General features: G+C 42.5%; 2 protein-coding genes and 1 long non-coding RNA gene across 7 annotated transcripts in view; 2 read left to right on the top strand and 1 right to left on the bottom strand.

Annotated features, from left to right (window-relative positions):
• Positions 1-25,943, top strand: part of LOC146519468 (RNA binding protein fox-1 homolog 3-like) — a 358,350-nt gene extending 332,407 nt beyond the window's left edge. For 4 of the 5 annotated variants that reach the window (XM_085158198.1, XM_085158196.1, XM_085158200.1 and 1 more), the window contains 5 exons: positions 2,153-2,285; positions 3,438-3,477; positions 5,749-5,807; positions 9,277-9,355; positions 11,519-13,082. In XM_085158198.1, coding sequence (XP_085014324.1) covers positions 2,153-2,285; positions 3,438-3,477; positions 5,749-5,807; positions 9,277-9,355; positions 11,519-11,563 — 356 coding nt within the window. In that variant the 3' untranslated portion in view covers positions 11,564-13,082. Of the gene's footprint in view, positions 1-2,152; positions 2,286-3,437; positions 3,478-5,748; positions 5,808-9,276; positions 9,356-11,518; positions 13,083-20,194 lie in introns of those variants that run through there. The other variant, XM_085158197.1, reaches the window with a different exon arrangement.
• Positions 25,944-49,337: 23,394 nt separating this feature from the next.
• On the top strand, positions 49,338-134,226 carry grin2ca (glutamate receptor, ionotropic, N-methyl D-aspartate 2Ca). Its single transcript, XM_085158173.1, has 13 exons — positions 49,338-50,812; positions 72,838-73,288; positions 91,959-92,560; positions 98,014-98,128; positions 106,966-107,177; positions 119,924-120,092; positions 121,486-121,639; positions 122,245-122,370; positions 125,158-125,387; positions 128,689-128,849; positions 128,968-129,155; positions 130,893-131,125; positions 131,934-134,226. The coding sequence occupies exons 2-13, from the start codon at positions 72,854-72,856 to the stop codon at positions 133,554-133,556; spliced, it is 4,248 nt and encodes a 1,415-aa protein (XP_085014299.1). The 5' UTR covers positions 49,338-50,812; positions 72,838-72,853; the 3' UTR covers positions 133,557-134,226.
• On the bottom strand, positions 125,386-139,324 carry LOC146519466 (uncharacterized). The gene is made up of 4 exons (XR_014873895.1): positions 138,862-139,324; positions 138,662-138,726; positions 137,636-137,706; positions 125,386-125,545 (listed from the first exon to the last, which is right to left on the bottom strand). It is a non-coding gene; the product is annotated as an uncharacterized LOC146519466 (long non-coding RNA).
• Positions 139,325-144,179: the final 4,855 nt, after the last annotated feature.

The following is a 144,179-nucleotide window of genomic DNA, read 5'->3' as shown; positions in this document are numbered from 1 at the left end:
TATGACCCCATCATTGGCACAGAGCGGGATTACCTCGGGTCCAACTGGCTCTGCAGGTATTGAGCTTCTCTCAAGTTGACACATATGACATACGAGGTGCAGCGTGACCCCGCCGCCCTTCAGCGCATAACTCATATTTTCTCCAGCCCCCCTCCCGGAAAGGGTGTTTGACTTTGGTGGCTAGACCAGGTTTGCGCTCTCATACGCTGTTGCTGTTGTTGCTTTTCATGGGCTTACCAAGGTGTGACAGCGCCTTTGATTTATGGGTTATTATTGAAGCAGTGTAGCCTATCGCCAACTCATTATGAGTTTACATTCACATACATCACCGCATGCATATTGCATACAAATTTTCAAAAAAAGAGAAGGAAGCAATTGGGCTTTGTGGGAGCCCAGAAACAGCGGCGATTTGTTAAGAAGAGGGCGACGCACCTCGAAAATTATCAAGGAGGATTGTTTTTGCCCTTTAGCGGCCGCGCTCAGATGTCCACTGCTCCAAAAAAGGAGGGACTAATTTAAATGTCAAGGTCAGCGTTATAAATCACCCGGGAGGCAAAGGGGCACCGTCCCAGTCCAGGCCGTCCACGGGTGTGTTGGCAGCAAAGAAAGCGCCCCGCACATCGGTGGGCGGGTGATGTGTGGGCGTCACCTGGCCAAATGAGACGCAAAGTTTGAATATGTGTGCAGACCCACTAATGGAGCGTGATGTTAATGGCAGAAGACATTAAACCGGGCTCTCTGTGTTTTTAAAAGCACCACTAATCTGTCTCCCTGTCAGCTTTATTGAAGCAGCGAGGCTAGGGTGAGCATCGTCCATTAGGGTGCTCACTGGTCTCGACCAAATGCAGGGCTAGCGCTGCACACGGCGGAGTACCATCAGGCTGTCACTCCCCAGGCACAAACCCATACAGCACCGCTTACCTACGAGCTACCATGGATCTTCATTGTAGTCTAGTTTGTCGGAGATTGCGAGGGACTGGCGGGTCGTCTGAAACAGGCCGGATGCGTGTTATTAACCCGCATTATTTACCCCAGCCGAGGCGCCGCGTCACCAAACCAAATCAGACTCGAGCTCCCCATCAGAGTGATCTGTGATTGGGGAAAGTGAAGCGGTCCGTGATGAATTCATCCAAAGCGTGTCGTGGAAATGAATAAGGCGAAGAGTAAGGTGAGGAGAGGGTGACGAAGGGGCGTTTCTGGGGATAAAGAATAACGGGGCTGACTGCGCTGTGATGGACCAGACGTTGGGGGAGGGAGAGAGGGCGAAGACCAGAGGGAAGGGAGCAGCGAGGGAATTACAATTGCTGGAAAAGTAGAGGCCAGCTTAATCATGTCTAGAGATCAGTGTGTTTGTATGCACCTCCACAGCCTGTAATCAGACAGCCAGTGGACCGATTGAAGGTTAAGTGGAGAGCTGACGATCACATCGGCTGTCCTCTAATCTGCGACCGTGGCTATTTCGTCGCACCGTCACACCAACCCCTACTCGTCACCCCGAAGCCTTTCACCCCAACTGACCCTTTTCACGTTCAGTGGTAGCCATCAGCAGAGGACAGAGCATGTGGCTGTGCGATTGGCTAAAGATGGTCCCAGATGGGTTTGGAGATGGGGGTCATGCTGAGGTTTGGGACTTGGCTGTCCTGCCCATCTGCTCCATTTCCCCTCGGGGAAGTTCAGAACGTCTAGTCAAGTTGTTCAACAACCTTTACCGCCTGTTTGTCTCCGCCCGACACCGAGAAACGCCCTCTACCTCTACCCCGTCCACCCTCCCGCTGCTCTTTGTTGCTAGCCCATTGTGTCTAAACTATGCAAAAGCCGTGGTGCGAAACTAGTGGTATTGCATCCATTACCTGCCCAGCTTCAAGGCTGCCCCTCACCAGGCATCGGGAAAGGATGCGTACAGCAAATGTGGATCCTTGCTGAGTACGGCACAAAGCAGCGAGCTGGGAAAGGGGAGAGTGCTCGATGAGGCGCACCTAGAAAAGATTAAATCTATTGTTTCCTTGTCTTCCCTATAATGCATTCTGTCATAGGGAAAGCAGTGCCACACGTCTCTCTCTAATGTATTCTGTCATAAGGTAAGCAATGCCAAGTCGAGGATGTTCTCTGAAAGTCATTTTCTCTTCTTCTCGTGTGTGTTTTTGCTCCATAGTAACAGGATTTCCCTACCCTGCCACAGGAGCTACGGTGGCCTATAGGGGTGCCCACTTGCGGGGACGGGGACGGGCTGTGTACAACACATTCCGCACAGCTCCACCTCCACCACCAATCCCAGCTTACGGAGCGTGAGTACTGACCCTCCGAGGCCCGGTTCGGGTTGCACGATGTTTTTGTCTGGTACGATAAGTTTTGTCTTTTCATAGCTGAGAGTTTTAGCTTTTTACACTCTTTCAGACATCAAGACAAAATGTGTTGTGGACTGTTTCTCCTGATGCAAACTGGGCTGATACTGTGTAGTCTGCTGTCGTTTGGTTAGATTTCACGCTGCAGTATGAATGAAACTGTACCCAAGACTGCTCCGACAGTGCACACGCTGCAGCAGTTCATGCTGCGATTGAATTTATGCCCAAACTTTGCTTTTCTACTCATAATTTAAAAGAAATCTTTCTGTTGCGTCTCAAGACCGTGCCCTCCTGCAGGAAACCCGCTTGTCTAACATAGCCAGGCAGCATTGCTGCTGTAATTTTACATTTTTTTTATCTGCGCACATGTCTGAAGAGAACTTTGGTATCTGCGGATAAACATAACCGAACCCTGCCCGTCCTTACATTTGCACAGCGCGTGTTGACAAAGGAGTAACTGACAAAGTCAAGGTGAGAGCTGCGATAGTGTATTACCAGTCAGATCTCACTGGACTGTGACCGGGGGCCCGTGCTGATCTCCTGGCTTTATGCAGGCCTGCCTCGCACTCGTCTCTTATCAGCGCTGGTCTGTGTGGCCGTGGGAGAGGTCTGACGGAGGCTGGCCGCTGCCCCGCCATAGCTGTCTATCTGTGATTAGATCTGGATCTGTCTTAGTGCGGTGGGACTCGCAGCTGAGACTGGAAATCCCACATCCCCATTCGCCTCCTTCCCACTCGGGGACCCCTTTGCCGCCGATGGCAGCCGGTTGATTTATATAGCCAAGTCATGTGACGCAGCTCCTTCACTGCCTCCTTTTGTCCTACCTCTCCACCGCCAGCCCTCCTGATAGCAACTGCAGCAACTGGAAAGACAAACAATTTTACCGGAGCAGAAAATTGGACAGGGATGTGAAACTGTTACACCTTTCAGTTTGTGTCATTCATTATTTGTGGTACAGCGAGCTAAAGCTGCTAAGAGCTGACCCGACAGACCTGCAAATGGTCAAAATAGGAAAATTGGCAAAGGCTGAGAGTCGGTGGGGTCGGATGCAGTCCAAATCAACTAACCGTGCTTTCCTGTTTCGCACGTTCACAGGGTGGTGTACCAAGATGGCTTCTACGGCGCAGAGATCTATGTAAGTACAGTTGACTTTTCTTCTAGATGAAACAGAAGTAAAACAGACAAGAAGCCCAGCCCTGGAGACAAAAACGTGATCTCCTCAGCCCCCAGCCTCGCTGCCAAGCCGGCGTCGATTAGGCCTCTGTCTACTGTGCCAAGAAACTCAACAACAAAATTTAAAACCCCCTCAGCTCCTCCCTCCTCTCCCTCTTTTCTTCCTATGATCTCAGACTTTGGCAAAGAGGCAGACCCTGACTCAGTGTCCCGTGTCAAGTTAGGTCATTTATTCCTTTAGATTTGTCTGGAGGTTTTTAAGTCCCCCCCGCCGCCCCGCCAGCTTTCTTTCTTCTTGTTACCTCTCTGGCGTTTTTGCATTCACTCCGAGGGTTTGGCTGGGATATCCCCTGCTTGCCCCAGGGGGTCTGCGCAGGCCTGAGTGGAGCCGGTTCCTCCCAGCCATCAGCAAGTGGGAGATAAGAGAAGCTGCAGATAAAGGGATTAACTGTCCCTCTGGAGCTGTCCGTGCAGGCAGGGTCACATCGGGGGCCGGCCCTGCTGCACCTCGCCCTTGACAGAGAAGAGCGTGGACTCTGTGGAGATAATGCTGAAATTACCACGCTGCCCCACTTTGACACGAGTCCAAACGTTTGCGAGGAATGTAATTTGTCCCTTTGATTTTTTTTTTTCCACCGCAGTGAGATGACTGTCTGTGCAGCAGCAGCAATGACAGTTCCTTCTCACTTTCACCCTGACAAAGACCGGTGTCTGGGAATGAAATGCTAAACCCAAGTGATCTATGACTTACACACCAGCCCGCACGATAGGGCCGTATTTCACCGGCTTTTGTTGTAGGGACACCCACCACTGTGGAAGAAACCCGGGCTGCGCTCTGAGCGATGTTGTTTGTCTCTCACGCTCATTTAGCCACCTCCAGCTAAGTCCTACACAGCTATGTCCCCTGACCGAGGCCCGGCCAGGTCGGTCCATCACTCAAACCGTCAGGCCGGCCCCTGGTGCTTTACTGCCATTAGTTTTGGCAATGGCCACTGCATTGCTTCAGACTGGCTGAGAGTATGTGAAGGTCTCGAGTGACCAAGAGGGAGCCGTCCCACAGCCCTCAGTGTCCTATACAATCATTCAGTGGACACTGGCGTGCTGTCAAAAGCAGCCAGCTGTTCTGTCAAGGCTTCTGCTAATGTATTAGCAGAAGGGGGGGAAACGAATGCATGCACATATAAATGCACATACGTGGCATGCGCTAATGCATATGCACGCATAGACACGCATATACATGAATGCACACCCACATATTCCCCATGACAAAATAAAAAATGTGCTGCGCGGCCGCGTGCAGGATTTGACAATGTGGGAGAGTGATTTATTGTCCCGTGTTTGTTCAGGCTGTTGCTGTAATCAACACATTCCCAAGGCATGACCGTCCCACAGGAAGTCATCCGCTTCAATCGCTGTGACTTCCTGTCCCCTCGGTAAACATCAAGGAGCGGAATTCGATCGCCGTGGCCCCGATTTCACTTGCGCCCGCGTCCTCGGCCGACTCACCGTTACTTCGCGATGTCGCTCTGCATCGGACAACCCCCCCTTGAGTTTAAAAATAAATGAAAACATGCATTATTAAAAGCCACCTATCCACCGTATGGACACAGATGGGCACACACTCCACTGGCACTAATAGAAAAACAGTGGGAGAACAGCTTCATTTTTCAAAGAGAGTAATAGCAGCACTCCACAATGAGGTCTTTAATTCCTTCCCCATTCTGGCAAATGAATACAGCGGTCCTGACTCCCCAATGGTCCGACCGTCTTCTGCCTTCTTACTTCTTTTGTGAGCCGGGGGGGTCATGTATAAGGGAAAAAAAGGGGGGAGATCTTCAATTACGGAGCAGCGGCGCGCCCTCAATCTAAAAATGGGCTGAATGTGGGGATTTGGCTCACGTCGCCTCCGTTGCTGCGCTTCGGATGAGCCTCCGGTGCGACAATGACTTGCTCCCCCTAAACGCGCCGCCTCTCAGAACATCATTCATTCTCGTTGCCACCACCTGCCTAACACACCATATATCAAACAGCACCCTCTGGTGTCTCACGGGGAGGCTGCAGTCGGGGAGCGTGAGCAGACGAGCAAACTACTGCGTGGTGACATTTAACCATTAAGGCAATTTGAGGCTGTGTGTGCGCGAGTGGTTGTTTTCTTGTGTCTTTGAGAGCTAACCTTTGTCTGCACAGGTAATCACTGATTAAATATGGTGGTATTTTTTTTGTTCTTTTACAGGGTGGCTATGCAGCATACAGATTTGCCCAACCCACCACCACCGCTGCTTACAGTGACAGGTGAGGCTCTCAGATTGTCTCAGACTGATTCTCTTGTATGTAATTTGAGGGGTTTTAAAGACAAAAATCTCCATAAAGTCATTAATTAATAGACCCTGTGCACGAGAAAATGCTAACTTCCTGGTTTGAGACCGGATGTAGGGTTGTACATTTACGGTAGCTTTACTTTGCGGTCAAGATATCCTCCAAAATCATGTCCAAACCTGGAAAGATGGCGTTAAGTTACAAAGAGCAAAATCTAATGATCAATTTTGACGTTTAAAGAGTTTAGATCGATCAGTTGTTTACATCACTCAACACAAGCAGAACTGCAGCAGAAGACACATCGTCCACATTCAGAAGCACATCTCTCTATAGTGACTGGTCTCATGATTTAAACAGGCAAATGTTCAGCATTCAAACTACAGGTGAAGAATAGTCAAACCAGATGTTTCCCCCATTATGTGGATATCAGCTCGTCGAGTACACACCTACACAGCGTGTTAACAAACCGTGAAAAAAGCCACACAAAAAGGAATGATTGCTGGTAACGGTTTCTATACATTAGTATTTACGAAGGGTGTGTTGTGACTTACCTTCAAAATTACAGCGGTCCCTCGCTATAACGCGGTTCACCTTTCACCTCGCTGTTTCGCAGATTTTCAGTGCAAGTTTGCGTGCTTATTGTTTTTCCTGATCACTGCAGACGATCTCCTCCGTGCAGTACAGAATCGCTGCATCATGCTAGCAGTGTGACTCTGAAGTGCAGTGCTGTATGTCCACGATGTCCACGAAACGTTTTGCACCATCAAAAAATAAAATTGGCTACTTGATTTCACCTATCGCTGGTTATTTTTAGAACATACCACGATAAACGAGGGACAGCTGAGAAATATAACATTTGAATCCATTTTCTCTTTTGCTCTGAGGCGCGGGGAAAAATATGGACAAGTCGATGAACATTATTTACAGATATATTGGATAAATGCCCGAGACATCTATAGAAATGTAAATCGCCGCTTTATTTATTTATTTGCTTAACTTGTTTTGGACCGTAAACAGGGCGTGAATAGGACACCGGAAATAGCATATGCTAACGTGCACATAGTCTATTGGCTGTAACTGGGAATATTGAGGCTGTTTTGCGTGTTTCCCATAATTCCATAAGACAAGGCTGACTTCAGCCATCGTTAGCATTCACTTCTCAAGTGCTTAAAGAAACAGAAATGCATTGCAGAGCATTCACAGGCTTCTTTTCTCTCCACAAGCAGCTGTTGAGAAAATGCTGAATTTAAAAAAACGGACATGTTTCCGATGTGTCCGACTCGGCTCCCGAGAACTTTTGATTTAAAGCAACAAGTTGATCCCACAGGCTGTGAAACAGGGGAAATTACTGGGAGAAGGAAAAAGGAGTGCGCCTCTAAATATGTCCTCATAAATCTCATAAATGCAGCCATCGCTGTGTCGGAGTAGCAAAGGGTGGGCTTCAGCTTTAAATAATTAGTGTTTTCCCACCAAAAATGATCATATCTACAGGAGACGTGATGGTAGGAGAGCGCCTGTGATGAATGGGGGCTGCTCCGGCAGCATTTTACAATATTCTGTGGAGGGTTATTTTGGGTTTCTTCCTCTCGAGTTATCTTATCTATTAGGCAAACCGCTATATTCTTTTTAGCTGGGAGCTAAAGAGCACACACGTTAGAAAAAAAGACTAACCTTGTTGGACTCGATGAGAAAAGCAGTGATATATGTCGTGACTCCCCGCTTGTGAGGGGAGAGTGGGTATATCACTGCGGTATTTATTAATGGCCTCGGGTCTGCGGAGGGGAGGTGGGGAGACGGAGAGAGGCAGAGATGGACCAGCGGGAACTCTATCACTTCTGAGTGATGTCACTCTGGTTCAGGTGTGCTCTGTTCGAGGAGGCGTCGCTGATTCATTTCGGCCCCGAAAGCCGTTGTCAGCCGGGATGTGGGCCGGTTTGGGAATCTAATCTGGGAAGGATTGAGCATGTCACTTGTGATAACGTACACCCTGCCTGAGAGCCTGAAGATCATATCGATAATGTAAGATTTATCAGGCCTCGCCGCGGTTCGAATTATGAGCAGCCGCGCTCCGCGAGAGCAGAAATTGGACAGCGGCTTTTTTTCCTCTGCGAGTGATTTAATTCGTGTTTCTCTTGCCTATACGTTTCTCTGAGATTTAATATAATTCGCCCCAAGTTGTTTGTTTTGCTTCGTCTGTTTGTTTCCTTTTGAATAAGCGGTCATGCCCACTGGATCAATAAGGGTTTGCCGGTGTTGTCTCAGACGTACCTTATCAGACTTTACCGTGGAGCCGTCAGCCAATCATAAAAAAAGAGGTCGCCGGGATTGAGGAAGGCGTGTGAAACCCTGCAAAATATGAAACATTTATTATCCGAAAAGCCCACACCGCTCACAGGCTGCATTACCAAAGCCCTTTAAGTAACTAAAGAGAGTTGGTACAGGCGAGGCTGATGAATCAAAGAGGCCTTCACAGGCACGTTGTAGAGACCCTGCTAGCTTCCAGTCGGTGACATTGCGCAGGGTGGTTTGACCTGCTGTTCGTCAGCGGCGCCACTCTGGTGAGAGTCATTTTGGAGATGTATTAGCCTTAGAGGGCCTGTGGGGTTCAGTGCTCACTGAAGATAAGAGGACCACGGAGACTTCCCCTGACCATCTCACAGCACGGGCCTCCTCCCCAAAGAGCCGAGCCAGCCTTTCCGATTTCACGTCCCGCTCGCTGACCTTGGGTGCCGACGGACTCGAACGGGCCGCGCCAAAATAGATCTTATATAACTCAACGCATCTCGTACGAAAGCCGTAAACGTCGTACGTCTTGTTGTCTCCTTTAGGAGAATTTCCTCCTCTCTCCACTCCTTTTTTTTTAATTCCTGGTTGATTTGGTGCCCTCAGTCCTTGGCTGGGTGTGCCTTATCTGCTCCTTGCAGACCCTCATTTGCAAGCAAGAGCTAAAAAAAAAAAAAAAAGGAAAGTAAATAGAGGAATATGTGAAGTCGAATAAATAAATAAATAAAGCGCACACATCTTGTCCTGTCTCAGAAGGAAATTGGAAGGATTAGTTCCAAACCAGCAACAATGAAAAGACAGGGGCGTGAGCCCAGTGTGCAGCCTCGGTAAACAAGAGCAGGGTGAGAGAGCGAGCCCTCCAGCACCAACTCTCCTCTGCATCCTTCTTCTTCTGCCTCCCTCCGCTCATTACCTATTCTATCCAGCTAATCAAGATGACAATGAAAAGACAAGTATAATTCACCAACCTTTGAACTCCCCTTTTTGAACCACCTTGTATAAAGCAGGAAGCCCAGGAGGCCGGGGAGGGAAATAATTGATTGCGTTAGAGACTTGAAAGGGTTTACTTGAGGGGTTGAGCATTAAACAAGCATGCATAAATGTTCTTCTCTCCTCGTCAATGATAGATCAATGACCGCGTTCTCTGTCCCCTGTTGTGCAGCTATGGCAGAGTCTATGCAACAGCAGACCCTTATCACCACACGATTGGCCCTGCAGCCACATACAGTGTGGGGACCATGGTAAGTCTATGAGAGCACCGCCTGTTCCTGTCTGCACCCTCCATGACACAGGCTACAACACACACACACACACACACTCTGCAAAATAAAGACCAGAGACTTCACTCGTCGCTGGTTTTTATTTACGTGTTGTTCATTAATCGATTCGGGTTTTTGTCATGCTATCTGGCACACCCTAGTGGGCAGTACTGAGCAGTACTGTGAAGCCCTGGCATGTGGAAATTGGCTCAGATATTAAGTGCAATAAACTTCTGCTACGCCACCTCACCTCCTGCACTATTGATCTGACACAAGTTCCTCCTGACATGAGAATGAGTGATCACTGCAGTCTTTTCTCTCAACACGAGCTTTACATGTTACACAACAGATACATTTCCCAGCTTTGTTTTCATCCTACATCGCTCAACTTGCTCCCGAGTGCGACAGATCATCTTCTTTTTGTTCCCCCCTCCCCCCATTCAGTCAAACCGAACCCGAAAAGATGAGGTCGAACTGTTAATGTCTGTTTTTAGCTAGCTTTTGCAGCTACTGTAACATCAAAGATGAAAAGTGACGATAAACAAACGAGGATTTTTTACGAAACAGAGTTCCTCTTTGGTTTTGTTTTACGACGGCGAGGAGGATGATGAGGAGGGGGTCGGGGCCGGGCTCGCAGACCAAACCTAGAGTTAAAGCCCATCAAACGCATGCAGCAGTGTGCCGTGGGACATAAAAGAGAGAGCGAGACTGAGGGAGGGAGTTGTCTCACCCTCCTCTCCTGCCCACAAGCTTGATCGGTGGCCTGTTCTCAGCTTGAGAAATGACTCAAATTCATCATTACAGCATGCATGCGATTTTTCAACAACTTTAAAAAAAGAAGCGTACAGTTCCCCGGTGCAGCTGCTAGCTAAAAGCTTTCATTAATTAAGACATTTCTTTTTCCTCTTCATTTACTTAATTAAAAAATGTGCTTGAATGTTTTTTATTCTTTCTTCTCTTCCCTCCAAATTTCCTTCCATTCCTCTGACACTTTAATCGTCCTCTCAGCGAATGTAGAAGTCAGGATCTGGACCCTAAAAAATATCTAACGTGGTGTGTGTTGGGAGCTCAGGGAGCTAACGCAGGCTTGTTTGTGTGCGTGTGTGTGTGTGTGTGGGTTCACGGGGCGCTGAACAAATGGCGAGGCTACTGGGATGCAGGCTGTGCTGAGGCCAACATCTAATAAACTCCTAAGCTAAAGAGAAAAGACCAGTTTGGTTCCTAATTCTTTAATCATATTTGATTAATGGTTCTCCAGCAGCGAGGAGTCATTTTTGCATTTAAAAGCTATACAATAATTAGTTCCTCTGAGGTTGAGGTTGGAAATTCTCTTTACTCGTTTCCAGCTTACAGAAGCCTCTCGTACGGATGAAAGTTTTGTACAAGCAAGAGGGCTCCGCGAAATTAGGCAAAATTAGCCTTTGAAGACATTCGGTAGCCTTTGGAGTTTGCCTGAATTTCTAATTGCAGCAGAGCCACCGAAAGATGAGAAGGACTGCGTGTGTGTGCGTGCATGTGCAGGTGTGCATGCATAGGCCCACTTGCATGCTCTATGTGTGTCTGCCCTAGATATCTTGAGCATGGTGCTAAATCTAAGGGCTAATATCCTGTGGTGGTTTGGCCCTCCAGAAAGGTGCAGACACCTCTGCCAGACTTGAAAAGGAGCCGTGATTAAACCTCTCAGAAGTTATTCTGCTCTAGTCCAATCTCTGATATTGTTACGGCCGTAAAAGGAATCGTTTTCCTCAAGTAAAAGGACAAAAAAATCTCTGTTTTTCAATTTATTTCTAAGCGTAATGAAATCAAAATGTATTCGCCGTTCAAGAAAGTGCTCTATCTACATGCATATAAACAATTTCCTCTGTATGAATTGCACCAGTTAAGCTCCGAATCCAACAATCCACTTTACCTCCCGTTCCTAACACACACTCGGATTGTATGCAATCAGGGAATTTATTCACCAAAGCCCGTTATTGGCTTCAGTGTCTCAAACGCTCAATCTGTGTCGAGATTATACGTATCGAAAAACTTATTCCGATATGAAAACTCAATAAGTTAAAAGGAAGGAAATTTGTGGAGAAAGAGAAACCGACTCTAGCTGTCACCTGAATACTGATTGGTACTTTTTCATCTTTGATGTTGCAGGCTAGCCTATACAGAGGAGGGTACAGTCGCTTCACTCCCTACTAAAAGAAAGAAAAAAGCGAGAAAAGACAGAGACATTACCCACAACAAACAAACGAAAAAAAAAATCCTCTCTTTAAAAAAATAAAATACAAAGACAAACACAAAACGAGCGAACACCCAGTCCTTGGCGGAGAGTTAAATCTAACTAAAAGCTTCCAGGTCCACATGCTGAGCCCCTCCCCTGACACTCGCAAGCAGATATTTCTACAACAACCTTTTTGATGTCATCATTGGTCTGCTCTTGTTTCGTATTCATTTTGTGCTTTTGGTTTTCTTTTGGAAAGTTTTATGCACATGTGCATTATCTTGACTGCTGTATATGGGTGCTGTGTCACCATAACCAATGTGAGCCTACTGCAGCACGCATGGTGCATGCTCAGAGGTGTGTATATGCAGCTGCTGTCATCTGACTAAGAATATACTGGGGCATTTCTATCCTATATACATATATATGTGTGTGTGTGTACGCACAACAAAGAGAAATCAGGTTGATGGTGAACACTGATCCATCCCATTTAATTCTTTTATCTTTTATCATCGAATCTTTGCATCCAGCACGCAGAAGTACAGAACTCAGTCTTAATGCTGACGAGCATGCCTCGGTAATTCTTAGTTCAAAGACAGCACTGCTCTGATTGCTTTCTTTTTTTTTCCTCAAACATTGGAGTGTCCTACTGTTGTGCACTTGCAGTGGAGCCTTACAAGCTGTATTATGTGGTATGACAGCATGCAGAGTAAAGGGTCATGAAGGTCAGATTTCTGTCTTGAACTCACAACGCTCATACGCCAGCCCGGTCTCTTGCAAAGCGCCGTGCATTCATATGCAACTGTTCTGCATTAGCTGCTGTGTTTTGGGGGAAATGTGACACCGGCTGTGTTGATGTGCAGCGATTCATATAAGTACAGCTGAATGTAAATATGGGGATGAGCATTTGCATTTCCCACCGGCGGCCTGTGTTCGCATCTTATCTCATGCTCACTGGTATTTTTAGAAATTTGATAGGACCATGAAACATGTGCTTTAAGCCGCCTTAAATTACTTTAAGGGATAGTTGTCTTTTATTAGATCCTGTTCCAGTGATTTTTTTTCTCCCAGGCGAGATAAAATTAGTTCTTCTGCTTTACACCGCCCCCTCCAGAACCGCAGGAGACGTTATACAAAAGTTCTGAATTGGCTGAAAAGTTCTTCTGTCGACACGTGAGCAGAACTTTATCTGCAAAGTTGTTGGAGCTCAGCTCATGAATGTACTTAGTTTTTAGCGTCGCATCAACACATTTCTGAGGCGCACAGTTTGTGTCGTTGTAGCCATCGAAGCAGACCAAACCCTACCCTGCACTGGTTTTAACACAAGTCATTAAAAAACACTACGACACAGCGCCAAAAAACTGTGCAATCCTCAGAATTCCAAAGTTTGGGAACACCTGCTCGAAAGAATAAAGGGACCAGGCACTGGAATATGGGAATCTAGAATTTGCATTAAAATCCAGCCGATTTACCGTCAGCCAAATGTCGGATTTAAAAGCTGAAAAGCAATGAAAGTAACACGCTGTGACCAGGTTTGTCCACTAGAGGGCACTCTGCAACACGTTTGTGCACAGAAAGTTAAACGAATAAATGTTCATGCTTCGCGGAAAGAAAATGAATTGAAATATTTGGCCTCAGTCTTAAAGTAACGATGTTAATAAAGAAAAATAAATAATTATTATAGTGTCAGAAAAGCTCATCTTGAACTTTGTTTGTTTTGGGTAAATTAATTACACTTGAAACACGAGTGCAGGGAATCCATAACGATATCGTACGTGCGCTGGAAACACGATGTAGAGATTTCATGTTTAAATATCATGTTTGTCATATGAGCCAAAAACCTGCAGTGGAATTTATTACATGTCTGATGTGCAGGATTAGTCAAATAATTGATTAGTCTACTGACAGACAAAGTAATGCTCCCAGCTTTTCAAAAGCGAGGCTGCGCTGCTGCGTCTTATTGTAAACCGAGCATCTTTTGTTTTGGCTTTTTTGGTTGAGCAAACTAGACAATTTGAAGCCATCGCTTTCAGCTCTGGGAAGTCACGATAAGCCCCGCGAACAATTTCTTCTTCACACTTCACTGACTAAATGGGTAAATCGGTTAATCAAGAATTAGCATAACATTGTGCAGCGGTTTCTGTGTGTCTGCAGTGTACGTTTCCCCAAAACGCCATTGTTAAATGCAGAATAGTCGCATGTGAAGCGAGTTTGCAGAAGACACGGTTGCATATTCTCACTAATACAACACGGGGGGGGGGGGGGGGGTGATCTGTACACAAGGTTTACGCTAACCCCACACATCCGTCACACACACACGGGAATGACACAGCACTGAGGTGGGTTAACCCTGACAGAGGGCTGTTCTTCTACAAGTCACCGCTCTCTTTTTTAAGCATTGCACAAAATGTTTTACCTCAGGATGAGCTAACTGAAACTCACAAACTAGAATACAGTGCTACTCACGTCTCAGCCGGCAGGACAGTTTCCTTTCTAACACAACCAGCAGGTTTCGGAAGAGCTAATTTTTCAGTTTTTTCTTTAAGCAGAGACCCCATGATGATAAAATAAAGACTGTACTGTTGTTCTTTACTAAAACTACTGTATTATATATATATTAAGACATATACTGTATAACACGTTTTACACTGTATACACACACAAGTCCAGGAAGATATTATATATGAGAGCACCCAGGAGTTAGAAGACACAATGTAAATGTGTGTAGAGTGCAGACTTACTCGCCTCTCCGTCGACATGCGGTCATTGCATTGGCTTCTATTACAACTTTGTGCTGCGTGAGGTGGATTTAAAAGAAACTCTGTGTAGCCGCTGTTAGCTGTCGAGATTTAAGCGCAGCTACGGAAATGCAACTGAAAGCTTTTGCCAATAATATTTAATTTCTATGTACTCACACTCAAAGTGTTGTGGTCTTAAAAAAAATATCTGTTTGTTGCACTTTATTTGTTTTCCTTTTTTTCTTTCTGAGATGTAATATATTTATAAAAAAAAGTATCATATACAGCTAGTTATGTTTAGTCGAGATGTTAAAACGATATAGAGTAATGTTGTATATCCAAAAAAGAAAAAAACGCCCATTATCTCATAAGTAAAAGAAAAGTCTTTACGTAGGTAAACAAACATTATTCTTCCTTTTGTATGCTAGTACGTACGCGCCGCACCGTTTGGGGTTTTTTATAGAACGAACTTTGAATATTATTTTTACCATTTTCAAACGGGAGAACTGATTGTACATTTGTAGGAGTTTCTCACATAAACTCTGCAGCAGAGTACACGTGTGGGCGTTCAGTTAGCGACCACTATTAGACTGGAATGAAATCGATTTGTTTCTTTTTTAGAGCTGAATGTGTGTGCCTATGTGATATATATATATATATATACATATATATGCATTAGAATGTTTGAGAGTGTGAGGGAGGAGAGAGACGGGGGAGTGAAGGCAGTTCGCTAAAACACTGTAGGTTGCAGTAAGCTAACAGTTTTGCATGACTTCACTCTGACGGTCCCTGTAATAACATGACGACACAGACGCTCTGACCTCATAAAAGATTCAGTGGCAATGAAAAAATGACGATCTGATCATGCTCCAGCATTTATTTTACCTCATGAAGGATGTTTGGACGTCCAGTTTCCTGAGCGGAGCGGGTGCACATGCTAATGCTTTGACAGACAGTGATCGTACATGAAAACTGGCTGGAAGTGAAGCTTGATCACTGTCAGAACAATGTCAAAAGGTATTCAGTGTTAAGGTAGAAATTACCTCAAATTTGTCCAAACCATAGATTATTAACCAATCAACTTGGAGATCACAGCTCTACCACAGACTATGCTCTCATAAACAAAAGAAGAAGTTATCAACTGTGGGGAGGAAGAACTACTTTTATGCTACAAAACTACTATAAATGATCAGACTTTACAAACATAAACAATATATTTTTAAGAAGGCTACGTCCACACGTACACGGGTATTTTTGAAAACGGAGATTTTCCGTTTTCGTTTTAAAAAATAATCCCGTCCACACGTAAAGGCAGAAATGAAGGAAAACGCTGCTAGGAACATGCCAAAGCAGCAGGTGGCGATATATTCCTAACCGTGTGGAAATGTTGGCCAATCAGAAGTCTAGAAGCCTCGGCGGGAAAAAGTAAACAAAGCTGGGGCATAGAAGCAGAACCGAGTCGTATGTGTGGAGGGACAGTAACTGTGTGTGTATATGTAAGCATTTAAACACTGCAGAGACAATTAACAGTAACAGTATTGTAGAAATTCATTTCACCGAAACAATAACGTGGCGCACAGTGTGACGTCAAAAAAGGCGCACACCTTTTTCTCCGTTTTTCTCGTCCACACGTAAACGCAAAAACAGAGTTTTAGAAAATATCCACCCTGGTCGGAGTTTTTAAAAATCTCCAATTTCAGTGACCAAAAACGCCGTTTACGTGTGGACGAAAGGTGCAAACGCATAGAAAAATCTGCATTTTCAAAAATACCCGGGTACGTGTGGACATAACCTGGATCTCATTGGAGGACCAAGTAGTACAAAAAGAAACAAGAACTTTTAATTTCAGATACTTTATAACAAGACAAAACTGCAAACATGAACACAGTTTTTCCCTCATTCCTAAATAACTGAAGCCTCTCATTGAACTACCAAATAAACACATTGGTCCTCTCTGGCCACACACGTGGCAGCACTTCTGCTATCACTTAAAATAAAAATTCAGATATAAGTGTCCACATTAGTTTGTGACTCTCTGCCAATGCTGCCTTCATATTAAATCATGTTTTTAACATTGCACTCAACAACAAACAAATCCTCCCAACAAAAAAGTAACTTCAAGGATCAAATTACATATTTCTTCATGTTAACATACGGCCTTGATAAGTAGGGGTGTCCAAGTGGCCCTCGGGCCACGAGTTTGAGACGAATTAATGATCACATTCTACATAAAACTGGATACAGATTCATCTAAAATCAAGATTTACGCTGCAAGTTGAACTTTGTTTCAGTGATTTTAATCATTTGTAAAAATATAATATATGTAGGGTTTGCCAAAGCATTAGCATGAGCACGTGCAGTCCAAATAAGGGAACACGGAGATTTATTTGGGGATGCACATCCACTTTTTCCCTCCGTCACGTTATTCCGGGGACAACTTTGAGTGCTGTCATCTGGAATTGCTCCTATCAGTCTGCACGGGTTTGTCAACAGTTTACAGAAAAAGTTAAAATAAGCATTGTTTAACCGTTTCAGTGTCAGCTTATCAAGGCTTAAATGTTAAGATATAACATTAATAACTGGCAGTCAGTATTGTAGAGGTCTGAGCCGTTTTTATTATGCTTATGTAAGTCAAAGGTAACTTAAATGTGAATTTATTATACAAACACTTTAATATTTTTGGGTTTGTTTGCTTTAGTTGTATTCCACAACCAGCTTAATATGCAACTAGACCTCTAATTGATCCAAATATGTGTTGGTACTTATTAATAGTAGTATATATGTTTACATATCAGCTGAAAATACTCTTCATCCATCGTTTATATTTATAGGTATTCACTAAGCCCTGATAAGCTGGCAGGTGAATTTATTAATCCACCTAAAATATTTGTACAAAAGAAAACCAAGCAAAAAAGTTACTGTACTTGTAAATACATTTAAATGTATATACATACACACATACACACACACACACACTATATCACAATTCTCTGAGTAACTGTTTTATATGTATTCCTATATGAAGTGGGGTCATCTGTGTATTTTCAATTCAGCTGAACTTGTTCTTGAATTCTATGTTCTCTTTATAATGAAAATATATTGTCTGAAAGGTGTAAAGTAATTTTCTTTTGGGTTAATTTCATAGCTAAAAGTATACTATTATGAGCCTTTTCTTTATTCATGAATTCTTTTGTTGTCAATATGTGACATATATATAAGTAACCTCTGATTGTTTTCTGAGTGTCAGAATAAAGCAGTTATATGATCATCATGTCTGCCTTCACACATGGATGTTGTTGTTGCTGTTGTCAATCTAAGACTTTCTCACCACAGTCTAAATTTCCTACCAACTAAAGTCAGTTAACAAAAATAGTACAGATCTTTTCTTCTTCGCTTCATTGAGATTTAAGCGTCGAATAAGCCCAACTTATTGCTACATGTAGCACTTTTACACTTGTTATTTTTTTAAAGTTGCCGTTTTGCTCCTTTGTGGCACAAAATCAAACAGCGGGACACAAAAGATTAAAAAAATGAGACTATTAATAATTTAAGTTGAGGTAACTGCTCGTCCACTATCGTGTATTCCTGTCATTATAAGTTGTGTTGGTTGACAGACTGATCTGATCACGCTCAAATGATCCAAACAGGAAATGGGTAACTTAGAGCACAAGGTTAATAATAAATCGTGGAAAATAAATGAATACATTGAAGCTGTAATAACACAATAAACTCAAAAATTAAAGGCCATGAACACCACAAACTGAAAGGTTGGTGCTAGACTGAATCAGCTGTTGTGATTGGTTGTTTTGGTCAGGTGACTCAGCGGTCCCCAATCCCTGAGAGTTGAGGCTCGGGTGTGAAGTTTATGGTTTTTAGAGTTTTTAGTGTCAACTCTGTTTCTCTGGGTCGTTTCCCATGTTGTAGTTGTGCGTCTTATTTTGAAAGGATTTTTAGGCGTTACCATAACGACCAGATCATTAAGGGGCAGAGAGGAGGATGCATGGCGCATTTTAGCTGGACGCTGCTAATAAAGTTACATAATTACACAGTGAAGTCACGTTTATTATTATATTGTTGTATTTATTCGCCGCACCTTAAAGGCCGGTCCGTGGCACAAAAAAGGATGGGGACCGCTGAGGTAACTGATGAAAAGGGTTGCGTGGGAGCCAATCAGGTTGGTTGCAGACTCGTTGCATCAACTTGTTTGCTTATGACAGTCCGCCAAAATTAGCTTCAGAAGCTGCACCACACAGCTGGTTTCGGCAGGTCTCCTCTAACCTCAGACGAGTCTTTGGTGTTTTTGAGGACCTTCATGCTGTTAGGGAGAAACTGTGAGGGGAGAACGCGACGGATGGACGCTGTCGGTTAGCTACCTGATGACGCCGTGGAGGCGGTTGCGTGCAGCTGAAGGTGTTGACTTGGATAAGAGCCTCACTTCTGTTAGTGACGAGCAGCATAAATAAGCTTCAAACCCCTCTGAGCTGTGATTACACACCTCGGATTTCGAAGGGCGGGTTTCAGAGCTCAAAGATGATTTTCTGTAGTGGTGACAGTGTTTAAAGATCTTCACCTACTCCGCCTTTGTCTTAACGATGATCCCGCGACTGTTTCGTCCGTGTAACATTCCAGCAACACCCAAACTAGCGTCCGCTCCCCTTCGCTGCACGGTGGCAGCACAAACAGATTAAAACTTGAGGAAATAAACCCCAAACTGTCCGCAGGGCTCAAAGCTAACACGCACACTGTTAAGCAGACTTCACAAACTCTGAGTGAAAGCAGCACAGGCTCTCACGCCCGAACCATCCCCTCCCCTGAATCCTTCACATCCGTGGGTGATTAATATATTTGTGTCTGCAGTCCTTCCAGTTCCAGGCTGCCTGACAGCGAGGCCTATATGTAGCTGCAGCGCTATTGTGCTCCCTCCCCGCTGAGCCGTAAGACCGCATGTGGATATTTTTGTATGGCGGGTCCCCAGCGAGCGCTCGGTAAAGCCGAGGTATAGAATATATAGAGGAGAGGAAAAGCTTGGGCCAGTTCCTCTCTGGGAAGAGCTAGATTGGGGCGGGGGCGCATGCAGGGTGGAGGCTGATTGAGCACGCCACTTGTTTGACTGTTTGTCTCTGCTGGTTAGGAGATGGCGGGGGGACTGGGCGGGGCGATGCACTACAAAGCCATTCTGAAATTAAAGCCTCATCTTCTTTCATTTATTTATTTTTTCATCAGAAGCTTAGAGCTGCTGAAGATCACTGTGAATTAGGAAGCGTCTGTCACGACGAGGGTCCCGGGACGCTCGCCTCGCCCACACCCCCTCCACCCCTCTCTCCCCAGCTGCCATCCGGCCCCATTACACGCTGAGACTTTTCACTTTGTGCTGCCAAACTGCCGATCTCCACTCGCGATTACAGCTCGCTCTGATCTGTATCCTGGGGAGAGCAGTAGCTCTGGTGTTGGCAGGCGTGAGACCTCTACTCCCGCTTCTTTTATGCCGCGTTACAAGAGCGCGATGAAACGCGAATGACGCCGAGCTCCCAAACTTTTTCGCAGTTGAGTTGTAGACGCCGCGGCTCCTGTTGGCGGTTTCGACGCCTCAACTTCTGAACTTTTTTAGTGTACATTGCACCGATGGGGCGGTATTTGCTTTAAAGCGAGCGCGGGTTGTTTACTCCATACGTTGCTCCATATGTTTACCAGTGTTGGTTTCTCTCAGAGAACTATGCTGTCGGCGACACGATCCTCGCCCCCAAAAAACGTACTCAGGGAGGCACAAAGTTGCACCGAGCTGCTGCACACTGACTCTCATTATGCATGTCTATCAGAAACATAACTTCCTGCATATTCACCAGTCTCCCCGCTTCTCTCCCCTGTTTCTAGTAAATACAAAATGAAGAGCTGTACTCAGTATTGATGGACATCACAGATGAAAACAACGAAGAGAGGAGAACTAGCTTTAAGAAAATAACAAAAGAAGAAGAAGACAAGGAGGAGTCCCTCTACTGAGGCTGGCGAGGAAAGACGGGAGGCGTACAAAGTGGCGCCGCGGCAGTGGTGTCAAACCAGCCACAAACTTGACAGACGGAGTGAGCCAGTTTCCACCAGGGACCACCTTTTTGCCGGGTAGAAAAAGACAGAGAGAGAATGAAAAGTGTCCCGTTATTATAAAACATTTTATTTTTCTATACTTTTGTGATTTACAATGGTAAAAAAAAAAAAGTGTGTATAAAGCAGTATATATGTACAAATCTGTTTTTATGTTTTTTGGTAAGGGAGATGAACAGTTGGCCCTTGATGCTGATTCTGTGGTATGCAGGAAGGAGGAGGGAGGAGCCCCGCCCCCCCTCCTCTCTCTGTGGCACACTGCTCTGTCGCCGAGGTCGTGTTTGAAGAAAAAAAAAAAAAGTTACAAAACAAAAACAAAACAGAAAAGGTGGCAGGGAGAGCTCGGCATCCAGGCAGAAGCACTTTCTATGCTGTACTTCCTGTGGGTGGAGTCAAAGGTCAACCTCCTGGTCTCACTGCTCCGCCTTCTTCCTTCCAACCTCCCCAAAACTCCTTCCTTCCTTCCTTCCTTCTCGGGCCGGTGATGACGCTCTTTCCTCCTTGTTGCGGTGTCACTGGCCTGCAGCGCCTAGCGTTAGCAGCGTCCCCCGTGGATACTGTTGTGATGTCACTTCCTCCCGGCAGCACCATTGGGCATCCCCGCCCTCCCCAATGGGCAGCATCACTGGTTTACAGCGTTGGGGAGTGGGGGGGGTGAGCCACGGCGGGACGGTGAGACGGTGTAAAGCCGAGCCTCCCCGTCTGCCCCTCTCCACGCCCCAGCAGAGGTCACTGACTAAGGACTAGTTAGAGAACACGGCGCGGAAGTCGCCGACTTTACTCACCTGCCAGACTCCGAGCCCAAGCCTTTGCGTCACTCCGCACCGACGGACGAACTGTCAGACCAACGCGACGACAAGGTGCGTACGACTACCAAGGATGCACGTTTCCACCTGACGAGAATAACTCATCGACGTCCATGTAACAAATTGAATTATAATCGAATAATCCCATCGTACTACATCAGCAGGTGCATAACCAAAACACAAGCCTGAGGCATATAGACTTATGTCGCTAGATAAAACATATAGAAATACAGTAGTGCCCATCCAACGGTAATCGAGGAACTAGGGCTGAAATATGTCAACTTTTCTTTGTCCGTGTATTCTGAGAATATTTATTTGTGTGTTTTTTGTATTTTTTTGCAGCACTGAAAGTTTTAAACAGGAAAAAAAAAAGTTTAATTTGGTGGAAGCGAAACCTTAATTCTTTATATCAGGAAAAATCACTGTAAACGTGTTAAATCAAGAATGTTGGTTCAGTTTTTGAATGTACTTTAATGTCTAGGGTGTCCAATAAGTATGTATTCTTTTTCTGTATATAAATATATATACATATCTATTATATGGGCTGTGGTGATGTCAGGGAATAGAGGGGGTGGGCAGGAAAGCCTCTGGCCCCCAACATAGATATCAGACCCCTCCCACTAAATATGTCCCTGATATTTACTGTAACATGTGATCATGTGTTATATGATTGAAAGTGTGACGGTGATAGTGTGAACTGATCTCCCCCGACATCGCCCCCGAATCCCACGTTTACCACACAAGCTAATGTATACTGTGCACAAACACACACAGGTTAACAACACAGGCAGGATCACACACACACACACACACACTCCCCAAACTGCTTTTTTCCCTCTTTTTTTGTGCCCCACTCTGAGCAAAACACCACATCCCACTTTCAGACACTTCACAAAAAGAACCACATCTGCGCGCTAATTCCGGCCCCGCGCCGGCGCTCCAGCACTTGCTAATTAGCGCGAGGTTTAGTGGGATAAAAAGTTTATGAATATTGATTTTTCTTTTCTTACTTGAACCAAAGCATGATTCGAACACACAGTCTCAGCGCTCTTTGATCAGGAGACAGCGGGACTCGGCGATGACGGCGGAGCCCGGACGTGTATTGACGTGACCCAGATTTTAATCGCTCATCGCCGCCGAGGTAGAGCTCGCTCTCCCGCTAGCGTAACGAGCCTCGCCGATGAAGCCCGGCTCGCGGCTTCCTGCGGCAGCTGCCTCGGTTTACGAGCCGCTGTTCTGGCGCTGACCCTGGTGGGCGGGCGGTTTTATTGCGTATTGGAAACAACCTGCTGGCCCTGAGGAGAAACTTTATCAGAGGCGAGCGGGTTCGGGTGAAGCACAACTTTGTTTGAGAGTTCAGGGTACACTACTTGGTAGTAGTGAGTTGTTACAAGAGGGTAAGACTAGGTTAAGCTCCTGACTTCCTGTACAAAACTACAGTGTGTACTGTTAATATCCTGTACAGTAAATCTCACCTCACACTTCTTGATTAACTTCATCTTATTTCAGGTTAAAAAAAAAGAAAAGTACTTGTTCTAAATCAGGGCTCCTACCCACGCGACCTCTGTTCATCCGTAGACAGCTTCTCATATATTACAGAGTATCTATATCATGCCAACTAACTGTCGTGAAGTCTAATTGGGGTAAAGTCGGTCATTCGTTCTCCCATGCAGCGATCACACGCAGGCTTAGCGTCTTCATACCTGTAGGTTTGTTTCCGAGAGTCACGCGGTTCCTCTGGCCTACTTACGGGACGACAGCCCGGCGGTAGGTCAGAAGCAACGCAGGAGCAGGCTGGAGTTTTACTTCGATGGCAACTTTGTGGAAAGCAGAGCTTCTCTGAAAGGAAAAAGGGGGGGGAAACCTAAATGGTCACTACATGATCAGCAGCGATAAAGAGCCACAGTTTGTCGTTTGTTTTTTAACGAACTTTAGGTTTTGGTCAGACGTTCGGATTTTGTCCACTGAAATATCTATGCATTCTGCAACAAGAACACTTGATGTCATGTGTGATAGGCACATTCTGGGTAGACAGCACTTTTCTCTACTTCTTCTAGTCGACTCCTAGCTGATAAAACCTAAACGGATAACACTGGTATTATTATGCATTTTAATTTCGTCAGCAAATCTCAACACAAGACAAAAAAAAGTAACTTTGTTTCTGATTTTTCTTGTTTTTCTCACTTCCACTTTGACTGTCTCTTGGTTTATAGTGAAGAAAAATCTATTATGTGTGATTCGCATCGATCGTATCCTGGCTCGTTACGCCGTTTTGGCGCCTTTAGTCTTAAAAATTCTACTTTTTGTTCTGATTGGCTCCCAGAGCTTCAGGCGAGGGGAGATTCTCGAGACGACCGTGTAAGGAGATCCGACGCTCACAGGGATTACAACAACACACGTTCGCCTAATTAAACGAAGGCTTCAGCAATCTCTCACATATATGATATAAAGCTAAAATAAGTCCCCTTTAAAAGCGAGGAAGCAGCTGGCCGCTATACTTTTTGTAAGCATTGCTCAAACTGAAGTGCATTACTTAGGGACTGTTTCCAGCAGCTGATTAATCCACCTTTGGTGCTCTGGTGAGTATTTGTGGCAGCAGAGGTGTGTGTGTGGGTTCAGGTCAGAGCAAACTATAGCGTGTGTTTCCGTGGTAATCAAGGACAACAGCGTGGCTCCCTGCTGGGATTTTAACGGTTTCTGGCCAACAATGAAGATCTGCAGACACATCTGACACACACTCACGATACTACACTGCACCTCTGCTCATTTTATTGCATTTGATGTCAGAGGTCAATATATAGTATTTCTACGGGGCGACGATGCAGACGCGTGTAATATATTAGGCTGCCACGGTTTCAGTTCTTAACTGCTAACTTGAATTTTTACAGTACAGTGGGTCACAGTCAGTATAACCGTCTCTCTAGTTTTTCCTCTGAACAATATTAGTCACAGTAGTCGTCGTAGTTTTAGTAAGAGTAGTTCGGGATTTCGTGCAATTCTCTTTAGAGTCCGCTGGATTTTTGAGGCCGGCGCTCACACCAGTGTTTAGGCAGCGGGACGTTCTGATGAGGATTTATATGGGCCAGTATTCTTTTATAGATATGTAAGTACACAGTATTTTAGAGCGATATATCAAATAACTAACGACGTGGTCACCGTTCAGTATTCCAGCAATGTATTTCAGAAACACTTTAGCAACTTAGACTAGAGACACGCCTCGACTCCATGATGCTGCTCTGCTACATGTGCTGCAAACGGCGTCGGCGCCCCTCCGCTGGGAAAACCGAGCGATGGCTCCATTTAGAAATTAACCCGACCCGCTTTTTTTTCTACCTTGTACTAAAAAAAACAAAACAAAACAAAAAAAAAAGTTTTACAAAGAATGAAAACAGAGTTTTTACGTCACACTGGACAACTTACATGACTATGATGAGCAAATGTCACTAAACCATCGCTAAATCTAATGACGTGTTCAGACCAATTTTGATACACACAGTCTATGCAAAAGGTGCGAATTCAAACCGATTTGCACCGGGTGAGGCGAAAATAGAGGCAAATAAACAGCCGCGGGGTTTCAGCGAGAAATTCACTTCAAGCTGTGCTGTTAAAGCCGATCAGCTGCTTCCCCTGACTGAGCATCCGGGAGATACGAGGGGAGGAAAAGGAAGAGTTTGGAGAAAGTTTCAGAGGAAATCTGGAACCGGGCGTCCCATCGGTCGCTGGGGTGAATATTTAGGGGTTGCAAAACGATCCAAAACCAGCAACCGCATTCATGAGAGTCACACAAAGTGAACTCTGTTTCATGTTTGGTCTGAACACCACGTTAGAGCTGCAGCTTCAAGGTAATCTTCACCTGCATTCCTGCCCATTAAAGCAACGACACTACACGTGTTCACACAGCGTGGGTACATCGCTTCCTCTTTAGCATTCGAGCGTGTAAACAGCTTCACAGATGACTTTTGGCCAACTTTTGAATTATCTTGAAAAGAAAAAAACAGACGGAGTGAGAGAGAAAATGTTGTCCTTTATAACTTTTTGCTGGTACGTGTAAAGAATAGAGCTCATCCTGCTTACGGGTAGAATTCTGTCCTAGTAGCTTTCATTGCATGAAGTTATCTCGTCACATTTTCTGACTGAGAACAGCTCCTGTGAACAAAGCTTCCTTTAAACGTGCTCGCCAAGCCTCGCGGGAGCTGTGCTCGAACAGTTAAAAAAAAACAACAAAAAAAGTCTTTTGATCCGTGTCAATATGAAAAGTATCTACTACATTTTAAATGATGTAATCTGAGTAGTTAGATGTTTGTAATGTCTCTTTCTCCAGTGGTCAAGTCTGGATTATAGGATACATGAAAATTTTTAGGGACTTTTTTGTTTCATGTTTTTGGTTTTTTTGGGGTCGTTTTAACTGTGGCTGTTTGTCTCTGTCCGCTGGTGCAAAGTCTGAACTTCCAAGTTTACATCTGCATCCATTTGTTGTGTCTAAAACTCCAGCCTGCGCCTTAACAGTGGGATGGAGCGGGGGTGGGTGTGTGTGTGGGGGTGGGGTTGAAGTGACCCTCCCTTCTTTCCTTCCTTCCTTCCTCCCTTCCTTCAGATGCCTTTAGTATAACGAACTGGTCCTGATCTTCCTGAGCACAACTGCTTGAGCTGTGACACTAGCAGGATGTCCCCTCTGAGAGTCCCCTGCCCTGTCCCCGCCTCCAGCACACCCGCCCCACTACTACCATCCCATGCCCCGCCCCCAGCCTTCTAGTATGTGAGTTGACCGGTCCCCTTTTGTATTCCTGGTGTTCTGTACATAATGACCTTTGCCTTCCCTTCCCTCTCCCGTCCCACCCGCCCCCGGCTGTCCTTTCAGGGGGAAAAGAAAAAAAGAAAAAAAAAACATCCCGACTCCCCTGAAATCTTGTATTTTGTTCTAATAATGACGAAATTTATTTATAAGGATTTTTTAAAATCTAACTCTTTCTCCTTTTGTAAATGTTCCAGTTAAATAAAGTTTAAAAAAAATGTTAAAAAATTAAATGGATATATTGAAAGGTTAAAAAAAAAAAAATGTCTCTAGAAGTCCCCGCCCCCTCCTCTGGCTCTGTACTCTGAACTTTGTGTTTTTGTTTTTTCTCTTTCTGTATGCTTCTCTTTACGTGCTTCAGATGAAGAGTTCTATTTATTATGACATTAACGTTATTATAATTATGACTAATTATTAATATTATCATCATCCTCATCATCCTCATTATTATCATTAATAAACTTGTCTACTTCAGCCTCCGCGTCTCCGCTGTTTTGTGGTGAGTGATGAGTCGCCGGATGCTCGGGACGCGCCGGGGCTCGCGGTAACGCTACGAGTCCCACGACGCGGCATCGCTACGACGACGCGTGACACGAGCCAGGTGGAACGGGGGCGGGGCCACGCTTCCAGACCCATTTGTCTTGTGCCGGAGCCCCTCTGGGGCCGCGTGATGGAGAGCACCTGTCTGTCGCCGAGGCTGCCATTTACCCAACCGGAGAAAGACAAACTCAAAGAGCGAAGCCCGCGAGTGGAGAAATATAGAAGCGCCTTCAGGGGGAAGCGGGAGAGACAAAAAACACGAATGTAAATACTTCAGAAGATCAGTGCCTCTCCATCACTGTTGACTTTGTTTAATCCTTTGAGCCTCTACAAACAATGGGAGATGGGATTTTTTCTTTTTTTTGTCACAACAAAATCTAGAAAATGTTATTTGTGTCACTGCTGTGCCACATCACAATGCGCACACGCTCAGTAGGCGAATACGGTTCGTGTGCTTTTGTTTTAACGTCGCCGTTTTTATTAGCTGTTTAAGACGTGCCCCAGTTTCTGTTTTCTGCTTATTAATAATACATAATAACACGAAACTGACATTTAATGGAAGCGACGAAGGCACGTGTGAGCGGGCACGCAGGGGACAAAAAGACACTGAAAAAGAAACTATTTTTAGTTCATGTTGACATTTTTCAGCTGAGAGAGGACTCTAACTAACCAAGTTATAACCTGATATTTAACTAAAGCTGTTTTCACACATGAACCCTGGAAAATGTCTCCGGATGTTTCTCCAGAGTGAGAACATCGAGTTCGCTCTTTGTGACGGTGCAGCCTGGACACGCTGTGCAGGACGAAGACAAAGAGTTTTGTGGTTTTTATTCGTTTTTAATTAATTTTTTGCATGTTTTTTTCATTTTTTGTTTTCCTTTTTTTAAATTGTTCAGTTTTTGCTTAGTTTTGGTCTTTTTTTAAATCATTTTAATATGTGGAAGTATCTCCAAGGCTTGCTAAAGGAAGACACCCCAGTTCTCATTAACCATACAAGCATGAGCAAATTAAGTAAAAGCTAACAACATTAAGATTTATTCAAAATGTGCTATCATGAGAGTCCAACAGAGCACCTTTGGGATGTGGTGGAAGGAGATTATGGATGCTGTTGAGTCAGTATGGAACAACATCTCTGGCTGTCTAACATCAGGTAAATAACTGCAGTGTTTGAGAGAAAAACCCAATAATCAGATGATCTCCTGTTGGCAGCACTTGGCGACAGTGGGGAGGAAGAACTCACTTTTAACAGGAAGAGACCTAAAACAGAACCGGGATCAAGGAGAGGGCGCTATGATCTGAGACCGAGTAGAAGAGGAAAAATCGAGCATAAAGAGGCTTCAACAACGAACATTACACAGCTGTCAGCTCGTTCATTTACGTTTAACTTTTTAAATTTGTCTCTGAAGTAAAGATTCGGCTACAGGAGCTGGATTCAGAAATACGTGCTGCTGATCACTCGACTTATCCTGTTAATGGATAAAAATTAAACTGCTTTCTTAATGCAAAGAGGTTAGATTACATTTACTTTGATTACTCCACCATTTTTCAGGGTTGTACATTTAATTATGTGTTTACTTTTGTAAATACAGCGATCCCTCGTTCATCGCGGGAGTTAAATAACCCACTATAGGTGAAATCCGAGAAGTAGCCATGTTTATTTTTTACAGTTATTACAGATGTTTTAAGGCTGTAAAACCCCTCACTACTTTATACACTCAGACAGGCGTGAACATTTTCACACTTTTCTCTCTTGTTTACACTCAAAGTTCAAACCTTGGTAGAAGAATAAGTCCAGTATTATAGAACGAAACCAAAGCTCAAACCCTGTTTTCAGGTCCAGAACATGGGAACAGAGCAGCTGCAGAGAATTCAACATTAATGAATCAATGGTACAGAAGTAGAGGAAGCAAGAAGAAGGAGCTGAGTAAAGTTTGACTTATCTGACTGTTTTGTTTCGCTTAATGCGCCTTATGGTCCGGAGAATACGGTAACTTCTACCTTCCATTAGCACGTCAGGAAGTCCAACTTTTTGTGCGATGGTTAGCATCTTCCTCTGCCTTCTGGGAGCTACCGCAGCTGCCTTTGATGGTGCAAACGTTTCGTCGACAGTGTTGTTTGTTGGGGAGAAAACTTACAAACATACAGTACAGCACTTCAGAGTCACGCTGCTAGCAATCGAAGATTTATGTAAATTTGATAAGCTGAACTCATTCTGTACTGGACAGGAGACACGGCGCGAGATTTAGACAATGGTCTACAGTCAATCAGGACGCAGAACACAATGCACTGTATAAAAAAAAAAAAAGCATGCAAAATTGTACACAACAAAAAAATAATCAGTGAAACAGCGAGGCTGCGAAAGGTGAACTATTTGTTTTACAGGTGCTTGACTTGCAGATGCCTTAAATCATTACTGTTGTTGGACGTTGGGCCTCACCTGGTCACATTATGTCTGTTTCTGACTGCTGTGGTGACATCATGGCAAAAATGTATTTGTGCGCACATGTTGAGAAGAACTCTGACATTGTGTTCGCGTTCACGTCCCGAGGCCCTGAGTAGCAGGTGATGAAACTTCAGGTTTAACACTGTGTTTTCTGGGTTGTGAAGGTGGTTCCTCGCCACAGTAACAGGCTGCAGACCTGACCTGCAGGTTATGTTCAAGGTAAAAGATCAATATGTGCCAAACCACCACCTACTAACCAATCAATTCTCTAGAAAATAGATACCTGAAACCTGACGAACATCATTAAAAAAACTAAACAAACTTTATTTCCTGCTTTTTCTTCCTGGTGTCTGCAAACAAAGCATTACTGTTATTCTTCTGTAAGCTGTAATACAGTAACATTATGCTAAAAATAGCCCCCGGAGCATTTTACTTGTTGACATTATGTAAAATGTTTCTGACTTGAACTATCTTTCGATATTAGATTGAGATGCAGCTGAAAGAACGGGGCATAAACAGTCTAAGAAGCAAATCTAAACAATGCATTAATCTAATGGAACAAGCAGCTGTAATTATACCCAAATCTTCCCATTACTCACTACTGACAGTGATGATTCCATCAACCTAAACTGTTTGTTTTGGAGAGTTTTTAATGGTCTTTAAGTGCTTAAAAGCACACAAACTTTTTTATACTGGGATGTAAACGTTGCACAGTGCTCGTCCTTTCAGTTTGTGATCTCGTGGTTGGACGGGTCGACCATCCAGTTGATAACCGCCTCCGCGTGATCGTACTTAAGCCTTCAGCGGTGCTGCAGCTCATCTATAGAACCTATAACCACTTTATCTTTGTCAGCTAGACTCTGAGAAACTGACTTTACAGCCACATCACCTCTGACCATCTTGTTTTATGCTTTACATTCATATTATTCCTGGATTTTAAATCTCTTAATATTGTTCTTGTTCATTTTCACATGTAATATTATTAGAAAACATGTCCTGGATATGTTGTAGCACAGGCCTCTCCCCTGCACCTTTAACGATGGCTTTTGACACCTCAGTATATCTGATTAAAGACATGGGCTGATTAGAATAGTTTCCAGATGTTTCCCAGGGTAGCTTGATGGTCAGAGACGCAGTCATTTTGTCCTATTAAGCCTGAAACATGGCAGAAATCACTCAATCACAGAGTTGAGAAAAGAGATTCGAGTTACTCTTAGTAGGCAAAGATCCCTCGAACCTCAGCGTGCTCACTTTCCCCCGATGAGGATCCTTAACAACAAAACAGATTTTTAACTTTATTCCCTGATTTTTGTTTCCTGATGTCTGCAAACAAATCTGAAGTACTTTTATTGGTCTATAAGTATTCATAGATTTAATGCCAAACTTGGACACTGAAGTGTTTCAGTGCTGCAAGAGTAAATCAGCCTATTTCTGATTTAAATTTAGCAACATGTAGCTGAAAGAACGAGGAACGAATCGTCTTATAGGCCAAATTTTTACCAAATCAAATACGCAAAATACTTTATATAATAAATAAAGGATCCAGGGGACGGGCTGAGACGGCGGCAGATCATCTCATCTTCGTGGAAGAGTCGAAATCAAATGTGTCGTCTTTGCCGTCAGCTGAGCACTTGTGCTATTTTTTAGTGTTTGGGTTCATTTAATTCCTTCTATACAGTTATAAATACATATGCTATAACTTTCTACTTCACAGCTCCTCAAACAATAGCTGTAATGTCAACCCTCTCCCATTCCCTTATCATTATTATTATTATTATTATTCCCTATTCCCTGATTTTTGTTTCCTGATGTCTGCAAACAAATCTGAAGTACTTTTATTGGTCTATAATATTCATAGATTTAATGCCAAACAGTGAATCAGCCTATTTCTGATTTAAATTTAGCAACATGTAGCTGAAAGAACGAGGAATGAATCATCTTACAGGCCAAATTTTTACCAAATCAAATATGCAAAATACTTTATATAATAAATAAAGGATCCAGGGGACGGGCTGAGACGGCGGCAGATCATCTCAGCATTGTGGAATAGTCGAAATGAAATGTGTCGTCTTTGCCGTCAGCTGAGCACTTTTTTAGTGTTTTGGTTCATTTTAATGCCTTCTATACAATAATAAATATCTATGCTATAACTTTCTACTTCACAGATCCTCAAACAATAGCTGTAATGTCAACGCTCTCCCACCTGGTGGCACCCTGTGTCTGCCTTGGTTGTTGCACAGTTCATTCAGCGGCATCACTTTTCAGCCACGCCAGCAGCCGTGTGGGTTAACCCAAGTGTGTCATCGTCCCTCACGGCCTCGTTCTGTCACACCTGCTCCTCTCGCACACCTGATCCCGTGAAATATCACCTCCCCGTTTTATTCATACATGTAACGGTTGATTAAGGTCAAATGGAGATCTAAAATATGATAAAAGCATCTGTTGGGCTCCGATAGAATCTGTCACCCCAACCGCAGCAATTGACCATAATCACACAATTATGAAGCGATGAGACACTTTGGCTTTATGGGGAGGGTGCTTTGCTAAAACGGCCGACGTAAAACCCCATCTGTACAAATGGGCCTTGGATTTGAGCCAAAGCGGGGGCTAAAAGACCCAATATATCAAGTCACGGCACATCTAGCAGAGGGGAGCCGAGGGCCGCTGACAAAACGACGAGCCCGCCGGTGTCAAAGAAAAACACGGCTCAAATATTTGTAGCCACTATCAATTTTGTAGATACAGGATTCCCTCGTGTAATTTTGGTAGCAAACACAATTAACAAAGATGATTCATGAGCCAAATGACGGCCGAGTCCAAACCAGCTTGTAATACAGTTCGCTCTTCAGCCGCTCGAGTATTTATATCGCGGCGATTAATCTCGGATGACACGAGGCCCGCGCGCTTTCTTTGACTGCTGCTGTTTGAATGAATGTTCATCAGTGTCCACACACATACCGCAGACATATAATGTTACAGCTGCACATATACTGCAGGGGTGAATTTCCTGGTAGAAAAAATGAATGTTTATAGCTGTGTTAGTATTAGCTAACAGCCTCGCTGCGCCTTGGCATTGATTTTCCAAGTCTCTTGGCGTCTCCTGGAGGGGCGCACGACGTTCCTCCAGCAGATATTTGGTGTTTTGATAGGAGAGCGCTATGAAACGCTTAGATGGAAAATTTCCCACCGGGTTGAGACTGTAAAGGTCACAACGTCACATCGCTCTTATGAAGATCATAGTTTTAAAGGCGATAGATCGGAAATACTTTGTATTGATTCGCTTTGACCCTCCTCTCCGCAGGGACGAGCCGGACCAGGCTGGGCCCAGAGGTCAGGAACACGGAGCGGTAGGTGAAAGGTCACCGTTCAGGGAGAGACTCTAGGATCTCCTCTTTGAGACATTTCTTGTATGCGGTCCTTTTCAAAAGAAACTTAATGACATAAAAAACAGCAACATTCCTCATATTTTTGTGCTATTCTATCACCGTGTTGACATAAAAACCACTGATTCTGCTAATAAACTGAAAACATCTGTTACAGTTTCATGTGTTTCATTGTCTTTAGATTTATTATGAAAATGTGCACATGCAATGCAAACATGCACATGTGAGCTCCTTCTTTTGTAATAGATATATTGTCTCTGCATCACGGTTATTATAGTAATCCGATTACTTTGTTCAAGTATCGAGTAAAGTAAGGGATTACTATTGCAAAAACGGTAATTAGATTACCGTTACTTTCCCGTAGGAACGCTGCGTTTCTGCGTTACTAAAACCGTGATTTTTTTTGCGAGTGTGTCTCATGACAGTGACGTAAGCGAGTGCGACGTTCGTGACAACAGCTGTGTGCAGATCAACAATGGATCATATATCGAGTGCAGAGAGAGTATGAGCGTGCAGCGTTTAAAGCGTGGAAGTACTGACCTTACTTTGAGTTTGATTCCATAAAAAGTGACAAAAACATTAGTGTCCGTTGTGCGTGGGAAGAAAACTTCTTTTTACAGCGAAAAAAACCCCTAAACTTCCGAACAAGCACCGAGTAGCTACGACGTAATGGGAAACTCACAGAGAAACTCGCGGATTCTTCCACTGACCGCTGCACACCTGCACCAGGGTAAACCTCCGCCTACCCCACTCCTGCTTTACAGGTGAAAATAGAGCAACAGGACCGCTAGTCTTTGACTTTATTTATTTTCTGCTGTGTTTTACTTGCATCTATTTGAAAGACTGAGTGTAAACACACAAAATATTTTATTTTATGTGCTGGAATGTGCAGAAAATAGGTTTAAATGTTAAACTAATTTCTTCAAGTCAGAGAATGTTGCAGATAATTAAATTTTTTGCTTGATGCATAAAGTTAAAAGATTAAAACTAATAAAACAAGTTTTAAAATGAGACTTTTCCATTTGATTACATTTTATATGATGATTATGTAGAAAAAGTAGAATTGGGCTGAAAGATCTATCACTTTATCACCTATTCAGGTTGTAAATCATGTTTTTAAAAAGTAATTAAGTTACTAAGTAATTAATTACTTTTGAAAATAAGTAATCAGAAAAGTAACTGGATTACTTTTTGGGGGAAGTAATCAGTAATTAGTTACTGATTACTTTTTTCAAGTAACTTGACCAACACTGATAGTAACTAACACTAAGTAATCTCTGCCATCACAATAAGACCTCAGCAGTGCCACAACCTGATCGCTCCAATTCATGTAATTATTATTATATTATATTTATTATATTATTATATTATTATTAATTACAGCATCAGTGCCAACCATCCATTTCTTTTAGTATTTTGTGGCTGACTTTAGGAAATAATTTGAGATAAACTTGGATACAAAAAACCTGTCAAGGAGGATTTGAAGGCCTTGGGCATCAATCTGAATCCCTGAGGAGCTTCAGGACAATCAGCCTGGAGACGGGACAGAAACTTGTCTCCAAGTTTGAAGAGACTGAGGGTCACTGTCACTCCATTATCTGCCTCCTCAGCCAATCGCAACACGGCGATCTCCAGAAACTGATGGAGGCCAAACTAAGATGCTCAATATTCAAATTTTTTTGTGATGCAAAAGTGATATATGTCAAGTAAAATATGTAAATGTGCTTATAAAATACAACCCTCAGATTTCAGCCTTATCTTCTTTTTCTCCTCCGTTGTTTCCAGTCCAGTTTCGCTGCCATCGCAGTCCTCAGCAGACTTTCTCCCATCACACAAAATAACAAGAATCAACAGGGGAGAGTATGAACCCACAATATGGCTCTAATAAATCAGCTAACGCAGCATTCATCACCAGTCTGTGTGCGCCGCGTGGACGTTTGAGAGCGACAGAGGCTCGTCCTCCTCAGCCTCTCTGATGGAAGGAGAGCAGCAGGTTTCTTGTTTGGAGTTTTCGACAGTGCATCCATCAGCCCAGCGCTGCGCCATCTGCTGCTAACGCTGCATGCTCGGCCCAGCTAAGTGCCATCTGCAGCCAACTTCGCTTACATCGCTCGGAGAACTTTTACTTTGGGGCTTCCTTAAATCTGGTGATCTCATTTGTCCGTTTGAGAAGGCGGCAGCAGGTGAAAGGCAGAAACTTGGTAACTTCTGTGCCATCGATCATGCTGAACACTTGGATTTTTGTTTCATATGATCCCATAAGACTTCATTAATGTCACAACCCTTCATCTACACACATTGTCCAACTCTTAGTCGTCCAACCTGAGCTGTAGTTATGCCGTCTGTCCAGATGAGGGAGACAAACCTTTAAAATGTACACACAGATCATCCAGGAACAATCATGCACCCGAGACAACCCGCTGAGCCGGTCCTGCAGCGAGTCACTGTTTTCAGCTTAAAACTCAAATCAAAGCCGGCATCAAACTGAGGCTGTTAAGAAATGATCGCACACGCAAGACAGAAAAATGTTTTATATGAGAGACAAACGATTGGATGTGTTGTCTCATCAGTTTTGCATTGACGACGCTTTCAGAGACTGAGGGATCAGAAGCTGACACATGTGCACACTGTGAAGATGGTTGCTTCTTAATAAAGGCAGTAAAAATAACCTAATTAGGTACAGTGGTATGTATTTGATAAAATGTGCTTTAATTAAATTAAAAATTCAGTCTTTCACAAGTAAAAATAAGACTTTTAAGATCTGCTGGAATATGTTCACGCGCGTCTGCAGGTTGTTTCCACTCCCAGCGTGCAGCACAAAGAAAGGCCGGCCTCGGTGACATCCCCTCCACTCTAATACGATTGTGGTTTAATACCCATTACAGCGGTGGAGAGGTGCTGTCATTAGCAATTCAGCAGGGCTGTAACTCACCTTCCCTTCTTATAATGATTGGGATCCTGAAAAAGAGGCGGCTATAAATGGAAACAAAAGTGCTGGGCTCGACAGAAAACGAGCACCAGCCACAATTTGTGGGATGAGGCGAGCGCACGCTTGATGACCCGCGGCCTTGTGGGTAATGCAAGGTCAGTCCGAGGAATTGGGTGATCTGAGAGCCAGGAGTTGGAAGAACCGCTTTGTTGGCACGAGGCGACAAATCAACAACAGCAGAGAGGGATGGGAAAATCTGAGAAGGAGAAAAGAAAGCAAAGAGTGGCTGATACAGCGGGTGGTTTATTTGGACGATGGCGTCACAATTCAAAACTCCAAATCCCAAAAAGATTCAGTTTACATCATCTGAAAGTAGGAAACGAGCAGCGATGTTGGTGATAGGTGACGTAACCAACAAGAAGTGGGTGGGCTCCTGAATTAAAGGAACTTTAATGAGAAAGAAGAGTCGCTCGCAGGCATGAGGAGGAACAGATGAGGTCCTGTGTCTGCAGTCAAAGACACCTTCAGTGATTCCCACTGGCATAAACCCTCCTCCATCACCTTACCACAGCGGTCTCCAACCTTTTTTGCGCCACGGACGGGTTTGTGCCCGACAATATTTTCACGGACCGGCCTTTAAGGTGTCACGGATAAATCCAACAAAATAAAACTAGTACCGGTACCGAAAAAAAGAAGATTTATTCATAACACACATGAAAAGACCCAGGAAAACCGAGTTAACGGTACAAACGATAACAAAATAACGCTGAAAACCGATAAAAACCCTGAAAACTATACATTTCACACCTGAGCCTCAACTCTCGCGGCCCGGTACCAAACAACTCACGGACCGGTACCGGTCCGAGGCCCCTGGGTTGGGGACCACTGCCTTACCACACTACTTCACACAATCCAAGCAGTGTTGCTGTCTCTGGCTCGCAACTCGTGCTATTTTGGCCTAGTTTATCTCCGAGGAGATTGTTCGGTTTCTACGTGTCTCTCTGGGTCGGTTGGCGCCATGCTAGCATTAGCCAGCTTCACCGATGATGCTCACAGGCTGAGGAAGTGTGGCATCTCTAAGTCATCCGAGTCTCAGCTGACTGCAGGTTTCTCAACCTTATAAACATCACATTTACACAATGACCAACATGGGCCATGAAGTCAGTTCCATGATCACCAATATGCTAATTGAGCACCGATCAATGGCCATGAGTGCCATTCACAGGATTGTAAGATGGTGAAACAATATGACAGGACGGACCCTCGACTCCCCGCTCAGACCAAGTGTACGCCTCACCAATGAAAGAGTGGCCACTGGCCTGTGGGTGTAAATAAACCGCAGAGTCCCAGCCTGACGAGGAACTGTAGCTTGTCTGTGGTGTGCCATCTGCTTAGCCGAAGGTTGTTTGGTTTAAATGATGTTCTGCAGTTTGAAAACCACAGAGATGTGATGTTTTGAGAAAACATGTCTGGATCTTCCAGAGGATCCTTTAGGTTAAGCTTGCCATCAAACCACATGTACTCGGGGCCTCCCTGATATGATGCTCCCCCCTATCGCACAGACAGACGCGTCACTGGCCCATCAGACACCCGTTTGTCTCATCATACGACCAGAAGATCTTCAGAAAGCCTCATCACAGAGAAAGCACGCAGCATTACAGAAGTTAGGATAAGGCAGAGGTCTATCTCTCTAACTAGCGGGCATAATTATCGTCTTCTTCATTAGAAAACTAAAAAGAGAAGTGTGTTCCCTTTAATTTGCCCCCTGCTGTGATCTTTTTTATTTCATCCTTTTCCACAATTAACCCAATCTGTTACGGCCAAAAGAATTAGAAACTCCGAGGATGAGCGGCACTTCTGAACTGCAAATTTTACAAGAAGAGCTTAGAAGTGAAGTCTGTCAGAGAGAAAGACGTGTTACTATCAGAAGAGGGGTGGACGGAGATTTAATATTATTTCAGATTATAAGACTATGTGGAAACAATTAAAAGATCTCGTTCTGGTCGTTCTGCATCTTGTAAACTCCAACCCGCCTGTCTATATCTGATAAGTTATGGCTGCAGGAGTTTGCATGTTCTCTGCATGTTTGCATGGATTCTGTTCTGCACTCCGCTTCCTCCCACAGTCCAAAGACATGCAGTTAGTGGGGATAGGTTCATTAGTGACTCTAAATGACCCATAGGTGTGAATGTGAGTGCAGATGGTTGTCTGTCTCTGTGTGTCAGCCCTGCAACAGACTGGCGACCTGTCCAGGGTGCACCCTGCCTCTCGCCCTAAGACAGCTGGGATAGGCTCCACCCCCCAGCGACCCTGACAAGGAAAAGCGGAAGAGATGTTTGGAAGTTATGACTGTATCTAATATCCAATATCTGAGGTCTTAACCCTTTAAAGCCGGTCAGAGCAGCACGCTCTGTTTCGCGTAACTATTTTTAAATCCCGGTAGCTCTGCAACCACGTGAGCTAGCGCAATAATTTTTTTTGCATATGAAACCGGAGGAGTTGTACTTACATCTTATGCCATCAGCTTGTCCTCGGTCACAGTTTCCTTCCACATATAACTTTGCAAAAACTGCATAAAAAGCACTTGCAGCAACAAAAACATAATATTCCAGAAACACGCTTTGCCGATCCGATCAGCTGTTCATAACACTTCCTACGTTGGAATAGACGTCAGCGCGAACTATCGCATGTCCGCCATGACCTGCCCGAAACCGGAAGTGACGTCATTTTGCAGAAATGTAGTTTTTTACCATCAGGGCCTCATGAGCCTATACTGGTGTTTTTAAAAGTTATGTTTGACTTTATGACTTTCTGTGTGGTTTCTGGGATGCTTAGGACTCATATTGCACTGCTGGAAATAGTTTATTTTGATGCACATGCTGCTTTTTTGCAAATTTGCATTATAATATTTATTTTCGTTTTTCCTGCAGTGTATAAAAATTGGTGTATTTCAAAAATAAAACTATGAAGACACTCAAAATAAATTTCCTGTGGTGGGAAACTATTTTGTGCAACTTTTTTGTATTTACAGTTTTGAGGGATAAGCCTCTTAAATTTCTCTAACTAGAAATATATGTTAAAAAAACAAAAACGATTTTCAATTTTTTTGTAGTTTATTGCACTTTTTTGCAATTTATGTAATTACTATGCACTTAATGCAGACATATTATTACAATTTGGGCTGTAATGTTTGTATTGATGTATAGCAACTTGAAATGCTCCCAAAAATGGCTCCACAGCATGTAAAAATATAATATAAGTTCTGGCGCACTTGGTTCTATGGTAGGTCTTAAAGGGTTAATTGCCCCAAACTTCAATCATAATATGTCAGAGTGTGTCCAGGTAGGGTGGATACAGCACACCAATCATTCATCAAAAAATAATTCCCATTATTTTTCATACTTTTCTCTAAAAGACAGTGTCAGGGTGACTAATGATGACTTAAATTTAACACGATTTAACAGTTTACGGGTGAAAAAACAGCGTCGAGCTTCAAACGAGCACAAAGCGAAAAACATATTTCGAAACATTTTCTTTCTGCAAAAGCATGAAGTAGAAGCATAAAAAGAACAACTGCAAAGGAAATAAAACAAGTTTGGGACGTTTTCTGGAACGAAGTTGGAAAGAAAATTGAAGAAATAACATTTAAAGCTTTGTGTGAGACAAAAGCTTCTCGTTTCTGCCTCTTGGTAAGACAATTAGAGCCCATCTGTGACGCTGTAACTGTGCTTATTCATATTATTTATAACACCGCTGGTTCCTAATTGGAGTCAAAGCACTGACATCAGTTGAAAATCTGTCTGCTTGATTATCTAACGCAACGAAAACAAAGCTCCGCGACCAAAGAGCCTGGATGATCGCTCCTTCTGAGCATTTTTTCACTGGGAACAAAATCAAACCGATGATGAATCGCTCTCTTCTCTCTCTGCGTTTGCCTGGTGCCAAGGCGCTCAGGATTTAGAACCACTACTGGTGTCCATCTGCACACCGGATTTAAAATGCGGCTACGCTGTGACCCGTCTGTTGTCCGAGGCCTCTGGAGACGGAGGGAGAAGAGGACACGGTGCCAGGAAACGCTCGCTCGCTCTGACAGGCGAACGCGCACGCTCGTGCTGCTTTCCCCCGAGACTAAAGCTCTTTATCGGGAGGTGCGAATCATTCACGCAGCTCGTGAAGAAGATCGTTCACCCCGTGTGCTGACGGGAATAAAAACTAATTCTGATCAATGAAATGAAGCGTTTAACGCCATCTTAGCTGAGCTGAGGGTGTTTGTACTACAGTATCTGAGCTGCTGCTGTTTGTCTTTGTGTTATGATCTAATTTCAGATTACATTTTGGGGGATCAAAAAGTGTATTTGCAGACGTGCAGATTAGTGTTATCAGCAGGAACAGTGTGACCTGTGAAAAATGAGGATGTACATGAGAGAATCTGTGTTGTGGACAATTCTGCCTGTTGGTTTAAGGCAGCTTACCGGGCGTCTGTTGCAGCCAAATCCATTTTTATTCACCCCGTGGATTATACGACTGCTTGGCAAGGCTGCCCTCGTGCAACTAAAGCCAGCGGGGACTCGTGCAGGTGGACGTCCTGAATATAGAGCACGGAGAGTAGAGGGGAACTGGCGACGCCTTGCAAATAAAAGCAATTTGTCACCAATGCTTTGCTTTGTTTTTGTCGAAAGGGCGAAAGGGTGCAAAATCCAGACAGACTGCTGCCTGTGGAGGGCGCTGGCACACCGGCGATGAGAGCGGCTGACTGGAGAGGTGCTGAGGACACACTTCTCAGTCTCTGCATGTGTGTGTGAAGTCTCGGGGTGGTGCTAACAATTGACGGTCGCCTGCAGAGAAAGTCCTCAAACAGACCCGAGAGCCTGTCACAGCATGCGGAGAATAAAGGATGTCAGTAGTCCGTGCACAGCCTGAACGTGAAACATTAAAGGCTTCTTAGGTTTCATGTGCTTTTGTGACATTACACTGCAGAGCAATGCACCTTACAGATCTCCAAAGCTCTCACCGCTTTAAATAAAAGTCAATTCAAAGAATAAATGCAAGTTTAGCTTTTATATGCATTACATACGTCACTACTGAAGGTTCACAGAATATTATTTAATTCAGGATCCAACCGGCGCCCTCTTCTATATGTTTTTAATGGATTAACTAAAGGCTGTGCCTTTCAGAGGGAGGGGGCGGGGCCTAAAATTACTAGTGTCAATTCAATTCAATTTTATTTATATAGCGCCAAATCACAACAAATGTCGCCTCAAGGCGCTTCATAGATACAGAGAAAAACCCAACAATCATATGACCCCCTATGAGCAGCACTTTGGCGACAGTGGGAAGGAAAAACTCCCTTTTAACAGGAAGAAACCTCCGGCAGAACCAGGCTCAGGGAGGGGCGGGGCCATCTGCTGCGACCGGTTGGGGTGAGAGAAGGAAGACAGGATAAAGACATGCTGTGGAAGAGAGACAGAGATTAATAACAGATATGATTCAATACAGAGAGGTCTGTTAACACATAGTGAGTGAGAAAGGTGACTGGAAAGGAAAAACTCAATGCATCATGGGAATCCCCGGCAGCCTACATCTATTGCAGCATAACTAAGGGAGGATTCAGGGTCACCTGGTCCAGCCCTAACTATATGCTTTAGCAAAAAGGAAAGTTTGAAGCCTAATCTTGAAAGTAGAGATAGTGTCTGTCTCCTGAATCCAAACTGGAAGCTGGTTCCACAGAAGAGGGGCCTGAAAACTGAAGGCTCTCCCTCCCATTCTACTTTTAAATACTCTAGGAACAACAAGTAGGCCTGCAGAGCGAGAGCGAAGTGCTCTGATAGGGTGATATGGTACTACAAGGTCATTAAGATAAGATGGGGCCTGATTATTTAAGACCTTGTATGTGAGGAGCAGGATTTTGAATTCTGGATTTAACAGGAAGCCAAAACAGGAGAAATCTGCTGTCAGGGAGGTGAAGAAGTGAGGGGCCACAGCAAAGGCAGGTTTCACATAAATACACTTTGTTTAACAGGTGATTCATGCAAAGCTTCTCTAGCTGAGTCAAAAGCTGCAGAGGAGCAGATGGGTCCACTTTAGAGGTAAGCATGTGGAAGATAGCAAAACCAGGCTAGCTGAGGTCGGCTGATCAATCAATCCGAACACTGGAGGTTAAACATGTTCAGGGGAGGTATGGAAAGATGTAAAGTTAATGTACCCACCTGTCCGCCCAGAAGTACAAACCTGCGTTACACTGCTGTGTGTCTGCTATCAGGACACGGTGAGCTTAGAAGAGAAAAGCTTTGCTCACACTTTAAGCTGCTTCAGCTCTGTGCAGTCAGTGCCAAGTTCAGCTGCAGGTAGCAGATATGTGAGCGCATGAACTCGTTTATCAGACACGCTCCATAAACGTGCAGCAGGAAGTCATTTTCTGCATACTGCATCCATTTTTGTTTCCTGTTCTGTGGTGGCGAGTGGCCCGAGCGGTGATGTTGACCTGTTTACAGTCACTGCATCATCCATCAGGTAACCGGTCTCAGCTTGGCAGGAGCTTCTGGGGAGAACAGACGCTTAACGGCTTGACAGGTTGCGTCCGGGCTCTCCGGGCCCGATTGAAGCGCCGCTGGCTGCTGGACGGAAACGCCAAACAGCCTCGAGACTCCCAGCGGACTTTGGGAGCAGCTCGTCGTGCCAGCTGAGGCTGCAGGAGTCAGACCACTGTTAACAGCGCCGTTACAGAAATGTTTTCATTCAGGATTCTCATAAACAAGTCGCGCTGGTGTTGGTCACAGGTGGGATGAATGTGCGCCCCCTCTTGGGATCCACAGCAGCCGAGTGTGGCCTTTTACCTTCTACCTTACCCTTTGACCTCGCCTCAGACTCCTCTGAAAATATCTCCGAGCGCTGGCAGGAAGAAAAGCAGAGGCTCTGTTTCTAAATGCCACGGTGACGCCCGAGATGACGTTTGTAAGGAAATAATATTTTGGGTCAGCTGTGATTCGCTGCCATATTGTCCGGTGAAGCAGGAAGGCCAGGCCACAGAGAAAGAGCATATGTCTGCCTTTCCCTCTGCTGCTGCCCCGACATGTGTTACTTCCTCCTCGCTCGGCCCACCTGCTCGGACAAAGCCTTACAGTTTACACGAATGCCAGCTTACAGCAACAGAATGTGTCAGCCTGAACAGATCCGGCTCATCAAAGAGTTCGCTGAAGTCATTTGAACCGATGCTCCGAAATCAGATCCATTTCTTATGCTTCCAGAAAATCCGTTGCTTGGTATAAAAGACGGACATAGCATCTGCGCCTGAAGAGCGAAGCCAAAGTGGAAGCACCTTAACCTGCACGCTTCTGAATAGCCAGCAGATGCTCAGCGCTCAGCTCTCCTCGTCTGTGACCTCAGTAAACACTTTCGATTCGGTAAATCGTCGTCGTTATCAGAGTCAGAAATCACCGTTTGGCCAATGGCAATTCAGAAAATAGCTCAGTTAGAGGTTTAAAAAGGAGACTTCACCAGCCAGTGGGTGGAATATCTGGAAATTTAATGTGAGTTTTATGTATAAAAAGCACCAAATCACAGCAACAAGGTGCTTTATATTTTAAGGTACAACCTTACACTAATACAGAGACACCAACAGTCAGGTGAGCCTCTAAGAACAAGCACGGAAAAGGAAAGAAGATGACAAGCCGAGAATGGGTGTAACCCTGCCATTGAACACATCACAAGTACATGACTCCAACCACATGACTTTGCTCAGCCAATCGGATGGCACGTGGGTCATAGTAAGCCTGTCCCGGCTTCCTCCTGTGAGATACGTGGAGGCGAGCGAGGTGACAGAGCTGTTGCAGATGCTGATTACTGTGAGCCAGAGCCACAGTGTTGTTGTGCACTGAACAGAACGGAATTGGACAGGTGAACCTTTTTGAGTATGAAAAAGGATGGCGAGCCAATGAACGACTCATTCTGCAATTGAAGCTTCCACTGGTTGGGTAGGAAGCTATCAAAGACGACGCTCTGTCCCCATTTTCCAAATACACCGACTTCCACAATCATACACACCATTCCCCCCATTTCTGGACAACAGCGCTTGGACATCTCTCATGGACATTCAGATAAAACTCATGGACTTCAGTGTGGATCAGTGGTTTTGATGTTGACATGTGTTATTTATGGGGAACTGCTTTTTTAGAATCTATATTGCTTGGTATAAGCCAGAAGAATTTGCTGAGTTGTCTTTGTGCACCCCCACTGGGTTTCTGATTAATTGAATAGCTGCAGCAGGAGTGATTATTTAAGTTCTCCTTTTCTTTTCTTGTTATTTTTCTTTGGGGTTTGGTTAAATACACGGTACCTGCAAAAGCATTTTGTGTTGTGTGTATTTATTAATTACTGCCCATCAGCTCCAGTAGCATTCCTAAATCTTCTGATTAATAATGATCATAATATTTCACCTTTCGCCTGTATTAATTCATTAGCGCTTCATCAGTGTTACATGTGGAAGTGTGAGGCAAAAAAACCTGGAGCGTGGATGATGCAGCAAGAGTCCTGACAGGGACTAGAAAGAGAGAGCAGATTTCTCCTGTTTTGGCTTCCTGTTAAATCCAGAATTCAAAATGCTGCTCCTCACATACAAGGTCTTAAATAATCAGGCCCCATCTTATCTTAATGACCTTGTAGTACCATATCACCCTATTAGAGCACTTCGCTCTCGCTCTGTTGTTCCTAGAGTATTTAAAAGTAGAATGGGAGGCAGAGCCTTCAGTTTTCAGGCCCCTCTTCTGTGGAACCAGCTTCCAGTTTGGATTCAGGAGACAGACACTATCTCTACTTTCAAGATTAGGCTTCAAACTTTCCTTTTTGCTAAAGCATATAGTTAGGGCTGGACCAGGTGACCCTGAATCCTCCCTTAGTTATGCTGCAATAGATGTAGGCTGCCGGGGGATTCCCATGATGCATTGAGTTTTTCCTTTCCAGTCACCTTTCTCACTCACTATGTATTAACAGACCTCTCTGCATTGAATCATATCTGTTATTAACCTCTGTCTCTCTTCCACAGCATGTGTTTATCCTGTCTTCCTTCTCTCACCCCAACCAATCACAGCAGATGGCCCCGCCCCTCCCTGAGCCTGGTTCTGCCGGAGGTTTCTTCCTGTTAAAAGGGAGTTTTTCCTTCCCACAGTCGCCAAAGTGCTGCTCATAGGGGGTCATATGATTGTTGGGTTTTTCTCTGTATCTATGAAGCGTCTTGAGGCGACTTTTGATGTGATTTGGCGCTATATAAATAAAATTGAATTGAATTGGAAAAAATTCTGAAAATACTGGAGGCCACCAGTATTGGCCTCTTAGCAGATGCATGAACAGCATAAATATAAAAATCACAAGATTTTCAGAAAACTTGACCTCAAACTAAAAGTCAAGGTCAAACTTGATCACCTGTGGTATGAAGGTCAAAATCATCCTGAGTGCTGAGCGATTATTTGCTCAAAACAACAAACAGAAAAGTTCTGACTGTAGATTTAAGAAAGTCTCAGGTTTGTTTTCTGCTTCTAATAAATTGATGGAGAGAAACTAAAAATAAAGGTAAAGGTAACACTTCCTGCTCAGCAACAACCCAACACCTGATCGTTGCTTTACAGTCCCATCTGTTCACCTTATTGATCAAATATCAATGGAGGAAAGCCTGTGAGCTCTTGATTACAAACTGGGGATTCGTGGATATTTATTATCGTCCGGTGATCGATCGGGGTCGCGGGCCCAGCCTCCAGCATCGTACGCAGAGAAACAAACGCACATCTCTCAGTGCAGCCCTGACAGGCTCATAAAATCCGACTGATGTCCTTCTGCCCGAGAAAAAGGATTCATTTTTCCAAGGATTCATCCACAAGGGAAGAAATTAAGATTAATGGCTTGTGCGTGCCACAGCAGTTTGCAATTGCCTTTGTGATGGAGATGTTTGCAGCTCTGCAATGTAATATATGCAAATGTGACCTGGAAGTGCGTAAACGGGTGTCATCAAAATGATCCGGAGCTCATTCGCAGTCAGCTCGGGGCTGAGACAGTGGAGCTCAGGTTGAGACGCTAAAATATTTAAACGCAGGGCAAAGTTCACAGGTAAGAGTGTTTCTGAGCAGCAATTTCACGTGCAAATCAGCAGGTGCATTTCTGCTCTCTGACCTCTAGGGGGGGCTGGTGTCCTGATCAAATCAGTAAAGTGGAGCTAAAACAGCTTCAGGCGGCGTGTTTGTGGTGCGTTCGAGACGAGTATGAGTCACCTGCAGACAGCCTGTTAAAGTCAAGTTTGTCTCGGTGCCGTTTCATGTCCAGAACGCCAGCGTGACCTTTCAAAGATTTCTACTTTGCAGTTCCTGCAGACTCGACACAACAACGCTGAGCCTCTGAGGTCAGAGGAGTGAAACAAGCAGCAAAGACCATGTTTGCTGGGAGACGGCCAAGGTCAACCAAGGTCAAAGCTGCAGCTGTATTTTCACATCAGCTGTGGAATCAAACGTGCAAAAATCATATCAGAACAGGAATGATCCATTTCAACGTGCTGGCAGACCGCCCACGGGGAGCACCGGGACCTTTCCCAGTGTGGGGGGTCATTTTAGCATGTTAGTGTGAGCATTACAGCAAGCATCAGGAGGGGAACGCAACTCTCCGAACACGTGCATCAAGCGCTCCTCCCTCCCTCGCCAACAGACTACGCTCTCGCCACAGCGTCCACAGCCTGCAGATGCTCGCCTCGAAGAGACACAGATTCTCACGTGCAGCCATCCCCTCAGTTTGCGTCTCTCTCAGCACAGTATCGACCTGCTGCTCTGCGAGCAGGGAGTAAAAACATGATGAATCTCAGCTAAATGCTGAAAGTAAAGACTGAGTCGGTCAGCGTGTGCGCGGGTTCCCCCGTCTGAACACATGCATGTGAGGTCAGCTGGTGATTCTTAGCTGCCTGTGAGTATTTCTACAGCGCTGTGATAGGCTGACCCTGCATTTCACCTTGTGACAGCTGAGACAGGCTCCGACCTCACTGCAACCCTGCAAAAGAGGACGGATGGATGGAAATAAATATCTAACTTTACAAGAGACAAGATTTGTTTGTTGTATATGTGTCTTTCTGGCTGCTGTTACAACCAAATTTCACCTTGTGGGACAATTAAAGGATTATTCTAATCTATTCTATTCTATTCTAAGAAACAAGATATAAAAATTAGGGATGCACCGATACCGGTATCTGGTATCGGCCTCGATGCCACATTTTCTAAAGTACTTGTACTCGTTAAAAGTCCCCCGATACCGGGGACCGATACCACAGTCTGAGACCTGTCTATGTTTGAGCGGCATGTAAGGGGTTAATCACAGGCGCCGAGTGCCCGCCCCCAGGCCCCGAGTGCCCGCCCCCAGGCGCCGAGTGCCCGACCCAGGCCCGAGTGCCCGCCCCCAGGCCCCGAGTGCCCGCCTCCAGGCCCCGAGTGCCCGCCCCCAGGCCCCGAGTGCCCGCCTCCAGGCACCGAGTGCCCGCCCCCAGGCCCCGAGTGCCCGCCTCCAGGCCCCGAGTGCCCGCCCCCAGGCCCCGAGTGCCCGCCTCCAGGCACCGAGTGCCCGCCCCCAGGCCTCGGCTGCAGCTCAGAGCTGAGAGAAGCGGTGTTGCCAACTTAGCGACTTTGTCGCTATATTTAGCGAGTTTTCAGACCCCCTAGCGACTTTTTTCTAAAAAACAGTCGCTAAAAAAAGACGTGAAAGACATTAAAAAAAACAATAATTGCTAAAAGAAATTTAATTTGTAGTTCTAAATAAATTCTAACTTCATTTAGGACATTTTTACTCACTTTATGTCCACGATGTTATTTCTGTCTCCAACAGCGTAGGTTACAATTACATTAGCATGACCAATTATGCAAATTAGGTGATGACATCATTTAGCGACTTCTAGCGACTTTTAGGACAACCAATAGCGATTTTCCTTACTGAGGAGTTGGCAACACAGGAGAGAAGGGCAGGCGAGACAAGTCAGCCGTGTGGAACTATTTCAAAGTGAACAAAGACGCGAAAACAAAGGACTGCAAATTGTGCTCAGCGAAATTGTCCAGAGGAGGCTCTAAAGGTAGCGCATTTAACACAAGTAATTTAATCAAGCACCAAAATCCCAACACAACAACGAGTACAAAGAGTTTACCCACGCTTATTTACCCACGCTTATTAGCACAGAGGAGCATAGCTGATGCTACAGCAGTGGGACGGAAAATAGTTGGGCGTTTTAAACACTCCGCCTTAGCCTACTCCCGCCTCGAGGACATTCAGGGACAGCTCAACCAGCCAATAAAGAGACTGCAGCAGGACGTACAGACGCGCTGGAACAGCACGAGTGCTGGGCGTGTCCGAGCACAAACTCCCTGACTATCTCACCGCTCACCAATGGGCTCTTATGGAGACGACTGTTGCCATCCTCGCCCCCTTTGAGGAACTAACTAAAAAAGCGAGCAGCTACGACGCACTAGCCTCTGATGTCATCCCAGCTGTGACTGTGCTAGTGAGACGTCTAAACAGAGAAACAGACGAACAAATTAAAAATTAAATTTTGTTTTTTTATAATTATTTATTCTGTAATATGTTGCATACAACATGCTTTTCATTTTAAATAAATGTTCTTAATTCCAAACTAGTCCCTTGTTGTTGTTTTTTGTTAAATTATACGACTAAAGCTGTTACCTGCAAATTTAAATCATGTTTTTATTAAGTACTCGGTATCGGCGAGTACTGAAATGCAAGTACTCGTACTCGTTGCCAAAAAAGTGGTATCGGTGCATCCCTAATAAAAATATAAATGTATTTCCAAACAACAGCATTGTGAAAAATGTATCGTTCAAAGACAGATAGGAGGCACGACTTCCAGCTCAAAGACGCACAAAAGTAACCTCAAAGTCATATAAATTTGCAAAACGTGTTAATTTAAATAATAAATAAATAAATTACAAACATATTTCTAAAGGATATTTTTTGATCTAGTTGTTAAAAGGATATGAAAAAATGAGGCATATTTAAAGCATACTGAGCGAAACATCACTGTATACTTGGAGAAGCTACTTGTTTCCCACACATCAAACAGGTACGTTAAGCAAGTATGTTTGGGATTTATTTTAGCACTATTTATTTATTTAATTTTCTTAAAGTTTGTTTTCTGCTTCTCTCGTCTCAGCCCAACAGCTGGCTCGACCCAGCTGCTGTTTTGCAGCTGCATCTCGATACGAGATCTCGTCCTGCGGTTATTCTGCTCCAGTTATGAACCTGAAGGTTACTCTGATCAGAAGCTGAAGCAAGAACCGGTTCGCTGAGCTGAACAAGGTCCCACTCAGACCATCCAGTGGTTCTGACAAGCCCCACTTCAAGAGGCAGAAAAGAATTTGACTTAAAGATTCACGTCAGCATCAAAGTTACAGGTTAACATCAGGTTCATGCACCAGTGGGACTCACCCCACAGTTTGAGAACCACTGCTACAAAGCATGCTTTACATCCAGAAACGTAGCTAACCTTACATTATTCTGGGATTCGGAGGGTCCAGTTTAACGCTGTGAAAAGTGTGTCCCCATAAAGGAAAAGTTTTCTGTGAGGAAAACCCACACAAAGCCCCGGCTTCATCCAGGGTGAAGCTGTGACAGCAGCAGATTACTGCCTCTGTAAAGCCGGGGTGTCCGCACACTTTGGCTTTGTTATACATACTGAGCAGGACAAATGTGTTAGTGCTCCCTGGTGGATAAAGCGCATTACAACAACACTGCGTATAAATTACCTCGAACAAATGGAAATTTCTGTATAGTACTACACTACTGTGTGTGTGTGTGTGCATTTATGTTAGAGTGTATAAAGACTGTAAATGTGCACACTCTGCCATCGATGCGTTCTCTGTGTGCACTGATAAAAAGCTTATAGTTTAAGGGACGAGCACATTCCTGATGGGAAGGAATCGGCGGGCACTGACTCCGCCTGTCCCAGAGAATATTTCAAGGGCAAACCTGTTGATGCGATCTGCGGCAGGGCAGACAGGAGGCGAGACGGGGAGCAAGCGAGCGTTCGGGAAGGCAAAAAATAAAAATGAACGAGTTGACAAACGAATGAGTCCCAGGGAAGCGTGAGGAGAGACGATGCATTAATCTGTGGCGGTTGAAAAAGGGGGATGTTGTAGAGTTGTAGGGCAGCCGGTACTCAAAGAGCCGAGGGAGGGAAATAAACGGGAGGGGTGGAGGGAAGGAAAGAGAGAGACGGGAGGGAGAGCGAGAGGATAAATCCTTACTACATAATGATTAGAGCTCACAAGCCCTTCCTGTGACATGGAGTGTAGGAGTCAGGATTACAGCCGGCCAGAGAAGCCAGAGTGAAAGCTCTGTTGATGGGCGAAGGAGGGGCACAGGTAGGAACAGCCCAAAAAAGAAAACAACAACAAGGCATACAGGACAACAAGTGCAGCCAACTGAAGGTTGAGCAAGCAAGGTGCGCTTGGAGAAAGGTCACGAGGAAGATCCAAGAATTTCCAAACTCCAGCAGCTGCCTTGCATCTGCACCTCTGTTCCGGACATCTGTCGCCGGCCGCCGACGGCCTCGTCCCGGGCAGCTGGATCATCTCTCAGTCTTATTTTGATGGAGTGGCAGTAAAAGCACCGCTCGCACCAGAGGAGGACGAAGGAGGGAGTCTGGGAAATGAAGAGAAGGGTCACCCTGCAGAACCCGCGATAGATGAGGACGCACGATGCGGACAGGTGTCAGAGACGGAGTAGATCTGCGTCTTCGCGAGCCGGGCAGCGACGATCAAGGACGCGGGTGACGAGCTGAAGGTTGAGGATTTCTTTTGGCGTGAGTTTCTGGCAGCTTTGTTAGTTTTTTCTTTTTCTCAGAGAGTCACTTTCCAGCCAAGAGAGGAATTATCTTTCCCCCAGAGGTGCGCGGCTGGTGAAGACTTTAAAAAGGCTACTGCTTCACACAGATATGCACACTCGCGGGTTTCTCCTAAACTCCTCCTCAGCTTCTCCTCCTGGGACACATTACCTGAAAACAGTCTTCAGAGGTGTCCCTGTCAACAAGTTGGAAAACTAAAGCAAAAGCGCATCCGTGGCTGAGATTATATCAACTTGCTTTGCTTCTCCTTTTCCTCCTCTGGCACCTGTTCACCTTGATCTCCCTCCGTCACTCCATCCATCCTCCTCCTGCTCCTCTTCTTCCCTCCCCCCCCTCCCTTTTACCAGCGAGTGATAATGTGACCTTCTGCCAAAGTGCTGGAAACCATGCCACCGTCGCAGCGGGCTCCTCTGTTGCTGCTACTGAAATAGACTCAAACAAGTGCAGAGAGGAAGAGCGAAAGGGGGAGGGAGATACGAAGGAGGGGAGGAGGAGGAGAAGACGAGGGCCAAAGGGGAGAGAAAGGAGAGGAGGAGAAGGAGGGGAAAAAAGAAAACGGGGAACAGGACAGCTGAAGCTGCACACACGGCATGAGTGGTGACGAGCCAGGGCTGGATGTGGATTGCCAACACAGGTAAGATCACCTTCGTCGATCGCATTATTTAAGCGCCGGCGTGCTCCGATCAGCTCGCAGTTACTCCTGGTTAAGTGTGGAAATGCTTTCTGCTTCTTTGGAGTAGTTTTGTTTGTTTTGTTGAGCAGAGTTTCCTCCTCCTGCTGCTTTCTGCTTTGGGTCAATAACAGAATTATCAGAGCGCAGAGGGGATCAGATCAGAGGGGGGTACTCGACAGCATCCTTGTCAGAGGGATCAGACGACACGCTGCGCGGGGCTTTTTACGCCTCTTGTAGGTGGCAGTAACTGTTGCTTTAACTCACCGAGCTGCTGGGAGGGGGGGGATTAAGCAGAGTGGATCGATGCGTCATTGTAAACAGTTAGAGCCGCTGAGAGGGCCTTTTGATACATGCCCGCCGGACTTGAGATACCACTGCTGCAGGGGAAATTGAACTGCCACTGAAGAGTGACTTTACAGGATGTGAGAAAATGTGTGCTCGCTCCAATTACCGAAGGATTCGTTCTAGTGTTTTGGCTCCAGGAAGACGCGGCGCCTTCGAATCAAGTCTTGTGGCTCAAAATTAGAGATTTATTCAGAAGTTAGCTGAGAAAATTTGTCCCACTGAGACCAATAAATACAAGGACAACAATGCTGCTGATAAAACAAACATGAAACAAACTATATTTTATCTGACATGTGCCCCAGGATCACTAACACCATCAGCTCCACGATGTAATTGTGTGAAGACGCATGTCTGCAGCAGGAACTCAACACACGAGAATCCATCCATAACAAACGGCCACATTATCCATTCCTGAGTGAATAACTGATAAAATAACATCTCTTTATCTCAGAGTAACAGATTCCTCTGTCACAGGCCTTAAACACGACTCGAATCGTTTTATTTTAATGTGTGGACAGAAACTGAATTTGAAAAAGGGGCTTTAACGATGAAGAGGTCAGAGGAAGGGAGGCGTTCTTGTGTGAGACCAGTTTAAATGAGAGGCGACGGTGAGGGGAGGAATCCACGGGGACGTTCTGCCGAGCTGGATACGACTTCTTCGAGAGCCGAGGCTGCTGCTGTCCGGACACCAGCAGCATACAGCCACGAAGGACGGCTGGTGACACAGACGGACTTTAATCTGTTTTTAAGGCTCACCCAGGTTATTAAACGCCTACAGAAACCTGTGAAACCTGTACAGGGGCCATACTCAGACTACAGCATGTTTGTCTGTGTCAGAAAATGTGTGTTTGTGTGACCAAGACACTTTCACTGCATGCGTGATGTGATCGGGAACACTACGCTGAATTAGACTTGAAAACAGAGGACGAGGTCACATAAACTCATCGGCAAAGGTTTTAATGAGCTTATAGATCACGGGAACAAAAGCCTGTTTTTTCCATAGACTTCTATACAAGCCAAGCCTGAGGAGACGCCCTCTGCTGGCTGACACAAGGACTGCACCTTTAAGGCACTTCCCCACTGGCTTCACTTTTCAAACCTGGAAATGATGCCTGTCGTTTAAATGCACACAGCCACACACGTCCAGAGCAGAAAATATACTCATTTAAGAATCCTGGCTTCTAAAATTAACCAGTTTAATAGGGATTACATAAGAAGTGGGCATAATTTCCACTTTGGCACGCAGTTACTTTGGTTTGAGATCCATTAGGAAGAAAATGAGTCTGCTTTATGTCCCTTTTCATAGTTTGCAGATGTCCTCTTATTTATCAGGCTCTAAATTTGGGTCTTATGTGTCCTCGTGGGCTTTTATGCAATTAAAGAGTTTTCATTTACTCTGCCTATAGAAGTGAACGCTCCAAGAATTCATTTATTTTGAATGTTGAAGTGAGGATGAAACTTCTTCGGTTAATCGTGGTTATTTGTTGTAACATCGCAGGTCCACAGGTGGAGGTAAAAGTCTGTTTTTCCTGCAGTGAGAGCAGAGTGGGAGCGGGGGGTGGCGAGAGTGTGTGACAGTGCAGCAGCAGTTAGGCAGGTGAAAAATGGCTGTTCATTATGTTATACCAACCATATCCCAGTTTCAGTAATTGGGTGCGTGTATGTGAGTTCAGTACAGACAGCCTGCATGTACATGCGCACCAGAAACCAACCGGAGGATCCTCAGCCCGTCGCACAACATGATGCAATCTCACTACATCACACACCTGCCCTTCAACACACGTGAGGACCTTGACTAACTCAATAAATGGTTACGAGGGTTTTTACTATGATCGTCCTTCTGCCAGCTGCACCAAAAACACGCTCAGCAGCAAATATGTCTGACTTATTAAACGCTATCAGTTACAGGTTGTCAGGGAGGATCAGCCTTCGTGTTAGCAGACACTGAACGAACCTTACGGCAGCACCGAGCAGCTGTAATGACTTCAAACATTACAGGGAAGCTTCTTATATGAAGAGCTGTTACTCATAATTGTATTGAGGTCCTTTACAAAGCCCTGCAGTTAAACTGGACTTATTGTGCTTTTTATTTCCTGTAGTACATCTATAAGCTGTTACGGTGATGGGTGCTCACATTAGCTTTAATACTGAGGTCATTGTATGTACGAGCCAAAAGCTTTTAATTGTGAATCATGCAAAGCTTTTCTAAAGAGTCTAAGACTGAAGGAAATGTTGATTTTTACAGTTGTGAAGTGTTTGCAGACAAATTGGCGTCTTCCAAGCAAACTACTCACCACTACAGCAACATAGCAGCAACCAAAGAAAGATGCTGGTGTCAGAAACCAGTTGTGGAATCCACACGTTTTCCAGGGGTTCCCATGAGGCCTGTGTGAATGAGGCATTACCAGCCGAGTAAGGAGAGGCCTGGCCAGCTGCACTTAAGCATGTGAAGCAGTTGATTATCAGCTGATAAAACATCAACCAGTGAGTGAACACATCTCTTCCCCTGTGCTGATGCTGTGCCTGGACCAGAGTATTAGAGGTGGGAATCACCATACATCCCACGATATGATATTATTGCAATTTTTTAAAAATATTTTGCGATATTCAGATTCTGTACATAAAGGTAAACTTTATCAATATTCATTTTATCTAATATCAAAGTCTCACACTCAGTCTTTCTCTCATTTCAGTTTTATTGTTGACAAACTGAACGGTTTGTATTACAGTCTAGTCCAACTTAACTGAATCAACCATCTGGTACAATTATAGCTATTCTGAACTATGCAGTTTATGAAAACTATGCAGCCCCTTCAGCAACTGAAGAATTTGAAAGTAAATTAAAACAAAATATAATTTTACATTAAATAAAAAAGTTTTAAACTTAATTAAATAAAACATGTCTTAAATTAAAATAAGTAAACTGTCATGTTTATTGCTGCCATAAACAAGTTAAACACATTTGGACAGTGAAGGAATGTCAGGATTCTTGCTCAGAAAAAGGATCAACATGCTCTGAAGTCAGAGCACAAAAACCTTTTTTGTAACAAAATATCGATTTCTGCTGTCCCTGTATCGATACATTATTAGCAAACAAAATGTCACGATGCTACACAGTATCAATTTTTCCCCCACCCCTACTGAGTATGCTAATTAAAACGGATGCAGCATTGTTGCTCTTTTTTTTTATAATTGAAACAATATTAAAAGCAACTGAATCATCAGGAACGAACGCCGTCATCCTTCGCAGCGCTGGATCTCAGTGAGCGCAGAGACTGACAGCAGCTACACAAACACCAGTTTAACAACCATTCCTGTAGCCTTGAGTTACTGAGCTCTTCAACTGCAGAGCTAAATTGTATCGTAACGCAAGCCTCGCATGCTCGCAGCCTGCAGCCTGCGGGCAGACTGACAAACAACCTCCGGGTTGGTATCACTCAGACGGGCTGATTTGTCAGCTGTCCGGATCTCCCATCTCACGCTCAGAGCCGATCTGCTTAATCAAATGTTAAAGATACAAAACCTCACCCATCTTCACGTCTCTGCAAAGCGAGAGGCGAGGGAGGGGAGGAAGACGGGAAGAGGAGAATGATGATTGAGAGAGCAGACCCCAAAAAAAAAAGAAAAAGAAGGAGACATAAAACAGAAACGCCAGTCGGCTCGCCCGCACAGGGAACGGGTTGAAATGGAAATTGCTCTGATTGACGGCCGGTTACAAGCATCTCAGACAGTAAAACATTTACTGCAGAGGAAGGAAGGAGGTTACAGGATATCAGATCAATCTATCCAAGGTCATCAGAGACGAGGGTAGATTTAACTCGGGCGTCACCCCTAAACCCTTCTCTCGACAATCTCTAAAACCCGTACGGGTCACCGTTAAACGTTCAAACGCAGATCTGTGCTGCGACGCCCGCGAGAAGAAGTTCTCAGGGCGCTCTCATGCTGCACAGCCTGCGTGGTGAAACCTCAAACTCCGGGCAGAATGAGGCTTGCAGGCTATGCTGCTCTCTTCTTGAGTTTATGGCTGCACTCACGGGCACAACAGACTCGGGGCCCATTTATATTCATGGCGCGGCGCCGCTTGCACCTCGTCTAACGTCCTGTCCCTGTTGAGAAGGAAAACTGACACGCCGTGGGGTTGGGAGGGCGGTGGTGGGGGGCTTTCTTTGCCTCTCCTTTCCTTGTCATTCTTCTGCCTCTTGTGGATCCTGACACCAACCTGAGTGTTTGTGCATGTGTGACGCGTGTGGGTGCACGTGCGCTGCGTAGTGCGGGAAATTGATTAAGCTAATCGCTTTCTATTCACAGCTGCGTGTGTCCCGCTTAATTTTTCACAATTATCCCTGAGCGGGTGACGCGGTGGGAGGGCGTCTCGATGAGGGATGATGACAGCGATAACCTTAGAAGGAGGGCCTGGAAAGTGAGGGAGGCCGGTGAGACGACGTCCAAACAGAAAGCAGCGTTTAAAGAAATTGTCTAACAAAAAGTGACACGCGGCGTCCTGGTGGTTCGGCAGCATGTGATGATGACGTGATGCCACGTGTCTCCTCCTCTGTCCTTCTTGTCACTCTCAGCGTCACCTAACAAAGTCAAACTGCTCGACAGAGCAAAAAATGCTCAACTCGTGACTTCCTGAGAGATAAAGAATTGTTTTTTACTTTTCTGGAGGCTGTTTATTGTTGCAAAAATCAATACGTCATCTCCGGAGAAAACCATAAAAGCCAGAGTTGTTTATGACATGCTCTGATTGCTTTCCATGGAGTGGTTTTACATGTTTGAGCTGCGATTAGAGGCACTGAGGCTGTACCTCTCACTACCTTTTCACAGATTGTGACAAATCGAAACCTCGTGCAGTCATCCAGACAGCAAAAGAAAACCTCCATCTCTTTGTCGGCTTCCTTTGACATTGAATTTCTCCCACGTATCCTTTCAATAACCAATTAATAACACTTAGTGTCCTGCAGAGTGTTTTTGCAAAGCTGCAGCTCATTCTGTTGTTTTGTGGATACTTGGTAAACATGACAGATGGTTTTCTTTGGAGTCCGAACCCGATACTGATGTGCTGAACGCAGCTCAGACTGGGTGATGATGCAGATGTGCGTCTGGTGGATGTGTTGAACTTTCACAGCATGCAACACGTGGAGACATCGAGGGCCAAACGAGTGTTTTTGTTATGTCCTGGTAGCTGATCTGAACCAGCAGGTCGAAACATCCTCTGCTGGGCAGGGTTCGGTTTTTGTCTGTGAGCTGTTACAACTGCCCCAAAAAAATGCAAATGTTCTATTATTATTCTAATATTTCTACTATCTATGCAGTGTTTTTGCTCTAGTGATCTTCAAGTCATCTCAAACCAAAACAAACACGGTGAAGACAGATTTAACGTGACCCTGTGATGCAGCTGGATTCTTACAAGCATGCTATCCGGTCATTAAGTGATGACGTGAGGAATCCTACTTCCGGGCCTAAAGTAGTCTGCGTTTAATATGGCTTTTGTGTTGTTAACATGTTTAATGTTTTGTATTTTCTTCTATTTAATCTCGAAAAGCTCCTAAAACAGTCAGTGATCACTGTTGACCTCCCTCGGCTTTTATTACCGCTAATCATTTATTTAAGCTCAGTTTTTAAAACCTTAGGATGTAACTACAGCCCAGCCCATGCAGCAGTATATGAATGACTAACCTCGTATTGTGGATGGATTATCTCAGTTGTTCTCCTGGCTGAAGTTTGGTCCTTTTACAGCATCCTGCCCTGCAATCCAGTCGTTAAGTCTGACGTCACTAGCCGTGTCTGGGACTAAACTCCGCTGCAGGTCCATATATCAAACGATCACTGTGGCATTACTGAGAGTTGAAAAACTGTCTAAAGTCTTTCATCTTTAATAAAATGATCAGCGTTCTGCTCTACAAGGTGGAACAATTGAGTTTAACATCCAGGCATCCATGAAAACAGAATTTATGACATTTAACAGAGTTAGAAGTTAGCAGGAAGTTAGCTCGCTAGCTTCTATCTAAATACAATATAGCATGTCCTGACTGCGGGGTTTTGGAAACAAATTCAAACGTACAGCTCTGTTATCACTTCCAGCATAAATGAAGACAGAAAACTAAACAGCAGTGACGTTTGTAGGGTTACTGAAGTTTGGCTAGCTGGTATATAATGATGTGCTACGTGACCGCTAGCGACACAGCTATGTTAGCATAATATAAACAAGCTAACTTTTTTCCCACTCGATAAAAGTTAACATGAGTGTTCTCGTGGTCAGGAACAAATGCAATCGCATGGCAGGATGCTGTAAAAGGACCAAACTTCAGCCAGGAGAACAACTGACACAATATGAGGTTAGTCATTCATATACTGCTGCATGGGCTGGGCTGTAGTTACATCCTAAGGTTTTAAAAACTGAGCTTAAATAAATAATTAGCGGTAATAAAAGCCGAGGGAGGTCAACAGTGATCACTGACTGTTTTAGGAGCTTTTTGAGATTAAATAGAAGAAAATACAAAACATTAAACATGTTAACAACACAAAAGCCATATTAAACGCAGACTACTTTAGGCCCGGAAGTAGGATTCGTCATGTCATCACTTAACAACCGGATTACATTTGTTCCTGACCACCGAGAACACTCACGTTAACTTTTATCGAGTGGGGAAAAAAGTTAGCTTGTTTATATTATGCTAACATAGCTGTGTCGCTAGCGGTCACGTAGCACATCGTTATATACCAGCTAGCCAAACTTCAGTAACCCTACAAACGTCACTGATGTTTAGTTTTCTGTCTTCATTTATGTTGGAAGTGATAACAGAGCTGTACGTTTGAATTTGTTTCCAAAACCCCGCAGTCAGGACATGCTATATTGTATTTAGATAGAAGCTAGCGAGCTAACTTCCTGCTAACTTCTAACTCCGTTAAATGTCATAAATTCCGTTTTCATGGATGCCTGGATGTTAAACTCAATTGTTCCACCTGGTAGAGCAGAACGCTGATCATTTTATTAAAGATGAAAGACTTTAGACAGTTTTTCAACTCTCAGTAATGCCATAGTGATCGTTTGATATATGGACCTGCAGCGGAGTTTAGGCCCAGACACGGCTAGTGATGTCAGACTTAACGACTGGATAAGTAATGCTATTCCTGCACCAGCAGCACAGACATGGCACAAAGGCTGACTCTTACCAAATGGCGAACAAGCCTCGTCTGCATCCTCATTTATGGTTTACATGCAAATACAACAATGACATGAAGTCCTCGAACAATGTTTAAGTTGTATTAGCTCACCCAAATGACTGAAAATCTGTTTGCTTGAAGTAAAACCCACGAATGCATTTAATGACTGAGCTCTGAATCCAGGGAGAAAAAACTAAACCAGTTTGCTCTCCAAGAATCAGCATCTGTGTGAAAGCCTTTGACAGATCCTGAAGATTTTCCCCGAGACCAGCACAATTTTTCTACACGGCGATGTTGCTCAAGAGTTTTTCAAATATAATATTTCAATTCTATCTTTAGTACAAAGTAAATTGGTTTAAAATTGGTATTTCAAAGCCTCCACACACAAAAATCAATACGGTGTTGCCAGCTTTATACCTCTGTGGGTGTGTGATTTGGAAGAACCGACTTATGTTGCTTTTATCTTGCACATTTCTGCTTTACACACAAAATAGGAAAGGAGAGAAAGACTGCAAAGGCCACACACACACACAGATTAAAAACAGTGATATGCTCATATGTGGATTAGAGCGTGTGTGTGTGTGTGTGTGTGTGTGTGTGTGTGTGTGTGTGTCAGAGGTCAGCTGTATTTGTGTGCAGCCACTGTATCAACTGGGAGAGCAGGTTGGTGACAGCTGGACCGGTGGCAGGGGTGGAGGGGGGGTGGTCTGGTTCTGCATGGGCAACCACAGTTTCAGCTTAACCAGGGTCTTACACTGATCCCTGCTTTACATACGGCTGCACACGAGGCCGAGTGCGGGGTCCGCCAAAGCCTGACAGAGGACGCTTCCGCCACCCTCCGTGTTACCTGCCGCTGCAGGTTTACAGCCAGGTCAGCCCGCAGGGTCAGAGTAGGAGTATTGATATCAGCGTGTGATGTAAGCCTTCGGCAAACATGCGCCCATGTGTTAAAGGCAAAATGGATTACATTTGCATTGCCATTGTAATCTTCAGCCTCGCAGAGATTATTAACCTCAAAACGCGTCACAATCTGTTCGATTTCACTATGCGCTGTGCTGACGAAGACAACGGGTGATGAAGTGTCCGCTGACGATAAATGTGCCAAAGCAAAGAGGAGAGATATATATCAAACATCTGTCCAATGACGAGCGAACACATGGCCTCTGTCCTTGGGGATTTTTTCCCCCCACTTTGGAGTAAATGATGATCTTTTCTCGACTATGTTGATCCATTTATTGCATGACCAAACTACGGAGTCTTTTCTTTTTATAGTTTTAATGCAAAAGGCTCAAGCTGGGCAATGACCTGATCAAGGTTATACGACACTTGCTGCAGAGGGAGCACTGCTTTATCGCTGCGTGAGGTTTCAAAGATGGAACTGTAATAAAAGCCGGCTACATAGCTTTCCATCTGCTGTGGCATTTAAAACCTGCTGATCGTGGCTCCTCTGACGCTATAGTCAGAAAATCCAACTGTTCAGTTCTGCTCCGTCTCCCTCCTGAATATTTAAATCCTTTAATGCAAAGAGATACCAGCAACCGCCTGACTACTCCCCTCTCCCACCCCACAACCTTTGTTCAGAGACGACAGTAAAAATCTCACCAGATTTATGAGGACTTTACCTAGACAGGTTTTCACCCTGTGGCAGATCAATCACTCGTAGAGTTCCAGTAGAGGCGTGCGCGTCTTAAATATGTCTGCAGTGCCGGCGGCAGAAGCGAAGTCAAAGGGTCCGCGACAGAAACTAATATCACCGAGTGAGTCTGTTTGATGCGTCTCTGTCTCCAGAGGTCACGTGAAACAGATTCATTGGTATTGGTTTGGACTTCAAAGCCTCCACTGGGGTTTCACTTTGGGTGCATTTCAGCAGGAAACCCTGGTGGACGTCCACTTGGTCTTTTTCACGCGGCCGGCTGCCGTTTATCACACGGCCCCATCCCATAAAGACCAGAGCCGTAAATCAACAGGCAGATTTAGGGGGGACCCTGCCCCTCTGCTGACGAGTCTGTCGCTGCAGAAAATGAAAATCCTGGCCTTCGTGGAAACGGAGCCATATTTTGTACAAATGAGCACAAAAACATGATATGGATTATACATTTTGTTAACTTTATTTCTCACTTCATAAGAGCCACACAGTTTTGTTTTGTTTTATTTATTGCAGTGCTGCAAGTCCTTACGCAAGCAATTTGGCAACACCTCTGTGCAGTTACTTGGAGGGGAAAACACCTGTAACATGGATTTTAAACCCAGGAAGCAAATGGATGAATGATAACTGAGATATTCTCTTAATTTTGGTGCGTCTGTGTTGTATTTTCATCACCTAATTGCTCATGAATGCAGAGATGCAGCCTCTAACAGCTGATATCCTATTTTGTAAATACGCTATGATGAATGTTAAACACTGTATATGTTTCACGAATGATTGCATGCTCTGCTACACAGGGTCATTTGTGGGCTGTTAATTGGTGCATTAAATTAATTTTTGAATCATAAAATTACGAGCATCGAGTAAGCAGGTGGTGCAGTTTCTGCCCAGTATGCACCACAAAGCTCCTCCCACCAACAACAGCAATAATAAAAAACAAAACGAGTTAAAATGTTTAGTAAATTTGATTTTGAGCGCTTTCGTTTTTGCACATCACCGCAGGTTCATTAACCTCAGGTCAGAGTTCTGCGTCCTCCACGAGAACACTGAACAAATTCTGTTCTGATTCATGTTATCAATATACTGATCAAAACAAAATAAAGATAAGATCCTCATCTATGTATTTACTAAAATAATAAATACAGAAATATTCACAGCCTTATGACTGTGATCCACAAACGTCACAGCATCATCACTGGCTAACTGCAGATTGGCTTGTTGGGGTCCATCGGCAGCACAGCAGCTATCTGTGTTATTACACTCGACATAAACATGTCCAACATGATCCAACAGAAAAACTCCACTTTATCAAATTATGTTTGCATAAAGCAGTCACAGCAGGTGAAGACTGGCTGTTTTCAGATGTCTAACACTTCGTCACTGCTGATGTGGTATTTGCAGTCAGAGTCCCTGCAGTGACGAGCACCTGCCTCAGGAGTCATGGTAATTCAAACATCCACAGTTAACCGGTTTTGTCTTTAATTTATTCTCAGTCGCCTCCATTGCTTTATCTACACATTGCTTTTCACTGTTCCATAAAGGACAAGTGGCCAGTTACGCACAAGCTTCAGTGAAGTTTCAGTGAAACTGAGCGGCCGTGCATCTTAATCTTTGTGGCACAAGTCAAAGTTCTGAGCAAATTAATATCAAACAATCCACCGATTTTAGCATTAATCTGTAGTTTCCCATCGTTTAATCTTAAACAACATCAGAACACAGGTGTCAAAACTTAATGAGAGCTTCACAATTGATCTTCTAAACAAACGAGCCTAAAGAGAACCAAATTAAATAAGCGCGATTAGAAAGGATGAAAAAAGACAAGAGCTTCCGCTGCAAGAGATTTAACAAACACACTCGAGGAGACTGAAAAACCAAACAAGGGCCAAAAAGATGTTTCCTGCACGCTAGGATGAACACAAATTGTGCAGCTTGAGGGCAGCGAGCAGTTACAGCCCGTTGTTGCACAATAATTCATTTGATTTGATATTTCCAAGGTTAGTTGCATAAATGTACTTGTTGTTTATGCTATTTACCCATATGGAAAAGATATATATAAATCTTATAAAGTTTGTATCTGTCTTGTATGAAACTTGTATGAAAAGCATACAAGAGTGAAAACAGATATAAGATCCCTTGAAAAAAAATATAATGAAACTTGTATGTTTTGGATACTTACTAAAAAAATATATGAAAGTAATGAGAAAGTGGCCACTTTCATGAGTAAATCATGTAAGTTTTTACTATTTCTTTTCCATATGGGTAAATTCAGCTTTGGCTTTAGTGTCATAACTTGAAAAGTTCTGAACGTGTGCAATTTTACATCATGTTTATTTGAAGATAAAGGTTCACAGAAAGGGCAGCACGGTGGCACGGTGGTTAGCACTGTTGCCGCACAGCAAGAAGGTCCTGAGTTCAATTCCAACATCAGGCCGGGGTCTTTCTGTGTGGAGTTTGCATGTTCTCCCCGTGTTTGCGTGGGTTCCCTCCGGGTACTCCGGCTTCCTCCCACCGTCCAAAGACATGCAGCTTGTGGGGATAGGTTAATTGGATAATCCAAATTGTCACTGAGTGTGAATGGTTGTCTGTCTCTATGTGTTGCCCTGCGACAGACTGGCGACCTGTCCAGGGTGTACCCCGCCTCTCGCCCTATGACAGCTGGGATAGGCTCCAGCGCCCCCCACGACCCTGCAAAGGATAAGCGGAAGCGAATAGATGGATGGATGGATGGATGGATGGATGGTTCACAGAAAGGTCTCACTGAATAAACATATATTATTATTATTATTATTAGTTCTAGACCTTTAGGTCACAACAAGCCTAAAGATCGGTCGCTCAGCAACAGGGAGGTGCAAGTTCAGGTGGCCGCCCATGGACACAGCACCACAGACGGAGTCGTGAGCTCCGGCTCAGGCCTGTGGTGGAGGTCTGACCAGCACGCCGACCTTAGGCTTGCTGGTCAGACCGGCCGACAGTCTGGGAGGATTCCCGCACGATCTGATATTGTCGTGTTGGTGTTGTTCCCAGATCATCATACTAAATGTTCTTCCAGGATCAACATTGCAAGTGACCAATCAGAATGTTGTGATGTCATACTTTTGCGACTTCGGGAAAAACCGCCGTAAAACAAAAAACTGTACTTAAGCTGCGAGAAACCGCCTCTGTCCGCTGATCAACGGCCCCTGACCCTAACCTTTTAATAAATGCTAAGCAGAATTGATATTGTCCTTGCAACATTGGAATTTCATAAATGCACGAATGGGTTGGTGCGCAAAAGAATAACGTCACAACAATGTGATTGGTCACTTGCAATGTTGATCCTGGAACAACATTTTCACGATGATCTGGGAACAACACCAACACGATGATATCAGATCATCCGAGGATTCCCACTCCTGCTCGTGCACCGCCGACCACGCCCCACCACAGAGTCCAATAAGACCAGACTTGGTAACCTTGTTAAAGTGGCTGGCAAGACTTCAGCGAGGTCTCAGGTCCAGCTTGCGGACTTTTATAACAGGCAGGTGCTGAGGAAGGCGACCGCTGTCATCCTCTCTTAAATGACTTTCAGCTGCTTCCTTCAGGTCGTTGGTATAAAGTGCCGTTTATACCTGCTGCTATCATCGTGCTTAATAAAACTAAACCATCTTCTCTTTCTTTTGGTGGTGTTGGATGTGTGGACATACTGCAACTCAATTTCCCACTGGGGACAATAAAGTGGCCACTGAGTGCATTCACATGTAAGGCACAACAGTGTTGCTATATGATCAGTCACAAACATGGTTCAGTCTACTGGCAGCAAATATGTGGTTTGCAGTGTAAGCTGCTTCCTGCAAAACTCAAACATGCTGTTAAACAAACAATTGGTGACCTACTCGATTTTATAATAAATAAATTTCATAAAGTTTATATATTATAAAATCTCACCCATTATTAGAACGGACTATAAATATCATTGTGGACCACGTACAATATAAACATTCAATGCATTGTACCAGAGTTATTGTACCTCGGCAGGTCAGATGCAGAAGATCATAACAGTGTCCACTTTGTTCCACTTAATATTATGATTACATTTATCTGAATCCCATCATTATTTGAATACATGAGTAAACGTGTAGAACAGCTGTATACAACATAATATTTGTTATCTGGTAAACTGCAGTTGAGGAACTGGTGTTGCTTTGTTAATTAACTCCAGCGCCAAACGATGTGGAGCCGTGCCAGACTCGGTCCCACGGAAACAAAGAGCAGTTATTGTCTTAATGTGTTTGAATACAACTCTAACAGAGCTAACAGTGTATTTACTGCCATGCTGTGGTTTTTCAGTGGCCTATAATTAATGATATAAGCTGTTTAACTGGAGCAGCTTAGAGCAGCGAACAGTCAGAGAGAAACTACAAACTGAGGACAGGATTTGGCACAAACTCGGTCTGTCTTAGCTTTTCTGTATTCTGTGTGAAAGTACACAGATCAGAAGGGGATAGGAAACCTTGATAGTGTGATTCAAAGGTTCGGTCAGGACCTGCACAGCGGTCTTAGTGGTAGGTTGTCCTGGGTTGCAGATATATCCAAAGATATGGCTCCAGATATTTAGTTTATTTGAGATCAGTCAGAAGATATCGAGGATTGATCACGTTTAGCGAAGCTCGCGCTGTAGAGCGTCTGACTGCAGAACAGCCTGTATAGGAAATGTTTACAAAACACTTTTCATTTGGGCTCCAACCAAAAACGGCGGACAGGCGCCAACTATGTCATACTGTGGATATTTTTAGATGTCGATGTTTTTCCTTTTTTTTGCCTCTCACCTCACCCTGCTCCCACTGTACTTATGAGGATGATGATTCTACAGATTAGTTAAATGGGTGCAGATTTAAAGAGATTAGCGTGGCTGTATTTTTTTAATCAGAGATTAGTTCAACATATTCATACAGGTGTAATCATCTGGTGGTAAATGAATCCTGACTCTTTGTAACAGAGAAGGTTAAACTGTGGCTTGTGTTTGCTGGGTGGTTGCATTTATTAAATTCTATTAAAGAAACCTCTTTCAAGCCTGGAAAGCACTGATCCTGTCTGCAGGATACCCACAGCGGGCAGTGACGTAGACCAAACTGAGAAAAAACGAAGCTCAAAAGCTGCGACACACTTTTTGAAGTTTTTTGAAGATTTTGTTTTCGTAGTTCTGGAGTGAAAAATGTTCCTACAGTCCCCAACAAGATTAGCAAGCTACAGTACATCCAATAAACTGGGAACGCTCTATTCCTGTACAGTAATACTTACATTTAAACAAGAAGAAGATGAAATAAAGATGTGAATTTCCTGACCGGTTAGCAAGCAGTTGCAGGGTGATGGTGCTGCACTAAAAACCTCCCTGTGAGTTGTCGTAGTTTCCATGAAAGATTTCAATTTGTCTGCAAACGCTCGCTAACTAACCGGGTAGTCAAACTTTCCAAAGGTTAAAAAATGAAAAAAAAAAAAATAAATTATATATATATATATATATATATATTAGGGGTGGGGGAAAATCGATACTGTGTAGCATCGTGATATTTTGTTTGCTAATAATGTATGGATACAGGGACAGCAGAAATCGATATTTTGTTACAAAAAAGGTTTTTGTGCTCTGACTTCAGAGCATGTTGATCCTTTTTCTGAGCAAGAATCCTGACATTCCTTCACTGTCCAAATGTGTTTCACTTTTTATTTTAATTAAGTTTAAAACGTTTTTATTTAATGTAAAATTATATTTTGTTTTAATTTACTTTCAAATTCTTCAGTTGCTGAAGGGGCTGCATAGTTTTCATAAACTGCATAGTTCAGAATAGCTATAATTGTACCAGATGGTTGATTCAGTTAAGTTGGACTAGACTGTAATACAAACCGTTCAGTTTGTCAACAATCAAACTGAAATGAGAGAAAGACTGAGTGTGAGACTTTGATATTAGATAAAATGAATATTGATAAAGTTTACCTTTATGTACAGAATCTGAATATCGCAAAATATTAAAAAAAAAATTGCAATAATATCGTATCGTGCGTTAAGTATTGTGATAATATCGTATCGTGAGATGTATGGTGATTCTCACCTCTAATATATATGAATAGATGCTGATGAAGATTGGCTTTTACTTAAGAAATAAGTAAAATAAATAAATAAATAAGAGATATTTTACTTTTCATGCCAAGACAAAAAGTTGTTGAACACACTTTAACCTGTGGTGGAATAATCTGACATCATTTATATCTATGCTATCTGGATACCTTTAAAAAGTCTTGATTTGGAGTAACCACATCTCTTAGTTTCACTAAAAGGTCTCATTAATTAGCTCATTATTTTTGATTTGGTGGATTGGTGCTCACTGATCACACCCAGGATATACCACTGATTTGATCTATAAAGTGATTCAGTAAGAAGTTCTGCCTCTGCCGTGTCAAACTGAGCTCACTAAAATGCTAATTATGTTCCTATAAACCTAGTAGACGTCTTTCTTTCTTTGCTAAAGATGGTGTATTTCACTATTTTGGGAATAACTGGTCACAATAGAGCTAATTTAAGTAGTGTTTGCCTACCCGGTGCAACGATAGGGAAGCCCTAACGTTCATACGAGTCCCATAAAAGTCATAGATCTGCTTGGTCATGGACTTCTGACAGCCCTGGATCAAGAGGAAGCTGCTGGACTGTTATCAGCAGGTGAAACACAGACGCAGCAGGCTGCGGATCCATGGATGAGTGTATTGATTAAGTAGCAGGGGACGGGACAGGTGCACATTGTTAAACAGCTGCAGCAGGGCTGCCGTGCCCAGAATATAAAGGGAGTCATTAAACACTGCACCACACTTCTCACCCAGATGTATTTACTGCTGCAGCGTCACGTTAATGAGCTGGATCAGGAATCACTTGGAGGACCTTTGCAGCATCTCATCGATAAATGGCAGGTTGTTTTCTTTCATGTGGTTTCATAACTCATATGGTCTATATCAGAGAAAACAGAGAGTGTGCAACTTTGGAAGAATGGATGCAGTTTGCAGGATGCAAAGATGAGATTTCAGTGCCCACTGTGGGGCAGGACGGCTGTTGCAAAAGTAATTAAAGGGCACCGATTGCGCTAATCCTCATTTTCTGTCATGTGCACTGTTACAGTGGTGGATGCTCATATTAAACAAGGTCAAATTTCCAAATAATGAGGTCAGTGTATGCACAAATAATCCCAAAGGGTCAGGCTTCAGGCGGCTCTAAACACTCGGTTTCAGACATCTTCTTTTTTACTTGTGTCTTTGCATGTTGCCACAGATGGGCGATCTCCTTATGTGGTCATTCTTTGGCTGTGAGATGCCCCACCCACCAGCTGTTCAAGCTCTTTGTTTGCAAGGAGCAGCCAATCAGAAGAAAGCTGGGTCAAAAGGAGAGGAAGGGAGATGCCAGAGGTGCTTGTTGAAGTTTCCACCCCTCATAAGAAAATTAAGGATTACTTAGAGTCCAACAATAAAAGTCTGGACCTGGAAATGAACAAAACAGGTTCCCTCCAATATGATAAAAAAAAGGGGAAATAAACCACACTGTACAAGACTTCAATATGCATGACACTCTACACCAGATGTACTCACATTCTCATCACTGAGTCTGTGTATGTGTCACCGTGTGCAGAAAATCCAATTTGCCTTATCAGCAATATTCAATTTCTGGGAGCAGATAACATGTGTATGAGCTGAACATGCAGATGTGGATGTTTGCATTATTTACCTGTTCAACTTAACAAAATGTCCGAGTGTCAGCAGTGTGGAAGCACAACAGACTAAAAATAAATAATGTCGTTGTACGATAAAGCCCCAGCAGCTATTTTTAATCAGTTTGCATTTCTCAGCTCGTTCAGTAAAGACACTGCTTCCTCTGTATGTCACCCACTAGAGGGGGATAAGCACATCTTAAATGTTTGTTAGTCAAACTCTAACTAAGTGAGGGCAGAGAATACGAACACTGTCGATTGGTGGGACGATACTGCCGATTGGCACCGTTTAACTTTAGTTCGGTCTCTCGTCCACTTTTTAAAATCTAATCTCTCATCAGATGTTAGATCATTCTCAGCGGCGGCCTGTTTACATAGTTCAGCTGTCAAAAGAAGAGGAAACAGGAAAGTGGCTGGTATGGGCTGCTCTGAAGCAACTTATTTAAGTCACGTTGCTTTTCCATAATCCCTTTGACAAGAACGGACTTTGGCGACAGCTTTCCAAGAGAGGCAGTAAGAAATAAATAGGACAGAGGAGTGTGTGTGCTTACATTAATCCTGTAATGGGGACTAACCTCCCAAACCATCATCTCTGCATGTAACCTTAAATATCTGACTTCTTGCATTCTTGCTGAAGAAAGTTTGCAATTAACAGGGAAAAGTTCGGGTTCTTCGTGTGGGTATGGAATAACCGTTAATGTACCGTCTGTACCATGTTTACACCATGCAGCGCTCCATGTTATTATACTCTATATAGGTTAAACATACTGTGGTCTACTTTATTTATTTAATCTCACAGTACAAAGACAACATGTAAAACACTGAAAAGGAAAATGTTTCCCTTTTTTTACGCAAATTTAAAGTTGGGACAAGTTATCTCACATATTTATGCAACTTGCAAGCAACGCATTAGAAACTGAGGAGCCCATCACTGTAGTTTAGGAAGCAAAATGTTTCCCATTATAGCTGCAGGATTTCAGCTCTTCTTTTTGCTGAATCATAACACTGCAGACTCTTTAGTGGATCATCATCTACCACCCAAATTTATTTACTACAGAGGTATCCACAAATGGTAAATGGTAAATATTTATATAGCGCTTTTCTAGTCCCTAAGGACCCCAAAGCACTTTACATATCCAGTCATCCACCCATTCACACACTGGTGATGGTGATGGCAGCTACATTGTAGCCACAGCCACCCTGGGGCGCACTGACAGAGGCGAGGCTGCCGGACACTGGCGCCACCGGGCCCTCTAACCACCACCAGTAGGCATCGGGTGAAGTGTCTTGCCCAAGGACACAACGACCGAGACTGTCCAAGCCGGGGCTCGAACCAGCAACCTTCCGATTACAAGGCGAACTCCCAACTCTTGAGCCACGATCGCCCCCGTACAAAGTACGAGGCCACCTCCACATGTTCAGGCATGGAAACCCGATGCCATGAAGCTCCCAGCACACAGTTTGTATGCTGATGTTAATGCCTGAAGGCGTTTTAGAACTCTTTGTCAGCCGAGCGTTGGCCATTTAAATGCACTAACACAGCGGTCTCCAACCTTTTTTGCGCCACGGACCGGTTTATGCCCGACAATATTTTCACGGACCGGCCTTTAAGGTGTCGCGGATAAATACAACAAAATAAAACTAGTACCGGTACCGAAAAAAAGAAGATTTATTCATAACACACGTGAAAAGACCCAGGAAAACCGAGTAAACGATAAAAACAATAACAAAATCACGCTGAAAACCGATAAAAACCTTGAAAATCATACATTTCACACCTGAGCCTCAACTCTCGCGGCCCGGTACCAAACGACTCATGGACCGGTACCAGTCCGAGGCCCGGGGGTTGGGGACCGCTGCACTAACACACCGCGGCACTCTGTGTCACTGACTTGTTGCAGTAGTGCTATCATATCACAGTATCATGCTGAAACTCTGACTGTTCATTCAGACATTTTTTAATTATGAAAGATCTTTCAAATCAATATTACATAACCTAATAATAAATGAACTCCATGCTGACAGAAGAACCAGCTCGTTTTCTGCTGAAATATTTAAATGTTATTAGATAACAATGGAGTCCTTTCATAAGAAACTTACATGCAGACGTAATCAAGTATAACTGGGCAGTGACTGGTTGCTCTCTGTGGGGCACCAAGTACAGTATGACTCATTCTGAATCCAGTTTGCAGCAGTGTCATGACGCAAAAGGCAACCTGTCTCTGGCTCGTGGCTCAAACTACAGTATGTACCTTGTGACTGCTTCAGAGCCGAAATTGTCTCTGCTTTGTAAAAAATCTAAAATCTCTACGACCAATGGATGTCCACGGTGACTTTTGATCCTCAACATCTGAGTGGAGCCTGCAGCCCTTGTATACACAGCAGCGGTTTGAGAGGATTTAGCCAAAGGACAGATGAAAATCCTCTCTTCTTTATGTATCAGTGCAGTTTAAGGATTGGGCTGGCTTTAGAGGTTCGGGGGTCGGCACCCAGCAAACGTAGCTGCAATGTATCTGCATCATGAATCTTTGAAGGCTGTTTCCTCCAGATCTGAATGGTAAATAAAAACTGAAATACGACAGCCTCCATGGATCTCAACATACAATATAAAATATATTCCAACTTTGTTTTATTGATTTCAATGATAACGTTAGCAACAAAGTTAGCAACAGCAAAGTCGATCTTGATTTCAGAACAGTTGTATGTCCATTGTACCCTCCAACCCCCCCATCCCGAATTCTCCAAAGGGGCCAAACTTCCACTTCAACAGAATACGCCTCCGAGCTAGTAAAGTGGTAAAGGCTAGGGCCTGTTTGAGGGGGCCAGATAAGTTCAAGTCGGGAGGAATGACAAAAATTGCGGAGAATGGGTTAGGAGGTACAGTCTGGCCATGTGCTTGGCTTTGCTTTCTCCGCGTCAAGAGATACCACAACCTCTGGAATTGAGTTGCATGATTCAAGAGGCGTCTTGAATTGTCATATGTGTGCCTGCCGGCCATGAACCCCGTCTGATCAGAGGCGATAATTTGTGGCAGAACACGTTGTAGCCTAAGTACGAGAATTTTAGATTTTAAGATCACTATTTAAAAGAGAAATTGGTCTGTAACTGCTGCACAACAGAGGATCCTTGTCTTGGGTAATTGACATTTTGAAAAGGCTTCATTATACATATCTTTCAACAATGGTGCCATAAGATCAGAATTGGCTTTATAGTATTCTGCAGAGTAACCGTCAGAGCCCGGCGATTTACCTGTGTTTAAGGATTTATTGGCTTCTTGTACCTCTACTACAGTAATCGGTCCCCCTAATCCCTTCGTCAGATCTCTATCTATTCTTGGAAAATGTATATTTTGGAGAGTTTCTTCTGATAGAGGGCTTGAAGTGTACAGATTGGAATAGAAACGAACAAATACTTCATTAATTCCCTCTGGGTCCGATATCATGTCACCAGCGGCAGACTTGACCTTTGGAATTAGTTTAGAGGTTGCTTCGTCACGGGCTTGATAGGCCAGAAGTTTCCCTGCCTTATCACCGGATTCAAAAAAGCGTTGCTTTGTCTTAATTAATTGAACCATAGCTGTTGCGGTGGTGGTTATACAATATAAAATATAAATAAATATATTAAAATCATGTCACAAAGTTACTGATGACTCCATTTTTGCTTTAATGACATTTTTACCACCTGAGCATTCAGCCTTCATTCATGCGCCTCAGCTGTTTTACGGTTTCGTTAAATATATAGGAGGTCTTCACGCGTTTCTTCCATGAATGTTAATCCCAAAACATTAAGCCTAAACGTCTCCACTGCTGTCAGCTGAAACACGGCTAATGTCACTGAACAGGATGTAGAACATGCCCTCTCACAGTGGCGACTAATCAACTCGTAAAATGATTTAAATGCACCGCCTGAGTCGAGTAGCACATGCAGGACGCGTCACGAACAGCTTCCCATGAGTCTGTGCATGCAACATGAAAAAAATCCCCAATTCCTTCATAAGTATTCTGGAGATGAACCGGCCCGGCCGTCATGCACTGCATGCTTGTTCTGCAGTGTTTTCCAGAGGAGCTCACAGCTTGGTCCGACACAGGATGTAGAACGGAGAGAAAAATGCAGCACAGAGCTGCACCGTGCTCCGTGCACTAGCCAAATCTCTTGATAAGTTTATACACTACAATCAAGCCGCAGGCCATGACGCCTGGTCGGGATTACCAAGGGATTACAATATATTCACCCCACTGGGATTCCATCACATGGTGGATCAGATCTGTGTGACAGGGGCCCAGTGTGCAGCACTCCCCGAGGGCCACAAACACTGCTGTGAAAGATTTGACAACGAGCCTAACTCTGTCTGACAGCTCAACACAAACCGCTGTCTGCTTACAACGTGAATGTTAAACTAACATTACAGGGTTTGACATCGCAGAGTCCCAACTATGGCATTTCTCCTGCATTACCTTCCAGAGGGCAGAAAGCACAACAATTGGAAGTAATTAAGATAGTACGGCTGAGAGTTAGTGCTTGCATTGCAGTCCATTAGAGAGGCAGCGTTGCACAAGGAGCAAGGATTTTATCACCAGAGGATTAAAGGCATTTGTGAATAAAGGTTTTTTCCTTTTGATATGTTGAAATGTATGCTAACGAACGTTATTCTGACACTGTGGATGCCACATGATCGTCAAAACTACGCATGCAGATCTGCAGCAGATTAAGCCTGAATGCCTCGGGCTGCTAAAAAAGAAATTAAGTAATAGCATCAAAAGTAATGTCACAAGAGAAAAATGATAAATCCTCTTGTTCTCCATTTGTTGCATTAAACGCTGGACACCATCTGCTGGGTTGTACCGCAGAATCCAACAGCAGCAGGGTGGCAGCTGCCATCCTAAGACGCAACAGCCTGGCCACAGCCTCGTGCTGCACGCTGACAAACACTAAAAATACTGCTCCGGGCTCCGTTAATGGGCTCTTACACGTCTGATTACGGCGAGCGGGCCGGCACGCTGAGCCGAGATGAAGCCGGAAGGTCATTTATATTTATCAAAACGTAAAAACAAACACAATAAAAAGATTTTCCCGTCTAACATGTCGATCTCTTCTATCCCCCCCACCAGGCAGTAGGTGACTGAGATGGGCGTTCGTCTAGGCTGCTGGAGCGACTCCCCGTGGTGGCCGGTGCCGCCGCTGCTGCTCCTGCTGCTATTCTGCGCCATCCCTGGCTGTTCGGGCCGGCCGTTCGGGATCCCCACGCCCTCTGTGAATGTGGCGGTGGTGTTCAGCGGCACGGCCTACCAGACGGAGATCAAGGGGCGTTTGAGCCGGGAAAACTTCATGGACCTTCCCTTGGAGGTGAACCCTATCACTGTGCTGGTCAACAACACTAACCCTCGGGCGCTGCTAACCCGCATCTGCGACACTCTCTCCACCAACCGTGTCCATGGCGTGGTGTTCGAGGACAACGTGGGCTCAGAGGCCGTGGCGCAGATCTTGGACTTCATTTCCACTCAGACGGCCGTGCCAATCGTGGGCATCAGTGGAGGCTCTGCTGTCGTCCTGCCACACAAGGTCAGCTCGACACCTCACGCACACAAACGCCTTTGTTTTTATTCCACCGCCGCTGATCTTTCAGTTTTTCTTTTTATCCAGAATACACCAACACCACAGGACCAACTATAATAATATTTCATTAAACAAAGGAGATAGGTGCTCTATGAAATCAATTGTTGGGGTCAATCTCATTCCTGGACAAACTTTCTGTTCTTCCTTTTGGTCTGTCAGGTATTAAGAACTCCTTCCTCTTATTGAAGTTAGATAACAGCTTCATTCAGTATTTAGACATCTACTTAATCACTTCAGTCTGCAGCGTGACTCGTGGTAATTATAGTCCTCGTAGCAAAAAGAGAAATCATTTCAATCACACTTCTGCTTAAGGTGCGGATTCATTTTCTTGGGAGCAGTTAAATAATGACAAAGAAGCCATTAGGAAAAAAACAGGAATCCGAGTGCTAATTACATCAGCTTAATGAATACTGAAGGACGTATAATACGTCACTTTAAAGCGAGCAAAAATAAAGAAGAGAAAAAGAAAATCGATGGACATTAGTAATGACCAAATTGCACATTTGCATTATTGTTTCACACAATTCATGAGAAGAACATGTTACTATTTCAAAGTCAGATACAAAGAATATACCTAGGGATGGGTACCGGTATCCGGTGCCATGATGGCACCGGTTCTGACATAAACGGTAGTAACCAGACCAAAAAGCAGCGCACATTTCGGTGCTTTTTTTTTTCCTGAGCTGTGACACACTTTAGATTCTAGCCAATCATTTTACATTTCCGAGGATAGTAGGCGGGTCCAGGTACGTACGTTCTTTTAGAGCAGAGCTACAGATTAAAAATGCCCAAGGCGAAGCGGTCAAAGTCTGGCTGTACTTCACAGCAAAGGATGCAAACTCAGCAGCTGCAACAAGTGCTTTAAGGTGATACTGTGATGCTGTCAAAGGAGGTAACACCTCAAATCTGATGAAACACCTGGCGACGCATAGCGTTTTTTTTAAAAGCAGAAAAATGCGCCGTATTTGATAGCTTGCTGCGAGACCTCACACCGAGCACATCTACTGCGGGTGTGGTGGTGACGGATGATGATGGCAGCGGCAGCCGTTCTTCTCTGCGTGAGTAGCTTCATGTTGTTCGTGTATAATTTACGTTGAGTAGGCTAACCATGTTATTACATTAATGCAGTAAGGTGAACTAGCAAACACAGTCGTAGCTACATGCGGCTGTCTTCTTGTTTGATGGCAGATACTCCCTTCACCCTGGCCAAAAAGGCTAAAATGACCAAAGAAAAAGTGGAAAACAGCTAAACATGAGAGGTTTTTGGACAAAGTTTGTGTTTTTTTCCATTGTTTAAGCACTGCTTCCAGCCAAGAGTGATACCATATATGCCCCATAGCTGCAGAAAAGGCTAACATTGTTATCTTTTTACAAAAAAACAGCTGAACATGAGAGGTTTTTGGACCAATTTTGTGTTCTCCATTCTTTAAGCACCGGTTTGAGCACCATTTAAGCACCGGCACCGTTTCAAAAGTACCGGTTTGGTACCGATATCGGATAAAACCTAAACGATACCCATCCCTAAATATACCTTTTATTCAAATCCTCAGTTTTTAATACACATATAGGACCTTTACTGCCTGATCAACGGACTTCAAAGCATTCTACTGTTGCTCCAGCTGGAAGCAACTTTGGGTTCAGTGTCTTGTTCAAGTTTCAAAGCATCAACCGTGTATCATAATGCCACTCCACTATCTGAGCCACAGTCTAACAGATATGCTTCACACATAATTGTTGCATAACACAACCCGTCATATGTCAAATGATGAAGTTGTGCTATTTGAAAACGAGTGACTAACAACACCAAAAATATCCAGACTTTCATTTGCCAGCTGATTTATTGTTGGTGCACTCGTGCTGCATAAATAATCAGTACAAATGATTGACATCTGCTCTGACTGGCAAAACAATGCAATACATCTGGCCATTTCCCAGTAAGATGCCCATGATGACGCTGGTGTCACCACCACGCCGTCTCAGATGCTCATTACATTGCACGAATCTGTGCAAGTGAAGGAGAAAAGGGTTGATGCATTTCTTCACTGTACTGTGGCGTCAGTGTGTGCATCACCATTCAGTTTTTATCTTGTAGTTAATATTAGCTCCCTGATTAACTTTCCAGATGTGAGCCATCCTTCCTCAATGCAAGTCGCTGAATTTTGGTAGCCAAGTGTATCATGAGGTACTGGCTCCAAGTCAAATGGCTGAAGGAAACAGTTTATATAAGACTAACAACATCTGGCACCAGCATGCTGATAATCTATTGCAAGAGGAAGTGATATGATTTATTGTTAGGTCAACATTTAGTGCAACTTCTAGTTTTATTAATAAGAAAAACTAGAGCTCCAACTCTTTTGAACATTTTCGTGTAGATGTTGTATGTCGAGGTTGCGTTACATGATGTTAGTGCCACATGCTGCTACACTGAGGTGAGGTCAACTACAGGAGACAAGTTTGTGGCTCAAACGAGCATTTAAACCACATCTGAGTTGAAGCTGGCAAACACAGCCACACTGTAACTTTTGTTTTTGCTAGCTAGTCCCAGACCTGCCGGCTCATGTTTACACAGCGTCAGGTTGACCGTGTCGCTGTTGTGGCCGTCCTCAACGCCATTTAGCTGCTTCCCAGATGTTCTCTCAACTAGGGCTGCCACAAACAATTATTTTGATAGTCGACTAGTCACCGATTATTTTTGCGATTAGTTGACTAATCAGATCATGCGTCCATTGGACGTAAAACGCACAGCTTATTGCACCAGCAGCATCTGCTCTTATATAACTATCATTAGCTTACAGCTTTAAGTGTTTAAGGTATGTGCTAACTAAAAATAAAGACAAGATGATAGTTTATTAAATTTTAATGAAATTTGCAGATTGTTTCGGTGAAGTTTAATAAACTCCTTGCTATCTAAAATATAACAGGACACCGGAGTAAATTCTCGAGCATCTCACACTTCTGATAATCAGCTGTCTGCTTGACGTTTATTCAGCTGTGTAAAAACTATAACTTTAATCTCAGCCAAACTGATTTACTCAGGAACAAATAAAATACTAAAAAAAGCCAAACAATAACATTTTTAAGTTATCTAAGTGACTTATATATCATGTTTAACCTGAGTAGCGAAAGACGGCGGTGGGTTTGAAAACAATTTGCCGGGAGTCCGGTGTTCTCACGGCTCTAGTTAGCCTAGCCCCCGGCTAGCTATCGAGCTAGCGGGTAACAGACGTCTCCGAAAACGTCGGAGCGCTTTTGAAAATATGTGGTGTCTTGATAAACTGAGCAGATATTTGAGGTTTACACAGCTACATTCTCGCCTGAAAATATGTTAAACATTTATTTTGTGACCCAGAAAGATTAATAAGAGTAATATTAAAACTAACTAGCTGCCGCCATTGTTGGAAACTGAGCAGGGCCGCACTATGAATTCTGGGACACAGCTTCTTCTTCTTCTTCGGGGTTTAACAGCAGCTGGCATCCTTGTACATGCAGTGCTGCCATCTTCTGTTTCAGTCCGGTATTACACTCTTAAATCCTACAACTTATTCCTGCGTCTTTTGTGATCTTACAAAGCTTCAAACGACACGTCAACTATTAAATCAGTCGTCAACGATTTTGATAGTCGACTAATTGTGGCAGCCCTACTTTCAACCCACAGTCAGATGGACTTTTAATACACTTTTTTATAATATATTAAACAAATGTTATATATTTGTGCCCGTACCACATAAAATACAATCAAAGTCTATGAGAAACGCTGTGTTTAGTTTTACTTTTCAGGGGTTTTTTTTTTTTAAAGGATTTAAAAGGTCATTAAAGATTTATTTTAAACCTCTATTTAAGTTCTAATTAAATATTACCACACCAACGAGTTTGGTCAGCAGCTTTCGGGGAGTCGAAATTAGATCAGAAGCATTTATTATTTAAGTTAAAAAGATGTTTTGTTTGTTATTACTAGGATTAATGCGAGCATACAAATGCTCTGCACCCCTATCAGCCTGCCTCACATTCACCTTTAGACTTTTCAAGACCTGTTTACTCCTTCAGATGAAGTCTAAAACCAAACACACGGATGTGAGTGTAAAATCGAAGTTAAGGTACAATCAAAGTTTCTTAAAAGTCTTTTAAAAGTGTTAAAATGGGTTTAATAATGTGAAAAGTGTCATTGCTGCCCTAAAGCTATTTTAAGTATTAGCGATTTCTCAGTAAACTCAAATCTTCCCATTTCATTAGTCTGAAGAATAAGCAGCTTTTAGGCCTTTTTCTTCATCGTCATCTTCAAGGTTTCCATCAGCAAACTGCAGGCCTGCCAGAAACTGCCCCCCTACCAGGTCTCAGCACAGGGGATTTTGAGATGTGTTGTTAGCCATGAGCTAAAGTAATAAGCTAATGCTACTTTTACAGTTAAAAAGAACTGGTCTCTTTATTTAGAAATGATGATGATACTTTGCAACGATCAGATCAGTGGAAAAATGCTAATACGAAAGAGAGGTTTTAACCATCACAGCATCTAACAGCACGAGCCTGAGGCAGTAATCTCACGGCACTGAATTCATCTTTTCACCTACAGCATCGGTGAACTCTTTCAGTGCTTTGGATAAGAATATGGTTCTTCATTCAAAGCCCCACATTGGCCTTTTCCATTTCCATAAGCAAGGAGACACTAACAAGACTCCAGTAATTTGCATCATTCACACGGGCCTGTAGACAGCTCCCCTGTCAGCAACATCCATTTCAGAAAACACGCGGCGTGATCTCGCCCTCCGCATGGCGTCGAGGGTAATAAAAGAGATGCCATGCAGCAGTTAATGCCTCCTGCTGCTCATTTACACATTAACCATTCAAACCTGAGGACAGAAACAGCAAATCAATCACAGTAAATTACAGAATAAACACATGTAATAAGAAATAAGCTCTTTGGCAAAGGCTAGTGTGAAAATGAATGATTGCTTTTCATCAGCAATTAGTTGGGACCATTAATTTATGACATTTAGTGAAGCCATTATACTTGCCTTTCAGAAGAGTAAGTGCATGCATTATTAATATAGATGGTCCCCGCTTGAAACCAACCGTGATCTTCATCTACCCACTGAGGCACCGGGTCTCTGAGTGACATGTACACATGCCTGCCCTGCATGATTTGCTATTTGCATGCAAATAGTTTCCCGCAGCCTTGGGTCCACTTCTACTTAATCCATACCACAAATACCAAAGATTTTGGTTATTACTAAACATTTCAAAAGCATAAAAAACACGGAGCATGCTTAGACTTTCTCAAACTTCACCTGCTTCCAAGTAGAAGAGCACGCGACCTTGAAACTGGTCGCGTGCTCTTCATGTTATTAAAACTTATTGGAAGGGAATAAATGTAGCAATACAAGAGACATTTGGAAGATATTTACCTTTGGAAAGTAAAACTATTTTTTGGACTTATGCCAGAAGGATGGACAAAGAACGATAAATACTTGTTTAATATTTTACTGGCTGGACCCATATGGAAAAGATATATATAAATCTTATAAAGTTTGTATCTGTCTTGTGTGAAACTTGTATGAAAAGCATACAAGAGTAAAAACAGATATAAGATCCCTTGAAAAATTATATAAATGAAACTTGTATGTTTTGGATACTTACTAAAACAATATATGAAAGTAATGAGAAAGTGGCCACTTTCATGAGTAAATCATGTAAGTCTTATATGACTTAACTCATGAAAGTGGCCACTTTCATGAGTTAAGTCATATAAGTTTTTACTATTTCTTTTCCATATGGGGAGGCAAAAAAGCCATCACAAAAAAATGGCTCTCTTCAGAGAGCCCAACTATGAACATGTGGATGAACATTACGATGGACATTTACAGAATGGAGAAAATGACAGCAGCTGTGAACTACAAGAGGGAGCTGTTTGTATCACGATGGAAGAAATGGATGGACTACATTAAAAAACGCAGGCCAGTTTTTGCTTTTGCTTTAGATTTTCACTTTGTTAACTACTAGAAGACTAGAGGAAATATTAGTTACATTAATGGACACAAAAACACACTCCCTACATTTATTTATTTATTTTTCTTTTCTTTTTCTTTTTCCTTATGTATTTTTTATTTATTTTGTTTGTTGTTTCCTGTTTTGCTTCTTTTTCTTTTCTTCTTTTTCTTTCATTCTTATTGTATGGATATTTTAGTTGTTTAAATATAGAAAAAAAAAGAAAGAAAACAATGTATGTACTGACAGATAGCTAAAGTTGATGGTATTGTATAGTGATTCTAAAATGTCAATTAAAAAAAAAATAATAATTTGATTTTATAAAATTAATACATTTTTTCCCAAAATAAGGTTAAAATTAATTTCGGTTAAAAGTTGTAATTCTACTCTGCATACACACATTTTACACCATTACAGCTTGGATAAATTCAGAGTACCGACATGACCTCAGCTCATCCCAGCAGAGAACTGAGCAAGTTCACGTTATAGATTCACCAAAGAAAAATCTTTATAACCATATAATGAGAGAATAATGAATAGATACGCCCATAAAAGGAAACAGGTGAAAAGGGGGGACTGGACCTACTGGGTAGAGGTTCCAGGGAAGACCCACAACACGCTGGAGAGGTTATATCTCTCAGCTGGGCTGGGAATGCCTCGGCGTCAGTGTTGCCAACTCCTCAGTAAGGAAAATCGCTATTGGCTGTCCTAAAAGTCGCTAGAAGTCGCTAAATGATGTCATCACCTAATTTGCTTAATTGGTCATGCTAATGTAATTGTAATCTATGTTGTTGGAGAGAAATAACATCGTGGAAGAGACATAAAGTGAGTAAAAAACGTCCTAAATGCATTTAGAGTTTATTTAGAACTACAAATTAAATTTCTTTTAGCAATTATTGTTTTTTTTTAATGTCACAATTCCAACCCTGCTCCTTTACCCGGGCTTGGACCGGCAAAAGTGACCCGAAATAGGCACTCTGGTGGAGTTACTTTGTGTGTGTGTGTTTAGAAGTAGTTTTAAACCTTGTGATCCACAAAACAGCATAAGAGTAAAAGAAGAACTGACTGCGTTACAGCACCCGCTGCTTGTTGAGAGTAAAAGCGATATGCGCTTTCACGTCTTTTTAGGGGGTCTGAAAACGTCTCTAGGGGGTCTGAAAACTTGCTAAATATAGCGACAAAGTCACTAAGTTGGCAAAACTGCTTGGCGTTCCCACAGATGAGCTGGAGGAGGTGCCTGTGGAGAGGGAGGTCTGGGTTTTTCAGCCTGGGCTGCTGAACCTGTGACCTGGGCTGTGATAAGTGGCAAACAGATTGATACTCAATTGTGCATCTATCTATAAATGACTGGTTAATGTGTTGATAATCTCTCTGGTGGCAAAGACAAGGAAAATGTAACAGATAAAAAGGGTAATGTGAATGTGGCATTTTATCCCGCTCTAAAGTGAACCTCTCAGTCCGCACTGCCACGTCTCTGAACGCTGGATTTAAATTAAAACGAATGCATGCCTCAGAGGTTAGAGATGTGGGGTAGCTGTAGCTCGGTTCATAGGAAACATTAAATCCGTCCCTGCTGACCATTTCTCAAAATATCCTCAGGCAAGGCAGAGCACCCTAAATCGTCTAAATATTGAAAAGGGATAAAATGTAACAGCTCTGAACATTAAAATCCTCCAAAAGAAGTCAAAGTAAATGATTAATAAAATAATAACATGCAAAAATGTGGAGAACTTTATCATCTATGGGGAAAGAGTCAGACAACATTATAAATAAAGGTTTTACAGATAAAGCAAAGCTGGAAGTTCAAAAAAACAACAAAAACTTTTAGAGCGGCTGATATAAAATATGTCATAAAGATTATAAATTACCTGAAGGAGGAAGAAGATGATCTGTAATTGTCTATCAGACTGTTATAGACCAAATAAAACATCAAAAAGCACTGTTTTATGACAACAAAAGTGCCATAATTTATGCTTTATTCAATAGCATTTTAATATTTAATCGCTGAAAAGGTAAACATGTGCAAACAGTAATGAACGAGCTGCACAGAGATGATTTTGGTCTAACCTTCTTTGAGTTTTCCCTTAATCAGGAATGCCATTCACCAATTGATTTATGGGGTGCTGTCAAGGGTAGTCAACAAGGCAATGGAGCTCATTCATTTTTCATACATATCACTGAAAGCACAGAGTTTGAGCCCTATGAAAATGACAGCATGAAATTAGGTGATAAACCGATTCCTATCCTCGGGACATTTCTGTTTGTCGATTGGCAACATCAGAGCTGACGTGCCATCGTGCGCCTCATTTTCTATTCCTATCACAAACAGCCATTAAAAAAACTAATGCTGGGCCGAAGACTCAATTAAGAATATTGGTTTTTCGTGTAATTATAGTATTGGAACTCATTCAGCTAGCAGTCACGTCAGGATCAGATGACCAAGGGAAGCTTTAGATCAATCAGTTCCCAGGAGCCTCCTCAGTGTCTAAACACTGGATAAAATCAATATCAATAATCACGGCTGACACAAATCACCGACAGGTTTGGGAAGCCTGAAGAACGCGCAGCTGGTAAAGCTGGTCAAGGAACAAACGCATCAACTTTCAAGACGTGAAAGCGCATATCGCTTTTACTCTCAACAAGCAGCGGGTGCTGTAACGCAGTCAGTTCTTCTTTTACTCTTTTACTCTTATGCTGTTTTGTGGATCACAAGGTTTAAAACTACTTATAAACACACACAAAGTAACTCCACCAGAGTGCCTATTTCGGGTCACTTTTGCCGGTCCAAGCCCGGGTAAAGGAGCAGGGTTGGAATTGTGACATTACAAAAAACAATAATTGCTAAAATAAATTTAATTTGTAGTTCTAAATAAATTCTAACTGCATTTAGGACGTTTTTTACTCACTTTATGTCTCTTCCACGATGTTATTTCTCTCTCCAACAACATAGGTTACAATTACATTAGCATGACCAATTATGCAAATTAGGCAATGACGTCATTTAGCGACTTCTAGCGACTTTTAGGACAGCCAATAGCAATTTTCCTTACTGAGGAGTTGGCAACACTGCATACGACTCGGTTCTGCTTCTATGCCCCAGCTTTGTTTACTTTTTCCCACCGAGGCTTCTAGACTTCTGATTGGCCAACATTTCTGCACGGTTAGGAATATATCGCCACCTGTTGCTTTGGCATGTTCCTAGCAGCGTTTTCCTTCATTTCTGCCTTTACGTGTGGACGGGATTGTTTTTTAAAACGAAAACGGAAAATCTCCGTTTTCAAAAATACCCGTGTACGTGTGGACGTAGCCTTAATTTTGTCATCTACTCGAAGAGAGAGAGGCTGAGGAGCTGGGTAATTTGAGAGAGGCTCAGGGTGGAGCCACTACATCACCGTCAAAAGAGCATCTGAAAGCATTCAGGCATCTGACCAAGATGCCCCCTGGACACCTCCTAGGTGAGGACACCTGATGCTTTTGATGAATGAACAGATGATGGATGGATTTAATTCAGTTTTATTTTTAATAATAATAATAGAGAGAAAACCCAAACATTCAAATGTCCCCCTTTGAACAAGCACTTGGCAACAGTGTGGCTACACATTCTCAACGTGTCTGATGTAATTTCGCTGAACAGGGGAGCATAAATTCAACTTTTCTCTCATTATCCATTTAGTTCAATATCCTGACCTAAAATCCAAAGCACTCTTTGAAGCATCCATTCTGTAGTGTGACAGATCACATCCTCCGAGCAAGACCGTCTGCACAAAGTGTACAAAATGTATGACAGAAAGGACCAAAAAACCCTGATTGTCTTTGCAAGAACAAGAGCCTGAGGCTTTTCTCAAAACTAGAGCAGTTCTTTTTTTCAGACTCTGCCGTGTCTACTTTTGGAACTCACTTGTGCCCACTTTTCAAGTCCTGCATGTCAAAACTCACAGAAATAAGAGGATAACCTGTCTGGACTGAAGCAGACCGACTCCTGAGCCGTCACAGAAAGCAGCCAGCGGTAAAAAGGACAAGTGTTAGCAGAGTCAGTACATGTGTATGTGCAGCGTCACGTTCAGCTATCGGCTCCTGTGAGATTCATTAGGTGGGTCCAGAGATGATGGTGTATTTTTTTAAATAGCAACACAATCAAAACCTCCGTTACTCAGTATTTATCAGCTCAAATCTCTGATATTTATTAATTTATTGATGATTTTCCAATTTTCTGTTCACGTGCAACTAGGGCAGCACGATTAATCGTTAGAAAATCACGATCTCATTTCCAAATGACAATGATTTAAAAAAAAAAAAAAAAGACGATTGTACCGCATTTTGATCTGGGACATAATCTGCATGAAAACAAGCGCTCACGCTTCCTGCTCAACAAATGACGAGGGCGGAGCCTTATACCACGTGATGCAGAAGCCATCTGGCAGGGAAAAAACAACGGCGAGCACGTGAAACTGCCCGAGGGGAGAAAACACAATGAGCGCAGAGGAAACGTTTCCTGATGGCGGTGAGAATGACAACCCCACTGTAAAATTACTTCCAAGAAAAGGTTCTCATTCCTCCGTGTGGAAGTTTTTTGCCTTCAAAGAAGACGATGAGAGTCAAAAAAATATTTGCAAGCTGTGTTTTGCCATAGTAGCAGCACCGCAAGCTAACACTACAAATCTGTATAACCTCCTCAAACGTCACCATAAAGTGCAATATGACGAAGCTGTAAAGGCCAAGAAAGTGACAGGAGAAAATCCGTCCCGGTCAACCACCCAAACATTAATAACTGGAACCTTATACAGCGCTTCCCTATACCCGTCGAAATTACGGAGGCTATTACTTATCACCTGACCAATGATATGGCTCCATCAACACTGCAAAACGAGGGATTTAGGAAAACGATCAACACCCTAGACAAACGCTACACAGTGCCGTCCCGCGACTATTTTAAAAATGTTGCACTACCTGCTCTATACACGCAGCGTCGAGCAACGGTGGAGACAGAATTTCAAGCAGTACAACATTTTGCAGCAACCACAAAACGTGAGACATTTGTTGTTTTTATGTTTATTTATTGTTTTTATGTTCAGTCTCAACTTTTACGAAGTTGATGTGCAGTTGTGATTCTCATTTTATGTAAAATTGTGCAGCCCTACGTGCAACTATGGCTCATCTCAACCAGCTCATGACAACTAAGATTAAATTGATGACACTGCAAACCTACCTAATTATTAGGGGTGGGGGAAAAATCGATACTGTGTAGCATGGTGATATTTTGTTTGCTAATAATGTATCGATACAGGGACAGCAGAAATCGATATTTTGTTACAAAAAAGGTTTTTGTGCTCTGACTTCAGAGCATGTTGATCCTTTTTCTGAGCAAGAATCCTGACATTCCTTCACTGTCCAAATGTGACAGTTTACTTATTTTAATTTAAGACATGTTTTATTTTAATTAACTTTAAAACTTTTTTATTTAATGTAAAATTATATTTTGTTTTAATTTACTTTCAAATTCTTCAGTTGCTGAAGGGGCTGCATAGTTTTCATAAACTGCATAGTTCAGAATAGCTATAATTGTACCAGATGGTTGATTCAGTTAAGTTGGACTAGACTGTAATACAAACCGTTCAGTTTGTCAACAATCAAACTGAAATGAGAGAAAGACTGAGTGTGAGACTTTGATATTAGAGAAAATGAATATTGATAAAGTTTACCTTTATGTACAGAATCTGAATATCGCAAAATATTTTTAAAAATTGCAATAATATCGTATCGTGTGTTAAGTATTGTGATAATATCGTATCGTGGGATGTATGGTGATTCCCACCTCTACTAATTATAATTTATAATAAAATCTGTCACATTAAACACTTTGGAAGTCTTTTTATCTCAAATATATAAACGCTCTGAACACGTGAACACGAGGACGTATGCTGCATCACTAAATCATGAAACGGTAAAACTGCGTGACAGCTCGTCTTCTCTCCAACTCTAACCCTCATTTGCACCGACCGATCCTCTCCACGTCAGGAATAACTGATATTTAATGAAGTCCTGTGTCTGCGACCGACTCGCTTACTGATGGAGGGATTTAATAAAAGTTAAACAAACAACTTCATCCCAGTTAACATTTTGTCAAACCAAGATTAGGCAACATTTACCGATGAGTCTCATTAACAACCGCGAGCTCTGTGCACCACGAGAACCGAGCGTGTAAACTGTAATTCTGCCTCCGTCGATATTTATAGACCCGTGTTGGTGCTGAAACGTGGAAGTAGTGGGACGTTTCACAAAGGACGGGCTTCGAGGCGTCTTCATTCTTGGGAACACAGAATTAGCTCCTGTGCTCGGATGTGCGTTATTTCAGAGTCGCTGCACGCCGCCTATACAGTCCTGTTTTGTGATAAATGCCACAGGAAGCCGTGTGTCTGTCCCCGGTCAACGTGCAGGATCTACGTGACGTCAGCGGCACAGGAAGGCAGTGCCAGGGCGCTTCCTGCTGCGCGGCGGAGGCAGACATATGTCGCGGCAAAGCGCCGTGGCCAGAAGTCACTCTTCATGGAGGGACAGAGGGAGAGGAAGGGGAGATGGCTGCAGTTGAGTCATGTGATCAGGGGAGCCATACACCGCTTTGTGTTCCATATCTTTAGTGCCAAATTTCACTCACTGCCACAACACATTTACCTCAGTGCATCCTTTCATCGTGGTCCACTCCCAGCATGCTCCTCTGTCACACCAACCCTCTGTACGCCCTTCTTCACTACATCGACGGATCTTCTTTGAGGTCTTCCTCTGGCAGCTCCATGTCCAAACCCTCTCAGCCTTTCTGGCTCACATCTGTCCCTCTGAGGGACTCATTTCTGGTCTAGTCTAGTCTCTTGTTCTCAGCGCCACCGTCTCTGAACCGTCCATCTCAGCACGTCTCTCTCCATCATCTTGCAAACATTCTCTCGCTGCTATCTTTCTATCACAAATCACCCGTCATTGTGTCCTTGATCGCTGACTCAAATATCTTATTTTCTTTAGATTGTTGGATACAGTCCAAGCCTATCAATAAATATCACCCACCTGAGTCATTCAAATAACCTTCAGCTATGAGCTCGGATATTTCTGAGCCTGTAAAGGTTATTGTGTATTTTTAACTATTAAATTTAATATATATCCTTCAATACATATTTTAATAAATAAAATAAATTAGACAGCTATTTAAAAAGACAGCTAAAGGTCTGCTACAATGTTGGATGTCATCCATCCCATCATCCTTGGAGGTTTTGCTCTTGTGATGGATTTGAGTTTGCCCTTTCTGTGAATGAGTCTCCGTGCTGTGTAGCAACATGAAACGCATAAAACACAATGTTGTCCGGGACTTTGATTAATCATCGTCATTGCAATCTCAATAATTCTCAAGTGGAGAAAAGGTTGAAACATAATTGTCCTGAAAACAAAACCGGTGCAAACAACAAGCAAAAAAGTTTAAATAACCAAGATTTTTGGACCTGATTTGCGACAGGAGCGCTTCGTTTTAGAAACTAGGGCTGCACAGTTGATAAAATTTGAGTCTCAGTCTTAAATTTCTGGCTTCCCACAGTTAACTAAATATAATTAAGCAACAATAAAACTGCTCTGCCCAATCAATCGCTTGCTAAATGACCACACGGCTGTGTGCCAATAACAGCCGTTCCTGCACCGCACAGCCTGAAGAAAGAACAAACTGTGAGAAAACAGATCTACAACAAAATGAAACGGTCTGGTACAGCAGAAGGTGATGAACCCTCAAAGCGTCGTCCGTTGTTAGAGATAATCTTGATATGGGGAAAGTTAACTAACACAAATCATACACAAAGATGTGGGTCTGAACTGCAAAGCAACAAAACCTGAAAACCACACCACAAACTGCAGTTTATCGCCCAACATTAACATCGTCAATAAAAACAAGCGTGTGCAAAACATCAGCGTATCCATCGAGCTCAAAGATGCACTGAAATTATCAAGGAGACACATAGACACAACTTTTAGTGTTGGATATTAGGGCTGCCTAACGATTATTTTGATAGTCGACTAGTCACCGATTATTTTTGCGATTAGTTGACTAATCAGATCATCATCCATTGGACATAAAACGTACAGCTTATTGCACCAGCAGCATCTGCTCTTATATAACTATCATTAGCTTACAGCTTTAAGTGTTTAAGGTATGTGCTAACTAAAAATAAAGACAAGATGATAGTTTATTAAATTTTAATGAAATTTGCAGATTGTTTCGGTGAAGTTTAATAAACTCCTTGCTATCTAAAATATAACAGGACACTGGAGTAAATTCTCGAGCATCTCACACTTCTGATGATCAGCTGTCTGCTTGACGTTTATTCAGCTGTGTAAAAACTATAACTTTAATCTCAGCCAAACCGATTTACTCAGGAACAAATAAAATACTAAAAAAAGCCAAACAATAACATTTTTAAGTTATCTAAGTGACTTATATATCATGTTTAACCTGAGTAGCGAAAGACGGCGGTGGGTTTGAAAACGATTTGCGGGAGTCCGGTGTTCTCACGGCTCTAGTTAGCCTAGCCCCCGGCTAGCTATCGAGCTAGTGGGTAACAGACGTCTCCGAAAACGTCGGAGCGCTTTTGAAAATATGTGGTGTCTTGATAAACTGAGCAGATATTTGAGGTTTACACAGCTACATTCTCGCCTGAAAATATGTTAAACGATTACTTTGTGACCCAGAAAGAATAATAAGAGTAATATTAAAACTAACTAGCTGCCGCCATTGTTGGAAACTGAGCTGGGCTGCGCTATGAATTCTGGGACACAGCTTCTTCTTCTTCTTCGGGGTTTAACGGCAGCTGGCATCCTTGTACATGCAGTGCTGCCATCTTCTGTTTCAGTCCGTTATTACACTCTTAAATCCTACTACTTATTCCTGCGTCTTTTGTGATCTTACAAAGCGTCAAACGACGCGTCGACTATTAAATCAGTCGTCGACGATTTTGATAGTCGACTAATCATGACTAGTCGACTAATCGTGGCAGCCCTATTGGAGATAAACACAATAGATCATCTAAACTCTGTAAGGTTTTCAAACCTTTACAAAGAAAATGTCCGGCTGCAAAGAACGTCTCCTCGTGGACATTTAAGAGCATCATCAGGACTTGTTCTGAAAACTCTCAGAGGGTTTTTGTCTGTCTGCACTTATGCACGATTTCTAAAACTATGTTTGTAAACAGATACCAGTTTTGCATATTTTAAACTTCTGAATGTAATCTCAGCCTTCAGATGCTAAGCTTTTCACTCAATGGCTGTAATCTTCTTTGGGACCGTGGACCATTACTGTGACACTGTGGAAGTCCAGCTTACTGCGCAAACAGAGTCCCGGACAGCAGTTTGTATGTATAGTATTCAAGCTACTCATTAGAGACAACTGCACAAGTCTAGTGATCTATTTCGATTCAAAGAACAAAACAAAGCAGACAGAATATTTCTGTCCTTTTGGGCTCGTGCAAACCTCTCTGCCTTTACGCCAAATTTAATTTGACCCATTTCAAGATTTAAATCTGCATTTTATGCCTAAAAAGGTGAAGAATTCATTTAACATTATATGGAAATGACTGGTGACGACCGGTTCCCTTCCATACCATATGCACTGAACAGTACTCTGCATGCTGTGCACACTAAGGCGGTCGTGACTTCAGGCTTTAAACTGCAGCTGAGCCTGTGGTAATGCCCCAGGCTCACTCTGGCTGCACTATCAGTCTGCTCTCTGCTAATTGAGGCGTTGAGACCGTAGTTTGCAGGCAGCTTTAATCTGACACACCCGTGGGCTAGCAACCATCTACAAAGCATACAGAAACAAGCCTGTACACACAGACGCACACCTGCACAGACACTCGATGGCTCCTCGGCAGCTGTCAGGGTCACACTTGTAGGGGTGAGGCAATAACGCTGACAGATTTGCTGTGCAGTGAGGGGAGGTGAATTAGTAGATTTATATGATTCAAGAAGGAGATTCTTCAGCTTCTCCGTGACCAACCTGCATAAAGACCCTGCACCCAGTATAGATGTGTATAGACAACCAGCATCCAGAACAGTCTAATCCATCTTAGTCCACAGCAGGATGTTACACACTGAGTTTCCCAAAAGTAAATATTAATCTGTAACGCATTTTAACAAAACCATATTAGCATTCGTTGCAGCTGCATGTTTGTCCACCCATGCATGAACGACTTTTCTCACGCTTCTTCCCTGTTCAGGGACGAGTGTGAGGAAACAAGGGCAGCGGCAAGCGAAGCAAGTCAACAGAAAAGGAAAATATTTTCATAGCTGCGGGCAGAGTCGAGTCGCAGGCACAAAGTCAGTGGATTTAACCGTGACGTCTGAAACCGTAAGACCCTCATACATCACAAAACCGCTACACTTCTCTCAAGGACGACGAGGAAACAGAATGAATAAGCTCAGAGGCCTGTCTGAGGATGCACGACCCCTCCTTTTTTTGAGCTCTGAGAGCGCGCTGCTCAGGATGAAGTGGTTTTTCCCCAGAGTGATAGAAGGTCGAGTGGGGGTCACCTACCTATCAGCCCGAGGGTGGCAAAAAAAGGCTTTTATTAGAGCAAAAACACAACCGAGTCCAAAGTTACACTTTCCACAATTTTGGAACGATGCACAAGAGTTAAAGATTAATCATGTTGATAAAAATTATGCATCATCGTTAAACCTCCAGAAGAAAACAAAATGTATTCACAACAAAACTTTGTGCACTCAGTCACGCTAATGTCACGCCGCTCCAAATGATTCACGGTCTAATGGCGGCGCTTGTTTTGCTGAGCAGTGCGGTGCAGTACAAATGATACAGAATGATTGGGATCTGCTGAAGAATCGATCAATAATCCTTCATCTCAATCGCTCTCACATTAACTGTGATACCCTGCTATCATTTCTGAGAAGTGATGCTATCATCATTTACAGCCTCATAGTTTTCTACCGTCTCATAAGACAAGTCTTGTAGTCTTCTTAAAATATCACTTAGTGATTAATTATGTCTGTTTTAATAAGTTGTCTATTTTAAGTAACAGTGTACACCTGACCTATAGAGGATGCTTCAATCATTGCAATAAAATCAGTTACATTAAACACAAATGTTACTTTTGTTTCAGTAGAAAGTAGGGATGCAACGATACCAATCTTTTCAAACCGATACGATACCGATACTTGGATCTGAGTACTTGCCGATACAGAGTACAAAAAACGATACTTCTACCACACACACACACACACACACACACAAATACAATTAATTGGAAGACAGGTTTTATTTTATTCTCTGCCGATAAAAAATAAAATCTTAATAAAAATGACCACAAAAAAATTTCAAGTGAAAAATAAGCACTTCTGTTAAATTATTGCAGAGTCTCCACATTGTAATTTAACAAAATATCACTGAACTATTGGCACTGTCTCGAGCTTTCAGAATAATAAATAAACACTTCTGTTTGGAATAAAATAAATACAAATTAGGTTTGCGAATAAAATGAACTTTTAAATTATTGCAGAGTCCATATTGTAAACAAACAAACAAAATTATTATTATTAAATAAATAATAAAATATAAAAAATTATAAAATAAATAATAAATAAAATAATAATTGGCCCCCTAGTGGCCAATCTAAAAAACTACAACAGAAATGACAAGCCACCCTCTGATTAATGAAATAAGTTGGTATCGGTTCATGGTATCGGTTAACTTTTACGAGTATGAGTACACACACATTTTACAGTATCGGCCCCGATACCAGTATCGGTATCGGTGCATCCCTAGTAGAAAGTGTCTCTACTGCCACTTTAAGAAAGTATTCCTTTGTGCCAGAAAGACTTTAACACATCTTACCAAGGATAATTTACAGCCACTTTGTCTTTAATTCTGTGCTGATTCATTGCCGTTAAATGTTTCAGACAGCGGGTTTAAATGGTAGCTCATCACTAAATCAACTAAATCACAGTAAAGAAAAAGAAAAACGGCTTCTCGGTTGAATCTTTAGAGCGATCTCAGTCAAACCCAATCACTGCCGCCGCAGCTAACAAAGCTTCGCTTCACCAGAAAAGTTGCGTTAAAAGAAAGAGACGAGAGAGGCGGGGCTGTGTCTGATACCACGAGCTATTTTCTCACCACTCCGCTTTTTCCTGATAATACACTTAACAGAAAACCCATCTTTATTCCTCCCCTCAAGGTCAGTGCATTTTCAGAGGAGACGGGTGAAACGGCGCAGGTGCTGGCCGCAGTGATAGTGCCATCCCTCTGCATTTGCAAGTATGGATGGCATCCACTGTTTGTACGGCAAAAATAAGACATGTGGGTTTAAGTGATGAATGAGTCTGCGGCTCCTGGTGGAGCAAAATAAAACAGAACCACTTAGCTCTTGTCAAAGCTGCACTGCAGACTGGTTGGGCGACTCTCTTCCAGGTGTCCGAGGATGAATTATGTGCGTGTGCAGTCTTATTGGTATGAGGGGGGGTCCTCCAGAGATGTTGCTGCACATTTTCCAAACTGAATTGAGATAATCATTTGCTTTTTAATCAGCAACAAATTGTGTAGTGTGTGCCAACAAAGCATGAAGGTGTTTCCCCAACGTCACACCATATTGTCCTCTCCTTCCAGGGTGAGGGCTCCAACTTCCTCCAGCTGGGCTCCTCCATCGAGCAGCAGATCAACGGTATGTTCAAGGTGATGGAGGAATACAACTGGGACAGCTTCGTGGTCATAACCAGCCTCTACCCGGGTTACGAAGCCTACGTGGATTATATCAAGTCCTTTACTGACACCAGCTACTTCATATGGGATCTGCAGGATGTTCTGACCTTCGACATGTCCACTGACATCACGAACGACATTCGAGCGCGGAGGCTGCTGCAGCAGATAGACGCCCAGGTGCTGCTGGTCTACTGCTCCCACGAAGAGGCCCAGTACCTGTTTGCCATGGCAGGAGAGGTCGGATTAGTGGGACCAGACTACATCTGGATTATCCCGAGCCTGGCTGTGGGAAACCCGGACATCCCTCCACCCGACAGCTTCCCGGTGGGGCTCATCAGCATCATTACGGACCGGTGGAGGATGAGCCTGAGGAAAAGGGTGCGCGACGGGGTGGCTATCGTCGTGAAAGGTGTCCAGAGTTTTCGAAAACAAAGAGGCTTCGTTCCTGAGGGCCACAGCGACTGTCACAACCCTGTCAAGGCGTTAGCTACCAATGACACCCTGTTCAGGTAAGCTACAATGTTGTGGGCAGCGCCTTTACTTTACTACCAACTGTTTCTGTCTGTTGGTAGGCATATCCTGCATATCCTTAATGTAAAAGAATTAAATTCTTTATAATATGATATGTAAACTGCTAATGAAGCAGGGCTACCGGCCTCAAACTGTGTGACACAGTTTAAGTTTATAAGAAAAAATAAATAAATTAAAAGAGGTCATATGGACACTCTGTCCGGTAAAGTTGGCATAACAAAAGTTCACCCCGGTGTCTAATTTATCTGTAGATAAATTCAAATTCATATACTTAAGTTCAGGAGAAGAATTTATTTTTTTTTATTAAGCTCCATCTACAGGTATAAAAAGATTACTCCTCAGACTGCTTAAAATCACTTCAATGACATTTAAGACTAAACTTGTGAACATAAACTCCCCACAGAAAGGAACCAGGAAGTAAAATCCAATTTATTTAGCTTAAATTTACACATTTTAAAATATATTTTTAAGACTTTTGAACCACTAATAAATTAGCCATTATATCTCATCTGTTATAAAATATACAGGTTTATCCAAACTGTGAAAAAGTCCAATTCATTCATCACTTGCGTGATAATAAAGTTAAATGTGATTTGGTGCTGACATGCAGGTATACCTGTCACAATTGTGGAAATTCTCACAATAGCCTGGGGAAAAAAAGAGCAGGAAGTATTAGATTTTACTGGCTAGCAGTTTGCATGTGTGTGTTACCACAACTACACAATCCTCCTAGGACCTCAAAGTAATTTCACCCCAAAGTCAGACTGTGCAACGCTCAGAGAAACAAAAAAAAAACAAGAGCTAGATTTCAGTTAGCATGCTAAATGTGACATCATGACAGCACGACTAGAAAAAGAGAGAAAAAAACATGGCAGCTTACTTGCTCAGGTCTGAACAAAACACCGCACCTTTAGAGCAAAGTGCCAATGTTTGGTCATAAAACATAGATCAAGTCTGGAGAAAACCCAAACAGCACAAACACATCATACAGTACCAACTGTCAGCACGGTGGTGGAGACCTCATGTTTTGGGCTCATTTTGGAGCTACAGGACGTGGGCACCTGTGCAGTCATCAAGCCATAAAGTCCTCTGGATACTAAAATATTCTAGAATCAATCGTGAGACCATCTGTCTCCAACAGAACGGCTGAAAAAGTAAAGATTGAAGAAAGTCCCAGTCAGAGTGCCCACCTGCATCTGACTGAAGTGCTGAGACAGCTGTGAATAAATGAATGGCTGCAAAGGCCTCAATGAACTGAAACTATGTTGTAGAGAAAAGTGGACGTTACAACGTCACAACGTTACAACGTCACAACGTCACAATGTTACAACGTCACAACGTCACAACGTCACAATGTTACAACGTCACAACGTCACAATGTTACAACGTCACAACGTTACAACGTCACAATGTTACAACGTCACAATGTTACAACGTCACAACGTTACAACGTCACAACGTTACAACGTTACAACATTACAACATTACAACGTCACAATGTTACAACATTACAACATTACATCATTACAACGTCCAGTTATTGCTGCCCAATAGAATAGAATAGAATTCTAAAGTACATAAAAACCACTAAATAACAGATTCTAGAGAGACGCAGAAAGTCGCATTGTTCACGTGCTGCCATCTTGGTCACAGTGGTGGTTCTACAAGCTACTGAACGCAGGGATGGACTGCAGAGAGACCTATGAAAACGTCTCTTTTATGACTGTATCTCATATTTAGAAACTAAAGGTGCACACAGAGGTGCCAGAGTCGAGCCAAAGCCTTATCATCTCTTACGCTGCCCGTGCTTCCCCTCTCTACCAAGTTTCACAAAACTCAGTGTGGTTATTGTTTAAACCTGCTGGCAGACAAACACTGAACACACGAGTTTCTCCACTGGGAAAAACTGGTTACCGGGCCAGTCCTCATAAATGCCGCGAGTGCCGCAGTTTGACGTTAATGGAGCTGATTGTGAGCATGAGATATGAACTCTGTACTTTATAATGTCTAGCTTGTCGTGTTTAATTGGACACTAGACTCTAAGGACAGCGCTTTAAATTTAAATTGAACCCCAGAGTTTTGGAAACGCACTCAAAAATGTACCAGCTGTTACAGCAGCTGCACAAGAGGAGCTCAAACAACCGCGAGACGTCTTCAGGACAAATAAATTAACACTTTAACACACTGACATTTATCTTCTTTTATACCATTTTATCATTTTTATGTTGTAGATAGAAAAAAACCTGCTTGCTCACTCTTCCTATGTCTATATTTTTGACTTATTTCTGTATTTATTTTGGGTGGAGTTGAGCTCTGCCACTGATTCGAAGCAGTGACGATATGTCACAGAGAAGTCAATATTTGGAGTTATTATAATAAATTAGGTTAAATTGCTCCCTGGTGGTCAGAGATCACACACTGAGTATTCTTTCATTTTTGATATATCAAAGATAAGAACGGTAATGGCTCCATCTTACATCTGTGGGACATGGCAAGATTGAGGTCAACAACCACTTATTTATTCATGACTGCCCATCTGTTTGATGCTGTGGAGCACATTTTATGGCGACTGTCACTCTCCCAAACTGTGTCCTCTGCCCCGCTGCCATCTATCTCCTCGTCTCTCCGGCACTGAGCGCTCTGCTGTATCTCCTGGAGGCCGCAGGGTAATTTAGTTGGCGGGCAGGGTGTTGGTAGCGACGGGTAAGGGGTGTGGTTTCGCATCGCCAAAAGAGTAATCTGACACCATCTGTGCCGTTGAGCACACAGGAAATCCTATTTTATTGGGAAAATGTTTTAATCAGCAAAAGGGAAAGGCTAGGAAAAAACTGCCCCGGCAACAGCTTTTGGCTCATGTAAGCCAAGGTCATTCAGGGAGACTGAGGGCGTTTTGCGTGTAAATGTTTATATGTGCAGGTTTAGACGGTCACCATGGGGCACCGAACGGGACACAAGCGTCACCAGACACTCGCCTTGCATTATGAAACATCACTCTCTCCCTCTCATGTCAGAAGTCGTTTATCTTACAGAGTCTTCAGAGCCTTGGGGGGGACAACTTTTCCTTTTGTAAACCCAAACCGTCCATAAAAGAGCGGAAAATTGAGAACAGGCTTTGATAATGTACAAACCCGTCCGTTTAAACTCGCTAAACCCAGCAGGCGTGATTTGAATAGCGGCAGTAACGTGAAGGTCGGCGAGAGAGAACAAAGCACTTCTGTCACCTCTCGTGTTTGCAGCCAGATCAAACACGAACGACGGCCTCTCCTCCCAGATTCCTCCGCACATCGCTGGAGTTGGAAACAGGCTTTTGATAATGAGTCGGCTCACCTGTTAATGAGATTATTGCACGATACCAGATTAAAGAGGCTTTTCGCGTAGACCTGTTCTCCTCTCAGCAGGCCTTCGTCACCTCTGCTGGAGTGTGAGAAAGCAGCGCCACAGGTCTAATGTGACACAGGATGTGGAAGCCGAAGGAGCGGGAACCATTGTCTCTGGCGTTCTCAGATTACCCCAGCAGTGTTCAAAGGCTTTAATAATCCCAAAAAGTACATGTATGCTCCTCCTACACCTGAGTTAGGACTAAAATAACTGGTTTATTAATCACTGACTCAATCAACAGTAAAATTATTGGCAATTATCTTAATAAGTGATTTGATTTAATGACTTGGCAAGCAACAGATGTCAAACATTACTTTATCCCTGCCTCTCAAGTCAGATGATTTGTTAAATCAAAGAATTCAAACTCTTTCAGTCTCGCAGGACAGCGGTCTCCAACCTTTTTTTGCGGCACGGACCGGTTTATGCCCGACAATATTTTCACGGACCGGCCTTTAAGGTGTCGCGGATAAATACAACAAAATAAAACTAGTAGCGGTACCGAAAAAAAGAAGATTTATTCATAACACACGTGAAAAGACCCAGGAAAACAGAGTTAACGGTACAAACAATAACAAAATAACGTTGAAAACCAATAAAAACCCTGAAAACCAAACATTTTGCACCTGAGCCTCAACTCTCGCGGCCCGGTACCAAACGACTTACGGACCGGTACCGGTCCGAGGCCCAGGGGTTGGGGACTGCTGTTGTAGCATGCTTACCACCTTTCTACACCTGAGGGGTAAAAAAAAGTATCAGGGTGAACATTAAGACCACCCAGTTGACTTTTTTGCCAAGTATTATAGTTTTCAACAACTGTCACATGTGCCTCCTGAACAATGTCAGCCCATTCCTCTTTAACAAATCTCTCAGGATCCTGCAAATTCCTATTTGATTTTTATCTATTAGCATGTACCTTGGTCTTCAGCCAGTTAATAACATTCACTTTGGTCTTGCAGAGTAAGTTCTTCACCAAGAGCGACACTTAGTCTGGGTCGCTGTAGCGTTGGAAGACATCTCAAAAACTGTGGATCCACTGGGAACTGTTCGACTGCTGCACAGTTGTGGTTATAAGGCGGCAGTTAGTTGGCACCACATGTGAATTCACTTTTTTAGCATCTTTATTTATAATAGAGGTGGGAATCACCATACATCCCACGATACGATATTATCACAATACTTAACGCACGATACGATATTATTGCAATTTTTTAAAATATTTTGCGATATTCAGATTCTGTACATAAAGGTAAACTTTATCAATATTCATTTTCTCTAATATCAAAGTCTCACACTCAGTCTCTCTCTCATTTCAGTTTTATTGTTGACAAACTGAACGGTTTGTATTACAGTCTAGTCCAACTTAACTGAATCAACCATCTGGTACAATTATAGCTATTCTGAACTATGCAGTTTATGAAAACTATGCAGCCCCTTCAGCAACTGAAGAATTTGAAAGTAAATGAAAACAAAATATAATTTTACATTAAATAAAAAAGTTTTAAACTTAATTAAAATAAAACATGTCTTAAATTAAAATAAGTAAACTGTCACATTTGGACAGTGAAGGAATGTCAGGATTCTTGCTCAGAAAAAGGATCAACATGCTCTGAAGTCAGAGCACAAAAACCTTTTTTGTAACAAAATATCCATTTCTGCTGTCCCTGTATCGATACACTGATGTTAGCAAACAAATTATCACCATACTACACAGTATCGATTTTTTCCCCCACCCCTAATTTATAACGCACTTTACATCCAACAATGTTGGCCAAAGTGCTACAAATATAAAACAAAGAGAAAACAGTTTAAATTACATCTAGAATATCTTAAAAATAAAAATAATGTAATTAATAAGAAACATATTAAGAGACGTGCTGTGCTGAAAGCCGAGGTAAATATATATGTTTTAAGATGTGATTTAAAAACACGGCTTCTGTAGCAATTTTATTTGTACGTCTTGTTATATTGTTGCACACATACATGTTTAAATGCTGAATGCTGAAACATATTACAAGTTCAACTCACTGATCATGTTCTGGGGTTTCTGTTTCAGGCACATGTTGAATGTAACATGGGAACACAATGACTTCTCCTTCAACACTCATGGTTACCTGGTGAATCCAGCCATGATAATCATCACTCTGGACAGAGAGCGACAGTGGGACAAGGTAAGACGACGGCGGCTGCTCGACTTCACACCAAATGGCTTTTTAAATGTGTGTCTGATTATTTCAACTAACAGTTGAGCTCACACAATGAGGAGTGTTTACAGGACACTGATGTCTTTCTCTGCATGCTAACAGCAGAGTGATTTCATACATCGCCGGTCTCTTTGTATAGACTAGTTAGCGGAATCAAAGCTCCACTGATACCAATGAAATAATGAAGGATCGCCTCCTAATCACACACAGCACATTCACCCCCACCGATCCCACCCTACACTTCTTCGAAGGATATTAAAGTAAAACCCACACACTCGGGAAACTTTGCTTCGGCAAGCTGCCTCATTGAGATCGAAACATTCATTAAACCAGAGGCTGAATCTGATGTAACACTAGACTGGAGGGAGTTCACATCCTCATCGGGTTCAACAGAAAGTGCTTAGTTTCACATGATGCACAAAATGAAGAGACACCAGCAGTTCAAAGCTAATTATGTGATGTTAATGTTTTAAGATGTTACTTCCTGTAACTTCCAATATGTTATTGGGACTGGGAGAAAATGGGAAGCTGTAATGGCAACGTAAACAAACAATTTGTGGATATGGAAGGAGATTGAAGCCGTTTTGTGCATCATTCAACACACTACACCAAACACTATTGACTTTTGACTGTTGCCTAAATGACTTTAGTCAATCAATTCCAATTAATCAACTGTAAAAAAAACAATCAGAAAATAATTTAAAATCATTACGGTTGAATACTTCTACTAGAGTCATCACAGAATTTTAAAACTTCTAGAGTGCAGAGACCTAAAACTGTTTTAGTCTGGATCAGTATAGTCGAAAGAAACATTTAATAATTGGTGGCATAGCTTCATATTTCCATCAAACAAACCCAGCACAGAACAGCGCAGCCATCCAAAACAGCAGACACGGCACTGATTAAGTGAGGCAACGCATGGAAGGAGCTGCCGGGTTGTAAGTGGGTTACAAAGTGGCTTGCAGGCACAAACTAACTGTAGAAAAGTTAGAGCAGCCTGAACAGGAGAGCCTGTGAGATCAGCCGACTGGACGCTGATCTGGTCTGCTATTGAGATCAGCTGATGTACCTCCAGCGCAACTAACTGTGGATTGTGCACATTCAGATATATATGAATATTTAAGAAAAAGCAGCAATTTGCACATTTAAAAACTAGATCTGGAGATTATCTGGTATATTATCTTTAATCACCGTTTATCTTTGGAAACAGTTTTTTATTTTTGCGTCTCCATCCATCTTATTGTCTTTATATCCCATTTCTTTCTGAACAGACAAGTCTTTCCTTTGGTATCTTGTCCTGGTGCATTATTCATTATGACTCAGTCACACTAGAAAATAGGACAGCGACCGCCTTGAAACTAGAGGGAGGGGGGTGGGTGGGGGGTTGCTCCGTGTTTTCACTGAATTTGTCTGCAATCAAAAAACAATAAGAAGAAGAAGAAGAAGCTGCAAGTTTCTGTGCAATCGGTCATGCACAAGTTGAACGCACAAGCATGCAACACCCTCAATCTCTAGGAAACAACTTCTGACTGTAGGCAGTTGCACAGGTTGCCTCCAATTAGGCAACTTGTCTCCAAACAATTGCAATCCAACTCCTGACTCCAATTTTTAAGGTGAAGGTTTTCAAATAATGCTGTCAAATTCATACACGCATTCAAATTGCCAACACAATGCAATCAGTCGAGCTCAGTCTATGCTGATGAACACAACTCATCTGTGACATGTTTGCCAAAGACGACTCAACTGGTTGCCAGCTGGTTGCATTCTGATTATACTCCTGTATAAAACCAAGGTTGCTGACACTTATGTAAAGTTGCAGTTAAACTGCCGTCCTGCAGCAACAGGATCACAACTACGAGTTTGTGGCGATACTCTGAATGCAAGCAGCTAATGAATTTATGTTTAATGTCCATTTCTGTCTGTGTAGAAGGCAACGGACTTGTGATGTTTTTAGGTTTTATCACAGTTGATCTCCATCTCACAAACAGATTGCAAGTAACTGTCGACGTGACCCAATTCAATCACAAACTGACAGCAGACTCATAGCAAACCGACTCCATTTTATTGCCTATTTATTCCCGTCTTGATGGACCAAAGTCACTTTGAAGTTAGCAGCTAGACCTGGTGGCCCGTCTGCATAGCAACGAGAAAATGAGAAGTTCACAGCACACAGCTGCAATAATTTTAGTCACATCGCGGTGTCCGACTACTTTTTCCAAATCGTTCCATGCTCTTTTCTTTTTTTTTTTCTTTTTTTTTCCCCCTCTTTATTTATAAAGTTTTGCACATGTAATTTGACATATATCAAAACAAATTAGGCCATTAAGATTCAGATGATAACAATAAAACAGAAAAAAGAAAGAAAAAAAAGGAAAAAAGGAAGAAAAACAAAAAAACAAACAAACAAACAAACAAACAAAATAATAATAATTTAAAAAAAAAATCAACTCCCTCCCAAAACCATAACAAAAGGGAACTCTGTGGTACAAAGGTTTAGTCTGTTGTAAGTGTTAAAGTAAAAGGCTGCCACATCTGTGAGAACTTATTAACATTCCCTCTGAGTCTAAATTTTATTTTCTCCATTTTTAAAAAGAATCTTCTTTTTTTAAAGTAACGACCAACAGAAAACTTCCTGGAAGTGTAGCTCTGTCTCCTCTAATGTGTAAACACAATGCTAACAATAAAAGACTGAATCTAAATTGAATTCACTGATGTAAACATGAACTGGATAGGTCATGTGACAAGCAGCTCAGCTGAGTTTAGCATAAGACGTTAGTCGTATTGACTCAGAAACACTTTCACATAAAATATGAAATGTGTCCTCCAATCACCCCCGACTCCAGCACTCCTCATTCCCAGCGTGCTGACCTTTACATAAACCTTTCTGGGGAGGAAAAATACATTCTCCCGTTCCCTGGAAGAACAACACTGCACTCATTTCACAAAATTTTGTCTAAGAAGTGTGAGGCAATCTATTTTGTGTGCTCCACTTTCTGTTGCCTCTATTCTCTGAAAGCTGAAAATCAATTCCACCTTTTGATTTCCTTTTTACCAGCCTTTGTGTTGCACACATGCAGAGGCAGCCGGCCTGTTACATTCATACATCATCTCTGTATAAGCAGCCTCACAGTTTTGAGGCTGCTGCCCGGCATTACACGCCTCATATGTTTTAACTTATTAAAAAAACCTACATCACTACAACGCTCTTATCGGCCGGGCCTAATATGGAACTTGCCAAGAGTCATTGTTCAGCTGTTTCCACAGATGTACAACTCAAAGTCATTTGGAAAGAGCGAGAGAGAGTGAGAGAGAGAGCATGACAAAAGAAAGTGGAGACGGAAAGAAAAGGCCCCTGAGAATGACGAGAAGTGTTCCTGTCATTGCCGTTATCTGCAATTTTCTAGCTGCATGCAACATTTACAAACCCTGAAAGTAGAGCCTCACTACTGAAAAGGATTTAACTGGAAAGATGGATCCAGTTGCTCTTTCCTGACAGATTTTCTGTGATATAAACCACCAGTTCTCTTTCCAGACCATTAATAATAGAAGTAAAACTCTCATGACAGTGTTTGCTATAAATGAAGCTTCCCATTCCTTATTCTTGCTTAGGTGCTGCGTGAAACACAAACATCTTTTTACCGATGTCTCAGATGAATGAACAATGAAGATTTCACAGTCTAAGCAGCCACAGGCTTCACTCATCTCAGTACGTTCTCTTGTAAATTGAAATTCTGAGTGACTAAATGCCCAAGAGTGGGATGATACTGTAACAGTGGACTGATCGATATGACTGGCAGGAAAGAAGAATAACTGTGAGGTCCAGGGAGACCTGAGATATTTGCACTTTTCTGTCGACGTTCAGTTTTTTTCCATTTCACTGTGACAGGCTTTACTGACTGGCGTGATGAGATAGGATTGCCCCCCTTCCTGCATAAACAGCAGAGATTATGTGGGAAGAAAAACATTGTGTTCAGACTGGCGCTTGTTTTTTTTTTAGCTCTCCAGGAAGTTGATGACATTTACAGAAGCACAGTCAAGTGAACTAGAAAGAATTTTGTTTAAATATCAATAAGCTCACATTTGTCCCAAATACCTCACTGCCAGAAGTAAAACGCAAGTGGAATCGTTTCATCTACACGAAACAAAAAGGCGCCGACTATTTTAAAAATGTGTCTAGGTGATTGATGTAGATGGAGACGACAGAGATACATTGCTACTTTGACCTACACTCAAGTATTAGGTTTACTGTTTTAAACCGGCAGAAATACAAAATAATTGCAACGACATGCAATGATTTTACAGTCTCGCTGCCTTTGAAATGGGTGATTTAACCCTTTAAGACCTACCATAGAACCAAGTCCGCCAGAGCTTATATTATATTTTTACATGCTGTGGAGCCATTTTTGGGAGCATTTCAAGTTGATATACATCAATACAACCATTATAGCCCAAATTTTAATAATATGTCTGCATTAAGTGCATAGTAATTACATAAATTGCAAAAAAGTGCAATAAACTACAAAAAAATTGAAAATCGTTTTTGTTTTTTTAACATATATTTCTAGTTAGAGAAATTTAAGAGGCTTATCCCTCAAAACTGTAAATACAAAAAAGTTGCTCAAAATAGTTTCCCACCACAAGAAATTTATTTTAAGTGTCTTCATAGTTTTATTTTTGAAATACACCAATTTTTATATACTGCAGGAAAAACGAAAATACATATTATAATGCAAATTTGCAAAAAAAAAAAAAGCAGCATATGCATCAAAATAAACTATTTCCAGCAGTGCAATATGAGTCCTAAGCATCCCAGAAACCACACAGAAAGTCATAAAGTCAAACATAACTTTTAAAAACACCAGTATAGGCTCATGAGGCCCTGATGGTAAAAAACTACATTTCTGCAAAATAACGTCACTTCCGGTTTCAGGCAGGTCATGGCGGACATGCGATAGTTCGCACTGATGGACATAGGAAGTGTTACAAACAGCTGATCGGATCGGCAAAGCGTGTTTCTGGAATATTATGTTTTTGTTGCTGCAAGTGCTTTTTATGCAGTTTTTGCAAAGCTATATGTGGACGCAACACAGATGGATTGTGTTCATGGTGCAGACCGGATCAGACTGACTGTGAAGTATCTGCAAATCGAGCAACAATTTGCAAACATGTGCCAACGTCTCTGAATGTGATTTGTCCTGTTTTGTGCCATTAGTCTAGGGCAGGGGGTGTCCAACTCCAGGCCTCGAGGGCCTGCAGGTTTTAGACGTTTCCTTGATCCATCACAGCTGATTTAAATGGCTAAATTATCTCCTCAACATTTCTTGAAGTTCTCCAGAGGTCTGCTAATGAACTGATCATTTGATTCAGGTGTGTTGACCCAAGGCGAGCTCTAAAACCTGCAGGACACCGGCCCTCGAGGCCTGGAGTTGGACACCCCTGGTCTAGAGTAACTGAGTCATAAGGGGGCAGGAAAATCATTCATCATGACAAAGAAACATCCTTCAAAGCCGCTGCTTTGTTTAAACACATCAAAACTCGTCTTGGTGGTCATTTTCTTTCACTTGGTCCTTTGTATTTGAGATGTGATCATCCAGACCAGCGTCTGTGAGAGCTGGATGATGACTGGTCTGTCTGGTTAGCCGACCACATCCACACAAGTCAGTGTTTTGGAACAGGAGATGGATTTGCACACCTAGCTCTGGCTAGCATTGGGCGTTGCTGAGTTTCAGTAACCTTAGCTCACTTGCCTGCTAACAACGTCATTAGCCATTAACCTTGAAGCCACATCAGTTTTCATTTTGACGTCCTTGTAGCATTTGTGCTGGAGTCTGTGTTGTGCTGGGAGGCGGTCATTCGTTTAATTAGTGAGTAATGGACTCCATTTCTACCTCCCGGTAATTTATGGTTGCTCACTGTTAAAGCTGTGAGCAGAAGTGTCGCTTACTTTGGATTTTCACCGAAGCAAGAACGTTGGGAAAGGTCTCATTTTCAAAGTCACTCGGCTCAAACACTGGAAAAGTTGCATGTAGCACTTTCAGAACAAATCTTAATGACCATGTTCAGTTTTGTGTATGACTTTGTCTTTGCTTCTGAACATCATTTGTTGCCAAATCTACCAGGACCTGCATGTGTTTGCAATGCTGGAGTTTGCCAGACGACTCCGCACTGTTGCCGAGTTTGTTACCAGATTTGTCTGCGCTGCCATCTTCAAATCAAATCAAAATTTATTTATATAGCACATATTAAAACAGGGGTGTCAAACTCAAATACACAGTGGGCCAAAATTCAAAACTGGAACAAAGTCGCAGGCTGACATTAATATTTATTGAAAAAAAATCTTCCTCCAGATATAAGAATGAATCTTTTCTTATGGACTCAAATAAGTTTTGCTGGAAAACTGAATATGGAACAAGCAAAGCTTAATACTAAACAATATATATATATATATATATATATATATATATATATATATATATATATATATATATATATATATATATATATTAGCTGTATAATACCAGTAGGCCAGTTCTAATAGTAATTTGTTATGGCTTCGCGGGCCAAATGTAATTAGGCTGCGGGCCAAATTTGGCCCACGGGCCAGAGTTTGACACCTATGTATTAAAACAACAGTGTTGACCATAGTGCTTCACAGTCAGTAAAAACATGAGACAGTTAAAACAAACAATAAAACAGGACAACAAACAATAGGTAACAACACAATAAGCTAAAACAGCCAACTAGTTAGAATCAAAAGCCAAAGTAAAAAATAAGTTTTAAGACATGATTTAAAAGACTGGATAGACTCGGCAGTACGAATATGAACATGGAGGTTATTCCAGAGTCTGGGTGCCACGGTTGCAAAGGCCCGGTCACCTCTCGACTTCATTTGAGACCTAGGTTGTGCTAGGAGCCTGTGATTGGATGATCTAAGTGCTCTGTTGGGATTGTATAAGTGGAGTAGTTCAGAGAGATAGGTGGGCGCTAAATTATTCAGAATTTTAAAAGTGAACAAAAGAATTTTAAAATCTATGCAATATTTAACAGGGAGCCGATGTAGTTTGGCTAAAATTGGAGTGATGCGTTTATAGATTCTCGTACCTGTTAAAAGACGCGCAGCTGCATTTTGAATTAACTGAAGCCGGTAAAGAGAAGAGTGTTGGAGGCCCGAGTAGAGGGAGTTACAGTCGTCCAATATGGATGTAATAAATGCGTGGGTAAGCTTTTCAAGGTCCTTTAAAGGAAGGAACGGCTTTGCTTTAGATATATGACGCAACTGGCAAAAGCTGTTTTTTACCACAGTGGAGAGCTGTTTCTCAAGTTTAAAAGAGCCATCCAGGAACACTCCAAGGTTCCTTACAGTGAGCGAGAGATGGCTGGTCTATCGGAGTGTGACTACCAAAGACTATGATTTCAGTCTTATTCTCGTTCAATGTAAGAAAATTATGTGATAACCAAATTTTAACTTCATGCAAACAGTTGAACGGAGGTTGCAAAGAAGCAGACACATCCGATTTCAGAGGTGAATAAATCTGGATATCATCGGCATAACAGTTGATAACAGGAGATCTTGAGATCTTCTCCATGAATCTGCAGCAATCCCTGTTCAGATGAGCGAGAGGGCAGATTAATGTCGTTGTTGTTTTCTGTTTGACGAATATTCTTCAAAGGTTTTAGCCAAAACTGTTGCAAACGAGACAGGGAGCCACACTCAGCTGGAGAGCAGCACTTTTTACTACACAATTTAGCAGACGTAGAACGTGCTCTGGATTGAACGCTGGTGTTTCTGGACTTGACTCACTCTTCATGTTTTCATATAACCAGAGTGAAATGGAAATATTTCACCGCTGCAACGGGGTGTACTCTGGTCCAATGACAGCTGGGAGGGAGAGAGGGAAAAATGGATGGATGGATGTTTAAAATGTTTTAAAGTAGCGCCTGTTTACATTTGGGTTTCTGGTCCAACCCTCAGAAAGGTCATGCATCTCTGGGAGTAAACTAACTGCAGCTGCTTGTACCTGAGAAACTGTGAAAGTCTGTTTGCCATTCATTTACTACACTGTGGCATGAAAAACAGCATTTAAAAATCAACCTGATGTTTCAGTGTTTGTGGTAAACTGGGACCAACCGGTCCAACGCAACGTTCACTCCTCATTTGTGAGGCTGATTAAAGGAGGGGGAGTCAGAAGGGCCAATCAGTGGAGCTGAACAGGTCACGGCTTCTTTAAATAAGTGAGACTGAAATGTTTAATGTCTGATCTTTATTATGTATTCAGCTTGCTCGTCAATGCTCATTTCCCCACAACATCCAATTAAAATTAGCTCCCTGGTAATAAAGCGGGGGTGGAATTGCTTTCATTGCATTAGATGCATAATTGTGCTCTCTACATCCCCAGTGACCCAAAATCAATTTCCTCTAAACTGTCCAGGAACTAAAACGCTGCTCTCTGCGCCGGGACCAGACGCTCAAATCGCAACATGTCAAAACAGCACGTACAGTTAGAGGATTGAGGACAAGTGAATTAAGAGTGGAGACTGAGATAGACGGGGTTACGCACTTCTGTCCTCACAGATGCATGAGGGGCTTATTTTCTCAATATTATACAATTATTTTTATGTAGTTTTGTGGCTCGGCTAAACAGATTTCCAGGAGTTTATTTATGTGGCCGTTCCCCCAAATCCATGTTTATTTCTGTGCCTCGCTGCTGTAACAAATCAGAACCACAGAAGCCATCTGGAGTTTGGTGCAGGGATTTTTCACCGCTTCGCATTAATCCACCCCCCTCCTCTCTCTGTACCTTCAGGTGGGCACCTATGAAATGGGGATCCTGCAGATGAGATACCCCGTCTGGCCGCGGTTTGGCAGCTACTTAGAGCCCGTGTCAGATTACAGGCACCTCACAGTGGCCACGCTGGAGGAGCGGCCCTTTGTCATCGTGGAGGCAGTGGACCCCGTGACTGGTACCTGTGTTAGCAACACCGTGCCCTGCCGACGACAGTCCAATAAGACCGAGACGTAAGTGAAGCGACTCGTTTGCTATCCTCATTAACGCTCACAGGGTGGAGTTAAAAGCTGGAAATTAGATGAATAGCATCACATATCATAAGTTGATTAATTACATTTCACATTCAGTTGTTTTACAAGCCAATTACTCCAAACACTACAGGGTGTAACCACTGGGACAGGAGGCTAATGTAACAGATGGGGAATGCAGTTTGTAGAAGAATATCGCTGACCAACAGAGAGTTCGGACAACAGCTTGCAGAGCGCATTAAGCTAACAGCCAAGTTTAACCTTGGCCTTATGGCAAAGTTACATGTGAAATATATTTTAATTAGCTGAAGTCAGTTTGTACTTTAGTCGTCACCCCGTCGACTGGGGTCTGTGCAGAGAACAAAAGACGTTTTTTTTAATCATACTTTTTTATTTATCATCCCGATTTTATCTTTTTAAACAATCGGCTTCCTTCTAACGATGCCACAGACAGCACTGTGCAAAAGATTTATGCAGGTGAGAAAATGCTGTAAACAAAGAATGCTTTCAGAAATGGAAGTGTTCATCTTTTATTTTCATCAATCAACAAGATGCAGCGAATGAACAAAAGAGAAATGTTTGCTGTGACCACCCTTTGCCTTCTTCTAGGTAAACTTGCACACAGTTTTTGAAGGAACTCGGCTGGTAGCTTGTTCAAGACATCTTGGAGAACTAACCACAGATCTTCTGTGGATGTCATGTAATCCTGACACGCTCGATGATGTTGAGATCAGGGCTCTGTGGGGGCCGTACCATCACTTCCAGTACTACTTGTTCTTCTTTATGCTGAAGACAGTTCTTAATGACTTTGGCTGTACGGTCGGGGTCGTTGTCCTGCTGCAGAAAACATTTGGGGCCAATAAACAATCATTTACACTTCTGAAAACTTTCTTTGTTTACAGCATTTCTTCACACCTGCCTAAAACTTTTGCACAGTGCTGCATATTAAATGTTTTCTGTTTCTTTATGGGCAATTCCACCTACAATATTCTTACAGTAAATTATTCTACTCCGTGTATTAGGGCTGCTCGATTATGGCAAAAATGATAATCACGATTATTTTCACTGAAATTGAGATCTCGATTATTTGACAATATTTATTTAACAATAACAATGTGTTGAATAATGACTTTAAAAAATAATATAAAATAGTGTGCAAATACTGATAACAGTGCAAATGTTTGCAATATAAGAAATAAATGAAAAATGTAAACATCTATGTTTAGTGAACTTTGCAGTGTTGCTCTGTGGTGCAGCTACGACACCGTAGCAAAGTTTACACACTGTGTCTACTTGATCCACGTCTGACTCCGTGAACCCATAATGTTTCCACACCACTGAAGTTTTTTTTACCTCTTTTCAACCAACGGCAGTCACTCTCCTCTCCAAATAACTTCTGCTTAGCTTTCCGAGCTTCCTTCGGGTCCTCTTAATTGTTGTGACACGTGTTCGAAATGCAGAGAGGTGCGCTCAATTTGCCACACGGAGCAGCACGAGAGTAAAGCACGAGGGAGGGGCTAATAATCGGCTCAGTCATTTTTAATGATCGTTGAAAGCCCAGATCGTAATCGTGATTAAAATTCGATGAATTGAGCAGCCCTATGGTGTATGTTAAATATGTTGGCAGGATGAAGGTGAAAAACATGCAAAACTGAAAACGTCTAAAATAAAGTCCAAGACAAGGTTTATATTTTCATTCCATTGTACAGATTTGAGCTCATTAACTTTGATTTCGTGTAGAAATCATCGGTGACTCCACATGTTTATTATTAGAAAGAGATAAATGGACCGGTTCTTACATAAGGGTTTCAACTCTACCTGAGAGCTCAAAGCGCTTACACTATGCTTAGAATTAACATACTTTTTGACCCTTTAAGACCTACCATAGAACCAAGTCCGCCAGAGCTTATATTATATTTTTACATGCTGTGGAGCCATTTTTGGGAGCATTTCAAGTTGATATACATCAATACAACCGTTATAGCCCAAATTTTAATAATATGTCTGCATTAAGTGCATAGTAATTACATAAATTGCAAAAAAGTGCAATAAACTACAAAAAAATTAAAAGTCGTTTTTGTTTTTTAAACATATATTTCTAGTTAGAGAAATTTAAGAGGCTTATCCCTCAAAACTGTAAATACAAAAAAGTTGCACAAAATAGTTTCCCACCATAGGAAATTTATTTTGAGTGTCTTCATAGTTTTATTTTTGAAATACACCAATTTTTATACACTGCAGGAAAAACTAAAATAAATATTATATTATAATGCAAATTTGCAAAAAAGCAGCATATGCATCAAAATAAACTATTTCCAGCAGTGCAATATGAGTCCTAAGCATCCCAGAAACCACACAGAAAGTCATAAAGTCAAACATAACTTTTAAAAACACCAGTATAGGCTCATGAGGCCCTGATGGTAAAAAACTACATTTCCGCGAAAATGACGTCACTTCCGGTTTCGGGCAGGTCATGGTGGACATGCGATAGTTCGCGCTGATGGACTTGGAAGTGTTACAAACAGCTGATCGGATCAGCAAAGCGTGTTTCTGGAATATTATGTTTTTGTTGCTGCAAGCGCTTTTTATGCAGTTTTTGCAAAACTATATGTGGAAGGAAACTGTGACCGAGGACAAGCTGATGGCATAAGATGTAAGTACAACTCCTCCGGTTTCATATGCAAAAAAATTATTGCGCTAGCTCACGTGGTTGCAGAGCTACCGGGATTTAAAAATAGTTACGCAAAACAGAGCGTGCCCGCTCCGACCGGCTTTAAAGGGTTAAAGATGCTGTTGGTTTGTTATCAATTTGCTAGGCAGCTGCTGTTGTGTCTTTATCTTCAGGCATCTCCCTGAATATACATCAAGAGCTGGTCAGGTCATTTCAACATGTGTTGATCATCTCAGCCACACACGCGTCTTATGTGAACCCACTTTACCGCACAGTCCCACATGCACACTCACATGTTAACGTGCCCATTTTAATTGATTCTGTGACTAACTTGAGAGCGCCATTAGGTGTGAGATTAAGAGGCTCTTCCTCTGCCGTTAGCACATGCATGGCTTCTTATCACTCAATGGTGAGATGCTCATTAGGCTGCTTGGCCGGAGTGCAATATCCCGGAGATCGCTCTGTGACCCAATCAGGGAAATGTACGCGCTGCATGGAGGGGTATCAATTAGATGGGACGATTAGGCCATGTCATCAATCCCGAACACCTAGAGACTGATATTGGTGTTCATTAGTGGGGGGGAGAAGCACAGGCTATTATCCATTACTGACAATGGCGTTAACGACATGAAGGGGATGGAAGATGAAGATCACGTCCCTTCAGTGTTATGAAGCGCTGGAGTGCTTAATCGCTCATGCTGACCAAATCATGCTGCCAGTACGGAAAGAGCGTAATTCCTCTTGTCAAACAATGAAACGTTTTCACAGAGCCGACAAAAATTCAAGGAAAAAGAAGACGGAGGCAAAGAGGAGTCCAACGAAGCATCCGGCACTTTGGGCAGTCGAAGGAGAAACATCGGCCAATGAAGGGTGATCCTTGAGTACGGACACACTGAGGGCTCATCTATAGGTTTTATTTATCATTCATTTAGTCTGAAAGCAGCATGCGCTTATATTTATGGAGGATTTGGGAATCTGCACAAAAAGGGAATGGCAACAATGTAGCCATCATTGTGATGTGTGATGTGTCTTTTATCCATCACAGCTGATTTAAATGGCTAAATGACCTCATCAACGTGTCTTGGAGTTCTCCAGAGGCCTGGTAATGAACTTATCATTTGATTTAGATGAGATCTAAAACCTGCAGGACACTGGCCCTCGAGGCCTGGAGTTCATCATCCCTGACCTAAACAATCAGATGTCCACTTCAGCTACAAAACTATGCAGGAATACATTTATACGTGGAAAGGGTTTAGACTCTAGGGCAGGGGTGGGCAACTCCAGGCCTCGAGGGCCGGTTTCCCTGCAGGTTTTAGATGTGTCCTTGATCCAACACAGCTGATTTAAATGGCTAAATTAGCTCCTGAAGTTCTCCAGAGGCCTGGTAACGAACTAATCATGTGATTCAGGTGTGTTGACTCAAGGTGAGATCTAAAACCTGCAGGACACCGGCCCTCGGGGCCTGGAATTGCCCACCCCTGCTCTAGGGATGAGTAAAAATTCGGAATAAATAAATCTAGAGTTAGACTGATCTGAGACTTTCCCACCTATCCTAGAAGAATAAATCCATAATGCAGTTAAAGATCGAGGCTGCAGAGCAGAACGAGGACTACAGTCAGCACCTGCAGTCTGAGATTGTGGAGGATTGTGGAGGAGAGATGCTTCTCCACAGATATTCTCAGCTGATTGCATTGTTCGGTCATCTCTGACACACACATGTATTTACGTATGTATAAGGTAACCCCTCAAACAGAAAATCTACATCTGTGTAAAATACTGACCAACTGGAGTTAACTTATTTCATACACTTCTCTGTATGAGAAAATACTTTCAGTACTTGCAGGTTACACATTTGCACTCCCGATAGTGGTCGGCCACTTTCCCCCTCAGCCTCTTAAAAGCACCATCTTCCTTTATCTGAATCTCCACAACAGTTCCAAATTCCCCTTCAGCTCTAAACATGATTACAACTCAGACCCATGTCAGGGCTTTCTAAATGAGAAGCCACTGGTCATGCAGATTCTCCGTTTCAATCCCTCAACCCCTGGGCCACGCACGCAGCTTGCCAAGCAGACCATCTGTGTGATTCACTCACGCGTCCTCGGAGAGGCCTGACAAACAGACACCAGCGTCCGGCTTGGACTTGGCTAAAGCAGCTCGCAGCAGTTACCACGAGCTCTTCCCTTTGAGTCGTGCACGTTCTCCTGTCGGATCAGAAAAATCTCGCTTCCTCGCCGTCTTTGAACAGCGGGGAGCTGGTTCTACCTCAAAGCACTCTGGCAAAGACTAATTCAGAGTTAATGCCCTGGTGAAGGGTGGTATTGACCTGAGAAGATAATGTCATCACACATTAGCTGCATTCGATGGGAGTTAGATCATAAGATGATTTCATTAAAGCTGAGACTGAGTGCAGCAGCAGATGCGCTCCCGGAGCCTGAGAGCCGAACGATCTATACGCAGTACTAGAAAGTTGCACTAAGTAAATTTACACATTGATGGTCTCAGAGGACAGTGTAGTCTCAGCACTCCCTCATACATACAGTGTTTACCAGCTCACTGATCAGTCACAGTAGGAGTCCTTGCCATGAACAGAGCTGCCCCATGAGGTTGTTAACCCTTTAAGACCTACTATAGAACCAAGTCCGCCAGAGCTTATATTATATTTTTACATGCTGTGGAGCCATTTTTGGGAGCATTTCAAGTTGCTATACATCAATACAACCATTATAGCCTAAGTTTTAATAATATGTTTGCATTAAGTGCATAGTAATTACATAAATTGCAAAAAAGTGCAATAAACTAAAAAAAATTGAAAATCGTTTTTGTTTTTTTAACATATATTTCTAGTTAGAGAAATTTAAGAGGCTTATCCCTCAAAACTGTAAATACAAAAAAGTTGCACAAAATAGTTTCTCACCACAGGAAATTTATTTTGAGTGTCTTCATAGTTTTATTTTTGAAATACACCAATTTTTATACACTGCAGGAAAAACGAAAATAAATATTATAATGCAAATTTGCAAAAAAGCAGCATATGGATCAAAATAAACTATTTCCAGCAGTGCAATATGAGTCCTAAGCATCCCAGAAACCACACAGAAAGTCAAAAAGTCAAACATAACTTTTAAAAACACCAGTATAGGCTCATGAGGCCCTGATGGTAAAAAACTACATTTCCGCGAAAATGACGTCACTTCCGGGCAGGTCATGGCGGACATGCGATAGTTCGCGCTGATGGACGTAGGAAGTGTTACGAACAGCTGATCGGATCGGCAAAGCGTGTTTCTGGAATATTATGTTTTTGTTGCTGCAAGTGCTTTTTATGCAGTTTTTGCAAAGCTATATGTGGAAGGAAACTGTGACCGAGGACAAGCTGATGGCATAAGATGTAAGTACAACTCCTCCGGTTTCATATGCAAAACAAATTATTGCGCTAGCTCACGTGGTTGCAGAGCTACGGGGATTTAAAAATAGTTACGCAAAACGGAGCGTGCTGCTCTGACCGGTTTTAAAGGGTTAAGATGTCTTACTGAAAGGTAAAAAAACCCCAAAGACCATCAGGAAACTTGACCTGCTTCCTTAATCCGCCACCTTCATTAAAAAAAGCTCAAAAAACTCCAAATTTAGGATATTAAATGACAATCACGTTTGTTTTTCTACAACTTAATGAACTCTAAAAAGTGGAAGGCTTGCATCTCAATACGTGATTTTCTTTGTTGGTTTCCTCTTTGTGGCCCACGAGTCCATAAAGCACCTTTATCCATTCAGTGATATAAAACACATTAGAGCTCGCTCCTTCCACAGGGAACCCCAACCATAATCGAATTTTTGGGGAGGGTAATGCAGCTGTATTCATAAAGTGAAAGGCTATTTCAGAGTACTGTCCAATAAGCCTAAAAGACATTTCAGTAAAGGCAAAATAACTTGAGGTACAGATGTAAAGGAATTAAAAATAAGAGTGAAGAAGAAAGGTAAAAGGTCCAGTCGCTTTCTCTCCAAGCTCCTTAAAAATACAAGCGTTTTTTCAAATTTGCTTTGCTGCTTCTGCACGTTCAGCAGGTTGTAAACTGTATCAAATTATACTCTTATTTATTTATGTGTCGACTGCTGTGATGTAATTTCCCAACTTCTGGGATATATCAATTATGTCTTATTGTTGTCTTCAGATTACTATCATCCTTATTATGGCGATCGTGGCTCAAGAGTTGGGAGTTCGTCTTGTAATCGGAAGGTTGCTGGTTCGAGCCCCGGCTTGGACAGTCTCGGTCGTTGTGTCCTTGGGCAAGACGCTTCACCCGTTGTCTACTGGTGGTGGTCAGAGGGCCCGGTGGCGCCAGTGTCCGGCAGCCTCGCCTCTGTCAGTGCGCCCCAGGGTGGCTGTGGCTACAATGTAGCTGCCATCACCAGTGTGTGAATGTGTGTGTGAATGGGTGGATGACAGGTTGTGTAAAGCGCTTTGGGGTCCTTAGGGACTAGTAAAGCGCTAAATACAGGCCATTTTCCATTTATTCTCTTTATTAAAGGTTCATAAAGTGTCTATTAACCAATCAGTGCTTCAAAAACAGATTTTTTTGGGCGGGACACGGGAAAATAAAGATGTTAGAGGAGGATCGATGTCTACTTAGTGAGGATTCCTGACTCAGCTGCAGCTGTCCGACTTCCATATTGGAAGTGTTACAGTTCCAGCGGAATGGTCAGCAGATCCATGTGTACAGATGACAGGCTGGTTCATGAATGGGTGTATCAGGCTATTTAAAGATCACCTACACCTAAACACTGTGTTTCATCATCCCCAAAATCAATTTCAGCTGGAAAACTGTCGCCATGTTTCTCCTCTCTCTATCTTTACTATTCGTTTCCACCAATCCCCCTACAAAAAAAAGATATTTACATTTTTAATGTAAAAAATTACATTACAAATGCAGAAAACAACAATAATCTGCACTTAAAATCTTCCACTATTAATCTGGAAATTAAACAACAACTATACAATAATTGTGCACTGGTGTTTTTCATAGATGCAGATTCTGTAAGGTGCTGCCAGGTGGAGTCAAAGACAGTGACACTGTCACAGGATGTGCTCACCAGGATGCAAACGAGACAGGAAGTGCCGGGCTAACTGGTTAAACTTTTAAAAATATAAGTGAGGGGACAGTTCGTTAGTAAACCGATTAAACCTCCACATATACTGTATGTAAAAGTCTGTGTGTGGGGAAAATGTTTCTGTCTTATCTCACTTCACAAATCCTCAGATATTTTGTCCTGTTTCCTCAAAAAAGCAGATTCAGCATCACCAAAAGCTCTGCAAACTAATCTAATTTAGCCCAATATTTAAGAAAAAAAATCACCTGGTGTGAATTTACAGCTCCTTTAAGAGGAGAAGACTTGAAGAGGTTCTCAATGAGAGTGATGAGTTTAATTTTCTCAAGAAGGGGATACGGATGGAAATGAACGTGGACGCACACGGGGAAAAAAGGGCACATACTGCTGCCTGTCACCATCCATAGAGCACCAGCAAAACAATATTCCAAGAATGTCCACAAGGAATAAATTACCTCTCTCTCACACACACACACACACACACACACAGACACACACAATGATTCCCAAAGACCCATTTTAATGCGACTGGCAGCTGATTTAAGGCCCAGCCCTGAACCCTGGCAGCTGGTGAGACGAGGGATGTTGGGAGCGCTGTGTTTACTCGGGGTGTACTGTGGCAGCCTCGTTTCCCTCTAAAGTGTTTGTTTGTTTGTTTGTCGTGGCTCTGCGCCTCCTCGCAGCCTCGCCTTTTCGTCTCATTGACTCCCCGTCCTGATGTGTGGGTGCAGAGTCCATTAGACTGAAGGTCTGGGGGAGGTTAGGGGTGATGTGTCATTAGTGCTCTCTGCATTGCACCCATGGCTCACTACTTTGCAGCCACATTATCTCACACTGCCCACCTCATGCACTATACGGGATTGCTCACTGAAGGAAATAATCATTTGATGGTAGAGCGCCACATTCTCTAACACCAAAAAACACTAAATGGATCAAGTTTGTCTGAAATTATCTCCCATACGGCCAGTTTCACTCAGAACGATTAAAAACAGATCTTCCCACACAACTGTGACTCAATTGTTGGCAACTTTTTCACAAATGCCTCTTTTTCAAACACGCACAGTAATAAAGGATCCAGGAAAATCCTGTTAGCGAGCACAGCGGCATCAGCAAACCCTTCAACATTCATTCGTTTTAGTTTGACTTCATCTTTTTCTTCTAATATCTTCGCACCACTAGTTTAGGAAGCACTTAGTTTTTGAGTGTAAGGGCACAACAAAGGCAGGCAGATTTACCCCACAAAACAGAAAAATGTGGACGAAACAGGTCGTCAGGAGAGATCCGGATTGGGAATTTAGACAACTGGATTACAAAACGGTTGAGTGGAAAACGACATCACCAGTTGGGGTCATTTTATGTAGCTTATTTAGCAGCAGTTAGTCTAGGTAAATAATAAAATTAGCAACACAAGTTATGTGTTTTTTTCTTCTGAATAACTGGAAGAAAATGGATGGATGGATGCAAACAGTGCTGGCATGATCAGGTCTCCAAGCGTCCAGTGAAACTGAAGATAACAGGTCATGTCGATGGGTAATAACCAGTTTGCAGATTTGTCACCAACAGAGATGGGCAGTAACGTGTAAACTGATGACTTACTTCAAGAAATTTAGTCACTAAAAAGTGACAAAAACATGAGCGTGCGCTGTAAACTCTGCGTTGGAAGAAAACTTCTTTCTACAACAAAAAATTAAACTTCAAATCTGAGCACCGAACACGCTGCCATGGGAATGTGACATTCACAGGGAAACCCCCGGATCCTCCCACTGACATGACTGCTGTGGGCAAACCTCCACCCGCCCCACTCCTGCAGAACAGGTGACAATAGATTTAAGCACAACAGGACTCAGAGCTGCTGAATCTGTGATTTTATTTATTTTCTGCTGTGTTTTACTTGCATCTATTTGAAAGAGCGAGTGTAAACACATAACATTATTTTATTTTATATACTGGAATATGTAGGAAATAGGTTTAAATGTTAAACACATTTCTTCCAGTCACAGACTGTTGCATTTAATTTAATTTTTGCTGATGCAATGTGCATAAAGATAAAAGATTAAAACCAATAATTTAAAAAGAGGCTTTCCATTCAGTTTTATATGATGGATAATATAATAGTAATAGTAAAAAAAATAGTCTTGGGCTGAAAGGTTTGTTGCTTTATTACGTTTTCAGGCTGTGTATCATGTTTTTGAAAAGTAACTAAGTAACTAATTACTTTTGGAAATAAGTAATCAGTAAACAGGTTTACTTTTTTGGAGAAGTAATCAGTAACTAATTACTTTTTTCAAGTAACTTGACCAACACTGGTCACCGACACCATTAAGCACTGCATCCTGATCCTTTACGTGTCATTGCACCATTTTCAGTGTAGATTCAGAACATTTGATTTGCTCTGTGTCTTAAACAGGAACATAATCTGCTTTAAAGTCGAGATTCTTGATAATTAATCTTCACACGTAGCTTAAACTTCTGAATACAAATCACTAAAATGTACAAATTTAAATAAGCGCCACACATTTTGCTTTAGCTGTCAGGATCAGACTAGGGCTGCCACGATTAGTCGACTATCAAAATCGTCGACGACTGATTTAATAGTCGACGCATCGTTTGAAGCTTTGTAAGATCACAAAAGACGCAGGAATAAGTAGTAGGATTTAAGAGTGTAATAACGGACTGAAACAGAAGATGGCAGCACTGCATGTACAAGGATGCCAGCTGCCGTTAAACCCGAAGAAGAAGAAGAAGTAGCAGCCCAGCTCAGTTTCCAACAATGGCGGCAGCTAGTTAGTTTAATATTACTCTTATTATTCTTTCTGGGTCACAAAATAAACGTTTAACATATTTTCAGGCGAGAATGTAGCTGTGTAAACCTCAAATATCTGCTCAGTTTATCAAGACACCACATATTTTCAAAAGCTCTCCGACGTTTTCGGAGACGTCTGTTACCCACTAGCTCAATAGCTAGCCGGGGGCTAGGCTAACTAGAGCCGTGAGAACACCGGACTCTCGCAAATCGTTTTCAAACCCGCCGCCGTCTTTCGCTACTCTGGTTAAACATGACATTTAAGTCACTTAGATAACTTAAAAATGGTATTGTTTGGCTTTTTTTTTGTATTTTATTTGTTCCTGAGTAAATCTGTTTGGCTGAGATTAAAGTTATAGTTTTTACACAGCTGAATAAACGTCAAGCAGACAGCTGATTATCAGAAGTGTGAGATGCTCGAGAATTTACTCCGGTGTCCTGTTATATTTTAGACAGCAAGGAGTTTATTAAACTTCACCGAAACAATCTGCAAATGTCATTAAAATTTAATAAACTATCATCTTGTCTTTATTTTTAGTTAGCACATACCTGAAACACTTAAAGCTGTAAGCTAATGATAGTTATATAAGAGCAGATGCTGCTGGTGCAATAAGCTGTACCTGTACGTCCAATGGATGCATGCTCTGATTAGTCGACTATCAAAATAATTGTTTGTGGCAGCCCTAGATCAGACTGCACAATGTTTCTGTGTCTGAGTAACTTTTTCTGAGGCTGGACTTGGACAGGACAAAACCTACCTGTGAGTGATAGACAGTGACCGCTACGGAGAAAATCAAAATCAAATCAAAAATCAAAAAGTCATTAAATTAATAGCTTTATGTAAATAAAATCGCTCAGAAATAAGCCTTCATATTTACATCCTAATCCAAGTTCGCAGCACAGGGAGGGAGAGAGGAATGCAGACTCCCTGACACATTTTTCTCCAAATCCCAGCAAAGTGTTTTACAAGACAGGACTTTGTGTTCCCGTCCTTCTCCCCGGCTCACATCGCTGCTGTCATCTTCTTAGTGTGAAACTGAAGGGCATTTTCATCGCCACGTTCCTCATAATCCTGCTGATAAGCAGAGGGAGAATTGATTTCAAACCTTACGTCAGCCCGTTTTACTTAGTATGCAAAGGCTGAAACTGTCCACTGGGCTTCTGCTGCCTGCTCTGTCTGAAGATCAGCAGAATATTTAAGAAGGCATGCTGTGTCTGTTTTGTGGCCCAGACAGCTGGGTTTGTGCTCGCTACTACACCGGCATATTTCATTAAAACTGTAGCAGAGACAATCAGCCCGGGTCAGAGGACAAACTGTTGTATGCATGAGTCTCAAGAAGATATGGCTGCAAGGAACAATATAGCATTTTTAATGCAGCATTAAAAGCTTTGCAGCGGTAGTTGAATAATAAAAGATGAAATGATTGGCGAGAAACGTGGCCGCCTGCCAGCCTTAACGCTACGTTTTATATGCTGTTCTAACACAGAAAGAGGCAGTCGTTACGCTGTTAGAGCAGCACTGTGTGACAAACGCATTAAAGTTTATCTTCATTACCAAAGTGACTGAGCTTAAGAGTGGCGGGGATTTTCACAAGGCATTTAAACAGAAACTAATGCACAGTTCATTCCAACCAGTTTGTTTTACTGGTGAACTTGAAAGACTGACTGATGGAACCACGGGCAACCATAAACCTTAAACGTATCGCCATATCCTTAGCATCCCGTTTGCTACTCTTTAGGTGTGTGTGGCAAAAACGCCATCATCCAGCCCAGATGATCCTCCAATGAGTTTCCTGTCTGCTATTGTTTGTGTGTCATTAATTATGTCTGTATGTATTGTTTTGTTCCACCCAGCTGTTCATCCATCTGTTGGGACCAAGACATCATGTGCACGCCTGTAGAGTGGCTCACAATTTCCCTCCAACATCCACCGCAGGTTTGACGATGAAGAGATGGCTGTTCATTACCTCTTCACCCCACTCCAGTCCATCATTCCTCATTTCTCAAATCATTTGTAAAAATGACCTGACTATGTGTTGGGTCTACAAAACAGGAAGAAGAAGAAAACTTTCTGCAGTTTCTCACAGAAAACATGTTAAAAAGATTCAGTATCCCAGCGTTCCGATCTCTTTTTCCTTTCTCGTTCCCTTTCAGTATCGTAGGCCACACTGAGCCATACACAAAGCTGTGCTGTAAAGGTTTCTGCATAGACATCCTGAAGAAACTGTCCCGCACCATTAAGTTCTCCTACGACCTCTACCTGGTCACCAACGGCAAGCACGGCAAGCTGGTTCGAGGAATCTGGAACGGGATGATCGGAGAGGTATGAGCAAAAGCAGATAGTTTAGTTTTGTTTCAAGATACAAAATCTTTTTTTTTTCCTCTTTTATAAAAAAACAGGAAACAAAATCTACATCATAAAAATGCAGGTATGAATGTTTCAGAAACTGAAACTTGATCTACTGGGATTTTTAAACAAAACCATCTTTAGGGTTTACAGAGAGTAAAATATCCCACAGGACTGGAGGTATATGAGATGAGGCCTGACTGCTTCAAGCTGACACTCATTACAACCATGGTGTGTAGAAAAGCCTTCCTAAAGGCCAGGCTGCCCACCTGCCGGGCAGGGTGACAACAACATCCATAAAAAACACTGAAATTATCCAACCAGGTTGTTCCGCACAACCAATTCAGGGTCACAGTAAGCCAAGGTGAGAGGCGGGGCCACCAGTCTGTCGCAAGGACAGGCACAGAGACAGACAACCACTCAAATTCGCATTCGCATCTACGTCTAGCAATTAACCAACATGCATGTCCTCAGACTGTGGATGTGGATTAGCCTTGTCTCATGCTTTCTTGCTTTGTGGTAGATCTTTGTTCTGTCTTCACTGAGATATTTGAATGCTAATCAATAAAAACATATCACTCACAAAGGAGGCGCAAGTGTCCCTGTGAATGATGTACATTCAGATTCCTCTGACCGGCCCTTCTCCTGAGTTGTTGCAGGATACAACATTAGTAGGACCCCCCCCCCACACACACACACACACCCTTTTTTATCAAAAACAGGAAGGCTATTGTGCTCAATGAGGCATCGACCTCCGCAGGAGAGCTAATGGCTTGCATGAGTGTCTGGACTGTAAATCTACCGGCTCTCCATCAGCATGATAAACAGTGGTGTTATATAGAAACAAAAAAGGAGGGTTGCAAAGTCACAGTGGAATTTGAACTGCACTGCTGTGGTTCAAACGTCAGAAAAAATAGCATCAGCGTTTTTCAGCCAGAGCCTGCAGTCTTCAGTCACATTTGGTAAGTGTAGCTTTATGTAATAGGTATTATACTATATGCTCCAATACATTATGATGGATTAGAGACGGATTAGATGGCAAATCATGTGTTACAATGCACTGGAGAAAAAAAAGGCAGGATAACACTGGCAGTTGCTTTTGAGCTGCGTCCATCTGGCTGCTAGCTGAGCTCTGGAAGAAGCAGGAAGTATATCACCCTCAGGGGCAGACGCCCAGTGTGTTGACTTCACTGATAAATGAGATTTATCTCAAACATCAGCAGAGGATGTCCTGTATTATGTAGCTACAAAGACTTCGATTTATGATCACATCATACAAACATCTGCTGTTTGTACCTGCATCCAACCCCAACCACCCCAAAAAAATCAAACAAAAACATAAAATCGAGACTCTCTTCTTCTGCCACAGGTGTTCTACAAACGGGCCGACATGGCCATCGGTTCACTGACCATAAATGAAGAGCGCTCAGAGATTATTGACTTCTCGGTGCCGTTTGTGGAGACGGGGATCAGCGTGATGGTGGCTCGGAGTAACGGGACGGTTTCTCCTTCTGCTTTTTTAGGTGAGGAATGTTTCCTAGAAGCATTTTAACTAACATCAAAGCATCACTGTGCAAAAGGCCGGAAAACTCATATCTCGACTTTTTTAGGCTGACATGCTTTTATTTAAAGTCACTTTATCGTTATATAAAATGCAAAAATAAAACATTGAAAGGTTTTGGTTTCTCAGTCAGGAGCTGCTGCAGTTTCACAGGAAACCTTGTGAAACTTTTCTACCTATTTTCTTGATGTTTGCAATAATTACTTTTGTACTGGCTAAAATGATTTCGCTCGGCTGGGGATATTTCAAGTCTCTTTGAAGTGGGGCCGTGCGAGGTTTGGATCCACAGTCAGTGGACCTGTGGCAGATGGCAGCACCACCAACCGACACACTGTAGTAATGTTATTAGTCACAGCTTCACTGAAGAAAAGCGTAAAGTAACAGAACTTCAAATGATATCAATAAAGTTTACCATCGATGTCTTTTGCAAATATTGACAGTTTATCAGTTTATTGTAGCGTGACCTCATGGTCTACAGACGTAAAGTACCTGAACATCTATAAAACACTCATATTTGCATATATCTGCAAACATGTACTTGATTGGCTGTGCTCTCTGTCCCTGCAGAACCCTACAGTCCAGCCGTGTGGGTGATGATGTTCGTCATGTGTCTCACAGTTGTGGCCATCACAGTCTTTGTCTTTGAATACTGTAGTCCAGTTGGGTATAACCGCAGCCTGGTCAGTGCCAAAGGTGAGTCTCCTAACCCGGTCCAGTCCATCAGCGCCTCAGCCCTCAATTAGCCAAAGAGAAACTTCATGCAAGCTTTAGGAGGACGCAGATACCTGCTAATTGGGGCTAAAGAACTATTAAAACAGTGCAATTTTACTCAAAACCAGGCTGCAGATTATTATAAATATGGGCCTTACATGACATTAACCCCTACTGACACACACTAGATGACCCCACGTACTCGCAGAAGAGCTTCCCGGAGGACTTGCACATTTCCTCCAAGACTTTGACCCGACACTCGTTGCGAGGCAGCTTGTCTTGTTTTACGCTGCGCGTTGTGTACCTCAAGTCGAGTGTTTTGACCGATGCACCAAACATTATATTGATAGAGATACGTTGCAATGGCCGCTATGATCTTCATGAGTCTTCAGTAGATGGTGCCTTGCGGGGAAAAGCCTGTTCTAACGTTTGAGTCTGAGGTTTATTTTGAGCACCTGACGGTTCTTTTTACTTCTCATCAATGAACTCTCTCCACACTCTTATGTGATTCTTGTGTACGTAGAAGAGGAGGTTTGTTGTGTCTGAGGTGGATTGGTTTGCTGCATATTTTGCATACTTTTCATAACCGAACCACGTCCCTGCCACAGTGGTAGCCCCTCGTTCAGGAAAGAGCTACTCAATCTGTTTTGGCCGGTCCTTCTGTGGTGGCTACTGCAAACCGTCATCTAAAGCAATGAAAAGATATTGCAGTAATCAGTGCGTTTTGCCATTAAATATAATTAAAAGAGATGAATAATGATTTATTCCGGCTAAAAGCCTCAGACTCTTAATTGTCTAGGACTCATTTCTTCTTTAAGGTGAATGTTTGCCAGAGGATAGAAAAAAATCATCTTTTGTTTTAATTCAGTGATATTTTGGTAGCAACATTTACCAAATACTGTGTTGGGTACCCCAATGAGATTTTCTCTAATGGAAAACTGACCTGCATTTAGGGCTCAGTGAGCGTCATTTTGGTTATTTGTATCCATGAAAATCTTCTTAAAATGTTTGCACGCACAAAACCATTTTACATCTTTATTTTTTCTGAATTCGCAAACATTCTCGGAAAGTTTAAAGTGGAATTTAATCCAGTTAAGATGGTATGCAGAAAATATTGATCAAGATATACATTTTCCATTTTAAACTAGCAAACAAACTTTTTTCCAGTATGCAGCAGCAAAATACCATTTTAATGTAATTTTAAAAACTGATTTAAAACATGGCAGACCTGACTTGTTAAAGGTTTCATATCCAATCCTGTTTACAGTGGCCACATGTTGGATCGATGCCTGGTAGATTGAGACGCAGCAGTTTCATTTCAGAGCCATGTGGGTCTATGAAATATTTTATAATGGATGAAGGACATATGGGTTAAACCCATTTAATCTTTATTACAGCAGTCTTTATTTTTATATATTTTATAAAGTACGACATATATGATGTCACAAAGGTAACAATATAAACAATAAAACAATAAATAATAAAACACCAATCATGTTCTTTTTGACATGTAACTTGAGATTTACCTAACTGGTGTCTTTGTGACCATCAGCACATTCAGTTACATATTATTGCTGCATAAGTCAGTTTGATTTAGACTGAAATACTACACCAATAACTCAGTCACCTGTATATCAATCTAACTCTATGGCAAAAAAAAGATTTTGGGCCTCAAAATAAAATTGTTTATTGTATAAAAGTTTATACAAATTACATATGTTTCATGTAAATTTAAATGAGAAAACATCACATCTGAACTAAAAGGATAAATAAGGGGATTTGTGTAGCGCTTTAATAATTAAAAGATTAGTTTTTTCACTCTTGCTGCAGCACAGCGACTTCACCCTTTTTTTCTTACCCATTCACCCGATCGTGGACCCATTTTACAAGCCCTCTGTAAATGACCGTGGCTCTGTTACCATTTGTGCTTGAGACAAAATTCAATTGGTTTCAGAAAGAAGAGACAAACTTTACAGGGATATGTGGTTTAACATGGAAGCACATGATATGTGTGCTTCACAGTTCCATAACTCCTCAGCCATTTGGAGCTACAGAGAAAATTCAAACAGTTTCTGAAAAATGTGGTTTATTTTGTCATTTTACAGCCAAAATTTCAACACAAGTCCAGTCAGTAATATTTGGGTAATAAAGAGTTAAATGAAAGCTGACATAGGCAAACTTGGACAACACTATTTTGTATATACTTATCTAATCAAATACCAGTTGCAACCGGTGTGTTCTCAAATTGCAAAGAGTCACATCACAGATGGCGCAAACTGACTGAGATAATCCACAAATCTTCACTAGTCCATCTCAGAGTGACTGCAGTCGATCTAAATTGTACAGTAACTGTTTGGAGACTGGTTGCCTCCCACCAGCCAACCTGTGCAATCACCAAACTACAAGGCAACTACCAATTTTCAAGGATGTTGCCTTCCCATTTCTAGTTTACTGTGATTGAGCCATTAGTGGAAAAACTCAATTATCATCAGAAGTGAAAGACTGAACAATAAGTATTTCAGGCCTTCATCAAACCATACTTAAATATTCAACCAGCATAAAATTGATGAATGTCAAATGTTAGCCAAACAAGGGTCATTTCTGCCGACACCATGTTTGTTCATCCCTAAAGTTTTCTCTAGCTCTAATATGTTACCAAAAAACAACTCAAGATATTAATTAACAAATAAACATGTTAGATTTCACAGATACTTGGGTCATCGTCTTGGCCGGTACTAAATCGTCCCCTCTTTACTTCATCCTTTCTAGATCCCGGAGGTCCCACCTTTACCATCGGGAAGTCTGTGTGGCTGCTGTGGGGAATTGTCTTCAATAACTCTGTCCCTGTTGAGAATCCAAAGGGCACCACTAGCAAGATCATGGTCCTGGTCTGGGCTTTCTTTGCTGTCATCTTCCTGGCTTCCTACACAGCCAACCTGGCAGCCTTTATGATCCAGGAGCAGTACATCGACACAGTGTCCGGACTGAGTGACAAAAAGGTACAGACCTCTGTCATTGACCGTCCTGAGCGTGTTGCTGTGTTTAATGTACAGCTTAGGAAAGTGCTCTATTTTAGGAGTGCAAACAACATGTGGCAGAGCTATGAAGTGTAAACATCCAGAAATGCCAATGTCATAGCTGTGACTTTCCACTTTCCCTGCAAAACACAAAAGGGTTCACACAGTAAGTGGGGAAATTGAATTACATAGCCAGACTCTTTGGACGGTGATGTCAACGGAAAGCCCGTGAAACATAATACACAAGTGGATTTTCTGGGTAGACGGCGATTATATTTTTCTGGTATTATCTTATGCATATTTGTCTGGCCTGGGGATGTGTTTCATAGGAATATTGACGAGGAAATCCATGTTAAACCATCAGCACAAAAAATGATTTGCAGACTTTTTGCTTGCAGGCAACTGAAGGGATTAAAGAGGCATTTGAGGAAAAGACCAAGCAGCCCGCCGCTCATTACGATTCTAGCAAAGTCATTTACAATTCCAGTTTCATCATACATTAACTCTGCCACGCAGCGAAGGAAACAGAATCAGTCTGACAGTGAGCCCATAGATTATTAAAAGGAATTCTGCATGGCAGCATGGTGGGAAGTGAGCGCTCAACTGCTGTTGGTCCAGCTGTGCCGAACCCCTTAGGTTAAGTAAATGTAAATGAGGTACAAGAAGACACCACAGAACGTGACCTTGTATCAGAGGACAGTGATACAGACAAGCTCAGCTACTTTCAAGACACTGCAGTGTTAAGAGAGATGATTACCTCGTTTGTCCAGAAAAGGCACTTCACTTACACAACAACTTTTTGCAAGTCGGTAACACGTCGCTACCCCTAACTTCTTTTGGCACTGCATCTCTAACCTTTAAAGTTGGGGTGTAATAATTCTCCAGAACCACAGTTCATGCGATGCTTTTTCTTCAGAGTTGATGGTGAAAAATATTCGTTATCCTGATGGCTTTCTGCAAAATCTTCATCCAGGTGGATTCAGGGAGGTCCAGTCTGATACTCCTATCAGGAATACTGTGTCGTATATTTGTGCATTTTTGACTTTTGGACAGTGTGCCAGATGTTCAGAAGTTCATGTCTGATGGCTTGAATTGTAAAGATCAACAGGTATCAGATCAGCGCCTACTGACCAATCAGTTCTTGAGACAATAGCGTCACCCTGGAAGATCCCTGGGACCTCTGTGTGGATACCAGGAGGGTCTAAAGATTCTTATTTGCAGCTTTAGTCCTTTATATTTCTTCTGTTGGCTGCAAACAATTTCACAACAATTTTATTGTTTATGCTCCTTGATATAAAACCCTAAAGCAGGACATCCATTTGTACCTGTGGACCTTATCAAATTACACTGTCTAAGCCAGGCATGTCCAACACATGGACTACATACGGCCCACTCCGCTGAAGCTCCCGTCTGTCAGTGTAAAGGAGTTCAACTACACTTGCAATTTCAACAGAACGTCTCAGTTTTTCTACAAGGTTAATAAATGTTGCTTCAGTAAATGAAAGAAATCTATCAGCGCGACTCTTTGGGCTTAAACTGTAAGAAATAAATGTGTAAAATTACAGAAAAACATCGGTTAGCTCACAGCCTAGCACTGTTTTTTGCTGTAGATCCAAACGTTTTTATAGCAGATGGGAACTTTTCTGTCATTTAAATGTTTTTCTATTACTTAATTACTTCAGTGTACCAAGAATGACCATGTGGGAAGTCTTTATTAGTGAAAAAACCTCTAGTGGGCCAAAATGCTTTTCCGTTGCTGGGCAGATTCTGGCCCCTGGGCCGTATGTTTGACACCCTTGGGTGGATTTTGTTGACCATTCTGCAGATGAACAAATGAAAACTAAAAATCTTCCGCACATCTAAAATCTAATAAAATAAAATAATTAATTGGTGCCTTAATGACAGAGCGTTAATACTAGCATTAATAGTTCAGCCCTTTTCACCTTGGCTTCAGATAGGCGATACTACACTACTGCACACTGACTGTCAGTCACTCATACAGGCGGTTTTTCTGTAGCAGCTGTGTTAGTTTCAGTCTGTAAAGTCAGTGTAGCCTCTTATTTTTAAGATAATATAGTTTCATGTTCCTTTGGGGAGTCTTATTTGTGGTCAGATGATGCCAATGACATCAGTCATGAGGACATGATTGAAAGGCCTGGGTTGATTTATTGAGCTGCTTACCCTGATTGCCAGTGTTGGAGTAAGTGAGGTGAAATGATATCCTGGGTATGTTGTACTTGCTTCGTACTACAGGGCCCCGACTGACCATTAATAACGCTGATCCTGTGCTGATGTCAGCAGCCTTTGCTGCAGCTGATGTGATTTCCTCCAGAAGTGTTAGCTGTGTGTCACTGCCATGCAGACTGCAGCAAATGTCATTTCTCTGTTTTCTCATATTATCTGTCACATTATCAGATTTTCACTGTAATATAATTAGATAGTCATAGTAGAATTTGAAAAAAAACCAATCACAATGATTATATTATTATGAATCCTAGAGAAAATTAAAAAACAGATAACGGGACTGTTCAAATTCATTAATAACTTCGTTTTTTGAGCAACGAGGTGATGAAACGCATAACTGTACAAACAAATATAATTTATTTACATATCAATCTCTGTGCATTTTATCACAATATTGATATTTCATGTCTAAATATGAAGACGGGATACGTTACGGGCGGAGACTGCACTGGTGTTCCTCATAATGCCAACACTGTAACCTGTACTCTGCTACTCCGGTTTCTTTATTTTAACAGCTGACGATTTGTGTTTAATCTCAGTCTGTTCACAAGCACTCTGTCTTTCTGAGATGCAGAAATTTTATACAAAGTAACTTGATGTTCAGCTTGTAATCAGACACAATCAGCTCCAACAGAACAGCCTACAGGAGCTACATCTAGAAGCTAAACACCACAATACAGAAGCCACCAACCAGCATTGTGGAGCTTAGTTGTATTGTTCAGTTTTATTCAATTTAGAAAGACTTCCTTCAATGAAAAAACAAAACAAAACAAAAACTTCGGCATGCTGTGAATTATTTTGTCTGAAAACAGACAATATTGGATCCAAAGATCAGGTTTTTGTTTGTTTTTTAATTGTAATCATCACATTTCAGTTTTTCCTTGAGCCTCCTTGTTCTTATTTCTCTTTCACACGAGGAGAAGTGCTTCCTCATAAAACATCAGAGTGGATAATCTATGTCTATATGCCATCGTCTCTCCTGAGACGCTTATTCGATCAACATTATTTTTGTCATTAAAAATTGTTATTCTACTTCCAGTTTCAAAAGCCGCAGGAGCAGTATCCTCCATTCCGCTTTGGTACCGTCCCAAATGGCAGCACAGAGCGCAACATAAGGAGCAACTATCCCGAGATGCATGCCCACATGGTCAAATACAACCAGAAGGGAGTGGAGGATGCCCTTAACAGCCTCAAAACAGGGTAAGTGTCTGCCAGGAATCGTAAAAAAGTCTCCTCGCAGCAGACGTGCGACTGAAAGAAGAGCCAGACAATTACACGATGGCCATTTGAGTAAAAATCCTTTTCTTTACCCTGCTAGGAAACTGGATGCTTTTATCTATGACGCTGCTGTGTTGAATTACATGGCTGGCAAAGATGAAGGCTGTAAGCTGGTGACAATTGGCAGTGGCAAAGTGTTTGCTACCACTGGTTATGGCATTGCACTCCAGAAGGATTCACGCTGGAAACGACCCATCGACCTGGCCCTGCTCCAGTTCCTGGCTGATGGTAAATTCTTCATTTAATAGATTGCTTTAATATTTGCAGTATTCCCATGAAGCTGAATAAGAAAAATTTCTAATGATTGAAAGCAAAACCTATACTGTTGTAATAAAAGGGCCACAATATTATTACAGTAAAATGTATCTGAATGAGAGAATGAAGGATCATAAAAGCAATAAAGAAACTTTCATGATTCATGAGGTCCTTAGGCAAATTATTGCAAAGCCTCGGGCAAAATCCCAATAACCTTTGGCAGAATATGCAGTAGGTAAACATTTGGATAATAAAGCAGACTGTCAGACTTATCACTGCTCAGATCAGTGCACGATTTAGGCAGGAAGATTTTTATTCTAGAGGGAAGAAGAGGAAGACAACAGCTGTCATAAACATAAAGATCTCAATTTTTGTGGAGGCAGTTTAGGAAGCAAACAAGTAACTGAGCCAACACTGTTGGTGTTGCCAAAAAATGTTTTCAGATGATCTGGATGGTGGTTTATGTTTCTTTTGATTTGTAGCTTTATTTTTACTGATATCGCTGCTAACATGTTTGCTAGAGCCAGCGATATGAAAGCTTTCTTTGCAATAACAGCCATAAGGCTGGGCGATGGTCTCCATCACTGGATCATCGTATCGTCCCCCTGATAAATCACAAATAACCAATGGCGTCGGTGCAGGACATACAGGGGCTGGGGGTTAAAGTTCACTTGTTAAGGTAGCACTTTCCACCCTCTGTAATGCATACTGTACTGATCAAACAAAACAAACAGAGCACTACAGAGAAATACACACACCAGAGAGCACTTCCCTTATCCAACATTACGAGAGACGCTGCAGCTGCAGCAGTTGGAGGGAGTCGTTTATACAGCACAAAAAAAAGCATGATTTAGACACCGTAATTAGTGGGAACAAGTTGAAAGTTATCATTTGATCAGTTGCCTGGATCTTTTTGGTAATTAATTAATTATTTAATTATTAAAGGTCATTCTGAGTCCTCCAGTGTTTTTTCATATGTGGGAAAAATCTCCTCTAGTGTCCGCCATGACCTCTGCATACATACGTCTTTCAACAACAAAGTAGTAGAGGCTGTTAATTTAAAAATGAAACCATCCTTGTGTTTTCTCTCATTTTGAGATGCAGCCATTCCACACATGCACATTTATTCCAAAGGAAGCAGAAGTGCGTGCGAGGACTTGAGTGTGCATGCATGCGTGCACCAAGACAAGTCGCAGTCGGTAACATGTGGAGATATCGCATAACATAGCAAGACATATAATAGGCTTGTAATGCCTTACTTGCACTGAGTCTGCCCCCTCAGATTGTTGTCTGCATCTGCACAAACCTAAAAGACTATAATAAAGGTGACCCTGAAACTGAAAAGAAATGCTACCTTGGTCTTGTTTTCTGCTTAGTTCAATATGAACTTTGCATGAATTAAATTCACAGAGGTGCATTTCCTTCTTGCAGCCAGGTAAATGTTACCCATGCTCCCACCTGGTCTGTGGGGCTGCAGTTTGAGACCCCTTGTTTTAGACAAACAACCGCTGTCCGCCCAGGATTTTGCAATTTGCAAAAAAAAACTACTTTACTCTGTTTTATCTGGGGTACTGATTATCTGAAAGAATTTCATTATCCCATGTGAATGATGTTCAAAGGAGATTGGAGGGTGTTCTATTACTCCCTAAAAATACTGCTAGTGTTATGCAAATAGAGCTTAAGCCTGTTTTCTGTGCTCCTCGCTCACAGGTGACACACAAAAGCTGCAGACCGTCTGGCTCACTGGCATCTGCCGTAATGAAAAGAAAGAAGTCATGAGCAGTAAGCTGGACATTGACAATATGGCGGGGGTCTTCTACATGCTGCTTGTTGCCATGGGCCTGAGCCTGCTGGTTTTTGCTTGGGAACATCTCCTCTACTGGAAACTACGACATTCAGTCCACAAATCGGAGCGCTTGGACTTCCTCCTAGCTATCAGCAGAGTAAGTACCCAAGTGGTTTATGTTACTTTCATCAGCCACGTAGCTTTAAGAAGTGCATTCATGTGCTGTCAGTAAAATCTAAAAAACAATCTATAATAATAATAATAAGTTCCCAACAAGGAAAATTCACCCAAACAGATTCAGTGCTCATGTTTACGCAAACTAACGGCACAAAAATTCCCAATTGTAAAAAATGCTGCATCCTTTTTGAGGTCTCCTTCAAAGTAGAGCATTAAAAGATATTGGAAATCCAGTAGGTGAGTAAAACAACCACAATAGTTCAAGTGTAGCAATCTGTAAAAGAAAGACTGTAAAATACAGTGAGCTTAAAGCAATGAAGGGACTTCAGAGATACTGGAATAAAGTGGCAGTTGTGCTGCCGGTGAAACTGAATTTAAATTGCCCCATTAAAAAAAATAAACTTCATCTGTGTGTCTAGTGTAGTCAAAAATGAGATTAAGGATTCCAAAGAGATATGCAATGTGGATGTAAAATATAGCTGATGGGATAAAAGTGGAAAAACTAATATGGTAAGTGCACGATCAGCAAATCACTCATTTATATTCCTGAGATGAAGCTGTGTCCAAACAACATTTCAATCACAGCAACGCGCACATAAACCATCAAAACAATAACGACTCTCCTTCTGCAGTTACAGTTTTCTGTCATTTTTTCCACTTTACTAGGTCAGCATGTCAATAAAATCTCTTTTTTTTTTTTTTATCCCACTCAGTTGATGAAATTGCCGGTCATTCTGGTATCTAATGAAGTTTACACATATTAATTTTAACTTTCCACCTCTCCACAGGGCATCTACAGCTGCTTCAATGGGGTAGAGTCCGCTGACCACAACGGGAGCATACAGAGTCCGGACGTCACTTCTAACTATACACAAGCCAATATGCTAAAGATGCTTAAAACAGCCAAGGACATGGTGTCCTCTGCAAGGGTGGAGAACTCTTTGGATAATGCCACCAAAACAATAGAGAACTGGAGCAGGCGGGGGGCCGACAATGTGCGAGCTGCCCTGCCGCCCAGAATTACCACCACAGACATGACTCACGGACGCCTGCCCTACATCTCAAGCATCACAGACAACCATTCTCCGTACCCTCAGAGGGCCATTACACCCACCTTTCCCATTCATTACGGGGATTCTTCATCCCAAACCCTCCTGGATAAGCCCCGGGTGGTAACTCGACCCACCCCACTCCGGTACACGCTGCCCGCCCGCAGCAGTCAGCACATCTTAGAGAGGACTCTGCCCATCTCCAGTCTCAGCAGCCCTCACATCGCCATAAGGGATCCTTCTCCTGCCGGACCGTCAAACCCCCATCCCAGCAGCAGGCTGTATGTGGAGAACCAAGCCCGTCACCCCATCTCTCCTTTTGCCACTTACAGGGACTTCCAGATGCCAGATATCTACATGGAACACAGAGCACCCCTGAGGAGGAAGTTCAGCTACCCCCCTGACTGTGTGAGCCGCAGGAGGAGGTCCCATAGCTATGTGTTTGATGCTGCAGACCCAAGAGTAAGAGGCGATTACGATGGACCTCAAACCTGCCTCGCCGAGCTGAGAGCAAATCACCTCCTAAGCAACCACGCCTCCAATGCAGCTGCCATGCCTTGCACCGCAGGACACTACCCTAGTGGCAGCACCAGCTGCAACTCCTGCATGAAGTCCTACCTGGAACCCGACATGGACGACATACCACTCCTCGGAAAGGACAAGCTGAACCGCCGCGCCTCATTCCTCAAAGCCACATGGGGCAATGACAGGATCCATCAGGTAGATGAAACAAAGCCTTCGACATCCACATCTCCCCCGACCAGAGGAGACATGCCTGACCTGTTTCCACGGGTGGTAGTGGCTAACCCCAAACCCCACAAGCTATATGGCAGTCTGGGGCACAACCTGTCCTGCTACCCTTTGGCTGCTGAGCCAGCCTACTTGGACCCAGCCCACATGGGCTCCTACCCCTACAAGCAAAAGCTCAAGTACTCCGAGTCCACCCGGCTGCCCTCTTACAGGGAAGCCATTCTGCAGAACGCAGCCGCCCTGCGCCGTTCTTCCTCCACAGTGGTGCACAGACACTATTCCACCTACCTGAACTCGTACACAGACTTACCAGTGTACGTGGGGCCACTGGCTCAGGGAGCGCCCCAGTTCTACAACAGTTCCAAGGACATGTGCCACTTGTTTCCCTGTACAAGCCACTGCCCAGACAATGCAGCAATGCTGCCTCGTATGAGTGACAGGCAGATGGTTTACCACAACAATATGTTTGGGGCCTACGATGGCACAGGAAAGAGGGAAGACCCAGGCTCTGGGCCTAGAGACCGGAGGCAGGTGTTGGTTGCGCAAAGAGTCAACAGTCCCTATGTGCCAAAGCCCTGGGGTAGGGTTTCAAGCCTGGAGTCTGAGGTCTGAACCACCATCCTTAACAGTCCTCCATTAGGCTCTGTGACTGAGCCCCTTCAAGGAATGCCTGGAGGTTCTCCCCTCAGCCTCTGGTTAAAGCAAAAATAAAACTCTACACCAACAGTGTATTTGAGAGCATTGACTCTCAATTATCAGTGCAATAATATCTTGGGCAGTGATATGTAAAAGGAGAAGACACTCGAAAACAAGTTACTGCTGGGACTTTATAAGCCAAACTGAAATACAAATTTTAAAAAAGGCAATGTTGAAAAGTATTTAATACATAAGAATTTAACCCGTTGATTGTTATTTAAACGATTTTTAAATGCTGTGTTGCTATGTGAACGAATACTGGGAGACAATATACTGTAGCCTCTCGATCTGATTACAACTTGTGATTTTCTGCTCTCATTTCCTACAAATTCACTTCAGTTTCCCACCATTTTGATTGAGTGATAAATTATCGATATGATTTTGTGATCAAACCACTGACATGTCTTCCGTAAATTTCTAAGTCCACAACCTTGGGCGCACCGTTGTTCTGAGACTTCCTGCTCCACTGGTCATTAATGTAATTTGACTGAGATTTTAAAGGGAAAACCATATAAAGCATCATGTATTTCCATTGTCACACTACCCTTTAATAAAGAACAAGGCCATCTCAAGGGTCTTTTGGGATCATCCTCTGTCCTCTTCATCTGTGTCCTCTCATATTCAAAGGACATATAAAGAAAGTGGTTCTCTCATTTAAACTTGTGTTGTATTATGCACACAGTCCATCAAATCATACAGAAAGAATAAATACAGTATAGTGGAACTAGGGCTGGGCGATATGGCCTAAATTTCATATCGCGATATAATTTGAAGCATGTGCAGTGACGATATATATCACGATATATTCTTTTCTTCTGTATAACGTATTTTCCACACTATAAAATCCTTTAATTTTCTCAAAAATCGAGAGTGTGCCTTATGTATGAATTCTGGTTGTGCTTAATTCAATTCAATTCAATTCAATTCAATTTTATTTATATAGCGCCAAATCACAACAAATGTCGCCTCAAGGCACTTCATAGATACAGAGAAAAGCCCAACAATCATATGACCCCCTATGAGCAAGCACTTTGGCGACAGTGGGAAGGAAAAACTCCCTTTTAACAGGAAGAAACCTCCGGCAGAACCAGGCTCACTGACCTCGAACTGATTTTGGCTGCAGAAATCTGTTAAAAAAATGTTTTAGTACAACTTTGGTAAGCCGCACTGCTTGATGGATTGTCAGAGCATTACGGCTGCCGTAGTGAGGAGCTTCGCGGAGTAATCTGGGTCCAAAACTCCGTCTACTTCAGGTCCCAAAGTCAAACGAACACTGAGAGTTAAAAACGGTCTAAATTCTTTAATCTTTAATAAAATTATCAGCGTTGCTGCTTTATCGAGTGTAACAATTAAGTTTAACATCCATGAAAACAGAATTTTGCCAAATTTAACGGAGTTAGAAGTTAACAGGAAGTTAGCTCGCTAGTTTCCACCTAAACATTTCATACCATGTTCTGACTGAGAGATTTTTGAAACTAATTAAAACGTACAGCTCTGCTATAACTTCCAACATAAATGAAGACAGAAAACTAAACAGCAGTGACGTTTGTAGGGTTACTGAAGTTGGGCTACCTGGTATATAATGTTGTGCTACGTGATTGCTAGCGACACAGCTATGTTAGCATAACATTAGCACAGTGAAGCTGAAGGATGAACGCTAACTTTTTCCACTCGATAAAAGTTAACGTGAGGGATTCTGGTGATCAGGGACAAATGCAATCGCATAGCAGTTTTTGGCTTTCCCCATATTTCAAAAGTGCTTCATCTCTTTGCTATGACTGTCGCCCGCCATAATTTGCAGATAATGGTTTTAGCCGCTGCCATGCTTTCGACCAAAACAGGTGCAGCTTGATGACATCATCAACATGCGCTATCGCAATAGAGCGATATAGTCAAAATCTCTATCGTTGGCCAAATTTATATCGTTTCTATCGCCCACCCCTAAGTGGAACCATTTTTCAGTGAAGTAGCGTAGGGTCTGCGATTCCACAGATCCCTTATAATCTACAGACATTTAAACAAGACTTGGTCAAATCAAACAAGCGGTTTTTCCTAAATGACCCTGTAGATCAGTACGTATGGTAACTAACACAGAAAGACAACCAAATTATTTCACCTGGGAAAAGAAAAGAGGGATGTTTATCCATTTACAACAACAAAATCTGTATTTTTATGTTGTCGCTGAAAAGTCTGAATTCCCAAAGGAGCAACAGAGGGTTCAAAGAGTTGCAGAGCTTAAGAAATATCTTTCTGTTAGCCGAATCTCATATTTTCTAATGTTCAGTCAATGTTTTTGTAGATAAAACAACTGATTCACATTCACATATCAGTCAATATTGTTGTTATTATTGTTCAAATGATAAAATCCCTACAAAAAATATTGCTGTACAAGAGGTACTGCCCTGACAACAACTTGACTTCCATATCTGTCCTCACTTGATCTTAGATGTGTTTAAATATTAACTGCAGGCTCAAAAACCATGGCGTTTTGGTTTCAGCTACAGTAAAATGTAAAAAGATGTAAAATTATGTAAAATGAGAAAGTTGCAAACAACAGAATATCCCTTCACACAGCTCACAGCATCCATCTGGGTAACAAACCATACGATCAACACTCATTCACACAACAGTCGCGTGCAAACAGCTCAGTCAGGGTGCTGCTGTTGTATCTGGCTGCCAATCTCTAAAGAGAGCAAACACAGAGAGCTGCCCCTGCAGCCGCAGAGAAAGGCCGCACTCGAAATAAAACAAAAAGCAAAGGCGGTATAAAAATCTGAAGCACTGTAAGTAAGAGGGAAACGAGGCGTTTGAGCTGAGATGGTAAATATTACCACATTTTTAAAAAACGAGAGTAGGAATTTGTCTGCGGAGATGTCAATCCAAATAATCCATTGGTTGATCTATGTCTATGACAGATCTATGTCTATGCTAATATTTAATGGGTTAATTCATCAATATTTAATCATAAGCTGCACATCTCCACAAACTGTCATGAAATTTGGCCTGGTAGCTTTTCCTGCGAACAGCCAACAGACACAACAAAAACAAAAAATAACCCGACTGATGGCTCAAATAACCTGTGTTCACACTCCATGTTGTTCATGAAAGCACCAACTGCATGTGCCAAGCAAAAAACGGGGAAATGACTGCAGCTCAGCCAGCAGGATAAAGTTTACAAAGAGTTAAAACAAACACTGCACACAGCAGTATGAACGCTCAAAGCTTCAGCCAACAGATACCAGAACAATCAGCCAGGAGCAGATCTGCAGAGAGCAACGAAAACAGCCAGCAGCGTCAGCAGGCGCACTTCAGAACAGCAATTAAACAGAGCCCAGGCAGAAACTCACCTGTTAGCTGAGGCAGTAAACATTTATCGTGCCGAAGGTTCCCATACTCAAAGGAGCAATGAATATTTCTGATATTTACACGCCTAAAGCCAAATTACAGCATGCAACCGTCACCGGCTTATCCAGAAGCAAAATAACACAGAAGACAGGCAAAATGTGTCCCATGTTCAATGCTACACATTCTCCATGTGATTCTGCTAAAGAAATCAGAATGTGTCTTTATTTAACCTCCTAGGACCTGCGTCCACATATGTGCACATCACATTTTGGGTTATTTAGACCAAAATACTCAATTTTGCTCTACAAGGGCCTGATATCCACTTACGAGGACATTATGCTGCTACTGTTCTATCGAAATTTTAATCAAATATCCTCATAAGTGGCTCTCATTTTTCTCAGAAACAAAAATTAGGCAATTTTTTTTTTTTTAGTAATTCTTTGTTTTTACATTCATCAGGTCCCAATCAGCCCAAATATCAAAGAGAAATTAAAAATGCATGCCGTGGAAGAGTTTGGGTCTCAGGAGGTTAAGATTTGATCTGTGTGCTTGTTTCTATGAGGCATTCGTTTTCATTAAATAACGACTCTGAGAAGTATGGAACTAAGACACAACTGGACATTTACAGTAAACATGATAGCCGGCCTGACCTGGCTGATGTTCATCTGGGTGTCAGCTGTCAGTCTTCTCTTCCACCCTGCACAGACAGGAAGTAAAGGAACTGCAAATAAAGAAAATGAAAAAGAGAAGAAACTGAGTTACATACCTGAAAACACATAAAAATAATGAGAAAAGAAATAAAAATTGCAGGATTGAAAATAAATACATGAGATCTGGTCCATAACACTTCTCTGTCCTCAAGCTCAGAACTTACTATGCATTAGCAGCAGGCATCGTGTATAAGAAACAGTAATCCAATAAAAAAAATACTGTAAACAGGTAAAACGGCAGTATTAGAACAAAAGCAAAAAGGTCAAATGAAAAAAACAAACAAAACAAAAACAGGAAGCTGGCATCTTGTTTTTCTTAACATGTTCTCAACTTCATTAATATTATTTGACTTCATATGTGACTAGAAAGCGGAGAAATTAGAAGCTCTTTGAACTAAGAACAGGCAGTAAAGACTCTCACACTGAGCTGAAATTAAACTAGTGCAAATACATTATTACTTTCATTATGGACCTGCCTTTCATTATTTCAGTGACAGATACAACCCCAGCAAATTTCTATTGGATGGACTTCTTTCTTTATTATTTATAGGGTGAGCATATTTTGACTTCCCAAAAAAGAGGACACTTGGCCCAACATGAAGAACTTTAATAATACTGTTTGTTTATAAAAACATTTTTTTAACATATTTAAACGATGCCTTCTCCGTGTGGTTAATGAATGGTGAAATTCAAATGTCATACAGGCTTTTATAAGTCAACCAGCACAAAACGTTGGTCACCCTATTATTTATTTATTGGAAGAAATCATTTAGCCTGACTGTTAGCTAGCAAGCTCGGCTGTTAGAGCTAATCAATTACGCTAGCCGAGATCACCTGTGCCCGACAGAGTTACACTGACCGCTGGAGGACTACTGTCACATGAAAATTACAAACAACACTCCGTTTAACAGCAGAAATAATCTCATATTTAAAGGATTTATAAGAGTTTAACACAGACGAACGTACCGAAGCAAACAGGAGGAGAAACCGCGGTCCAAGTCTGGAGACACCAGCAGAGGGCGCTGCTCCTACTGACAGAAAACAGTGAAAACTAAGTTAAAAACCCAAAATTATTTAATATATTATTAGTAAAAAAAACATTTAATAGTTAATAGAATCGGGCTTGAATATATGGCAGTGAATAAACCCATTTAGGAGTCATCTACCTCCATCTCACCCTATCCTACACTCTGCCACGCCCATCATGTCCACTCTCCCTCCTCTGCGCATGTCCAAACCACACCTGTGTATCCTGCCTCTCTGCTCCACTTATTTCTCACTCAACACCTCCAGCTCAGCTCCCTGGCTTTTTTCAGTTTAAACCATGCACCATCACAGGTCTCACTACCATCTAATAAACCTTCCCTTTCACTCTCGCTGCTTTCCTTCTGTCACAAATCACCCCTGACTCTCATCTCCACCCACTCCACCCGTGTGGATGGTTGGCCACAGGTATTTAAACTCACCCACCTTCACCACTTGCCCTCCTTGCATGTTCACCTTTCCACCCGTCTTCCTCTCATTCACACAGGTATTCTGTCTCACTTCGACTGACTTTCATTCCTCTTCTCTCCCGTGCATACCTCCACCTATCCAGGCTCCCCTCCACCTGCTCCCTACTCTTGCTACAGAACAGCATAGTCGATTTAGACTCCTGCCTCCTGCCTGAGTAAAAATTATTAATTTATAAGTGGAAGTGGAATAAAGTAGCTAAATTAACCTTTGCTCTATAAGTCTGAACAATTAAGTATTTTATAATTTTCTTCTTGTTTTGCTTTTATTCATTTTGTAGTAACAAGCATACAAGAAATACAGAGAACACAAAAATTGTTTTAATGCTTTCTATTATGTCTTGTAACAATCTTATTTGACTATAAGGTTTAAGCATATTCTTGATATTTCTTCTTCTTTCTCCTTTTATGTCACAACTTGTTGGAAACAGATCTATAGGGCGGAGCACCCAATAAAATGAGATTGTTACTGAGGTATATTATACAGCTGGTATAATATAAAATATATAAAAGCATAAAATTATTTTAATGAATAATGAGTCCAGTCATCCATTCATAGAAAGCCAGTTAGACACACATATATTCATCCATGGGAATATTACCAATGGAGTGAAGTGAGCACAAAGGGAAAAAGAAATTGTTCTAAATTCTGATTTGTTGGAGTTTTACTGAGTTTCTGAGTTTTACTACATGTGACACATAGAGCTGGTGAGTAATAATCTCTAAAATACACAAATAAATATGTTTCTCTATTTCCTTTTGATGGAGGAACCGGCCATCAGCTGTGTATTAAATTTCATTTTCTGCTTATGCTTCGCTTTTGAAAAAGCATTACAGTTTGAAAAATCACCTTATTTCGCACCAGCTGACAGCATCACATATATCCTGCATCAGCTTATTTCAACTTTAATTGAAGCGATGTTTACACTGAGTGTTCACAGCCAAGAGTTCTTATGTTTTTCAGGATGTATCATCCATCAAATGGACATATCAGAGATATACTGTGCATCAGTTCCTGCAAATCTTTCCAACTTTTCTCTAGAATTTGAAATAAAGTTGGATGGGCCCCTGCACTGTCTGTCTGCGGGGAGAGCTGCCGCACCGTGTGGGGCATTAAAACAAAAATTTTCCAAATCTGCAAGAAAATACTGCAAAAAAGAAGTTCGATTTGCTGGCGAACACACATTAAAAGCCTTCAGACAAACTTTATTTTCACCCTGACATTATTTCCGTGTTTACACCAATTGCTGAGCGGGGCTGAAAGCCACACTCAGTTCTTAATCCTATCCAAACACGAGCTTTATCACAAAGCCAAACATAAAAGCCGAACACTACACTATGTCCCACTGAGTGTCTTTCTGATACTGTTTGAAATATTACAGCTCTCAGTGCTCGATTTAACATATGTGCCACGTCAGCACATTGTAAAGGAGTCCGCTGGCCCTAATCGCTCTGATTTACTCAAACGTAGAAAGAAAAAGTCAAAGCCACGAGTGCAGTCTGTGGCCCATATTGATGCAAAATTCATATCTCTGCGTCTCATGCCTCGGGCTCTCGTGTGTTTTCATCTCGGCTCCTAGACAAACAGCCATATAATGGTGCAGCGATGAGGCGTTTATGTATTCTGCACCGCTCTCTGAGACCTGCGGGATTGATGTGAGGGCTGGCTGATTGCAGCGCAGTTGATAAATGATTCTACACATGCACGTAAAATATGACCAGCAATTCGCTTTGTCCAGAATATCCACTCATGTGCGCTGTAGCAGTCCTGACCCGCGAGCTGCTGAAGATGGTGAAAACTATTTTAAAACAGCAACGCTGTTTTCAGAGTTACCACCCTGGAAGATAACGCTATCATCATCACTGATTACTCACATTAGCAGTCAAGTGTGAAACATTTACACAAGTGACAAGAATGCATTATATTAATAAATACAATCATATAGTTAACATGACAAAAACAGTTTCACTGCAAGCTCGTCAAATGGAAAAAAAAACACTAAATATGAACTAAATATTTGTGCAGAAACAAAAACTCAGGTGTTCAGTCCACAAGATAATCATCCACATACATTATTCATGGACTTTGACATAATTCAGCACAGTGTGTGCTGTGTTTCACTTCAACTGTCCAATGTGTGACCCTTATCAGTATGGCCCTCTGCTGCCCATACTCCACAGTCCAGATAATGTACGTTAGATTCATTTATGTTAGATTAACGAGTAATTCTAAATTTGCAGTAGCCCTGCAAAAGACTGGCATTACACCCAGTGTTGGTCAAGTTACTTGAAAAAAAGTAATCAGTAACTAATTACTGATTACTTCCCCAAAAAAGTAATCCAGTTACTTTACTGATTACTTATTTTCAAAAGTAATTAATTACTTAGTTACTTAGTTACTTAGTTACCTTTCAAAAACACGATTTACAACCTGAATACGTGATAAAGTGATAGATCTTTCAGCCCAATTCTACTTTTTCTACATAATCCATCATACAAAATGTAATCAAATGGAAAAGTCTCTTTTTAAAACTTGTTTTATTAGTTTTAATCTTTTAACTTTATGCATCAAGCAAAAATTAAATTATCTGCAACATTCTCTGACTTGAAGAAATTAGTTTAACATTTAAACCTATTTTCTGCACATTCCAGCACATAAAATAAAATATTTTGTGTGTTTACACTCAGTCTTTCAAATAGATGCAAGTAAAACACAGCAGAAAATAAATAAAGTCAAAGACTAGCGGTCCTGTTGCTCTATTTTCACCTGTAAAGCAGGAGTGGGGCAGGCGGAGGTTTACCCTGGTGCAGGTGTGCAGCGGTCAGTGGAAGAATCCGCGAGTTTCTCTGTGAGTTTCCCATTACGTCGTAGCTACTCGGTGCTTGTTTGGAAGTTTAGGGGTTTTTTCGCTGTAAAAAGAAGTTTTCTTCCCACGCACAACGGACACTAATGTTTTTGTCACTTTTTATGGAATCAAACTCAAAGTAAGGTCAGTACTTCCACGCTTTAAACGCTGCACGCTCATACTCTCTCTGCACTCGATATATGATCCATTGTTGATCTGCACACAGCTGTTGGCACGAACGTCGCACTTGCTTACGTCACTGTCATGAGACATTCTCGCAAAAAAATATCACGGTTTTAGTAACGCAGTAACGCAGCGTTCCTACGGGAAAGTAACGGTAATCTAATTACGTTTTTGCAATAGTAATCCCTTACTTTACTCGTTACTTGAAAAAAGTAATCGGATTACAGTAACGCATTACTGCCCATCTCTGGTAATGACACCCATGGTCTATTCTGCCATTCATCCTGCGACAGCGGCAATGGGCTCCAGTCCTTCGTTTACAAAGCTGGTACACATCACACATGGATTTCAGGACCAACGGTGTCATGATCTGAGTGTCTGGTGTTTTTCTGTGTGGGTCCTGTGGTTTCCTGTGTTCGCCCAGCAGAGGGGCTTTTAAGGCCAGCTCAGTCCTCCAGTCTTTGACAGTTTATCAGCTTCCTCACAGTGGTAACTACCTTTGGCTGTATCCCAATTCAGGGTCTGCAGCCTTAAAGTACGCAGTCTCAATGATCCTCAAGGGCCGCGTACTCAAAGACCGCTAAGGCCGGAAGTGCGAGGCTTGTGAAATGGGACGGTCTAGCCTCGCTGCCCAGGTTGCCTAGCAACCATGATGCTAACAGCTGGAAACGTTTCATACAGCTTTGTTTGACAGAAATGAAGGAGAAAATCTTTTGTTCATTTGTTTGTTTGTTTCTACATGAGCTTTGATCATTCTCTGTAAGATTAAGCTCAGCTATTGAACGGCGTATATTTTAAAGTAAAGGCTTTAAAACCAAGTTAGTACAAACGTCACTAATGTCACATAACTTTGCCGACATTTGGCCAACAGTAATGTTTTAATGTTCTTCGTTATTAAACATTTGCACATAAATAAGTGACATAATATTCAGTACTTACTTAAAGTTTACTCTTCGGCCGCCCCTCATCCGCTGTTTTTTTTCGGCAAAATTATCCACACCCACCGCCGCGCTATGCATTCTGGGATATGTTGGGCCACGAAGTCTACACCGCCACATCCTTAAAATTCAGGGAAATGAAGGACGCATTTGAGGGCCGCATTTCGAGCAGCCTTCGAATTGGGACAGCCTTCGTCGCGTCGCGGTGACATAATCGGCCTTAAAATGCGGCCTTTAAGGCTGCAGACCCTGAATTGGGGATACAGCCCTTGTCTCTTTGTGTCCCCAGTTCTCTCACCTCTGATTAGACTCATCTGCAGTGCAATCTCCTGGCCACTATTGGTAAAATTCACCAAGCCTGCTTACAAACTCATTCCTGGAGAAGGCAACTACTCACCTGCCCTCCTTCCCAACATCCCTCCTGGATTTCCGGAAACGCGCGATTGGAACCTCACCTTTCAAACACCCCGTCATTCAGACGGACGCTCACTCCGCCACCCTCCCTGAAGCCTCTCGCACATTTTCCAGAGGATAAATATCTGTCCCAAAGGTGAGATCAGACCTCTCATCGAGTGAAGCCGCTAAATGTCAACTGCTTCTCCACAGAATCCAATAAAGTCGGCGTTCTCTGAGAATCTTCCAGCAGCTTCTAAATCAGGTGCATTTCAGCTCAAAGACAGCAAGCCGATTAAGCGCACTGATTAATTCACAGCCTTTAATTGTGCATAATTAGAGAAGAATTAAAGAGAATTAATTTGTGTGCTCTGGGCCTGTTTATCCTCTGAAAATCTTTGAGCAGAAAATTCTGTTTATTCGTGGTTCCTAGAGTTCCCTGCAGAGTGCACCGGGCTTTCTGAATTTTCAGCGAGTAATCAGTCTGCAGAGCCACAGAAATCATTCAAAGTAATAAAAACTAGTGTTCACAGTACAGAAATAAATGAAATGGGATTTTAAGGAGGTAACAGTTAGATCAATTACACGTAGAAACGACAATCTTTGAGAGCAA

This window comes from Neolamprologus multifasciatus, chromosome 4 (genome assembly GCF_963576455.1).
Source record: "Neolamprologus multifasciatus chromosome 4, fNeoMul1.2, whole genome shotgun sequence".
In the NCBI taxonomy this organism is placed as follows: Eukaryota; Metazoa; Chordata; class Actinopteri; order Cichliformes; family Cichlidae; genus Neolamprologus; species Neolamprologus multifasciatus.
The sequence above is the reverse complement of the archived record's forward strand: the minus strand, read 5'-3'. Positions and strand labels throughout refer to the sequence as shown.

Bases quoted from the DNA above. Each gene is read 5' to 3' on its own strand.
- grin2ca (XM_085158173.1), top strand. From the start codon at position 72,854: ATGGGCGTTCGTCTAGGCTGCTGGAGCGACTCCCCGTGGTGGCCGGTG. The intron at 73,289-91,958 runs GTCAGCTCGACA...CTCTCCTTCCAG, and splicing joins CTGTCGTCCTGCCACACAAG to GGTGAGGGCTCCAACTTCCT. The intron at 107,178-119,923 runs GTAAGTGAAGCG...GTTCCCTTTCAG, and splicing joins CAGTCCAATAAGACCGAGAC to TATCGTAGGCCACACTGAGC.